The sequence below is a fragment of the Ochotona curzoniae genome, unplaced genomic scaffold (genome assembly GCF_017591425.1).
Source record: "Ochotona curzoniae isolate NIBS_2020 unplaced genomic scaffold, NIBS_Ocur_1.0 contig_899, whole genome shotgun sequence".
NCBI classification, from domain to species: domain Eukaryota; kingdom Metazoa; phylum Chordata; class Mammalia; order Lagomorpha; family Ochotonidae; genus Ochotona; species Ochotona curzoniae.
The window spans coordinates 2,071,499-2,202,379 of NW_024466605.1; the positions used below are offsets into that span (position 1 = coordinate 2,071,499).

Genomic DNA, 130,881 nt, shown 5'->3' on the forward strand with positions numbered 1-130,881 from the left:
GGTGGCAATCACACAGGCCACCCTTGATCCCAACCCTGCAGTTTGGGAAGAGAAACTGCTTCTAGAACAGGGGATCTACTGGTGAGTAGATCTCTTCTTGCTTGTGTTTGTTGCTTGGTGTTGATTCCGACCAGTGAAGTTCCAGACTGTCTGGAGAAAGGCTGGACTGGGTTTCACTGTGTGCATGTTCCTGTTGGCTGCCATCCCTACCCCCACTCCATGCTGGTTTCTGTGCCCTGTGCTACCTGGCTGCTGACATTTGCTTTGGGTCTGTTAAGATTCATGCTGTTTGTGTCAGCATCGAGCGTAGTGATTGTACAACTACCCCCCAGCCCTCTCCCTGGACCCAGTCCTTGCCCCTTCAGCCTAGAGAAAGGGCCCCATTTTATATCTTTAACTTTCCCGGCCAATGCACCAAATGTTGCATCCACTCGACCACAAAATCAGAATGTTACACTCGCCACAAATTTTATTACAATGAGAGGAAAGACAACAGACTGACCGGGACCAACACCCCTTAATATTAAGAACAGCACATTTACAGGGTTTTTATAGGGGCAGTTTGCAAAATCTTGTTGTGGCTGGAGAGCCTGTGCCTGTCTCTTCTCTACTCTAGTGGTCATGATAACCAGACTCGGGCCTTGGAGCCTCCTGTGAGATAGTCAGACTGGGGTCTTGATTCCTGAGACCTGAGGATTATCAGTGTTGAAGGTCATGTAGCCGGTTCAGCCTGCAAGCTCAGTTTCATAGCCAAGCAAGCAAAACAGATGTTACAAAAGCAAAAAGTATTGCAATTAGTAATGAGCCATATGAACTCCATTTTGCTTTCAATTCTATATCCTCACATCCCACAGCTGCTGCAGCTCATCCCTGGGTTGAGTCAGCGTGGGGTCCAGGCTGGTCTCCTGGAAAGGCAAGAGAAGCCAGATAAGGTCCTTGTTTATGCACAGTTGCACGCAGTGTGTTTATGACAGAATCCCCTGAAGATTACTCGGATTTGTTTTCAGACAGAAGAGTGCTCACATAAATTAAAACTGCTAGATTAGCCCGAAAGCTGCATGACTTAAATAACTCTGATAAATACGTGGTTTCCAAAGTGTTGATAAAAAGGAGATAAAAATGTTTCCATTTTTGTGAGCACACATTTCCTCCAGGATCTGCTGGCCAGAATAGACCGATCTCCACTAGATTTTAAAGTCATCGGAGTATAAATTTTTAAGACTTATTTTTATTGCTTTGAAAGGCGGAGTTACAGAGGAAGACACACACAAAAAGAGAGAGATTGTATGTGTGTGTGTGTGTGTGACAGAGAGAAAGAGAGAGAGAGAAGGGAGAGAGAGAGAGAGAAGGGAGAGAGAGAGAGAGAAGGGAGAGAGAGAGAGAGAAGGGAGAGAGAGAGAGAGAAGGGAGAGAGAGAGAGAAGGGAGAGAGAATCTTTCATCCCTGGTTCATCCCCCAAACGGCTGCGATGACCAGGGCTAGGTCACAGCTGAACCAAGAGCCTGGAAGTTCATCTGGGTCTGGGTCATCTTCTACACTTTCCCAGGTGCATTAGCAGGGATCTGGATCAAAAGTGGAGCAGCTGGGACTCTAATGGATGCCCTTATGGGATGCCAGCCCTGCAGGTGGCAGCTTAATCCACTAAGGTCCAACACCAGTTGGGAAGTCTGGTTGTGACGTAAGAACAAGTAAAACAGGGCAATGCGTTGTGCTGTGCAGGCACATTCCTGTGCCTCAAGTGCTATAATTTGGCCTTAGAGGTTCTCTATTTAAAATAATGACCATCCTTGTCTAATTGCTCAACTTTGATAAATAATAGAAGCATACTTATCATAACAATTTACCTAAATATAAGTGAGATTAATGTTACTAAATATCAACTCAAGTACCCTTGGCTTTCTTGATGCCTGTAAGTCATTCCCTGTAATCTATGACCCCATGCGCCTTTGGCATATCTCAGAGTCAGGCATCTCCAGGTGCTGCTGCACCCATGTGTAGAAGAGCATAAGCAGAAGAAGGACAAGGACACCTGCTCCAGGGTCTAATTCCATCAGGTGTGATGCCCACGGTATCTGAACGGGTTTCCTAGGAAGAGAAGCCAACACACAGTGGCGAGTTATGCTTCCGCTTTGGGTAACTGACCAAGGAGGCGAAGCTTTTGCGCTGTGTCAAGATAACCTCTTCCGTTCTCTGCCATCTTAGTGAGTTTTGGTTGCTTGGGAAAACCAACTCTTTATACACTAACAATTTTTTTTTTAAAAGATACTCACTTTGGTTGGCTTCTTCAGGATTAAAGTGCTAAATTAGGTCTTCTAATTTATTTTATTTTATTTTATTATTTACTGCTTTCTGGCTGAGCTCCTGGAGCTGGTCAAAGGATTTTTCATTCTTGTAGTGATCACAATATAGCAATGCCTGGGCCTGGTGCATTAACCTAGCAGCTAAAGTCCTGGCCATGAACACACTGGGATCCCATATGGGTGCAGGTTCTAACCCTGGCAGCCCCACTTCCCATCCAGTTCCCTGCTTGTGGCCTGGAAAAGCAGTTGAGGACGGCCCAAAGCCTTGGGACCCTGCACCCGCGTGAGAGCCTGGGGAAGTTCCTGGCTCCTGACTTTGAATCGGCTTAGTACTGGCCGTTGTGGTCACTTGGGGAGTGAATCATCAGGTGGAAGATCTTCCTCTCCATCTGACTTTGCAATAAAAACAAAACAAAATTAAACAATACAGACATGCCTATTTCGTATGCATAGAAAGCAATGTCATAACATGGCGCTAAATTTTCTTTGTGTCATATATACATGGATGTTTACTTTTACACATCCTGAAGATTATGCAAGAGTTGTGGCCCTAGTGTGACATTATTGGTCTTGATTATTTTTTTAAAGATTAATTTATTTGGAAGGCACAGTTACAGAAAGATAAATATCTTTCATCTGTTACTTTATTCTCCAAATGGCTGCAATTGCCAAAATTGAGCCAGTCCAAACCTTGCAGCCAGGAGCCCCTTCCAGGTGTCCCACGTGGGTGTGATGGCTGAGGGATCTGACTGTCTTCTGCTGCTTTCCCAGGCACACTGGCAGGAAGCTGGATGGAGCAGCTGGCACTAGAACTGGTGCCCTGCAGGTGAAGCCACTGTGGCAATACCTTAACCACATATCAAACACCCACCCCACCAAGCTGTCACTTCTTAGCAGGTCCTGAAACTAAAGAAACAAACAAAAAATAAGTAAAAATCTAAAGCGGGCCTTGATTTATCTTCCTAATCCAAAATGTGTTCTAAATCTGAGATTATGACACAGTAAATAAAAATGTTTGCTGTTTTTTTAAATAATCCATAACTTGATTCATCTCATAGGCTGATTTTTCGTTTTTCATTAATAAAAAAACAGTGTAAATAAAGGAAAAATGTTTTTCAACAAACCTGAATGTACCTGCTATTACATTCTAACTCAAATGACTGCTCTTGTGATGGAAGCTTAATTTGTTATACTCCTGATGGTTCTGTTTTGGGGTCTTATTTCTTTTTAGAAAGCCAGAAAGAGACACAGATAAAGCTCCCTGTCCAGGGAATCAGTCCCTCCAGTGCTTACAGGGGCTAAGGCTGGGCCAGGCTGGAGCTGGCCCATCCAGCTCCCCCACCTGAGCAGCCAGGACTCAGCTCCTCAACCACCATCTTCCTCCTCCTGAGGTACACATCGCTGGAATCTGGAACCAGGAACAGAACCAGGACCTGCATGCTGCCATTCCGTCATAGAGGCCAGCATCCCAAACAATGTTCAACTACTGTTGCACTGCCTGCCTCTTATTAATTTCCTATTTTTCTTAAGATTTGTTTATTTGTTTATTGGAAAGGCAGATTTTTTTAAAAGATTTATTTTTGTATTTTTATTGGAAAGGCAGATATACAGAGAGGAGAGACAGAGAGGAAGATCTTCCGTCCAATGATTCGCTCCCCAAGTGAGCACAACGGCCGATGCTATGCTGATCCGAAGCCAGGAGCCCCTTCCGGGTCTCCCACACAGGTGCAGGGTCCCAAAGCTTTGGGCTGTCCTCGACTGCTTTTCCAGGCCACAGGCAGGGAGCCAGATGGGAAGAGGGGCCACCGGGATTAGAACCGGCGCCCATATGGGATCCCGGGCGTGCAAGGCGAGGACCCCAACCACTTGCGCCACCGCGCCGGGCCCGGAAAGGCAGACTTACAGAGAGAAGGAGAGGTAGAGAGAAAGATCTTCCACCCACTGATTCACTCCCCAAGTGGCTATAATGGCCAGAGCTGAGCAGATTCAAAGTCAGGAGCCAGGAATTTCTTCAAGGTCTCCCATGTGGGAGCAGGGTCCCAAGGCTTTGGGCCGTCCTCCACTGCTTTCCCAGGCAATAAGCAGGGAGCTGGATGGGAAATAGAGCAATCGAGATTAGAACCAGTGTCCATACAGGATTCTAGTGTTTGCAGGGCGAGGATTTAGACACTAAGCTACCGCACAGGGCCCTACATTTTTCTTCTTAAAATGTGTACACCTTGCCTATGCTGAAACAGAGCTCCTAGCCAAAGCCTGCTGGTCCAACACTTTGAGATGAGGTCTATTAGTATGGCATTTGCCAAAGAGCTTGATGCAAGCCATGAAGACTAGGACAGAGCCACCTATGTCAGCCCTAAATGGAAGCCAAGAGGTTGCGAGAGAGGACTCTTCTGTGTGACTGTATTTCAGAAGACTCACAGGACAGCGAGGACCACCAGTTGGATGTGATGACTGTGGACAAGGACGGCAGGCCTCTCAGGTCTTGGGGTAGCAGCTGAGACATGATTTAAAATCTTTCAGCTGTTGTTGGCCAGCCAAAAACACTGCCAGGAGAATAACTGGCCAGCAGTCACCCTTGAATTCACTTGCCTGCCCAGAGACTTTCAAATAACCAAGTAGCCCCAGGCTACCTGTCTGGGGAGGAGTTAGTGCACTTGCTCTCACTTCTGCCTGCGCCTGAGTTAGCCCACATGTGGGACACAAAAGAAAGGGAAGCATATGTGGGAAAGGGGCCTGGTTGTCCGGGCATCAACCTGATGATGTCACACTCCGGGGAAGCCTGGTCCTGAACACCTTCCTGCCTGGTGGTAGCCTAGAGAGAAAGGATGATCAGCAGAAAGAGAGCCAGCTTGCCTGGTCTGCCCAGTGTAACTTGCTAATCACCCATCCCCATCTCTGAATTCTTCCATACAGAAACTTCAGCCTAACGGTACCCCTGCACTAATCCCTCTGGGCAAGTTAAACCCCAAGTCGATGCCAGCATGCTAGAAGCTGCTGGCGGCAGGGAGCGAAGAGTGGATCCTCCACCCGACAGGTTTGGCCGCTGTGTGCAGGCCCCAGGGAGGGCTTTTCCCATCATAATCCTTGTGAGAATTTCAGCTCTTCTCATTGTGTTCAAATCACTCATGTTTGGAATTTCCAGGAATTGACACCAAGCCTGGACTAAGACCACTTCTCCTGAAGCCAACTCCCCAACCTCCAAATTCTTAAGTTTACATGCAAATTCTTTTTGATTTCTCATACTGGAATTGGGAACCAGGAGTTTCTTCTGGGTTTCCCACATGGGTGCAGGATCCTAAGCCACTAGGTTACCACTGGGTCCCTCTTTATTAATTTAGAAAATGCTTTTATTTGAAAGGCACAGTGGAGAAAAGGAGAAGAAATATTCATTCCATCCTCTGGCTCGCTCCTCTGGCTGCAGCAATTGGAGCTGAACCATCAGGAATCAGGAGCTGTCTCTGGGTTTCCCACGTGTGTGCTGGGATCCAAGCACTTGGACCCTCCTACGCTCCTTCCCCAGGCCGTAAGCAAGGAGCTGGATTGGCAAGTAGAGCAGCCAGGCTTTGAACCAGTGCTCATATGGGATGTAAGCACTGCAGATGGAAGCTTAGACTGCTCTGCCATGACCACAGTACCGGCCTCCTAATCACCTATTTTAAGTTCCAGCTTTGAAGGCATAGCCAGCCGCACAGGCACAGAGGCATGCCAGAGCAGAGAACTGGGTGTTGCACAGTATGGGCATTCACAGAAGCAGGAAAATCTAACACAGAACCAAAGAAACGAGGGCAATATTTGGACTGAAATGGACTGGAACCTGTTCAGAAGCAAGCAGTCCAAGAAAGAAGGAAAGCCAGGATTAAAGATTCAACTTTCAGGACAAGCACTGGACCCAGCGGTTAAGATGCTGGTAGAGATGCCCATGTCCAACATTAGAGTGCCCAGGTACTTGCCAATGCCTGGCAATGCCTTGCTTGACCCCTGAGGCCAGCTTCCTGCTCACAAAATCCCTAGGAAGCAGCAGTGATAGCTCAGACAACTGAGTTCCTGCCAACTGCATGGGAGAGTTGAACCAGTTAGTGGGAACTTTATCTTTTGTGTCTGCCACTCAAAAGTGTCTTTTGTTGTTGTTGTTAGGATTTATTTATTTTTTTTTGGAAAGTCAGATATATAGAGAAAAGGATCTTCCAACCACTGATTCACTCCCCAAGTGGCTGCAATGGCCAGAGCTGAGCTGATCCAAAGCCAGGAGCCAGGAGCCTCTTCTGGGTCTCTTCCAGTGGCCATATGGGATCCCGGTGATCAAGGGAGGGACTTTAGCCACTAAGATATTTTAACTGGCCCTCAAACATGTTTTTAAAGAATAAGTCACAGGGCTCAGCTCAGTAGCCTAGCAGCTAAAGTCTTTGCCTTGCACATGCCCGGAATCCCATATAGGTGCTGGGATTGTGTACTGGCAGCCTCGCTCCCATTAAGCTCCCTGCTTGTGGCCTGGGAAAGCAGTCGAGGATGTCCCAGGGCCTTGGGACACTGCATCTGTGTGGGAGATCCAGAAGAGGCTCCTGGTCCTTGGCTTTGGACCTGCGCAGCTCTGGCCGTTGCGGCCACTTGGGGCTAAATCGTCGGATGTAAGATCTTACTCTCTGTCTCTCCTCTTCTCCATATCTGACTTTTCAATAAAAATAAATAAATCTTAAAAAAAAAAGAATAAGCTCACAATCCTACAAAGCAAATTCTTACCAAAAAGTTTCTCTTGCTGATCTGAAATTAGAAAGGAAGGAATAAGGACAATTTTTAAAAGTATTAATTCATTTTGAAAGATAAAGCAATGGAGGGAAGAAGAGACCATGTGACCTGAAGGAGACTGACCAACTGGGTGTACTCAGTGTCCACGTCCAAATGATGGCATAGAGCCAGGCTTTGGCGTAATGAACCTGCCACCAGGAAGAAGGCACAGTCGCCTCTGTTTTCAGAGCCTCCAAACCACCTGGGGGGGTTTCTCATGTCCACTTTCGAGATTTGTAGTGAAGACTAATAATAATACTTGCGGCTAGAACTGGTCTTGTGGTGCAGTATCTAAAGTCTGTCTTGCTTCTGATCAGGCTCCCTGCCAGTGTGCCGGGAAAGCAGAAAAGGGCTCAAAAGTCTTGCTCACTGCCACCCGTGTGCCATCCAGGTGCAGCCTTCACCTTAGACCATCTTTGGCCGTTGCAGCCATTTGAGCAGTGAAACAGTGGATGGAGGTCTGTCTATCTCCTTCTTGGTCTCAGTGTCTCCATCTCCATACATTTCTCTGACCTTCAAAATAAATAAAACTTTTAACAACAATAATACTGCTCATTAGCGTGTGTAATTGTGCTAATGCTCATGATACTCTGTCAGGTCACTTTGGTTTGAGGTCCGGTCAGACCACACAACTGAGTTTCAGTTGGACGGATCCTGCTTAGAAGCTGGCTTGTAACAGCAAGTGAGTAGGGGGATGGTGTTTCGAATGTGGAAGTAAGAGTAAACAGTCCTGGTTTTGTTTCTTGATGACGAGTTTTAAGAGCATCTGTGTTTGCATCAGCTCACATATGAGGACACATAACATTGGAACTTTTAGGGCTGCCTGTGGTCCGGATGTTGTTCATACCAGAAGAATTAGGAAACAGGTAGAAATCGGGATGACCTCAGTTGGTGTGGGAACCCCACGAGCAGACATGGCTTTATGAGGGAAGGCCATTCTGACCTCAAGTTTGTTTGTCCTATTCCCCCACATAAACTCCAAACCAAACCCCCCATTCTCTCTAGGGTAACTGTTTCCGGAAGTCAAGCTGTGATCCCCTGATTATATATGGATACTTTTTCACACAATGAATTCGTTATCTGATTTGACAGTTCTCTCATGCTTTGGGGTCATCCAGCCAAGATGCTAAAATCCAGGCAAGTGGGTGGTTTCCTTCCATAGGCTCTAGGGCCTGAGGACTCACTCTGAGGGCCAGCTGCATGTGCCTGGGAACACACACCTGTGCTTGGCTTCTGGGAGGCAGCGGGGTAAGGTCCCAGGCCAGTACACAGACCAGAGGTTTGGGTCTGGGGACTTGTCTAAGCTTGGCTATTGGGTAGGTAGGCAGGGCCCCAGAGTAGCACACCATCCTGCCAGAATACTGAACTGGGGAACCCACAAGTTCACAGGTGTGGGAGCTGTGGATAGCTCAGGCAAGAGGGAGTGCATTGCAGGCAAGGGATGACTTCTGGGAGACTTCCACCAACAAGGCCACTGTACTTGTAGGTTGGGCAAGTCTAGGCTTCAGCACCCACCAGCTAGAGCTGGGACTGGGGTGGGCCGGGCCAGGCCAGACTGTAGCATACAGTGGCAAAGGCCAAGCTGGGTGATGGGTTATGCTGGGCTGGGTTGGAACAACCACCAGCACACACAAAGCTGTGGCTTGGAGCAGACTTAGTCACAGAGTTGAGAGACACCTTGGCTGGGCTGAAAGTCCCCATTGGTAAGTGCAAGAGCCAGAATGGGAGTGCTAAATTGGACTGGACATGGTTGCAGCATTCCTTGGCACAGATGTGGATTGGGTCTGGGGTGTGCCAGACTGGACTAGACTCTAGCACCCGCTTGTGCTTGCAGGAGCCAGGGTGATATAGGGCAGGTTGTGTTAGGTCCTGGCACCTGCTGAATCACATGAAAGTCAGGTTTAGGGATGGACCAGTCAGGACTGGGCTTTAGTACCCAATGCTAGGAGGCAGAATGGGTGTGGGCCAGTTGGTCAAGGCTGCTGTACCTTCCAAGACAGGAGGTGGGCCAAGTCAGGCTGGCCTAAGTGTGCAACTGGGAGACGATCTGGTACAGGAGCCTGGGGAACTCCTTTGTCAGGACTCAGGCCCTGCAGGTTAATGAGAGAACTGAAGCTGGGACCAGGTTACAGAACCCGCTGGCATATATGCAGCTCAGATCTGAGGCTGGGCTGAACCAGTTCATAGCACCCACTGGCAGACATGAGATCCAGTACAGGGTGCAGGACAGGCTGGGTTGAGCCATAGCACCAGCCAATTTACATTAGGCCTGGGATTGGGGACTAGCTGGGCCAGCCTAGGCTGTAGCACCCACTCAATGTGAGCTGGAACTAGGGGCAGGTTGGGCTGAGTCAAGCTTCAGCTTGCCTGTAGGAGGTGAAGCATATAAGAGGTACATCCAGGTGAGGCAGGCTGTGCCAGACTGGGCAGTGGCACCTACCAGCTCAGGCAAGACCTTGGTGGTAGAGGTGGCAAGCCCAGAAAGGGGACTGCAGGGCTACCCTGCTGGCCTACTGCTCCCACTGGTGAGTGTGAGAGCAGAAACTTGGGGCAGACCAGGTTGGGCAGGGTTACAACATCCATTGGCCTGCATGTGAGCTGGGTTAGGGGAAGAGCCAGGCTGGGCTAAGATAATACATCCTATTTATTCATTGAGAGCAAGGAAGGAGGAGCCAGCATTGCAGCACATCAGGTTAAACTGTTAGCCTAGACTCACGCACCCCTTATGCCTGTCGGCTCAAGCCCCACCTACTCACTCCCAATCCAGCTCCCTGCTGTTGCACCTGGGAGAGCAGCCCAAGATGGATCAAGAGCTTGGGCCCCTGTTAACACTGAGAGACCAGACTGGCTCCTGACTTTGTCTGGGCCAGCTCTGGTCATTGCAGCCATTTGGGGGAGTAAACCTATGACTGAAGGATCTCTCTCTCTCTCTGTGACTCTGCCTTTTATATAAAAATAAAATAAATCTTTTTTTAAAAAATCCCCAGGCTCGTCTTCCTGTGTTCTGACCCTACAGGTAGAGGGTAAGGCCCATGAATCTGAACTTTAAAGAATTTGATGAGCTTTGGGGTAGGCTTTTAAGATTCCATGTACCAGGCCTGGTGGCATGGTCTAGCAGCTTAAGTCCTCACCTTGAATGCGCCAGGATCCCATATGGGTGCCGGTTCTAATCCCGGCAGCTCCACTTCCCATCCAGCTCCCTGCTTGTGGCCTGGGAAAGCAGTTGAGGAGGGCCCAATGCTTTGGGACCCTGCACCCGCGCGGGAGACCTGGAGGAAGTTCCTGACTCTTAGCTCCGGATCTGCACAGCGCTGGCCGTTGAGCTCACTTGGGGAGTGAATCATCAAAGAGAAAATCTTCCTCTCTATCTCTCCTTCTCTCTATTTATCTGACTTTGTAATAAAAAATAAACAAATCTTAAAAAAGAAAAGATTCCATGTACCACCCACTTTGTAGGAGGATTAGCACATGCTTATTGTTTATTGTGGTACAATACACATAGGGTAGAATTTACTATCTTAATCACTTAAAAATTAATTACTTTGGAGGCAGAGAGATAGAAAGAGGGAAAGATTAAGAGACTTCCTAACCACTGGCCAATCCTGAGTGCCCACCATGCCCAGGGCTGGGCTGAGGCAAAAACCAGGAGCTAGACACTCAATCCAGGTCTCACATGTGGGAGATAGCGATAGAGCTACTTGAGCCAGCACCACTGTTGCCCAGAATCTATACTGGTAGGAAGCTGGAGCCAGAGAAAGTGCCAAGCATGGAAGCCAGGCACTTAAACAGCAGACATGAGCATCGAAAACCCTAGGCCAAATGCCACCCCTAACCATTTGGAGATGTACAGCTCAGCAGTATGGCATATTCTCATAGCGTTGGCCATTCTCTTCTCCAGCTGGAACCCCATGTGCACCAAATACACAGTCATAACCATTAGTTCATCTGCATTTTTTTCGTGTTCATTTTCTTTTACAAGTGTTCATTTGCATTTTTAGTATCCGATTCAAACACCCACTCCAGTTTCATCTTATTTTTGATCACAGTAGCGTCCTCCACCCTCAGGTTCAGAGGAGAAAAGCGAGGCTCAGTTTCTTGGTTCTGAGAGTTCTTATGTACACAAAGTGTGAATGTTCTGGAACACAGTTTGGCAACAGTTATGACAATCTTTACGCGCGGATGCTCTCCTAAGTGGCGATTCCAGTTCTGGGAATTTCTGAGAAATTCTTGTCCCGTGCGCTGGAGCAATGTTTATGGCAGCGATGGAGTAACAACCAAACTGCGAGCAGTCATCATGGTCAAGTGGTGCCTTAAGAAGCTGCACCGTTATCCCATGGAGTTCCAACCTGCTGTTAAAAAAACCGTGAGCACTGACATGTAAGCTTTTTTAAGACTTGTTACTCTGGTGAAAAAATGTTGCAGAGTTTTTCTTTTCCTGAGTGGCCTTGTGGGGGTTTCACCTACTGCAGTAGACTCTTCTCAACTGCGTTGGACATTTTTTTTCTCCAAGAGGTGTTCTTTTGCATGCAAAGAAAATTGCATTGGAATGGGACAGGTGTGTGCCATTAGAGATGAGGTTGAATGGAGACTTGCAAAACCTTGGCAGAGGCCAGGTCCAGGGGCGTTTTCTCACAGTGTTAGCCCCACTGCCTCTGAGCTTCTCCGAGGAATTAGCTCCTCCCGGCTGCTGCAGGATGTGCTGCACGGTGTCAAGGAGGAGAGGCAACGCCAAGCAGTTCCTGCTCACTGTCTGGCTCTCCACAGCCAATTCAGGCTTCTTGAGGCAGAAAGATGAACTGGCTGATCCTGATCTGAGCGCTGACACCCTCATCTGTCTTTCTACTTATTTTGCCAGATAACAGCCTGGGTGTTTCAAATGGTCTGAAGCAGGAGGTGTGGTGGTCTTCAGGGACCCCCGATTGTCCCGGAGAGTCTAGCGTCATCCCCCCTCTCACACTGCTCTGGGTTCCGCTTACTGTTGCCGTGATACCTCAGGACTCTCTGGAGGGTCTTGGGTAGCTTGGGGAAGGCCAGCGGGAGTCCTGGCACTGCTGTCAAGTTCACCGTGGCCATGGTGCCTTGCTGCATCTCTTCTGTTTGCTCATTTGTGAAGACAGGGAAAAGAAGCTTTCCCCTGAATGATTTTGAGAACTGCATGAGATCTCATTCTGAATTCCAGATGTAAAAACAGTCTATGAAGCAACAGTAAAACAATCTTTTATTATTATTTTTTTTAATTTGGAGGAAAGAAAAAGTGGAGAGATAAGTGAAACAAAGTAGAATTCAGAAAAGGATTCGGACGTGGGCTAATGCCCTTTCTGTGGCACCTACTCCCATACGGTTGCCAGTTCATATCCTGGCTGATCCACTTCTGATCCAGCTCCCTGCTTATGGTCTGGGAAAGCAGCAGAGCATGACTCAAGTCCCTGGGACCCTGCACCTATGTAGGAGACCTGGAAGAAGCTCCTGGTTCCTGGCTTTCAATCTATCCAGTTCTGTGGCCATTTGGGATGTTAGTCATTGGATGCAAGACCACTCTCTCTGTCTCTCTCTTGGTTATTCTTCCTTTCAAATAAAAATTTAAAAAAATAATAAAAATAAAAGGATTCAGATGAAATAAGGATGACATTGATGATAAAGTTATACAGATGGATTTTTAAAATAAGTGACTTGAAATATGTAAGCTAGCCCCTAGGGGAGAATAATGCTGCATTCCGTCCTCAATCTTCATATAAAAAGAAACTTCAAATAGATATCTATACCAATACAAAGAAAAAATCTCAGTGAGATTTATTTGTACTCTCACAATCAAGAAACTTCTCTAATTAGGACATCATAAAACATCAATAAGTTGGGGGCATCATAAATGCTTCTCCTTCACAGAAAACAAAAGGCACTAAGTCAGAAAACAGGAAACTAGAAAGAATAGTACTGAAAGATAATTTTTTTATAAGGTGACTCAGGAAAGACAAAGAAGGGTCTTTTGCAGGCTTTACTAGAAGGGTTTCCATGGATTATGGAAGATTAAAAGAAGGGGCTTATCAGAGCAGGTGTTTGGCCTGCTGGTGAAGGTGCCTTGCTGGTACCCACATTCTGTATCACAGAGGCTGTGTCCTGGCTCTGCTCCCAAGTAGCTTCCTTCTAATGCTGACCAGGACAGGCATCAGATGGAGATGTGAGTCAAAGGTGACGACTGTGGATGGAGCCCTGGACACTGCAGGCCTTTGCAGAGTGAATCAGCAGAAGGAAGCTCGTCTACCTCTCTCTCCTGGCTTCACTCTGCACCAGCTCTGGTCATCTGGGGAATAAGCCAGTAGAAAGAATGCTGGCCTCTCTCTCTCTGTAACTCTGACTTTCAAATAAACAAATCAGTGGATTTTTTTTGAAAAATAAAGATAACTATATTGCCATGAAAATAAGAACACATAGAGTTTCTAAGACTGATCAAGTTAAGAAGAAAAAAGTAAACGTTTTCATTCTATTTCCCAAATTGTTGTAAGCTAAGTAGCTGGATATAAATTGGAGATAAAGTGTTTAAATCTTGGGAAAAAAAAAAGTTGAAGAACCAGCAATGTGTCAAACAAAAAGTCATGCAAATTTTAATCTTCTTCAGTAGTTTATTTAGTCCTTTGTAATTAATTTATATTCCACATTATTTGGAGTTAGTCAGCTTGTCAGCAAAGAGCTAGGATGATTGCCAGTGCTTGAAATCCTGGTCTATGACACTGGCATTTCTGAGAAGAGCAGGGCTTTGTTTCCAAGACCAATCAAAGGCAGCAGGTCCGGCTCAAACCTGTCTCCCTGACTTGGGGTTCAGAGAAGACTTTACAGGTGAGATAGGAAACTCTGATGTTTGGAATCTCTGGGGAGACAAGTTCTGATGGGAGGGGCCTGACACCAGACCCTTCATGGTGGAAGTGGGAAGGATGGGCCCCAGCTTCAGATGCCCTGGGTCGACTGAACCTTAACTTCTAAAAGGGCTCTGACATTTTACCTCTGGCCTTCTGGGCTTCTGGGCTGTGACTGGCTATGCTCATTCATCCCTATGTAACTAAATCTCCCCCATCATTTGCCAAGGAAATGGGAATTGAAAAAACGGGATCAGACTCATCGTTGAGGCATCAGGAGATGGGGCAGGTGGCAACACACCTGGTGAGCTCTTGGGTTCAAGTCTTGGCTCCACTTCCAATTTCAGTCTGAAGAATGCATCAGTAGATTCATTCTCATGCTTAATCTCTCTGCATCACCTTCTCTTCTTCCCCAATAAATACATAATGGTGCTAAGGCAAAAAGCATAAGGGAACATAGCTAGAGAACTGTGAGTCTGAGGCATCATGTAAGCGGGGAGTCTGATCTCAACGTTCCCTTTCTGTCCTTGTGATTCAGAGGGAGCATGGCAATGAAGTTGTCATGGCTGCTTCCTGCCGATCAGGAATGTCGAGGTGGTTCTGAGGCATGAAGCTGACTGATCTGTATTTAATCATAAGTATTTTTGAGTTCCAGAGTTTGGACCTTGTAGAAGCAAATTTTGCATCAATGTGATCCTACTTGGGATCTGTTGCAAGCATCCAGAAATGTAAAACATAACGAGTTTCAATTGAATAAGAATAACGAGGGTTTTGATTATCATTTGGAAACAACTCTTGAAAGGAAAAGGCCCCTGGAACCTGAAGGTACTGTGAAGATGACTGAACAAATCATGGTCAGGACCGTCTCTCCTCACTCCCTATGTCCTGCATTCTTTGTAAAATTCTGTTTATTTATTTGACAGGGGAGAAAAGGGAGAAAGACCAACAGCTCACGTCTGCTGGCTCACCACCTGCAACAGCCAGGGCCACGTTGAGGGCCAAAGCGATGAGCCAGGAATTCAACCCAGGCTTCTCACATGGGCAGGAACCCGACAACTTGTGCTGAACCCGACAACAGCAGTCCCCCCACCTGTGCATTAACAGGAAGTTAGAGCTGGGAACCAGAGCCAGACATGAAAGCCAGGCATTTGGATATGGGTGTCTTCCCCAGCAGCCTACATGCCTCCTCTGCTCTCTGCTTTGTGTCATTTACCTGGGCTTTATCTTTCCCCTGTGTGTTAGTGTAAGGACAATAGGTAGCACAAGTGAATGCACATTCCTGTTCCTTGCTCTGCCAGTAGTAGTTACACAGCTCTGGGGTACTCTGGGGTACTGTGTGGGCTGCTCTTGCTAGAGGTGCCTCTTGAGTATGTTCTAGAAGCATCATTTTGCAGTGCCTCTGGTTCCCCACCCACGAGCAGATGACAAATGTCCACTATCTCGGTTCACATAGCCTCCAGAACTTGGTGTGAGAATACCAAGACTGCTTTGTCGAACATTGTCGTCAAGCAGGGAGGAAGAAGTATCTTTGTTTACAAAAGCATACTTTAATAAACCTTCAGAAATCACAGCCACCTCAACTAAAAGTTTCCTTAAATCGAGAAGAAAAGAAAATTTAAGGATCAATAATATTTTAGAGAATAATCTATTTGAAAGGCAGAGTTACAGAGGGAGAGAAAATTTTAAAAAGGGAGAGGGAGAGAGGACAAACAGACAGATCCTCCATCCACTAGTTCATTCTTCATAAGCTAGTAATAGCCAGGGCTACACCAGACCAGAGCCAGGAGCCAGGGGTTCCTTCTGGGTCTCCCACATGGATGACCTGGGACATCTTTCCACTGCTTTCTCAAGTACACTAGTGGGAGCTGGGTTACAGTAGAGTAGCCATTCTCCAACCAGCAGCCAGATGGGATTAAGGTACTGTAGACAGTAGCTTAACTAGCTGTATCACAGTGCTGGTCTCAGAATCACAATATTTTAAATGTGAGACATAAAAACCTATAATTTCTGACCAGTATAATCATTAGCAGGGAGCTGGATCAGCAGTGGAGCAGCTGAGGCTATGCCAGCATCACACGCAACAGCTTTACTTGATGTGCTACAGGATACTACTCAGGAAATCCTTAGTTAATTGGCTCTATATTTATCAGAAACATGTGTTTAACAATATATGTTAGAAAGGAGAGTTTTGTAGGGGTAATGAGTTGGGCTGCCACTTATGACACCAGCATCCCATAAGGGCACCAGCTCAAATCCTGGCTGCTCCAATTGCAATTGCAATCATTTGGTGACTAAATCAGCAGATGTAAGTTCTCTCTTACTCCTTCTCTGTTAATCTGCCTTTCAGATAAATCTTTTTTTTTTAAGGATTTATTTATATTTATTGGAAAGTCAGATTTACAGAATTGAGGAGAGGCAAAAATCTTCCATCTGCTGTTTCACACCCCAATTGACCACAATAGCTGGAGCTGAGCTAATCTGAAGCCAGGAGCCAGGAGATTCTTCTGGGTCTCCCACATGAGTGCAGGGTCCCAAGGCCTTGGGCCATCCTCGACTGCTTTCCCAGGCCACAAACAGTGAGCTGAAAGGGAAGTGGAGCAGCTGGGATACAAACTGGCACCCATTTGGAAACCCTGTGTGTGCAAGGCGAGGACTTCATCCACTAAGCAACTGAGCCGGGTCCAAATTATTCTATTTTTTAAGGAGCTTATGTTAGAGGCTTTTCTGTGAATCTGATTGCAAATGGTTTTAGGGAAGAGTCGAAACTGTGGATGACAAAGAGAAACTTAGAACAGCCATGGGTAAAACGGTGATGATGGCTCAACAATTGGCAAAGAAAATTCAGAAATTCTCATTACACACAACATTTTCAGGCAAAAATTTGACTGACAGCATCACACCGAAATTTGGCATATGCACCAGTAGCATATCTGCTATATAACTTAAATATTACTATAACTTATGTAACTTTCCTATTTGGCACTGTTTTCCATATAATGCAATAACCCCAACAATCCTAGTTACATTATTATCTCAACAGAAAGAAAGGAGCATCTTTTAGGCTGTCCTGCCCGCTGTATGTTGGCTTTTCTTCCTGGGAAGCCTGTTGAGATATCGTGGGCGTCACACCCGATGAAATTAGACCCTAGAGCAGTGTTCCGGTGCTGCACGCATGTGTACAAAGGCGTAAGCAGCCACACTTGAAGCAGGGGTTGTCTCCACTGGAAATCCCAAAGTCAAAACTACGAGATTCAGAACTTTGATTCCGCGGAAGCCTGTTAAAGATGTCGAAACCCTGAAAACATTTGTTTGAAATTCAGGTCAAGATAGGAGTCACTTGTTTAATCAGAGTGACTCAGTAAAGTTTAAAGCCATATGCAGTCAGAGTTAGAAAACCACCTCTTAAAAACATGTAAGAACAAATGGCATATCTTTAAAAAAAATATATATTAAGTGTGTGAAGTGTTGGTTTTCCCAAGCAATCAAAACCCAACCAAGACGGGCAGAGAACCAACGAGTTATCTAGATACAACACAAAAGCTTAGCCTCCTTGGCCAGTTGCTCAAATGGGAGCATTACTCATCGTTATGTGTTGGCTTTTCCTCCTGGGAAGCCCATTCAGAAAATGTGGGTGTCCCAGCTGATGGAATTAGACCATGGAGCAGGTGTCCCAGGTAGAAAGAAGGGTGTTAACAGCCACATCTGGGGCCGGATGCCTGGTTCTGAGACACACCAAAGGCACACAGAGTCAGCCTACCTTAGAGTATGGAATGATTTACCTAGAGCCAAGGGTGCTTGAGTTTATATTTACCAACATTAAAACAGCTCTCCATATAACTGAAGTGACAAAAGGCCAATGCCGAAAGCTACCTAGTTATAAAATAGCAGCAGCAGCAACAACAAAACCTTAGCACTTGTAGCACAGATTATTTTCTCAGTGATCAAAAACCTGATTTAATCTGAACACAAGAAAGCATTTTGATAAGAAATATTTATTTGTGGTAGCCTAGTGGCTAAATCCTCACCTTGCACGCACTGGGATTCCATATGCGTACTAGTTTGTGTCCCAGCTGCTCTACTTCCCTTCCAGCTCCCTGTTTGTGGCCTGGAAAAACAGTCAAGGATGGCCCAAGGCCTTGGGACTCTGCATGGGAGACCCAGAAGAAGCTCCCGCCTCTTGGTTCCTGGCTTTGGGTCAGCTCAGCTCCAGCTGTTGCAGCCATTTGGGGAGTGATCAGCGGATAGAATATGGTTCTCTGTCTCTCCTTATCTCTGTGAATCTGACTTTCCAATAAATATAAATAAATATATTTTTAAGTCTCTGATTGCCCCTCTAAGGCAGATAGCAGGTTTCCTAAGCAGCTCCTTGGAAGGTAAAGAAATATTGTTCAGAAGAGCTGATCACAAGGAGAATAATCAGAGCAAACACTGGCATTTTAGCAGAAGAGACAAGTCCGGGCTCGGCAGGGTGCAGTAAGACTCATTTTTGAGACCCTTGTAATAAATTTATTTCAGTGTTAGCCAGTTTGACAACACAAGATTCTCTCTTTAGCTTTGTATATCCACCACTTTTTTCTCCTTTTTCACTCTGAACGCTGTAACATAACCCCCAAACTTTACACCACATCCATTCCTCAACCAGAGGTGCATCTTTTCCTCTCTTTTTTAGGAGTGTCTCTGCTTGAAAGAGAGAGAGCCTTTTTTTTTAAAATGGATTTTATGGTACAATAATTAAGGGTCTGAGATGCCCTCTCAAAATTCCCTCTCCCCTACTGGTTTTCCCCATATTAATGCAGTAGTATAGTCCTTCATAACAACTTATAATTCCATCAGTCTGTTTCTTAAGTGTGCCCCGACATTGCTGGTACGGACAATGTCAGATGGCCCAGCATCCCATTATCCAGACATGTCCAACAGTTTTATTGGGAGGCCGTCTTTGACTTGGAAGTAGGGATGCCTATTGCATTGTATCTTCACATTTGGATATGGTAGTCTCTATTACTCCATCACTATACGTTCCCTTAAGTGACAAGTCACAAGAGAAGGTCAACAACAGATATGAAATTAAAATATAGACAAAACAGAGTTCGACCTTGGTGGCTCAGGTGACAGCAGCCCTCCACAGTGATGGCGACCTGCTTGCAGAGAGTAGAAGCTGGGCTATGTCAGACCCAATGAGCGGGACTCGGCCCATGGGCAGTGTTGCCTTATGGTGACTGAGTCCTAGGCTTCGGGTGGCCAGTGTGTCCACTGGGCACCAGGCTCTGCCTGCTGGCCACCCAGAAGAGAGCTCTAGGGTTTTTAAGGTATGTAATTGCTGCCTAGGGACATCCAGGGATAAGGCTAGTGTGAGTGTAGGTGTGGGATGAATTCTGTGTGATTCCTAGCGATGGGGTCACCAAACTTGCTTGCAAGCATGGGGACTGAGACCTGGTGATTTGGAGGGTAGCGTCCATAAGATCTATTTGGGCCACCACTAAGATCTATTTCTCCTAAAATCTATTCATCAAGCCACATGGGAATTCTGAGATGGGCTGCTAGCATAGAGCATTACTGACTGCCACATACCAGTCCACACGAAAGCTATGGCTGGGGGCCTATCTGGCAGGCCTAGGTACCAGTACCTGACTGGGTGATGAAACAGGAGATGGATCACACTTAGCAGGGTCAAGACACTAACCAGCATGCGAGAGAACCAGGTCCAGGGATAGATTCTCTGGGGGAAGTATGGATCCAACCCTGTGGAAATACAAGTCCCACTGGTTAGCTCACAAGTTGGGGTGGTGATGGGCTGAGCTAGGTGTGACTATGGAACCTGCCATCACTTACAGGTAAAGGAACCTGCAACAGTCTGGGCAGGTCAAGGCAGCAGCACCCAAAGGTGCATCCTAAAACAGAATGTGGGGTGGGCCGAGCTGCAACTGGAAGGGAGGCGAACTGGGCAGGGCCGAGCAAACCTTAACTCAAGGAAGAACAGAAATCAGGATGGAGCACAGGTCATACCGAGCTAGGCTCTTACCCCGACTGGACAGCATGAGCCAAAGATACAAGGCCACAGCATCAAAAGCCAAGACCAAGAAATATAGGAAGCATTTTCCAAGAAATAGGAATGGGGAAAAACTTCTTAGAAAAGACCCCAAAAGCAGAGTTAATCAAAGACAAAATAAACAAATGGGATGACATCAAACTAAAAAGCTTCTGTACAGCAAAAGAAACAATGAACAAAGTGAAAAAGCAACCAACAGAATGGGAGAAAATTTTTGCACATTACATAGTTGATTGGGGACTAATATCCAGGATTTACAAAGAGCTTCAGTAACCCAAGGACAGCAAGAGAGAGATTTTCTTTCATTCACCAATCCACTCACCAAGAGTGCACAGCAGCCATGGCTTGGCCAGGAGTCTGGAACTTCGTCCATGCCTTCCAGGTGGATGGTGGGAAATCATATTACTGGGTTGCTATCTATTGCTTCCCAGGTGCAGTGGTAGGAGGCTGGATAGAAGTACCTGAACTTGACAGGCACCTGGAGATGGGATGCAGGTGTCAGGGCAGCAACTTAACTCACTGTACCACAATGCCCACCCAAAGAAGGGCATATTATACCTTATATCATTTCTTAAAGAAAAAAAAAAAGCCAAAAAACAAACCAAAAGAAAATTAAAAATCACATCCTACTTTCCTTATATGCAAATTTTTAATTACCCTGATGATTCTTAGTAGTTTCATGTATACATGTTGACAGAATGCTTAGTTTTTTTAGTAACTTCAATTTCTAGCAATGAAAACTAGAAATTTAAAAATCATAAACTATCTCTCCTTCTATAGATGTGAAAATTTCATGTTTTCCAACATTTTTGCTGGCATAAGATGTTTAATGTGGCTGAAGCGCTTAACAATTCTCAAGTGTCTTAATTTCTCTGAACTAAAAAGCCAAGAGAAAAAAAAATCACACATTTTGCGATCAAGAGTTCATATTTTACCTTGGACAAAATCTAGATACTTAATGCACAATGAGCATTTAATTAAACTTAGAAAAATGCTAAGACTGTAAGTTACCTAAGAGATTGGTTAGACAGTTTTTAATTAGACATTTTTAAATTTTATTTTTTATTTTATACCATTTTATAAAACAGTTTCATAGGCTCTGGGATTCCCCCAGCCCCTCCCCAAGCCCTCCTCCTATATTGAATTCCTGCATATTGTTACAGTAGTACAGATCATATCCAGTCACGATTCCTTCATTGCAGGTGTAGACCATGTGGAGAGTCCAGCATCTTACTGTCCAGATAAATTCAATAGTTTCATTGGGAGACCATCCTTGGTCTGAAAGTAGAGCTGGCAGAATATCATCTCCTCCAATGAGATGTCACTACACAACTTCAACAACAGAAAGAAACATCAAAATTAACAACATCATGAAGTTAATTGGCATGGTATTGAGTGACCAATATGTTAGAACATGCAAGTTCTTAACCACATCCAATAACTACTTCCTTGGCATCTGAATTCTAATATATACACAACTGGCTGCTATAAACCTTTTTTTTCTCCTAAGCTCACATGTTTTTGAGTTTAACCTAAATCAGCGTGGCACAGGAACACTGAAAGGATCAACATTAAAATCCATCGCATATGCAACAGCTGAGTACAAACTTAACATCAAAGTTTCTATGCAGTTACATCGTTTAGCATTAACAGTCATAAATTGATAAAGTTTGTTGGGGGGGAGAAAATTAAGCCACAATTTAAACTTTGCAGTATATAGTGATTAAGCATGTTTTTACAGAGCTTTGCTTTTTAACAATTAAAGAATAGAAAAGTTTTAGGCAGGCAAGCAGGGAAATCCCCAACAACCCAGTGAGTGAGGAAGAATTTAACTCTGCATCCTACCTAGTAAAGTCCAGGAGAAGCAAATAGGGAGCCTGACCAGTAAGCACAGGCTGAGCGATTATAGGCTAACTGGCCTTTTCCCTGGCTGTTCCAGACTTTCTCTATCTCTATCTCTATCTCTATCTCTATCTCTATCTCTATCTCTATCTCTATCTCTATCTCTATCTCTATCTCTATCTCTATCTCTATCTCTATCTCTATCTCTATCTCTATCTCTATTTATCTGAAAAGCCAGATGGGAAGCCTGATCAGTAAAGTACAAGCTGAGTGATTATCAACTAACTGACCTTTATTAGTCTCTGTCTATCTGAGCTAATTTTGGGGCTCACAAGCAACCCTGATGGTCAATGTAAGACATATTAGACATATTTTAAATCACAATCATTGTCAAGATGCTCATTTATAACCTTTTACCCTATATATACTTCTTTAATTAATTTGTTTTAAAAAATTATCTGTGGATCACTTACATAAAATTCATGAGATGGTAAACGCTTAGCCATCATCTGGAAAATTCTCTAATATAAACATAAAACCAGTTCACTTGACCAGAAAACTGGAGTTGAATAGAATGCTGACAATTATTAAAGTCATAGTACCTCTGTTTACCAAAGTTTAGTCAAATAACGTGAATTTGCAGATTTAATATTTATCTCACACTTAATTTATATAGATTTTCTTTAAACCAGTTAAATAGGGCTCTTTCTATAAGTTAATTATAGTAATACCATCCAGAATTTTTTAAAAAAAATCATCTATTTATGACTTATGTAGATATATAAAGACACAGACACGTTATGGCTTTTGTTTTAAAAATGTTAGCCATTGCCAATTACAATGATGTATAACGTATTCATTTATAAAAGAATAAACGGATCCAAACCATGTGTGCAACATTTAAAATAACTTCATTTAGAGGCAGTTTATCAGACTTGAGGTTTGTCAGTTGCCAGGTTTTACTCCTGGTGAGTGTCGCTTCCCTTGCAAAGCAAAGTGCTTAGCCCAAAAGGCAGTAGCTCCGGCTCAATTTCTGCAGTTCTTCTTCAGTGTTGGTGCACACAACAGTTACGGGCTTTGTGTGTTGCTTCTGAACTTGCTTATTAAATTTTAATAGTTTTTTTTTTGTGGAGTCTTTAGCGTGTTTTTTTTTTTTTTTGAAAACCCATGCTCTACAAACAAGAATAATTTGATTTCCTCCATTCGTATTTGGATGTCCTTTATCTTCTATTCTGGCTAAGCTTTCTATTGAATAGAAGTCATGAATGCAGACATCCTGATTTCATCCAGAGCTTTGAAGATTTCAACTTTTTCCCATTCAATAGGATGTGGCTTGTGGGCTTCAGACTTCCTTAGTAAGAGGTACAGTTCATCCATAATCTTTTTGCTTTTTTTTTTTTAAAAAAACATAAATGGATGTTAAACTTTATTAAATGATTTTTCTGTGTCTATTGAGATGGTCACAGAGTTTTTACCTTTCAGTCTGTTGACATGATATGAAATCCCACTTGATTAAGTGTTGATGGGTTCAGTTTGCCAGCATGTTGTTGAGAACATTTCAGTCTAGACTCACTAGGGATATTGGTTTATGGTTTGCTTTTTTACTGTGTCTTTACCAGAATTGGAGATCAGAGCACACACAGAACAAGTGTGCACATTTCCCTACCTTGCAACTGAGAGACAACAATTGTCTAACAACTGTTAGACAACAATCGGAGTGAGTCTTTGTAAGAGGTTTGATAAAACTCGGTGGTTCCACTCAGTCCAGGCTTTGCTTTGTTAGCACTTTTTGTTAGGCTTGATCTTGTTACTTGTTTTTGATGTGTTAGGTTTGTCTTTAGGGCTCAATTTTGGTAGGCGATATGTGCCCGTAAATTCTCCATTTTGCCTAGGTTTTCCACACAAATGCTCATAATATCAGTGGTAATGTTTCCTTTCCCATCTCCGATTCCTCATCTTTCTGTTGCTGTGCATTTTTTCTCTTGGTTAGTCTAATCAAAGCTTTGCTGATTTTGTCTCTTCAAAACAGTAACTCTTCATTTCATTGACATTTTATATTTTTAGCCCTTATTTGTATATTTATGCCCCAGTAGTTTACTACTTCTTTCCTTCCGCTCATTTCAGGTTTGATTTGTTCTTGTTTTTCTAATTCTCCGAATTGCACTGTCTGGTAAAATGTTTTCACTTTTATCATCTCAGCACTTACTGCTATTAATGTCTGTCTTCTACTGTTTGCTTTATCCTGTGCTTTTTAATATGTTTTAATATGTGCTTTTTAATCTGTTTCAAGGCCTTTGAAGTTTTCCTTGTAACTTCTTTCTTTCTTTCTTTCTTCCTTTCTTTCTTTCTTTCTTTCTTTCTTTTTTTTGCTCAAGAGATGGTAGTATAACTCTTCTGTACTTGTAACATGTACTAGGTTCCTCATGTTGTTGGTTTCTGGTATTATTCCAGCGTGGATAAAGAAAAGTGCTTACTATAAATTTAATTTTTAAAAGATGTCTTTGTTTTTACTTGAAAGGCAGATTTAAAAAGAGAAGGGGAGACACACAGAGAGAGATCTTCCATAGGTTGGTTCATTCCCCCAAATGGCCACAATAGCCAGAGCTGGCTGATCCAAAGTAAGCAGCCAGGAACAACTTCTGGGTCTTCCACTTAAGTTCAGGGATTCAAGGACTTGGGCCATCTTCCACTGCTTTTCCAGTCATAGGCAGAGAGCTGAATAGGAAGTGGAGCAGCCAGAACTCAAACTGGTGTCCATATGGGCTGCTGACCCTGGAGGTGGAAGATTAACATGGCACCGACCCATCTGCCTTTGAAATAAATAAAATCTTTAAGAGAATAATCCTCATGTGGGTCACATTTGGGGGTGGCATATTCTGGTCTCCAACCAGGTTATTGGGGGCAGCAACTTTTCCCTTGTGATCCAGCATCTCTGAGAGTAGCCTGCAGCTACTGGGACCAGCAGGTGGATGGACAGACACACTGGCCAAAGGAAGTGCTCCGGGGAGTGTGGGCATGTTGCATTTGGTCTGAGCAGGCAGCGGGTTCCAGCTTGGCTGAGGCTCAGACCTGAAGGTCCCAGCTTTCCCAGTTCTGTGGCCTCTTGCTCGCTTCCACCCTGTATGCTCAACTTCTCTCCTTTTTCTCTCTCTTCCTTTATTTCTGACTCAGCCTCTGTAACATCAGCAATGAAAAGCCCTTTGCAGCCATGACTGCATCAGCCAACTGATTCAGGCCCTTCCCAGTTGGGCCAGCCATTCACTTGTTTCTCTTTCCTCTGACTCTCTAGCATGAGGAATCCAGCCCAACCCGGTAACATCTCAGGAGTTCTCTCCAAGTTGTAGCTAGGAAACTAAAATTGGCCACACTGGATCTTGTGGTGACTAAAGTTTAGCAGTTGCCAGGAGCTGGGGATCGGGGTAGGGGAGGGTGCTGTTAGAACTGGGGTATCAGGGGGTGTTCTACAGCACTGTCGCTGGAACCATGCTTATGACAGATACGAACAATGGATAGTTGTAAAACATTCATTAAATTGTACACTTAAAATTGGTTAATTCCAACGTGTGTAAACTCTGCCTCTACATTAAGATGAGCCAGAAGGCAGCAAGTGTTACAGGATGGCAGTGAAGCCACCACTTGGGGCACCCAGAGCCTACATCAGAGTGCCTGGGATTGAGTCTCACCTCTGCTTCTGGTCCAGCTTTCTGCTAATGCACCTAGGAGACGAGAGATGATGGCCCAAGCACTTGGGCCCCTGCCGCCTGTGTGGGAGATCTGAATTGCATTCCTGGCTCCTGGATTTAGTTTTTCTTAGTTCCAATTGTTGTGACCATTTGGGAAGGGAAGCAGAGGATGGAAAATCTTTTTCTCTTTGTGTCTCCTGCTCCCTCTTTAGCTCAGGACTTTGGTCATGCAAAGGGAATACTCAACAACTGGAGGGGCGGTGCCAACCAGAGGAGCCACAGCTTTGCCCTGGGAAGTGGGCCTTCAGCCATGAAGCAGGCACACAGCCATGGGCTTCCAAGTCCAGGCAAAGCTGCTGTTCTTTACTTTGTCACCCTTCACCCAAGTGCAAGTCCCAGTCTCATGGTTACAAAGGCTTGGAATTGGCTGCAAACAGCTGGTTGTTCTGCCAGGGAGGGGGAGGGCAAGGTGGATTTGGTTCTTTGTTCAAGAGCAGGAGGCCTGAAGAGCTGGACAGAGGCCAGGAGGACCACATTGGAGGCCCTGACATCCACATCACAAACTTCTGAAGAGTTTTTCGAGGTTTAATTTTATTTACTTATTTATTTGCTAATTAGTTGAAAGGGACAGAAAAAAAAGAGATGTAGAGAGAGCCCTCATATCTTGGGCCACTCCCTAAAAAACCCACAATAACCAGGGCTCAGCCACTCTAAAGCCAGGAACCTGAGACTCAACCAAGGTCTTCATTGTGAGTTAACAGGGGACCAACTAATTGAGCCTGACATCATCTGCTGCCTCCCAGAGCTCATTTTAGCAGGAATCTGGAGCCCAAAGCAGGGCAAGGATGCTAACTCTGGTATTCCAATATTGAATGTAGGGGCTGGTGTGTTGTGGCCTGAAGGGTTAAGCCTCTGTCTGTAACACTGGACTCCCACGTGAGTGCCTATTCACATCACTGCTGCTGCACCTCAGCTCCAGTTCCCTGTTAAAAGAAGGCAGTCGACATGCTGGGGTCCCTACCATGCAAGTGGAAGATCAGAATGGAGTTTTTAGTTCATGCTTCAGCCTGGTCATTTGGAGAGTGAACCACCAGATGGAAGATCTCTCTATCTTTGTGTGTGTGTGTGTGTATAGCTCTTTCTTGCAAATAAATCTCAGAAACAAAAATATGGGCTACAGATATCCCAAATAGCACTTTAATAGAAATGATATGGTCTAGGCTGAAAGCTAGTTCAGGGTAATGAGTTTGGAAGCCACACCTTCCCTGTCTATGCAATCCTTTCTGCCCATGTGTGAGTCAAATGAAACTTACCTATCACCTGGAACCTGAGGAGGGGTGTTCTTGCTTTGTTGCATGATCACTCCCCTCTCAAGCCCCCCTAACCCATGATGGGGAGGGGCTCAGGGCTCTCTCTGGTCGTGTGCCTCACACCTGCCTGCTGTCCTGCTTCCTGTGGATGGACTCTGAGGACAGAGGCAAAAACAATCTCCCTGATCCTTTTCCTTTCTGGCCCACTCTCCCTAACCATGGCCCATGTTTGTATGTATTCCTCGCCCTCTGAATAAACTTCACCACTTGCTTAAGCCATGTTGGTGCCTGTGCTTGAAATGCTTTTAAGTAAGACCAAGAATCTAGAAAACAAATATTTGACCAAAAACTTAGACCACAGCAGAAACACTAAATGCCTACTTTGATATTGAATTTTAGGTTACTTGTGATGCTATGCTGTAAATACTTCTGCCTCTCTGAACTTCATGTAAAGTGCCAAATATCATGTGATCATTGGATGACCGACTTCCATATCTGAGTAGGGAACGGGACTCACCAGCTAGGATGGCAAGATAATCCCAAAACAGACTGGACTCCTCCAGTAAAAATAGTGACCGGGTGCTTACCATGTGGCCAGAGTGCTTTTTGCCTAGCTGGATGAGCCCTGAAGGGCAGGGCGCTGGCAGTACTGAGGCTGGCATATGCAATAAATACCCTATGAAAATTAACACATGCTAGGAAGGATTGGGGTACAGTGTGGGGCCAAACTAACAGTTGTGGAATGGTGGCAGGGGAGGGGGAAGATCCACATGGAAGGGCAGGTGGGAAGAGGGAGGTAGCAAGAAGGAAAGCCAGTGTTTGGTTTATGAATCAGGATGCCTGCTCTTGACTTTAGGAAGCCTGAATTTGATACTTCTTCATGGTTTTTGCATGTGAGAGACCTGGATCCAGTTCTTGGTTTCCTACAATGGTAATCTCATCCCCTTTGAGGTAGGAATTTAGAGAGCGAACAAGCCAATGGGAGTCCCCCCAACTTCTATTTTTCTGTATGTTTATTTGCCTCTCAAACATTTTTTTAAAACTTTCTAAAAGATTAATTTTTATTGGAAAGGTAGTTTTACAAAGAGAAGGAGAAACAGAGAGAAAGATCTTCTACCCACTGGTTCACTACCCAAGTGGCCAACTGAGCTGAGCTGATCTGAATCCAGAATCCAGGAACTTCTTCCAGGTCCCCAGACTTTGGTCCATCCTCCACTGCTTTCCCAGGCCACAAGCAGGGAACTGTGTGGGAACTGGAATAGCCAGGACACGAACCGGCAGCCATACAGGATCCTGGTGCTTAAAGGTAAAGGATTAGCCTGATGAGCCACAGTGCTGGTCCCTCAAAAAAAAAAAAAATTAATGAGTTTTAGTCAGACAGTTCAGAGTTAGAGGTAAATGCGAAGTACCACTCCCACTTTGCCTGCCATCATGCATGCATTTATGTCACTCCCTATTCCTGGGGAGAAGGGAAAGGAAGGTCTTGAACTGTGAGGGGACAGGGTGGAGCTCAGGGCTCACTGTGCTGGGATCACAAAGGACAAGAGATCTCAGTTGTCTTCTGGAGTGACCGCATTTAACACACACACACACACACACACACACACACACACACACACTCCAGCATGGAGCTGCTTGACTCACCCTGTCTTTGGAAATGGCTCAGCTCTGTATCCAAGTGGCTCTGCTGTTTCTGAAGTTTCACTGCGGTCCCAGTCACCCCGCTAGAGATGAGAGTTGGCTGCATTTTCTTTCCTTCTTTTTCTTTTGAGCCCCACAGGATCCAGAGCAAGCTTCATTCTCACCATCTGTCTCCACCAGCCCAACCCTATGTCTCCCCTGACCACCCAAAACAAAGGGAAGTAAGTGTCTCTGTGCCCTGCAACTAAACTAGTTTTTCCAACTTTTCTGGCAGCAGGAGTTCAAGTGTGTTGAAGGAGCAAGCCCTGGCTTGCACAGTCCTTCCTGTAACATGAACTTGGAATACTGTGAAGGAATTGCTGCTAAGCCTTGCGCCGGGTGCCTCTCCAAGGCGGGCAGTGGTCTGTTCCAGTGCTAAGCCCTGGGCTGAGTGCCTGTCCCGAGCAGGCAGTGGTCTGTTCTATTTCTTCCCTAGCTCAGAAGCTGGTTCCTCTTGACTATGACTCAGCTTGTAGATTGCAGAGAAAACAGTGCTTTCCCCATGTGGATGCTGTAAGGTGTGCCAGCAAAGCTTAATCAAATGATGACACCAAAAGACTGAGTCAGATGATCATTATCTTTGACTTATTCTGGGAATTTATTATAAAATTAACAATGTTCAGAAACTTTATCCTTATCTCTAGTGCAATACTGCCACGATGGAAGAACAGTTAGCACCTGCTTTTAGATTGCCTGGTTCAGCTCTCCTTGTTTGATTCGGCTCTATGGATCCTCTGATTGGTTTATGTTTCTTGGACCCCTGGGGTCAGGGACGCCTACAACCATTCCAGGAGCCCAGGCTGCTCAGGATTTCTTGATGACCGCATAGAGACAGCTAAAAGCACACGCGGTTTCCAGGTGGGAAGAAAGGAGAGTATTCTGTCCGACATCTTCAGTCCACAGCCTGCTCGCATCACCAGAGCAGGATGGAGACCAGATATAAGCAACAACCTGGATCCCTTATCTGGCCAGAAAGCAGGGCTGAAGGTGATAAATCCCTTGGAACATGATAAAATCCAGACCCTTTCCTGAGATGCCACTGATTTAAAAGGAAACACACAAAGACCTAGTGACGCCGAGATTTATGTTCAGTCGTTGAGCTGGAACCCAAACCCTTCCATTACAGTGTCACGGGACTCCCATCTGCGGGCAGTTCATCAACTTCTCAGGGACAGGGGGTCAAGAGAAACCTCTTGTGGCCCTCCATGTGGTCCCAGCACAAGCAGGTACTCAGTAAACGTTTTTCTTCAAAAGTGTAGTTGTTACAGATACACTGCTTTCATTTCTCAGGGTCCTTTTACGCCCTGCTTCCAGGCTGAGCAAGCCATGTGCTTGCTTCAGCAGCACTTGCACTAGCACTGGAGATGGTTGTGCCCGCCCCAGCCCTGGGCACAGCTGTTCCTAAGAATCTGGGTAATCTGGGCATCTGACGTGGGTCTCCCATGACCCGGTGTCCTATGTAGTTCTGCTGTCGTCTCCTGTCCATGACCTGTGGCCAAGCTCCAGGAAAACTGCGATTCTTGGCTGCCCTGGCTGCTCCGGCTGCTCCTATTTCCATCGTTTCTGGTTTCTACAAAGTGATTTCACGCCATTTAAACCCACATTTTGAGAAGAGATCTATGCTTCACACCTTGTTGCAGAGTGTTGTGATCACACCAGATCCAAGTGTAGGATATTAGAGCAGCCTTTATTACCTAAGCTTGATGACAGAAGCCACTGCGTGCCACATGGCAAGAAGTCAGGGGTTTTTAAGCTCTCATCCTCCAATGAGATTGAGAGCCACACTACAACGTTTCCATGTGCAGGAGGCAAGAAGGGAGGAGCTACGAGAGCCCAAAGTTTTTCTGTAGTTAGCTAACCTAATCTAGTGCAATGGGAGGGGCCAGGTGCTAGGACCTTCGCAGTCATTTCCACGCTGTCAATTGACCTAACTGGGGTGGAAGGCAGGAGGCACCAGGCACACACAAGGAGCCCCCTAAACTGGTTTCCTGCTGTACAATTAACTTGAATGGCTTTACAGGAGGCAGGAAGGGGTGAGTATAAACTCTGTTTGGGTGCTGTCCTGCTGTCAATTAACCTGTCAAGCAGGTGCTGGCCATCAATGGCTGCACCTCATCACAACCTCAGAGATTGACAGTTAATGTATCTGCATTCAGAACCCAATTTGCCTCTTTCTCGATTACTCAGCATGCTGCTTTGATCCAAATATCAGCAGTGTGAGCCCTGGGAACCAGCCCTGTGATTGGGGATAAAGATTTTGTCATGCTGAGCTTCTGCTTTCCTATCTCTAAAACTGGATGGCAGTAATACTGTATCATACAATTGGTAAGGTTGCCTCAAGAGTGAACCAAGAAATCTGAGGCCTGCGCTGTGGTATAGCATGTAAGCCTGTCACCTGTGGTGCCAGCATCCCACATGAGCACTGGTTTGAGTCCTGGCTGCTCCACTTCTGATCCAGCTCCCTGCCAAGGCACCTGGAAAACAAACATAAGATTTCCCAAGTTTTGGGCCCCTCAACCACGTGGGAGACCCAGAAGCTCCTGGTTCCTGGCTTTGGACTAGCCTAGCTCCTGCTTCTGTGGTCATTGGAACCATGGGATAGAAGATTCTCTCTCTGTCTCTCTCTCTCTCTGTAACTCTGCCTTTCAAATAAATACAGCTTACAAGAGAAAAGAATTCAAATGTTTTCTTCAGGACCACTCCTGGCATAGTGGGGTAACATGAACCTTCTCAGGGCTCCTTTCATATTTTTTTTTCTGCTTGAGTAAAAATTGATACGCGGGCGCGCGTGTACACACACACACACACACACACATACACCATCACCAAAGGTATCAACCCAACAATCAAAACACCTCGCTACAGTAATGCTAATGACAGCCTCAGGCCGAAGGGACTGAATTTCCACAGTTCATGGAGGCTGAACCTCGGGGTTACCCCTACCGATGGGGTAGGGGGTGTCACTTCTGGGAATTCATAGCTGTGACTTTTTATCCTCCACCCCAGCCCCGACAGCCCTGGGGGACGATTTTTGTAAACCTCCCCTCCCCCGCCCCTTGAGTTCGGACAGGAGCAGGAAATTCCCGGAGAGAGCCGAGGGGAGAAAGCACCCAGCCTCCAGCCCGAAAGAGCGTTCCTGGGAGGGCTGAGAAAACACCGTCGGCCCCGCGCCCTGCAGAGGTGTCCACAGGCTGCAATCCCCACGCCGCAGCCTCGGGAGCAGCCCCGCGGGCGCGGCCCCTTTAAGCGCGGCTCCTTTAAGCGCGGCTGCGGCCACGTGCCCCGTGACGTCGGGGCAGGAAGCGTTTGAGGAAGTGTACCCGTTTTCATGACTGGGGGGTCGCGGCCCCCAGTGTTGCTCCCCACCCCGGCCCCGGGGAGCCTGGCCCTTGCCCCGCGCCCCCCGCCGACAGGTGAGTCTTGCGGGGGCGGCACAGAGCCCCGGGCCCTCTCAGCTGGCGGCGATTCGGGGGTCACCCCCACTGTCTCCACGGGGGAGCCCTGTGGAACTGGGGTTGGGGGACGGGCATGGGGCTGCCGGTGTGGAAGCTGGGCAGGTGGGGATCACCGAGACCAGGCTTGTGTGGGGGACCCCTGAGAGGGGGAGGTCAGGCTTGTGGGGACCCAGGCGGGGGACAGGCTTGTGGGACCCCGGGGGAGGGGGAGGCCAGGTTTGTGGGGACCCATGGGGAAGGAGGCCAGGCTTGGGGGATCCCAGGGGGAGGGGAGTCAGGCTTGTGGGGACCCTTGGGGGGAGGCCAGGCTTGGGGGGACCCATGGGGAGGGGGAGGGGGAGGCCAGGCTTACAGGGACCCCTGGGAGAGGGAGGCCAGGCTTGGGGGATCCTAGGGGGAGGGCACCAGGCTTGGGGGACCCCGGGGGAGGGGAGGGGGAGGGCAGGCTCACAGGGACCGCTGGGAGAGGGAGGCCAGGCTTGGGGGATCTCAGGGGGAGGGGGGCCAGGCTTACGGGAACCCTGGTTGCTTCCCGCCATGCTGGGCAGGACGGCCCTTCTCCTGAACTGGCCCGGAAGAGGCCTGGCTAGGTCTGGGAGTGGAGCTTCATCTCCCTGGGGTGGTGTAAGGAAGGGGATGGGAGCAGACTTCTGGATCAAAGTGAAAACCACTTCTGAGGTTGATCTATTTCCCCCTCCACCTCCCCATTATTCCTTGTCCCCACCACTACCCCTAATTCCTTTCAGATTGAGCAGGGAGACAGTATGAGCTGGTCACCTTCGCTGCCCACCCAAACATGCGGCGCCTGGGAAATGAGAGAGCGCCTTGGCACCGGGGGATTTGGAAATGTCATCCGATGGCATAATCAGGTACACAGGGGCTGCCAGTCCTGCGTGGGGAGAAAGAGACAGACACAAGCGGGGGGAGTGGGCTGGCCCAACTGACCAGGCCACCTTTACCTACTGACTGGGCTGCCTACATGGCTGCAAGCCTGTTGCTGCCCATATTGACATCTCCTAAGAACTCACCTGCTGCTAGTGTCATGACAAAACCTGCAGAGAGAAACATTCACAGGATAAGCATCGTTAAAGTCTGCAGAATACATGTCCGCCTTGGGAAGTCTGTCTTCCCGCTGTTGCCGAGCAGCAAGGTACAAGACAGGACCCACAGGCGGTGTCTGCATGTGTCACCTTTCTGTCGGCTTGTTCACGGCAGGACTGAAGCCACCTGTTGATTTTCTGAGTGTTGCTTTATTAGGCCGAAGTAATGCATTGCTCCATTCTCCCTCTGGGGGAAAATGAGTGGCTTGCCCAGATCACGGACCTATCCACTCTCAGGCCTCGGGTATTGCCCACTCCCTTCAATCCCACATGTGCCATAGGACCTGTGAGGACTGCTGTGGAGTTGACACTGGAAAAGCTTAGTTGTTTTTTGTGTTTGTGGACTCCAGTCTTGGGTAACACTTGGAAGACATGCACTCATATTTTAGGAATGCTTTGTCTCCATAGAGCTATAGTGAGCTTCAAACCCTTGGACATCCTGGAGGGAGGGCCCTGCTGGACTGAAGAGATGGCAGACGCAGTCTGGGGCGCCGAGAGGATGGGAAGGCCCTTAGGGGAGAATGAGAGCCAGCCTGGAGGAGGAGCCCTTGATCACAGGCTTTCAGCCAGCCCGTGGCTGCGGAGGCCTTAGAACTAGAGCGGCTTTGAACGTGTCCAGGTCTCTTTATAGCTGGGGGCCTGGTGTTAGAGCAGGAGGGCCAGATCATTCTATGGTCTTGGTTTTCCTGGACAGGCTAGTTCAGGATCACCTTCACTAGACATCCTGGTTTCCTGCAGAACGAGTTCTAGGCTTTGTCCAGAAGCTCTGAGGTCTGTGTCCTTCCACTCAGAACACCCTCCATCTGCCCTTGTGCTGGGAAAGATGCTGAGAGGGCCCAGGGAAGTGTGTGAAGGGACTAGTGCTCTAAGTCACTGCCTTCCAGGCCTTCTCTCGCTTCAACAACCTCAACTTTATTTTTGAAAAGCCAAGCTCCTCTGCAGTCCTTCTGCACCCTGCCTGCCTGGCATTACTGCCCCTGTTGGCTCCTGCCCGAGAAGCCTCCCTCTGCTCAGTGCCTTTTCCTTAATTTTGCTTACTACCCCAGGAGCAGCTCTAGGCTACTTCCTCTGTAAACCTGTCCAGGACAGTTGGTCCTTCCACTGAATTCCTTATCGCCTGGTGCATTGTGGCATACCTCACCTCACACTTTGTTTGGAAGCTCTCAGTTCCTTGTCAGCCAGGGCTGTGTCTAGCTTTGCATTTCTTTCAGTTCCTCTAGAACAGGTATGCTGTATGTGTGTGTGGTGTCCAGAACCGTTCATTCAGTCTTCTGCGTGTTTGTTGAATGTCTACTATGAGTGGAATGGTCGAGAGGAAAAAGTACCATCAGTCAGCTAATTGTACGGGTGACCTTTGAACCGTGCTAAACGTGTCTAGGCTGTGGGTGCCAGTACAGTGAGAGCTTAGGCTGAGGGAGGGGTCAGCTGGGGCTTAGGGATTGGCCTTTGAGCTTAGATCTGAGAGGTTGTAGAAGCTAGCCAGGCAGAGAAGGTGGGAGGAGAGGCCCTGAGTGGCTGCAGCTCGGGCAGGTGGGCAGGTGTAGGGGGGCTTGTGTGATGGAGGACCAGGAGAGGAACAGGGAGGGTAGGAGGTAGAAGAACTTACATTGGTGAGGCCATCAAAACCAAGGATGTTTTGTTTGGATCCAGAGAGCCATGGGATGATGTGTGGGAAGGTTGTAACTGCAGGATCCAGGCAAACAGTGGAGTGCTGGACAAGTTTTCTTCAGCAACCAGAAAAATGCCCTGTACTGTTTGCTCATTTCCGTGGGGAATAGCCACTCCCACCATGGCTGGTTTCAAGTCCACCCTCCTAGGTCGTTGGTCAGTCTGAGAGACCCCCAGGGCTGTGGGGAGGTCTTTTGGCAGTGTGCAGGTGGAGGGTGAGCAGCATATTCTTGGTTGGGCCCCCTCCTTCACAGCCGGGCTACGGTGGTGTGTGCCACCTAGCCGCAGCCAGGTACAGTGACGGTCCTCAGCAGTGCACGCAGCCCCCAGGACTCTGTGGATTTGGTTCTGCTGACTGAAGGAGACTAGCTGTGGTTTGTAGGAGTGCCTGCTCATCAGACCCATCGTTTGTTGAGAACCTGGTGTGATTGAGCATACTATTTGACCTGCAGACCTCACAAGAATGCTCCGAGGGAGGAGTATGGTCCTAATTCCTGGTATGCGGAGGAAATGGAATCCCCAGCCCCAAGGCTTGCCAGAGAGTTGAGGCTAGCGAATAAAGGAGCCAGTGGGGAGGTCTGATGTGTGGAAACTGTTTAAATCCCAGCTGTGTGCTGCTTCTCTCTGGTTTGGGGCTTCTAAAGTGGTTGAACCAAGGCTAGAGACACCCCAGGACGTACTCAGTACTCCTCCTTGGGGCGCTTCTTTGTTCTCCACTGTCAGTCTAAGCCACTTTGAAGCAGCCAGTGATGGATCCTTCTCTGGAGGACCCATTGTACAGAGAACTCCAATGTGAGGATTCTGTGTCAGGTGGTGTAGCACAGCCCCAGTCAGACATTGGTCAAATACAGAGGAAGAAGAAAGGCGATAATTGAGTGACCTCAGCCTGAAGCACCTTCTGGAAGTGTGGAGAGAAGACGTGTCTCACGCACACACCTGGGTTCAGATGCTTGCGCCATACTGAAGGGCTTCTTGATGTAAGTATGTAAGTCACTACTCCAGGGTTCTGGAGATACTGCTCCCTCCACTCTGGATATCCAGCATGGCTGGCAGGATGTGGATCGGCTGGCTTCTGGAAGCAAATGGCAATGCCCTGGGGTGCCTTGCAGTTGCTACATTCTCTCTGCACTTTGAAGGGAGAGAGGCCCTATGGGATACTTCTGAGAGCTAAGGAGGCAACACATGCTTTGGCTGTTGACAGGAAGGTCTTACCTTAGCTTCCTGTGAAGTGGTGTCAACCTTCACTTGTCCCTTCCCAGGGCAAGGCAAGTTCACGTGAACTCATTGTGTGTCTCTAGGTCTTAAAGACTCTTGATCCACGCAGTGCGATCCCTGTCCTCAGTGGGATGATGCTTTGAGACAATCAAGTGAATGCTTGGAATACATCAAGCCTACATGTTAGAGCTAGACTGTGTCGGCATAATGCCACTATATATGGAGAATGTACTGTGCCAGCTATGCCAAGTGCTTTATCTGCATGTTCCCTCTGGACCCTCAGGCAAATGGAGGCCTCTTGAAGGAAATGAAAGTTGAGGCTCTAAAGGAGGTAGACTAGATGGTCTTAGGGGGCGAGAAACCAGTCAGGACAGTAGCACCAGTGTAGAACCAGAGAAAGGAAATGATGCTGCTAGATCCACTCAAGGCTTACTCCACAGACACTCTTTTTTTTTTTTTTTAAGATTTATATTTATTTGAAAGGCAAGTTACAGAGAGAAAAAGAGAATCTTCCATCTTCTGGTTCACTTCCCAAATGGTTACAGCTGCTAAAGCGGGGCTAATACAAAGCCAGGAACCAGGAAGGAGCTTCCTCCAGGTCTCCCCATGTAAGTGCAGGGGCTCAACCACATGGGCCGTCCTCCATTGCTTTCCCAGGCTACAAGCAGGGAGCTGGATTGGAAGTGGAAAGCTGGGACTCAAACCAATGTCCATATGGGATGCTGGCATTGCAGGTGGAGGCTTGGCTTGCTACACCATGAGCCTTAGACATTTTTAACTGAAGTCACTAGATGGGCTAGCACCCCCTCCATCTTATGGGTTACATAACTAACTCAGCCTTTAGCTGTATGGCTCCTGGGCCCAGAGGGTGTCTGCACCATTGGGAAGAGAGCTGAAGAAGCCAGAGTCCTCTTAGCAAGGATTGGTCTGTGACCCACTGATTCAGGGTAATGCTGTAACCAAACCCCAGATCTCTGGGCCCCTCTAGGCCTGCACTCCCTGGGCCCAACTTTGTACCTCCTTTCTGAGACATTCCTCCTGGGGGCTGGGAGCCTGAGGAAGGGTGAGGAGGTGCTACTGGTTATCCCCTACACTGCAGCAGCCTCGTTGCTTGGTCGCCAGGATACCTGAAGTGTGGGCTTTCTGGGCTGTGGGTCTGGATGTAGACACTGGCTTCCTGTGTTCCCCCTGTGTTGGTGAGAGGCTAGCTCTAGAGCAGTCCCAGGCCCCAGTGTGTCCCACCTGGGCTGGGGACCTCCCGGCTGTGTCTGCCACAGCCCCTTTTGGTGGTTATCAGATGTCTGACAACGTGTGCCCTGCCCACTGTGGGCATTTTACACTCTATAGTGCATTCCTGCTGGCACATAGGTTTTATCTTTTGATGTACAAAAGGTGAAACTGTCAACTGAACCATCACAATCAACGTTCAGTATAGATAATCCTATTGGCGCCTTTCTCCATTTTCTGCAAATATTAGCCAACTTTCAGTTGTGTCACCCATGAAAAAGCTAGTTTCTGGAAGTGCGATTCTGAGATGCATCGGGCCAAGTCTGGGTTTCCTGAGGGTCGAGCTGAGGCTCCGGGGGTTTCAGGCCTGTGTTAGTCACTGTTGGAGTTTCACTGCTGGTGAAGGCCCAACCGGCTGGTTCTTAGGAGCAGGTGTTTGGAGTCTGTGTGATGAACCTGTGCTTCTCAGGGCAGGTATGCTTGTAGTAACAGGAAGTCCTCCTGTTTGGGTTTCTGTTGCAAAAGAAACAATACAGGGCACCTGGGCTGTTTCAGGACATGGCCACCACATAAGGAAAAGTTGGTGTGACTGGTTCTGTTGTCAGGTGGGGGAGGGTGGGACTTCCCCTGTCCACAACGGAAGTTAAGTAGGTACCTATTTCTCAGTATCTGGGTTTAGAGTATCATTCTGAGGTAAGGAACGTGAGTCATGGCATCTTGTAAATTCTTCTAAAAATACTCTCTGTGGATGCCCTGAGCATGGCGAATGGGAGCCTGCAGCCAGGTTTCCTCCTGTGATGGCCTTTTGGTTCTCCATGTCCACAGGGCCCCTGCTTGCCTGGAAGCCAGTGTGTGTCCATTTGTACTGCTGGAACAGTGCCCGAGACAATTGTTTCTGTTGGGCAGAAAGTTGGTTTTGGAGGCTGGCTGGTCCCAGGTCCAATCACTGGTGTCTGATGAGGGCTTTTGACAGCAGTGTCACGTGGTGGTGGAACCCCACCAACCCCTGTGGCTCAGTTGCCTCTCACAGGTTCTACCTGTTTGTACTGTCAAAGTGGTAGTTAAGTTTCAGCATCAGTTTTGTATGAGCAAATATTTGTAGGAGATACTGCCTATCAGAGCTGCTATTGATGAGGCTACCCCAGAAATGGGTAGGAAGGTGTGAATCTAAACACTGATGGGAAGTTAAACCTTTTTTATTTAAATAAATATTTGTAAGGTTTAAATATTTTACTTGAAAGACAGAATTAGATTCATTCCCCAAATGGCTGCCATGGCTCGAGGTAAGCTAATCCAAAGCCAGGATGCAGGAGCTTCTTCTGGGTGTCCCATGCGGGTGCAGGAGTTCAAGCGCTTGGACCATCCTACGCTGCTTTCCCAGGCCATTAGCAGGGAGATGGATGGGAAGTAAAGCAGCTGGGACTCAAGACGTGAACATGGGATGCTGGCACTGCCAACCCCAGGAAGTGAAACTCAAATCCAGCTTCAAATCCATCTCAGCACAGACAGAGGCACGGGGAAGCTACAATGTGGAAGGGACAGTGCTCTTCAAGATTCAGTAATATGCACATTCTGTGATGTATTTCCTGGAAAAGTGCTGGATGGGTTCCCGCCCAAGGTCACTTGTGCAGTTGCACTAATTGATTCAATGGCAACAGGAGTTACAGTTCTTAAAGTCTGAAATTTGATTCAGGAAGAGATCTTCCCTCAGCTGGGGCTGGGCCAGGTTGAGGCTAGGAGCCAGGAACCCAAGCTGGATCTGCCGTGTGGGTAGCAGACCTACCTGAGCTGACGTATGTTGCCTCCCAGGAAGCAGAGAAAGAACAGAGTTGGGACTCATATCTGGCATTCCAGTGTAGCATGTGGACTTCCCAGTCTATGTCCCAAACTCTGCACCACCTGCTCAGCCCAGCATTTATAAAGAGAGCAGCTTCTCAGAAGGGCGCCTCAGAATTTAAGCTGAAAAAGTGAATGATTAACTAGGATGACTGCCACAGGCAGAACCAAAGAGGCTCTCAGAATCAGAGTGGGCATCTGGTTAAGACATGGGCTAGCTTCCTCTTGCTGTGTGATCCCATCTGTATGACTGAGCAGGCACTTCAGTGGAGCCAGAGCGTGGATTGGTGGTAGCCAGGGACCGGAGGTGCTTGGGGAACTGGAGAGAGTCTGATAACGGATATTAGTTTCTTTGAGGGATGGCAGTCACTTTATGATTGACTGATTTTGGTGGCACAGCTCTTGAGTATACCAGAAGCCATTGAACTGTATGGCTTAAATGAACAAGTGGCTAGAACCTGAATTTATCTTAGTAGAACTGTCAGAAAAAAAAACAAAAAAATGGGCATGGTACCAATGCAACAACCTAGTGGCTAAAGCCCTCATCTTGCATGCACCAGGGTCCAATATGGGCACTGGTTCATATCCCAGCTGCTCTTCTTCCCATCCTGCTCCCTGCTTGTGGCCTGGGAAAGCAGTCGAGAATGGCCCAAAACCTTGGGACCCTGCAGCCGTGTGGGAGACACGGACGAGGCTCCTGGCTTTGGATCAGCTCAGCTCTGGCCTTTGTGGCCACTTGGGGAGTGAACCAGAAGATGGAAGCTATTTCTCTCTGTCTCTCCTCTCTGTAAATCTGACTTTCCAAGAAAAAAATCTTTTAAAAAAGTGGACATGTGAGATGGCTGCATTATGGAGAGCTTAGCCAAAACAATTGATGTTTAATAAAAGCTACTTCGAAGACTTGGAGAGGCATCCTCAGGTCTGTCTGCTGACACAGGAGCTGTAATTGTTGAAAGCTGATTGACAGGATGGCCCTGTTGATCAGTGACTCTGGTGATTTTCCTAAATGCTTCTGGTTGTTTTGGAAGGTTTCCATTTTTTCTCCTCTTTTTAGATGAGTTCTTATTCCTATAAGAATCTTGGCCAGTTCAGCACATACAAAGTTGGGACCCAGTGTGACCACTGGCAGGTGTCTTGTTCCTGTTGATCCTGTAGAGCGACGCAACAGTTGCTGCATTCATACATTTTCATGCAACTTCATGAGCTGAGAAAACTGAGTTGGCTCAGTGGGGCCTCTAGGACATGTTTTCTTGTGAGAATAGTAGAATTTGAGTGCAGCGTTTCCTCCCTGTAGATTTACTGAACTGTCTTACAGGCTGTAGATCCTCCCCTGTGGGTTGAGTACAGGACTCTGGGTTGGAGGTGGTGTTCTTGGTGCAGGTGCATGGAATACATGGGATGTTGGCCCTGGCTGGCTTCTTGACTGCTGATGGCACCACCAGAGTTGCTGCCAGGGGCAGTTGCTGTCCCTCAGCGATGTCCTGGCTCCTGCATTCTGAGAAGGCAGTGTCCATGGTGGAGGCTGCCGTTGTGGCAGATGTAGCTGCCCTGCCCGGTGCTGCCCACGCAGCTGCTCCTAGCCCTACCTCTCCAGCCTGTTCTCAGCTCTGTGGGGCACCCCAGGACCCAGTCATGCAATTATCCTTCCTAGGTTGATCAGTCGCCTTCTCTGCAGCTTAAGAAAGCTGACTTTGAGGATTTTGGTTACTTGTGTAGAGATTAAAGCGCATGTGGATGGACAAATCTGCAATTGAACCAAGAGTTAAAACAAAAGAGTAACTTCTTGGGAGATGAATGCAGTTTTGGATGCTGGAGTTGATTGAGAGGGGCCAGGAACCGCAGGCCAGAGCCCATGTGGGAAGGCTTTTCATGCCAGGAGGACCTGTGTGACGTGCAGGTGCCCAGCACTCCTGTTCATGACAACCTGGAAGGTGTGTGGCGTTCTTGGCGCTGTGCCGGTGGAGAAAGGAGCTGCAGGTGGTACGGCTGCCTGCGTTCCCAGTGCTGGCAGGCAGCAGCACTCGAATTGGAAGCTTTGTGCTCTGCTAGGTGCAAGGGCCCTAGTGATAGGCCACAGCAGTCAGCTAGCAGCAGTGCTGCGTGGTGTGCGGCCTGCTGCAACCCAGCCAGCGCGTAGAGATATAGATCCCTGTGGGCAGCAATGGCCAGTGGGGACTGCAGAGAGGAGGTCGGGGGAGCAGAAGGGTTGCTGTGGGTGAGTGGGTGGAAATGGGTGGGAGAAGAGCAGCCTGGCTGGCAGGGACCCACCGTGGCTATAGAGTTGCCTGTGGTAATGGCAGCGTGGCCCTGAGGGGCCCTCCAGCAGAGCAGATGAGCAGACACACACAGGGTTTACGTACCATGCTCTTGCTCGCTCTCTCTTCCCCCTCCTTCCCTCTCTCTCCATCTGTGCTGGGCCTTTATTCTGCCAGGCCACAGCACCATGTTCTTTCTACAGGAAACAGGTGAGCAAATCGCCATCAAGCAGTGCCGCCAGGAGCTCAGCCCTCGGAACCGAGACCGTTGGTGCCTGGAGATCCAGATCATGAGACGGTGAGGCCCTAAGCCAGCTGCTGGCTGTGAGGGAGCAGCCCTCCACTGCCCGCATTGCCTAGGAGGCTCTGCATGCTGTGCCGCAATGCCAGCCCCTGTGACTCCCCTGCTTCTGAAGATGGTGGGAGGAGTACAAGTTAGTCTATGTTGGCTCTTCAGTTTTATTTATTACACGTTTCCAAAAGATTCTTCTTTTCCAAGGACAGGTATGACTGCAGTACCATGGTGCTGGTGCTGGTCTTTATGCTCCAGGGTGTGGGTACAGGTTGTGCATGCACTTGATGGATGCTGTGGCCAAGCCAGTAGCGTGGTTGGGTGGTCCCCTAAGAGCCAGCTTGGAAGGTGGCCGACAGATGCTCCCTCCCTAACCTGGGAGACCAGGCATCACCTTGCTTATGTGCCCACATCAGCCTCATTGACTGGCATGATTGGAAGTCTTCTCTTCTCTGCCTCTAAGTCAGGTTCAGTGACACCCAAACTCAGGGGCCTGAGTTCAGGCTGCTCTAGGCAACTGGCTGGACAGTGTGTTCCTGGACAACTGTGTTTCTCTGTTGACTTCCGAGGGGCTCAAGTTGTTCGGTCTTTGGTTGTAAGGTGGATGTGGCCAGGATGTGGAGCAAGAGAGGAATGGACTCATGTGGAAGCAGGTGGGGGTTTGCTCTCACTGGTTTCCCCTCTTCCCTAGGCTGAATCACCCCAATGTGGTGGCTGCCCGGGATGTCCCTGAGGGGATGCAGAACTTGGCACCCAACGACTTGCCCCTGCTGGCCATGGAGTACTGTCAGGGAGGAGACCTGCGCAAGGTGAGGTGACCTGGGCCCTGCTGGGCCTGCCCCAACAGGCAGCTCCTGGGGCACTGGCACTCCCCTGAGCCCACACTGACCCACATTCTGGGAAATAGAAGGCCGAGTCAGAGGCCGTGGCAGGAATGTCTGAGGAGGACTGCCTATACTCTGCGCTGGTGGAACTCCAGAGTCAACATTCCCTGCCCCTGCGTGCCAGCCTTGCTGCCACCCTTATTAGGAGGAGCTGGCCTTCACACATGTGGCAGCACCGCACATAGTCAGCAAGCAGGATGGGAAGGGGCACCAGGCTGGAACTCTGGACTCCTGGCTAACTCACTGGACTTTGCCTTCCTTCTCATTGCCTTAGCTCCTCTCCCCTGATCCTGCTCTGAGCTTGGGGTAGGCAGGGGCGGCCTAACCCACCTCACGCTGGTTCTGTGGGCTAGTTTCCAAGGGCATTCCCAAGATGATGGTGTTCACCTGCTTCCCCTCATCTGTGATGTTGGGGTGCAGGTAGGAGCCTGCGTTACAGTGGGTGTCATGGCCACCCACTGCACCCACTGATTGATTTTCAGACCTCACACAGCTTCAGGAGCAGTGTTTGAGTCATAGCCCCACCCCAGGCCCTCTTTTTGCCTGGGAAACTGAGTGTTGCTGCGCAGTTAGGAAAATGCAAGGGGTGTATGTGTGTGCGAGAGTGTATGAGTTCAGCTCCCCTGCCCCACTCGCTCCAGAAGGCTCATGACACTGGATGACGGGGCGGCCCATTCCCTTAATTCTGTCTTTATATAGAAGATTACTGTGTGCTATTTTCATTACTATTAATGGCCCTTTCCTCTTTCTTTCCTCCCCCTGGAAACGAAAATTTCCATAAGGAATGATGCACAAGAGTGACTTGGTCTTGCTGTGGGAGGTGGGCACTTCCTGGGGGGGGGCAGTGTCCGGGCAGGATGTGAACCCTCTGCTGGCATGGTCTCTGAGCAGGGGACTGATAAGTGATGAGAAATGGGGCGCCTGACGTCAACTGTGGTTGCAGAGATAACAGCAAGCTGACCACCCCCTCCAAGTGGAAAGTCAGTGGGCTGTGGTAGGCTAACAGAGGACTTTGAACTAGGGCAGGGACGGTAGCCGGCCAGTGGACCAGGGAGGAGACAGCTGCAGGGTGATCTGAAGAGGCAGGAAGTGGTGGCATCCTTGGTCTCTGCCACCTTGCACACTTGTGATCAAGTGTGCCCTCTGCCCTCCTAGGCAAAGGGAGACGAGCCTTTCCTATACAGGAGTAGATGTCCAATTGTAACTGATCTCAAAAGTTAAGCTTATGTGGTAGGTAAGGAAACACTTGATCATGGTGAAGGGTGGTGTTGATGACTGAGCCTCGGCTGGGAGGTGGCTGTCTCTACCTCTGCACCTGATGCCAGCTCCCAGCAGCACCTTGAGCTTCATCGTAGGCTGAGAAAGGCCAGGTGAGCCAGGGACATGAGCATCACAGAACTCTGGCTTCACTTCCGCCTCTGCCCTCTGACAGCTGGCTGAGTTGGCAGCTGGCTGCCCCTTCGCTCATGTCAGTTTCCTCACTCTGAGGCGGGAACTCCCTGAGCAGGGAGGAGTAAGTGAAATCCTGTGGCTAAAGCTTTCCTGCACTAAGCCCTGCGGACTAACCCAGTGCCGGGCACTCATTACATATTCTCTGCCTTGGTCACCACTGCGTGTGGCGAGGTCAAGGAAGTGGGCAAAGGGTGGTGTCCATTGATCCCCTGCCTTGCCTGCCCTCTGCAGGGACTGTCCGGGACAGGGCGTGAGCTCTGGTCTGCTTCCTGCAGGACCATGGCAGCAGGGACACTCAGGAATGCCTTGTCTCAGAGTGACTCAGACACCTGCAGGCAGCGCCCTTCATATGGGCTTTTCTCACTATGGCTTCCTCCTTCTCCCGCTTGGGCCACTTCCTGCCAGTCCTGCTGCCTGGGCCTCCTCCAAAAGCAGGTGACCCAGAGCCCAGGGCCAGGGCTGGCGCTCAGGCCACTCACTGGGCAGCTGGTGACCGCCCACTCTGACACTTCTTTCCCACCTCTTGACAGTACCTGAACCAGTTTGAGAACTGCTGTGGCCTGCGGGAAGGAGCCATTCTCACCCTGCTGAGTGACATTGGTAAATGCCAGCCCCTGGGAGGCAGGCCGCACCCTTCCAGGAGAGATGGTGGTAGCCCCGTGAGTGCCTGTGGGGCACAGAAGGGAGATGACTGTCACCAGGGGTGGGGCTGGGGTGTGGGGGTGGGGAGCCCTGGCTGAGTGGGGACAGTCAGCAGGGGTTGGACTCAAAAATAGAGTCCCCTTCCTTCCTGACCAAGTCATGCTGTGAATTATGATGTCCACAGAGTAACAGATTTCCTTCCCTATTAAAGAGCTCCACTCCCTACTTTCCTGGAATGGCCAGAGGTGGAATTGGCCATCGCCTGAATGCATCTTGTCCCCTGGCAGTGAATTTTTCCACTCGTCACATTAGCAGTTTCTTGCCAGCCACGAGCATAGGAAAAACTGCCCCTCTGTGATCCCTGGTGCTCTTGGTATCCTGGGCGAGGGATGTGTCTCACTCTGAGCAGGCGAGGCTGCAGGCTGGACCTCAAAGACCTGCACCAAGGGCTCCCAAGGTTCCTTCCTGGAGCGTCAGAGCACAGAACCTGGCTGAGGGCGTGTCATCTCCAAAGCTGTTGGTTTGAGGGTTTGCATGTTAGCTCTCCCTACCCACTCTGTTTGAAGTTGGACACCATTCTCTTTCCTTTACCCGCCCCCCCCCTTTTGAAGCTGTATGTATAGTTTTCTTTTTGTCTGCTTGAACTTTGTTACTACTCCTGTTTTTGACAGGGAGAGTGTAGGGATTATCTGATAGGAAAATTGAAAGAATTAGGCCTGTGTGGGTCTACTGCAGACCCTCTGTCTTCCTGGACGACCTACCCCGGGGTCAGGAATGCACCTGTTTCCTGGATATCTCACCACAGGGCACACCCATCTAGCCTGTGCTTGAATGTTTACCTGGATGTATCTCAGGTGCCAGGTGACCTGTTTGTTCTCCATTTGTGGGGTAGAAGGCAGACTAGCGGGGGGTGGGGGATAATATTCTTTTGTCCTTTGTGGGCAGCTTTTAGTATGTTTCTGGTTACAATTTGTCAAGTGATTTTTCTTTCATCTTATTCTCAAATATTTTCCTATTACTCACTGAGTTTTTATACATTTAGCAAATAGTTGCAAAAAGGTGTTGGCATTATTGGCTCAGGTACATAACTGTCCATTTCCTCCTGCAACATTTCCTTCCTCACGCAGTTCCCTACCCAGACTGGCATGGCATCTCCTCATTGCATTTGTCTCTGGTCTGGATAAGTTTTATTCCTTATTTAAAAAGAGAGGGAGAGAGCATTGAGAACGAGCTCCTATCTGCTGGCTTTCCCCTCAGACATTTGGGCCAGGCCAAAGACAAGAGCTCAGGCTGGATCTCCCTCCTGAGTGGCAGGGACTCAAGAACTCAGACCGTCACCTGCCACCTCCCAGGATCCGCGTTACCAGGCAGCTGGAGGCATCTGCAGCACCAGAGCTTGGACCAAGGCGTGTTTGAGATGGGATGTGGGGTCCCACACAGTAGCCTAGCTGCTGGCCGAGGCACCCTCCGCTACGCTGAGTGCATTTTGAATGCAGTTACTGTTGACTTGTATGGTAACTTTAGATTGATTCAAAGTGTGTGTGTGCAGTTTGTATATAAATCAGACTAATGAAGGCATATGAGCTCTTGTGTACTTTGATGGAACAGCTCTTCTTTCTATAGGTGGATGAGTATTCAAGTACTTTTTAAATGAAGTATTTAAAAAAATACTTTCATCTACTTGAACGGCAGAGCAACATAAATGGAGAAAGAGTTGGGGAGGGGAGAGCTTCATTTGTTGGCTCACTCCCCAGCTAGCTAAGGTAGCACTGGGCCAGGCCAGAGTGCCAGGAGCTGCATGTGGGTGTCCCGTGTGAGTGGCAGGGATCAGGCGCTCCCTCTGGGGACTCTGGGTGGGGAGCACAGGAGCTGGGACACAGGCATCCCAAGTGGTGGTCTTAACCTACCGCATCACAGCATGCGCCCTGAATATTCAGTCTAAGTCAGCCTTTCTGTCTGCTCTCTGTGCTTGTGTTGGAAATGATTCAGTTTTGAAGTACTGGTGTGCTAGAATTAAACTTCCTTTTCCCCTCTTTTTTCTGTATTTATTTTAGTGGCAGAGAGAACTCGCACCCTCCAGTTCACACTTTAAATGTCTGTAGTGATCGAGGTCAGGCCAGGCCAAAGCCAGATGTCAGGGACTCAGTTTAGTTCTCCCATTGAGAGTGGCAGGGATCCACCTCCACTGCCTGCCAGGGGTCTGTCGGCATGAACAGGAAACTGGATAAAAGGAGCCAGAGTGGAGTCCAGCCTGGATGCTCCCCTGTGAGATGCAGAACCAGGTGCCCCGTGCAGTCGACATGTGCAGGTCAAAAGCCAGCTCTTGCCCTCACCGGCAGTCTGACCTGAGAGATGGGACGTGATGTTTTGGAACATCCGTTGCATTTGTAGCTGTGAAGTAGGGACATGAGTCACCTCACTAGGATTGCCAGGAGGATGAAATGAGGTGGCGGACATAAAGCCTTTAGCGCAGTCTTGTGCCTAGTGGAGTGAAAAACAGTCAGCACATGTTAATCCCTTTCTCATTTCCTTTCCCTCGGCCCATTTGGGGTATGACCTGAGGTTGGTTCCGGGCACCAGACAAGTGGTTGACTTGTGAGGTCTCTGTTCCCGTCTCACAGCCTTTTGGATGCAGTCATATCCCCCAATTTTTTTTGTGTCTGCAGACTGGCACTTGCTGATAAGCGTGTGTGCTACTTTTATTCCCATATTTTAGTTGCTGTCTAAGAGTTGTCCTATTTATTTCTTCGGCAAGAACCTCGTGTGACCGAGTCAGAGTTCAAAAGCTTTTCATGGGCTCCTCTAACCTCACTCCTTTGTGTTACGAAACGTTTCCGGAGCATGTTTTGTTCCAGTTTGTCCCTTTGTTGAAGTTGTGGTTGCCTTTCTGTGCCAGGTTGACTTGAGATAACTGGCAGGGCCACTCCCTTGGTCCCTGTTCTGGAGTTTCTTTGCCTCTGTACTCCTGCTGCTGACCTCAGGAACAGAAGAGCCACAGATCTGGGTAGGGTTTTTGCAGCAAATTTTAAATGGTCCAGAAAGATACTAGTGCATCCGTAAGAGGCAACCAGTGGATGCTGCTCCGTGAGCAGCACAGAGAGAGAGAGCCACAGCCTCTGGGGCCAGGACAAGCTGTGTTCGAGCACTGCTGCCACACGGGCACAGGTGTAGAGGCAGCTGGGAATGATGTGGCCCTCAGTTTCCCGTGACTCTAAAATAGCTCAGGGAAGTCATGTGGAAGTTGGCTCCTTGTCGTCTCATGATCCTTGGGCACCACTGCTGTGTCTTTCTGACAACAGAAGAGCAGATTCCCAGGCAGTCAGGACCGGGGGACAGACCAGGGCACTTTCTGCTGCCTGGGGAAGGTGGGGCCTGGTCATGGCCAAGGCCAGATGGGCAAGCAGGACCTACGTGTGCAGTCACCCAGGACCTCATTGGAACCGACTCTGCAGGGGGCTCGTTGACTGTGGTGCCTGGCCTTGAGGTTCCCTGAGCCTTCAGGAAACATACCCTGCAGCTGATCTCCCCTCTGCTCTGTAGGTGTTGCTCCCAGCAGGTAGCAGGGGACACCGGGGAGTTCAGTTGGATATTTGATTTAATGTTTCCCTGAGAGTGGATTTTCTTGCTCGTTCTACTGAATACGTCAGTACTATGGATTTTAACAAAAGATTAGCTTGAGCTCACATCATTTGTAGATAAAATATTGGGAAGCATAAGTAACCAGATACATTCAATAATGAAGGAGAACATGGCTGGCTTTCTGTCCTGGATTCTTTGCTTTAGAGCTCCATACCCTTGGGTAAGACTTGAAGTCTTGCTGGCCTGTGTGTCTGCGACTTTAGACCTCAAAGTGACCTCTAAGGTTCCCCTTTGTCATCTTCACTATTCAGTTAGCCAATTTCGTTTGTCAAATGTTTATTTGTTTGAAAGGCACAGTGACCAGGAAAAGCATAAAAAGAAAGAGAGCTTCCATCTGCTGCTTTACTTTACAAATGACAATAGCGAGGACAAGGAACCAGGAACTCCATGTGGGTCTGCCACGTGGAGCCCAGGCAGCTTGGGCCATCCTCCACTGTGTCCCCAGGGGCATTAGCAGGGAGCTGGGTTGGAAACAGAGTAACTAAGACTTGAGCTGGTGCTCAGATGTGGGGATGCCAGGGCTGCAGGGAGAGGCTTGATCCACTATGCCATGACACCAGCCTTTAGCTAGCTGGAGAGGTTGTGCAGAACATACTTGACACCATGGGGGTGACACAGCCCTGGGCTGCCTGGCCCTGGACTGCATATGCCTACACTCCAACTTCCTATTCCTGTGGTGTCTCCCTCCTCCCCTTCTGCAGCCCACCCAGCTGCCCGCCACTCTGTAGCATCTCCCTTCATTTGCCAGGCATTCTCATGGCATCTTATCATTTTCCAAAAGTTGTTTAGTCATTGTGGTCTCCATCCTAAACGCTGTGTCCATGTGTCAGGATATTTCTTCCAAAGCCACTGCAAAATTCAAGTCCTAGGGATCAGAGACGAAGATGCTTCCACAGTGCCTAGCAAGCAGAAGATCCTTTGCCATTTCTCTGTGAGTGATGGTTTTCGTGCTTTCCTCTTAGCACATAGTGTTGCTCCCTTGCTGTGTGGCTGATACGTCAGGTTTCTCTAACAGTCGAGCTGGACTCTGTCTTGCTCCATGTGTCTACAGATGGCCTGCCAGTCTTGTTTTTCCAGGGAAATCCAGTGATGCAGAAGTAGCTAATGTGCAGTTAGACACAGTCCATTTTTCACGTGAAACCTACATTCTGGTACCATTCATGCCCAATGGTGATGTGGACCACCCGCTAGGGACTGCTTTTTCTTTGTCTTCTCATCTCTCAACTTTTTTGGTCCATTTATCTTTCCATATTTTCCTAGGAATGCATTGCAAACCAGAATGTTCTCAGAGGGCTTGGTAATTCCTTTAGACTTGAAGCTGGCAAATGGGACTGGGGAAAGTCCGGTGGGTATGGAGGTCTAGCTGCTCCTGTTTGTTCTCTGATGGATGGTTTGTAAGCTAAAAACAGACAGGACTGTGGTTGGAATTCTGCTTCATCTGTAAGTTCTATAGAGGTCTCAAATTTTTTTTTTAAGATTTATTTATTTTTATTCCAAAATCAGATATACAGAGAGGAGGAGAGACAGTGAGGAAGATCTTCCATCTGATGATTCACTTGCAAAGTGACCGCAACAACCAGTGTGCTGTGCCCATCCAAAGCCAGGAGCGAGGAACTTCTTCTGGATCTCCCACGTGGGTGCAGGGACCCAAAGCTTTGGACCATCCTTGACTGCTTTCCCAGGCCACAAGCAGGGAGCCAGATGGGAAGTGGAGCAGCCAGGATTAGAACCCATATGGGATCCTGGTGCGTTTAAGGCAGGGACTTTAGCTGCTAGGCCATGGCACTGGCCCCGAGGTCTCAAATTCTTTAGGTATATAAGAAGTCTTCAAAAGTCTCATGGAAATTGCATCTTACCAGAACAAACAAACAAAAAACTGCATGATTTCACAGATTTTTTTTTTTTTGCACCAAAGTCAACTTATTTTTGTTCCTTTTTCTGCGCACTTTTTTAAAGTGCCCTTCTATTTGTGTCGACCTCATGAGCCAAGGGAAAGTGTTAATCACCTGGGTGCCGATCGTGGTGAGAGGAACAGGAAGATGCTATTATTCCATGGCAAGTCCTTGATTCTGTGCCGTAGCTGTCCTAGGGAATGCCGGAACTTGGTTTGGAAGCTTGCACAGGGGCAGGCGTTTGGCACGATGGTTGTGGTGCCTGGCCACATTCCGTATCGGAGGGCTCCTAATTCTAGCTTTCCGCTAATATGCACGCTGGGAGGCAGCTGGGGATGGCTCAGATCCTTGGGTCCCTGCCAGCATTCTGGAAGACTCGGGAGAGTTCTCAGCTCCTAATTCCAGTCTAGCCCAGGTCAGACTGCAGTGGGCATTGAAGGAGTGAACCAGCAGATGGTAGACTCTGTCCTTCTCTCTCTCTCTTAACTGCTTCCCACAGCCCCTGACCTTCAAATAAAAAGAATTAAAGAAATTAAACAGGGCAAATATTTCTCAGAACTCTTCTCTGTAATTAGAGCATGAAAAATTAACTTAATAAAATTAACTTAATAAAATTCGACTTTTATGCTTTATAGTGTAGTTTTCAGATTCTCTAATCTGACATCATCACTGTTGCCAGGGGACTTAGATTTCTTACAACCTGCCAGTTGCAAAAATCTCAATATTTCATTGTTCTGATGTAACTGAGTGAGGTTTTCCTTGCTTCGCATAGTTTTCATTCTCATGTATTTGCTCTTCAGGGGCTGTGAAATGCAGCACAAACAGAGCCTAGTTTCTCCAAGATTCCTTTTCTGGCTGGGCAGCAGTTTAAATGATATCACCTATCAGACTTCATTTTTTTCAGGCATGTAGAGTCCACTTATGCAAGAAAGTAGGTGTAACTATACCTGTCAGATTGTTTAATTCCCAACTTGAGTAAGTTGGTGCACTGTTTGACAGTAGGTGATTACTCCAAAGCATGGGTTGAAGTTGCCATGTACAGGTACTTAAGCATAAAGACAAACATCTGTGAACACTAGCGGAAGACTGGGCCAGCAGCTTGCCATCCTTTCTCCCTGCAGGACCCGTGAGAACTCTTAGTGTACCTTCAGGCACTTCCCTGAATGTTTCACTTGTAGCTTCCGGGCATAGATTCTTCCAGAAAATACACTGAGTCCTAGCTTTCCTATAGTCTGCTTGTATTTATCATTTCCTGGTACTTTTGAGCAGCTTGTTACATACCAGTGTGTTGCCAGTGAACGGACATTAGATTTGTAACGTGGCCTGCTCCCTGCCAGCAGTTCAGCAGTGACAGAAACGGCATCCCTGCCAGCAATGTGGTATGGGTCAGCTATTAGAGTGTTATATTCTTAGGCTTGATTCTTTAATCAAAAAAATTTTTTTTGAAGTGATAATTGCTGAAAAGAAGATTGGTTTTTGAAAATGAATGTAGCTAAGAATAAAAAGGAGTAGACTTTTTTTTAAGATTTATTCATTTTCACTGGAAAGGTAGAATTACAGAGACAGAACAACAGAGAGAAAAATCTTTCATCTCCTGGTTCATTCCCCAAGTGGATGCAATGGCTGGAGCTGAGCCAATATGAAGCCAGGAGATTCCTGGATCTCTCATGTGGGTGCAGGGTCTCAAGGCTTTGGATTATCATCTACTGCTTTCCTAGGCTACAGGCAGGAAACTGGATGGGAAGTAGAACAGCTGGCACCCACATGCGATCCTGATGTGTGCAACGTAACGATTTAGTCACTGAGCCATTGTGCTGGACCTAGAAGGAGTGGAATTGTTTTAAATACAGTGAAAGCTGTGGGTCCTTTACTTCCTCCAGACATTAATTAGTACTTAGGCTAATCTTCTGTGTCACTTCAAGAAAAGGAGGGAATAACAGTGGAATAATGGTTGGAACTATTTGGCCGAAGGCTAAGTTTCACAGGATAGAAAGAAATACAAATTTGGGGGCCAACATGATAGTTCAACTGGCTAATCTTGCGCCTGCAAGCACCGGCATCTCATATGGGTGTCAGTTTGTATCCAAGCTGCTCCACTTCCCATCCAGATCCCTGCTTGTGATGTGGGAGACCCAGAAGAAGCTCCTGGCTCCCATCCCCTGGATGTTGTAGCCATTTGGGGAGTGAGCCAGTAGATGGAAGATCTTTCTCTGTCTTCCTTCCTGTTATTCTGCTCAGAAAAAAGAAAAATTCATAATTGGCTGTATACATAATAGCTTGGTGTTCTAACGTGGCAATCCCCCCCTCCTTTGCAAGGTGTAAATCAGTGTTTGGCTCTTTTGGTTTGACTTTCCAATGTACTTTAGGGAGTGTGCAGCTTGTTAGATCAGAGGTCCTAAGTGGCAGTGTTCTCTGCCCAGATGGCCCTCTTCTCTGCCTACTCCAGGGACTTCAGATTTCTCAACCTCTAGCTTGGAAGAGTTCCCCTTCTCACACTTTGTGGGTGTCCGCAGCACCTCGCCTTGCCATTATGCAACTTGTGGAGTTACTCCCAGGGTTTCTGACTCAGTAGGTCTGGGCTGGGCTCACCACTTGGGTACAGTAGGCAGTCCAGCAGGCAGGCCTGCTGCTCTAGACTGGGCGGTGGTCTGAGGGTGCCAGCTGAAAGCCCTTTGTTTGCTTGACAAATCCAGGTTCTAGTGGCCAGGCTCTGTGCCCTCCATTCCCCCACCCCTCCCCTATCCCCACTGGGAGTTTAGGAACTGAAGTCAGAGCACAGCTCAGGGGGACGTGGCGTTTATCTTTCACTGGAGAAGAGATGCTTACTGCAGATTCACCCTCTTTCCTCTCTCCTAGCCTCTGCACTTAGATACCTTCACGAGAACAGAATCATCCACCGAGACCTGAAGCCTGAAAACATCGTGCTGCAGCAAGGAGAGCAGAGAGTGAGTGCCCCCTAGCCCTGCAGCACGGGGCTGTTAGGGCTGCTAGGGCAGGAACAGCTCTGTATGTCTGTTTGTATTTATGCTTCCTTGCCTCATGTTTTGCTTCTCTGGGATTGCTTTTTGATTTGGATCAAAATACAGCAGAAAGTTCTTACTTGGAGGCGGAGGCCAGTTTGAATGGACCCCATTGTTCATTGCCCAAGTTGCAGGAATCCGATAAGGAAAATGGTGTTTGTGTTCTAGCCTCCACCCCCAGTTTTTGGGACTGCTACTTCTCCGAAGGCAACTTGGATGTTGTGTTTCTTGTGAGAGCCCTGGCTTCTGAGGCCGCCGGAGCAACCAGCCCTGCACTGGTTCTGAGAATGCCCGCTGAGCGCGGGCTGTGGCACTGAGTGTGTTCTCCTGGGTACTGGTGGCTCTTGGCCTGAGGGCCAGTGCTCAGAGTCCTTGTAGAGGGAACCATAACCTCATCATCCTCAGGTTTCTCCTCCTCCTTTCTTTTCCAGTTAATACACAAAATCATTGACCTAGGATATGCCAAGGAACTGGATCAGGGCAGTCTTTGCACCTCCTTTGTGGGCACCTTGCAGTACCTGGTAAGAAGTGGCATGTCTCTGCTTCTCAGCTTCCCTCTGGTGGTATTGTTTGTGGAACACCTTGTCCTGCCAGCCCTATGTGCATCTCCTGGGTGCTGAGCTCAGGTCTGGAACCCATCCAAGCAGCATGTTTGACCCTTGGGTGCCCTATGCACGCATTGTCTCTGCTGTTCCAGGGCTTTGCCAGGTCCCTTATACAGACCCTGTGTCCCTGGTGGGCCACAGTTTTGCATCATAGAAGAGAGAGTGTTGAATAGCTTCATGCTGGTATGCAGAGATCGCAGTTGCCATGAGGTGTGTCACAGAGGAGAGCCTGCAAATTCCACCTTTTCTTCATGTGTTCTGCATTGAGTATTAGAGTGCAGCACAGCTCAGAGGTCCACAGAAGCAATATTTGTACCAGACGTTGTGCTTGGAGTTCACAGTGCATGATAAAGCATTTCTCTGGCCTTCACAGGCTTGGAATTCAGCGAGAAAGTAGGCACTTCTGTGATATTCACTTGAGAAACTAAAAAATGACAGTTGCAAGAAGTACTACAACACAAAGTGCAGGCAGTGGTGCTGTGGTGTGAGGACCAGCCCATACTGCGCCCTGGGGGTGTATATGAAGACCAGACTGCATTGTGAGAGTGCTTAATGACAGACAGAGTCCTTCAGGATGAGAGGGTGGAAGGGTCTCTGGGTGAGTAGGGCTGAGTTGCTGGGTCATCACTCTGTTGATGGACAGCATGCTGAAGTCCTGAACCTGGAACCTCCAGAAGATAGTAGAGTCTGCAGGGTGGGGAGGGGTGTGTGGACAGTGACACTGATCCCCTCTTCCGGTATTTGTAGCTGGGTAGAGGGTTAGCCTTGTTCTCCTAAATCGCCTGGAGCACGATGGAGGGTTTCATGCTGGAGCTGAAGCAGGCTCCCTGTATGCCTCCATCCTTCCTCACACTGGGATTTTGTACCTCCCTTTCCCAGGTCAGGTCAGTGCCTGCTTTCTTGCTATAAGAGCTCATTCTTCATGCACTGTAGAGGGTGAATTGGCAACGAAAAAGGGATTTTGGGTGCGCCTCAGGGTAGGATGATTCAAGATGTGCTTACCACAGGCGCCCAGCAAGACTCGCTAATAAAATTGCTTATTGTGGTAGCTATAACTCCAGAATGAGGCTGACAAAAAGATTGAATTTATCCCATCTGTGTCTGGGATGCAATGTTACTGAAGCCTTTCCGAGTGTCAGTCTACCCACTATAGGGTACAGGCTCCTCTATAGAATAGAGGGACTAATGAGTGTGGTGACTGTTGCTCGGGCACCTGGGCACCTGGGCCTCAGGAGGGCCTGCTGAGTGGCAGAGCCCACACTCTGACCCAGTGTGGAGTCAGTGCTCGTAGGCCTTAGTTCAGCTGTTTGTGCGTGGCCAAACACACAGATTGGCTTGAGCATCCGTGGATTTCCCACTGGCCTCTAGTCCCTCCATGAGTGTCGCGGTTCCAGCCAGTGTGCTCAGGCCTGTCTCCATGACCTTACTGTGACAGCCTTTCTGGAGTATCCTTGTGTGAGGAGCTTTCTGAGCCCAGCTTCAGCCTCGCTGTGTTTCATCACCTGTCCTGGGCCCCCCATCTGTCTTGCATGGGTGTTAGTTCCAGGCCAAGTGTAACCACCCTTTTTCATTGTGTGGTCATTGTTCACTGAATATGCTGTGTGTTTGCCACATACAACATGTGATGCATATGGCACATGTGCTGGGTGTCTGGCACATGGAAAGCAGGTGCCGTACCACATGCGTGTGGTGTTCATGTTTCCTTTGTTCCACATGCCCATCTATAGCTAGGGCCCAACCTGAGCTAGTTTTCAGTAAGTCCCTGCAGGGCTGAGGCCCACAGGTGGAAAGAGGGAACTGAAAGCACAGTGGAGTGTGTGAGGCACTTTGACACCCTTAAAAATTATCCTAGCGCCTGACCTCTTGGCTGTCCTATGCACATGTCCAGAACAGGTATGGGCAGTGGGAGCCAGGCACCCTTTCTGCTGCAGCCCTCAGAAGAGGGGCTGCTAAGCTGTGCCCCATGTGGCATCTGTCACTGTAGGCGCCCGAGCTGCTGGAGCAGCAGAAGTACACGGTGACCGTGGATTACTGGAGCTTCGGCACCTTGGCCTTCGAATGCATCACCGGCTTCCGGCCCTTCCTCCCAAACTGGCAGCCTGTGCAGTGGTGAGTGCGGGCCGGCGCTTTGTCCTCTCCTGCTGGGTGCTTGGGACTTGGGCCCAAGTGGCTTGGCCCTAAAACTTAGCACTGACAAGTTTTACTAGAATAAAATGTCTTAAAAATTAAGTTACAATTTTAAAGAGATTCTTGGAGGATACATGTAAACTTCTAAAGATTGTATTAAGCAGTTAAAAAAAAATAACCTGTTGATAAAAGTAATACATTATTTAAGAAATATATAGAAGTTGGGCATCCCCACAAAAATGTGATACAGTGCACATGTTAATAAAATGCACCTGTCAGTTGGCTTCACAGTGTATCTGTATTTCAAAACCTCTTGATGTGGATGGTAAACGTGTACGGTTTTTAGGTTGAGAAAAGTGTCCCATGGGGGGATAGCAAAGGTTAATCTTTAGTGAAATGCATAATTTAAAAATTAGTGTTCTCTTAAATCAGAGTTCATTTAGAATTATTTCTTGGGAGACTATACATTCATTCAAATGATACTACTGTGGCTCAAGACTTTTTAAGTTTTCTTCCTTCCTTCTCTTTTCCTTCTTTCCTTTTTTTTTTTTTCTTGTAGTAGTAATGAGTTACATGGTTTATGCTTCAAATAATGTGAAAGACCATATAGTGAAGTCAGCTCACACCAGCCTCTTGGCCACCTGTCTTCCTTCCTCACAGGCACCTGATGCCACTGATTTTCATAAGAAGCCTGCTTGGATGCATTTTACACACCCAAGCGAATGGCCCTGTTTGATCAGTGTTCCTACCTTCTTTAAACAAGCAGTAACATGACACGAACTCTGTCCTGCGTGTAATTTCAGAGTGTTGGCTATTGTGAGAATACCCTTGTGTTGAGTTGAAATGGTGCAATACAATTTGATTACCTCAAGTTTTTTGTTTTAAACCAGAGTAACTTTGTTTTGGAAAATATGGAGATTATAATAAGAATCAAGTATAATTATACATCCTGCAAACAGTCTTTATCAACATGCCCATCTCCAGGACTATCTGTGGAGTATCAAGATTGATTCGTTTGAAGGACAGAGATAGGAGGAGAGTCAAACAGATCTTCCATCCACTGGTTCACTACCCACATGGCTACAATACCTAGGGGTTGGGCCAGGCTGAAGCCAGGAGCAGCTACTCCTGTCTGCTTCTCCTGTGGAGGAAGGAGGGACCTGTGCACACGCACTGTCTTCACAGCCTTCCCAGGAGCATTGGCAGAGAGCTGAATCTCACCCTGAGTGGCTAGTGCTGGAATACTCGTATCACTCACATTGGATATGTGGATACTTTATAAAGAAGATAAATTACACAGCTTTTTAAAAGATTTATTTAGTTTTATTTGAAAAGCAGATTTACAGAGAGAAGGAAAGAGAGGTCTTCAGTCCACTAGTTCACCCCCAAGTGGCCATAGCTAAGCCAAATCAAAGCTAGAAGCAAGGAGCTTCTGTCTCCCACACAGGGTCCCAAGGACTTGGACCAACCTCTGCTGTTTTCCCAAGCCACAAGCAGAGAGCTAGATGAGAAATAGAGCAGATAGGACACAAACTGGCACCCATGTGGGATCCTGACACATGCGAGGCAAGGATTTTGCTACTGAGCCATCGCACCAGATCCTGGAACCTGTTTTCAATCTTAATGTTGGAAATGCTCTGTGGTTTCCTGTTATTTGTAATACCTGTTGAGTACACCACTAAAAGGCTATGACTCATTTCACTTACTCTGTTATTGGAAGAATGGGATACTTTATAATTTTTACTCCTTAAAATTTAACAGCAATTTTTCCTTCTTAAAATATCCTTTGCTTGAAGAGAAATTCTTGCACAGCTACAGTTGGAATGAACAGATGGAGGATTTGGCTGTGTGTGTAGTTGGTTTGGCTTCTGCACAGGTAGTACACGCTGTGTCCCCGGGAGCATGGAAAGCTTCACCCAGGCCTGGGTGCCAAGATCTCTGCCACCCCAGCTCCTCCATGTCTTCCTGTGGGCCCACCTACTACTTGCCAATGAGAACAGCTTCCAGCAAAGGCGTTTCTTTTATTGGAATTCCCAAATGTTTGGGGATGACATGTGTTTGGATAGAGTGAAAGACCACCAGACCCTGGCTCAAGGTCCCAGTTCTACCCTGCTCTGGTTGTGTGGCTTTGCAGACTCCCCAATCTTCAATTCCCTACCACCAAATGAGGGACTCAGCCCAGCATCTAGGTGAATGTTCTGTAACAAGTCCTTGGTTGTCCTGAGTGTTGTTCAAATTGAAGCTACTCTTGTCACCAGGAAAATAGGGGGCCAGTTGGGTTTTGTCCAGTTTTGTCTTCCTTCGGATGATGTCTGGGTTCTTCTGTCCACACCTGATTTTGTTTGAATTAAGTAAGACAAAAAGTAGAGGAAATGAAAAGGAAGCCCGGAAGAAAGTGGAGAGGCAAGAGTCCTGTCCGCAGAGCTTGGGGTATGAGATGGTTAAGAGCCCCACTGAAGACTTGCAGACTTGTTGAGGCAGTGCTAACCCCTGTTTCAAAGGACTATGGATGCACTGCATGTCTCTTGTGTCGTTAAAATTTAGCCATGTAAACCAACGTGAGCCACTGTGCATTGCAGGCATTCCAAAGTCCGGCAGAAGAGTGAGATGGACATTGTGGTTAGTGAAGACTTGAACGGCATGGTGAAGTTTTCAAGCTCCTTACCCTACCCCAACAATCTTAACAGGTAAAATACAGTGTAATTACTGTATGTATTTTTTTTTTCTCCTTTTAGAAATACAAATCTGAAGTGATGTCTGAAAACTTTTTTTTAAAAAAAGCATTTATCTGCATTGGAAAAGTGGAGGGCAACAGATGGGAGATCTTCTGTCTTCTGATTTACTCCCCAGATGAGCAGATGGAGGATTGTGAGGACGGGGCCAGTGCAAAGCTGGGAGATCAGAAATGCATCCTTGTCTCCCAGGTGCATGGCAGGGACTCCAGGACTTGGACCATCATCATTTTCCTCCTGGGATATGCATTTAGCAGGAAGCTGGATGGAAAGTGGCATCCTCTTTTTTTTTTAAGATTTATTTACTTTTATTGGAAAGGTAATTTACAGAGAGAAAGATCTTCCAACCTCTGGTTCACTCCTCAAGTGGCCACAATGACTGGAGCTGAGTCTATTAAAGTCAACAATCAGGAGCTTCTTCCTTGTCTTTCACAGGGGTCCAGGGTCCCAAGGTTTTGGGCCCATCCTCTACTGTTTTCCCAGACCACAAGCAGGGAGCTGGATGGGAAGTGGAGCAGCCAGGATACAAACCAGTGCCCATATGGGATGCCGGTGCTTGCAAGGCAAGGATTAGCTAGTAGAGCCATCACACTGGGCCCTGGAAAGTGGCATCTATACCAGACTCCCATCCCTGATAATTTTAAAACAGATTGTCAGGGTATCAACTTGTGACTAAAAATTTGGCATCATCCATCTGACTTTGAATTTAGGACGTATTTCCCCTTATCTGCCTATAAATCCTGTTTTCTAAATTCATGTAAGAGCTTCTTAATACCTTTAGTAGCTTCTACCTTGTATTCCATTTGGTTTGCACTAGGTTTATATTCTGTTCAATGATAATTCCTTTAAAGGTGAGGACTTGGATCTTATTCTTCTTTGTGCTCATCTGGCCTGATACTGTGTGTCTCAGTCAGTAGTCTGGGCTGTTGGGGTGGCATTACGGTCTGTCTCAGGAGTCAGATTGTGAACAGTTAGTGACTGACGTCAGAAGGGGCAGTGACAGGTGGCTGAGAGTATAGTGGACAGGCCAGGGGAATATCTGCAGAGCTGTGTGGACAGACCTGTGGTGTCCTGCAGCAAGTTGCTGAGGGACACTGCTGGTCAAGAGCCAGGGTGAAGGTGGGCCAGAGGGAGAGATGGAGTGAACAAATGGGGTTTGAGTGCATATTAGGGGGCAGTTGTGGAGGGCCTGAGGCCGGGGGAGGAGTGTAGGCCTGTCTTGTGAGTGTCCACATGCTTCAGAAGTTCAGGACTAGGGTGAGTGTGGGGCTCATCTGGAAGCAGGTCTCTTCTGAGGGATGTTTTAGAAATGAGACTGGGGATCCATAGGCTGGAAATGTGAAGTTAGGGGCTGAGTTAGCAGGGCAGAGGAGAGGGAAGTAGTTAAGTTGCTTGGAAATGTTTGTTTGTTTGCCCCTAGATAAATTCATAACATTTTAGTGATTGTTATTGGCTGCTGCTTATGTGCATAGTAGTAAGTTTCACACAGGCTTGTACTGTTTTGGGGGTTTTTGTTTGCTTGTTTGTTTTGTTTTTTTTTTTGCATATTTGAGAGAGTGAGGCTGCGTCCTCTGGTGCACTCCCCAAATGATTGCAGCGGCCAGTAACTGGAAACTCAGTCCAGATCTGCCACATGAATGTCAGGGGCCCAAGTATTGGAGCTCCCATGGCTGCCTCCTGGGGTGTGCACTGGTAGGAAATGAGATGTGAATCGGAGTCAGGAACCCAGGCCAAGCCGCCTGATATGGGCCACAGGCGTCTTTCTCTCCAGGCCTGGGCCTGCTCCAGGCTTACAGTTTTCGGCTGGCATACAGAGCAGTTGAGCTTGGCTGTGGCTCTCTCCCAACACTCTTACCCCATTCAGCATTCTAGTCCAGCGCCTGGAGAAGTGGCTGCAGCTGATGCTGATGTGGCATCCCCGGCAGAGGGGCACAGATCCCACGTATGGGCCCAACGGTTGCTTCAAGGCCCTGGATGACATCTTAAACTTAAAGGTAAGCATAGAGCCACGTTAGCCCACAGGCAACGGCTAGAGTCTTCAGTGGGACACAGTAGCTGTGGTGAAAGTGAAGTGCATTGAGCAAGGCAGGTTATGGCCAGCCCGATCAACAGGGGCCATCAGGTTCCCATGATGGGGTTCAGGGGGAGGCGGCACGGCGGTGCTGAGGGCCATTGGCTGTGTGGTTAATGCCATGAACAAACAGGAATGTCAGACAGGCAGAGTAAAAAACAGGACCTTTGGCTTCCCTTCCTTGCGATGGCCTGCATCTTGTGTGCTGGGTCATGTTGAGGGCAGCAGAGAATTGAGGTAGACAGGTGAACATCTGTCAAGAGCAAGTTTTGTCCAGTAACATCTGGGTCTTCTTGCAGCTGGTTCACATCTTGAACATGGTCACGGGCACCATTCACAGCTATCCAGTTTCCGAGGACGAGAGCTTGCAGAGCTTGAAGGCCAGAATCCAGCAGGACACCGGAATCCCAGAAAAGGACCAGGAGCTCCTGCAGGAGGCAGGCCTGGCATTGATCCCCGACAAGCCTGCCACTCAGTGTATCTCAGATGGCAAGGTGAACCCCCACCCTGAACCCCACCTTCAGAGTGCAGCTGCTGTCATGAGCCTGCTAGCCTAATCTCACAGTTTATATGCCAGCATATTGTATATTTTTGTTGTAAGTTGGAGTTTGGATCCCCTGTGTGGGATAGAAGACACAAATCTCTTTGTGCTTGACCTGTTGCTTCCAAACCGTTCAGAGAAGCTTTCTTTGCCATTTTTATCAAAGAAATGCTCAATGAGTCTCCTGAGTCTGTCAAAACTGTCTAGCATCACCTCTGTGTACAAGGCTGTATGTCACACTTGTGTTAACCCCAACAGTGGAAGGTGCAGGCCCCTCAGGCCAATTTATGGAGATGGAGTAAGCATGGGAGAGCCCTCTTCAAAATACCTGTGTCCCATTTTTGAGTGCCTGAGTTTAAGTCACAGCTATGACTCCAATTCCAACTTCCTGCTTTGTGGAAGCCAGCAATGAGTGGTTCAAGTGGTCAAATTTCTGCCACCCGTGTAGGAAGTCTGAATTGAGTTCCAGGACCCCAGCTCTGACCCAGCCCAGCCCAGTCCCAGCTGTTGTGGACATTGGGGAAGTGAACCACAGAGCTTGCTGTCTTGTTCCCTCTACCCTGCCCTCTCCTGTCAAACAACATGTGAGAAACAAGTGTTGCATATGGTGGTATGTAGTGGGTTTGCAGATTGCCAGGGAATCCCACCAGACAAGGTCACATGCTATGGTAAGCTTCTTAGATCATGAGTGTAGGCTGGTGTTGGATGAGGCTCCTGGGAGGCGTCGTCCATGCCAGCTGAAAAGGGTGCCCCAGGGAGCAGTGGAAAGTGCTCCCGAGATGCAGTCTTGATGTCAGTAGCAGGAGGGAGGAAGGGTTTGGGGCTGGGAGACCTCACTTTATTCTTGTCTTTTTGCAGCTCAACGAGGGCCGCACGCTGGACATGGATCTTGTTTTTCTCTTCGACAACAGCAGAATCACCTATGAGACTCAGATCTCACCACGTCCTCAACCTGAAAGCGTCAGCTGTATCCGTAAGAACAGCATTTCCTCATCACATGATCAGTTACTGCACTTGGGACAGGCCAGAAAGGAGATGCATGGGTGGGAGGGGCAGCATCAGGATGATTGGTCTGTCCAGCACCCGGCACGTCCTTCTTTCTGTTAGGATGTGCAGGCTGTAGCTGTGGTTAATCAGTCAATTCCCACCTCCTGATTAGAGCCTTAAACTCAGGACCGTTTAAGCTGCATATTTGTTCAAGAGACCAAAACCAAAAACACCCAAACCAACAAGTACAAAAGAATGAATAGACATTGAGAAGTAAGTTGGCCCCGTCTCCATCCCCCAGCCAATGAGTTCTATAAAACTTTCTGACCATAAATGTACGAACAGAAGAGCTTCTGGTGAAAGCAAGTGGACGCTCGTGCCTGAGAAGGAATCTCCGAGGGTTCCCAACACGTTCCCTCGGGCCAGACCAGCAGCTGACACATACTCAGGCTGCAAGAGGCACCTCGGAGGTGTGGGCCAGAAAGCAGGCGCCACACTGAGTTACGTAACAGGAAAGTGGTTACATAATTTCTCTAAATATGAAAGAGCCCGGGATGTGGTGAAGCTGAATATGGCTCACGGTGGCCTATGTCTCTGTTTCCAGTTCAGGAGCCCAAGAGGAATCTCCCTTTTTTCCAGCTGAGGAAAGTGTGGGGCCAGGTCTGGCACAGCATCCAGACCCTGAAGGAGGACTGCAACCGGCTGCAGCAGGGACAACGAGCTGCCATGTATGTTGCCAGGCATTCTCTGGGCTAATGTGGTTCAAGTAGTAGGGCAGCATTGGCTGCAGACAGGTGCCCGAGACAGGGACCCAGGAGCAGCCCCCCCAGAGACTTGGTGGAGACACTGGCTGGGGTGGGCATGTAGCATTGGCTGGGCTGAAAGCCTTCTAGACCTGATGAGGTACCTGTGATTGGCACATGGAGCCTGAGGGCAGCCCTGAGGGCCAGGCTGGTTCACTACAGAGGGGCGGGCAGAAGTTGGAACATACAGAACTTGTTGTAGGTGGGCTAGCAAAGCTCCCCCAGTTATCAGGTGTGAGACTTACCCCCTTGCATAGTTATAGCTCATTTGAACTGCACTTGGATCCCTTTGTGTGGGACCCGCCGGACCCCCTGAGGAAAGTGTGTGGTTTCAAGCAGCTACGGTAACAACAACAGCAGTTGTCACTGCAGGCACCTCCCTTGATGCCTGAGGGGCTGTGACTGGGCAGGGAGATGGCGTTTGGGTCCCAGAGGTGCTTCAATATGTTTCCTGCTGTCCCTGCAGGATGAATCTCTTACGTAACAACAGCTGCCTTTCCAAGATGAAGAATTCCATGGCTTCCATATCTCAGCAGCTCAAGGCCAAGTTGGATTTCTTTAAAACCAGTATCCAGATCGACCTGGAAAAGTATAGTGAACAAACCGAGTTTGGAATCAGTGAGTGTGTTGTTTGCAGCATTTATAGGGACTCTTCTGGGCTGTTTCTCTTTATGAGACTCCTTTTGCCCTGTAATAATAGAGTCACTTGTTTTGGTTTTGATTTAATGGTGTTTTTGTTTTGTTTTTACTTATTTTCACTTTCTTTTCTTCTTCTTTTTTTTACTCAGCATCAGATAAGCTGCTGCTGGCCTGGAGGGAGATGGAACAGGCCGTGGAGCAGTGTGGCCGGGTAGGAGACTCCCTCAGGGGCCTGGGTTACCAAGGGGGTGTGGCTTACCTCTTCCTTCCTGCGCTTTCCCATCGAGTGCCAGGTTGACCTCCTATGGCAGAAATTGAGTTTTCCTTGCCTTGTTCTTTGACCCTAATCAGACTTGCTGGAAGGCATCAAGTAGCCAGTGAAGGGAGCCCTGGGGGTGGGTAGAGCTGCTGTAGGTTTAACTCAGGAATGGAGCATCGAGTGCCCTTAGTGGAAGGCCTAGACTTGTTGTGTAGCCAGTCAGGAGCTTTCTCCTGAAAGTGTAAATCAGGCTGCAGAAGGGTAAGGCACTGTGGCAAGTGAAACCTGGCACAGCTTGCAAGACCCTGGGCTCTGGGGTGACTTGGTACCTGCTTTCAGGACTCCATACCCATGGGTGGATATTACCCAGATGGTACTTTATTTCATGCTGTCATGGCCCTCATAACCTTCCTGCATGAACAAAGGGGTCCAGGCCTCCCCACATGGGGGAACAGATCAGAGAAGAAAATGTCACGTGTGTTCAGCCGCCTCTAGATGCAGGGAGCTGTGCCTGGCCTCTCCGCTCTTGTGGCCCCAGTAGCTGTGTGTTTTAGGGATGAGGAGGCTGCAGTTGGGAGTTAACTTGTGCATAGGTCACATAGCTAGAAAGGGGTAGGCCGAGGCTGGACCCTGGTCACTGACTGTGGAGTCTGTGTTCTGTTCAGCCAGCTGGTAGAGTCTTCCTTGTGTTCTGAGGGCCCTGTCCTGGCTGCCCCCAGCGAGCTTGCATCCCAAGTGGCTCAGGTTACGTCAGTTGACATCAGCACAGCTTTTCTCATCAGGAGAATGAAGTGAAAATTCTAGTGGAGCGGATGATGGCCCTGCAGACCGACATCGTGGACCTGCAGAGGAGCCCCATGGGCCGGAAGCAGGGGGGCACGCTGGATGACCTGTGAGTAAGACTTGCACAGCACACAGCCCCCTACACCTTTCCTTGGGGTCAGGAAAGCAGAGGGCATGCTGGATTGATCTGTGAGTGAGACCTGCACAATCCCACCTTCCCTGGGGGGGTCAGGGAAACAAGGGGCATGCTGGATGAGACCCAGTTGGCACACAGCCATCTACATCTTCTCTGGGGGTCAGAAAAGCATGGAGCATGTTGTGTCAGTGAGACCACACACATAGCCTACCACCACCTTTCCTGAGGGACAGGGTCACCAGACGAGACTTAGTAGGGCCCTGGGCAGTGGGGTTCCAGGTGTGGGGGATGAGCTAGGCACTCACTGTAGATTCCAAGTTGCTAAGTAACCATGCGGGCCCTGTGATGTCACACAGCACATCCAGCATGGTTTGTCCTGGCTCACTCACACAGCGTGGTCTTGTGAGCAGTGCACAGAACAGAGGAGGCAGGCCTCGGAGCTGTACATTTGGGTGTGTGTGTCCGGCATTCAGCCTTGGCGTGGGGAGGTGCAGGAATGCCAGCTTTCATGAGGGAACTGACATGGGGATCCCTGGGTGCGATCAGAGGGCGCCGGGCAGATAGGAGCAGCATCATTCCCAGTGCTTAGGTTACCAGGACAAGACATCTGAACCCTGGACACTTGAGTTATTTGTCCTGTATTTCCTCAGACTATCAGTCCTGATTCAGTTCTGGTTTTCAGAAGAACGTTTCCTTTTGGAAGTGGCATCCAGTTTCAGCTTGGATAAGGACAGGAGTGGGATGCTGGTCCACCCTGGGGCCAGTGATCCAGGGAAAGCGTGTTCCTGAGCTACAGCCCGGAGCTGGCATCTGGGGTTCTGTGGAGAGCTCAGGTCAGGAAAGGACTCTAGAAGATGGAGAAGCTCTCTGCCTCGAGATTCCCTCACACCTTGGAGGTGTCTAAGATGTGGAGGTGTCGTGACCTCACCAGAAATGGCAGTCCTTTCCAATCCAGAATCCGGTACCTAGATGTGCTTCTGGCTCCAGCCACACCACCAGCCTCCTACCAATGCAGACCCTTAGAGGCAGCCATGATAGCTTCAGTCACTGGGTCCCTGGCATCTTTGTGGGAAAACATGGCTGCATTTCCAGCTTCAGCCTAGCCTTGGCCATGGTGGGCAGTTGGAGGGTGGGCCAACAGAGGGGAGATTGTGCTCTCCCTCACCTCCAGGACTGGGAGAATCTTTTTGCTGCCAGAGGACATTTGGACATTGATAGCAACATTGGTAACCCGTGACAGAGCAGAGTGGATGAGTCTATGGACCTTGTACAGCCCACAAGCCGGACGTTCCCCACCCCTTCTGCCTCTCCTAAACAAAGCACAACAGAGACGGCCCCTTGCTAGTCAGTATTCATGCAGAAAGAATGAGCAGGAGTATGTCGTTGACCTGGCATCTCAATGGAGTTTCTTTGACATTTCAGAGAGGAACAAGCAAGGGAGCTTTACAGGCGGCTGAGGGAAAAGCCACGAGGTGAGTGGGGCTCCCCGATTGTCCTGGGCAGCATCTGTCTCTGATGGTGAGAGACTGGGGCTCTGCTCTGGCTGCCCAGAGAACTGTGCCTTGTCTTCCTGCCCTCAGACCAGCGCACAGATGGGGACAGTCAGGAAATGGTGCGGCTGCTGCTGCAGGCCATCCAGGGCTTTGAGAAGAAAGTGCGAGTGATTTATACGCAGCTCAGGTATGGCCCACCCTGTCGTCCGGCCGGGCATGGGGCAGACCCATCTCTGCCCATCTGTGCCTTTGGCAGCTGTTCATGATCTTCCTGTTGCCCAGAGCTTCTGTTTCATTCCCTGCGGCCCAGCACCACGGAGCTTTGTCCTGCTCTTTACAGCAAAACCGTGGTCTGCAAGCAGAAGGCCCTGGAGTTGCTGCCCAAGGTGGAAGAGGTGGTGAGCTTGATGAGTGAGGATGAGAAGACCGTGGTGCGGCTGCAGGAGAAGCGGCAGAAGGAGCTGTGGAACCTCCTGAAGATTGCGTGTGTGAGTGGTCCTGCTTCTTGCCAACCATACCCCTGTCCCATGGGGAAGTCCTAGAGCCACCCACAGACCTCTCAGCAGCTGCTCTGCGACTTTACTGTGCAGCTCTGAGGGCAAGCCAGGAGGTTGGAGAAAGGGCTGTGCCAGTTGCGCTCTCACCTGCAGGGCTTCCCTCACTGTAGGGAATGACCTCACTGTGAGCAGCCCCAAGCCAAGTGGATGCCTGGGGCCTCCCGAGCCAGGGCTGGCCTCCTTGGCAAGCTCTTGCCTCCTTTAGTCTCTGGGGGTGCAGGCCTGCCTTGGCAGCTTAACTTTGATGTTTGTGCGCCCATGGGGCTCAGTGTCTCCCTCTGGGTCTCTTAGAAGAGTATGGGTCCCGGTGAGCTCATCTTGGATCCTCACTGTAATTGTTTTTGTCCTGGAATACAGACCTGAGGCAGAGTGAGCCATGTCATGCAAGGCTGCAGGGAAGCAGGCGAGGGTGGCGAGGCCCAGGGGCTTGGCAGCAGCCTTGCACGGCCTCAGGGAGGAGAGGGAGACAGCTGGCTGCAGGGATGGTGGTTCTAAAGATCCTGGAAATCAGGGAGTATCTGTAGGCCAAGTAGAAGGAGCGTTCAGTCCATGTAGGTTATATAGCCAGAAGAGTGATGCTCAAGGCGCATAAGTGTCATAGTGTGAGCAGTGGGCTTGCTTGGAGCAGGGAGGTGACATTTCCTCCTGTAAGAAACATGAAAAAGTGGGCATCTGAGAAGGAAAGGAAAGTTGAGGCCTGCACAGGTGATGGTTTGACCTGCCACCTGCATTCACACACGGACCATTCAGTGCTGGCCACATGCCCATCAATCAGTGTGATGGGAACTGCAGGTGCAGGAGAGAAGGGCGGCCAGCAGCTCTGGCAGGCACAGGAGCACCGTGGCCCAAGGCAGGACTGTGGTTGCAGCTTTGGAGGTGGGGGCGGCAGGAAGGGTTGGCAAGTGGGCCATGTCTGCTGAAGAGGGAGCATGTGGCATGGAGCACTGGGCCGGGGTGAGCGGCTGAGCAGTGCTGGGGAAAGGCCATCTGTCCTGGGGAGGAGCCAAGAGGGATGGGGTTCAGGCAGCAGGCCCTCGTTTACAAAACACGTCATCTTTAACTACAGAAAGGAGAGGGTCCCATTTTCGCTTCATGGAAGTCACCACCCTCAGCTCCAGGCAGCCCCTCACTTGGCTCAGTCTCCAGTAGACAGGATAGACAGCTGAGTTTCTCCCCAGGGAAACATCCATGGGGAAGGCAGAGCCAGAGGGCGAATCAAGTGATCAAATGGCTGGGGCAAATGTGTGCCATGAGGTCAGCATACAGGGGAAGATGTGCCATAGGAGAGCTCCACCTCTCTGGGGCTGGGCTGTGGGGGTGAGTTGCAGGGTGCCCACGCTCCAGCGAAGAGGTAACCTGAGGTTGTGTCGTAGGGAGACGGCCCTGGGAGACAGACACCTGTACTTTTTTCTCCCAGGAACCTCGGGACCTTGCAAATATCTTAGCCTTGGCAAAGACGTGTACAATTTCCCTGGGAATCAGCGAATGAAGCAAAACCCAGAAGCAGTACTCCACCCCCCCATGTTTAGGATCCTCCTCCACCAAGTGCTAGTGTTAACACAGAAACTGATGCGGAGAGCTCACAGCATGGGAACAGGCCTGTGGGAGAAGCCTGGGTGCTGGGCGACGCTTACCTCATGAGGACACCCTGGTCAGGAGTAGCTGGTGTGCCGGGCTACGCTAAGCTCATGAGACAACACTGTGGTCGCGAGGAACCCCGGGTGGTGTAGGCAGCGTTTACCTCATGTGAGGATGCCTTGGTCATGTGGTCAGGAGTAGCTGGGGTGTGGGCAGCGCTAACCTCATGAGAGGACACGGTGATGAGAGTAGCCGGGGTCCTGGGGAGCACTTAACTCGTGAAAGGACGCTGTGGTCTCAGCACAGAGCTCTTCACCTGGCTTTGCTCTCGGCTCTGTCCCCAGAGCAAGGTCCGTGGTCCTGTCAGCGGGAGCCCAGACAGCATGAATGCTTCTCGACTGAGTAACCCCGGGCAGCTCCTGTCTCAGCCTTCCCCTGCTTCGGACAGCTTACCCGAGTCAGCCAAGAAGAGGTAAGGCCTATGAAGAGCGGGCACACCCGGAAAGTGGGGACAGCAAGAGGCTGATGGTGCCTATGCTGCCCTATGTTAAAGACAAGGAAAAGAGTTTAGAGTGTATTTTGGCATGGGAAGTGTTGAAATCCATAAATTTTTTTTCATAATGTGCGTTTTCAGGAAGTTTTTGATAACTCCTTATATGCATGGATTTCAGCGTATTTTTAGGTATAAAGCCAAACTCACCTTTTGATCCCATTTCCCACAAATGCTGTAAAGCAGTGTGTGCTAGGCCCTTCGCCCACTCCATTCAAAGCCTTGGCACGTACCGAGCACTCTGTTCCTACCATGTGTTGTCTTCTGTTTCCACTCGAGGGCCTTGTTCAGCATCTTTTGTTAAGCCAGGCACTGGATGCTGGAGACAGTTAAAGTCAATTCTTACAGGCAAATCTCCAGGTGTAGAAAGCAGATGAATGAAGTGGAGAGGGAGCACCGGAAGTGACTGACAGAATATGTTTAAAGTTTCTTTCAGGGAAGATGAAAGTATTCTGAAACTATATATGGTGATTTGCATGGTTTTGCCAAAAGCACTAAATTCAGGATAGTTGTTTTGGACCTTAATCATGTCTGACCATTTTTTTTGACAGTCAGATATCCTCCCCACTGGTTCACACCTCAGATACCCATAACCACAGGTGTCCCTAGAGTCATCTTTAGCCCTGTGCCAAATGCCCGCCCAGTGTGGCCACAGATGCTTAATCTCGTCGGCCTCCTGTGAGCTGCTGCCACTCACACACCTCTGCTGTGGCCCCCTGGAGCTGGCCCTGGGCTGGGGCCTGTGGATGGGGCTCAGCAGATGTGCTCTGGGGCCCTCTGAACCCGATGTTTCACAGAGAGAAAGGAGTTGCCAGCAAGTGTTGAGCAGGGAGAGTCCCCAGAGCAGAGCTGAGCGTCGGAAAAGGACTCGTGATTGAGTGCATTCTCCCTCTTCCCACTGTAGCCCATTCCTCACAGGGAACGTGCCTTCCATCCCACAGAAGAGATCAGCTCGGATAAAGTCAGATCCCAGTGCCTTTTTTTACCCTTTGAAAATTTAGAAACCAAGAGATTTGGGAGATACCTTTGTAAAGATCTGGCAGTTTGGAGAGAGGCGAATTGTACATAGCAGATCAGAAAGAGCTGTTTTCCTTTTTACTTTCTGTTGGAGGTCTGTGTGCTGCTTTATTTGTTGGACAGGGGTGCCATGGCTGCTTGGGCTTCTGACAGGTGCTTAAGGAGACAGGTGAAGTCTCCAGCCAGTGCCTTGTTGGTTGCAGACAGCCAGGGTCAAAAAATTGTGACTGCATTTTTTAAATTGTTGTCAAAATCTCTCTAGCCTATTTGAAAGTGGCAGCACTAGTCCTGGCCAACAGTAATGCCCACCCTCTAACAGTTGGCTTATTTCCTTCAGTGAAGACCTGGTAGCTGAAGCACATTCTCTGTGCAGCCAGCTGGAAAGCGCAATGCAAGACACCGTGAAGCAACAGGACCAGAGACTCATGGTAACAGCCCATGCATCCAGCTCTCCCATGCTCAGAGAGTGGAGGGGCAGTGCGGTAACCCTCCAGCTCAGTGTACACCCTGTAATTCCCTAACACATGTTTTCATCGTTATCACCAGTAGCTGACAGTCACTGAGTGGGCATCATGAGGAAGGGAATGTTATTCTCAGAAGGCCCTCCACATCGTTCTGTGCCACTGCTGGACCTCTGTGTTGGGATCTTGCTCAACTCCAGTGACAGAGCAGGAACCTATCATGGTGCTGCCCCTCAGACAATCATAGATTGGTGGTAGGCAGTGCTAGTCACCAGGAAACTAATGCAGAGACCATCTAGCCATTCCGAAAAAGATTACATAGCTGGGAGGATACTGAGGCATGGCTGGACTTGCTGGCCTCCCCCTGGTGCTTTAAGTTTTTAGGAGAATCCCAGGGTTGTCGGCACTGAGGGTGGTCCCCTGCGGTCTGTGGGAGTGTCCTCCCATGGATGGGCTTTCTGTGTCTTCCCCTGCACTTTTTCCTCCGGGCACTGTGTGTTGTACTCGCTTGCTCTCCTGTCAAAGGAAAAGGAAGTCTCCTCAGGCCATTCCAATTGGTGAGGTTGGAAAGAGAGAGCTGAGGTGATGCTTGGGCCACCTACCTGCAGTGAGCATAAAAATACGCACTGTGAGCTGTGAGTAGTGCTAAAATCACCTTCCCAGTTCTGGAGCCACAGAACTGCATCCCGTACGGCTTAGCTTAGCTGGGATCCCTGTGGTAACAGGACTGTTACCAGTGAAGGGGTGTAAGTGTACTTCTCATGCCTTTTTTTAGTTTTTTTTTTTTATTGGAAGGTCAGATATACAGAGAAAAGGAGAGACAGAGAGGAAGATCTGCTCATTGATTCACTCCCCAAGTGGCCACAGCAACCGGAGCTGAGCCAATCTGAAGCCAGGAGCCTGGAGCTTCTCCTGAGTCTCCCACACGGGTTGGGGTCCCAAGGCCTCGGGCCGTCCTTGACTGCTTTCCCAGGCCACAGCCAGGGAGCATCTCATTCTTTCTGCCTGCCTCCTAAAGAGTAAGAAATAGCTGCTGAACTAATCATGTACATGTTGCCTTTTAGACTCTGGACTGGAGCTGGTTACAGACAGGAGAAGAAGAGCAGAGCAGCCTGGAACAGGCATTGTGACTGTGTGGCCTGAGGCTCTTCTGAAGCAGCGCTCCTGCCCTGGTGAGGGCCCAGTGGTCTAAGCACCAGGACAGGGCTCTCCCTTTCCTAACAGCTGTGACCAAAGGCGTGGCCCTCAGCGAGCAGCACTGGCCCGTTGTCTGCACACTGGAAGCCCTCCATCACAGAGTCCCGGCAAACGTTGAAACCAGTCACAAGCATTCAGGGAAGTAAAGCCACAGCAGCTACTTCATCCACTGAAAGTTCTCAAGTACACAGAGGTGCCCGACAAACCTCTGGGCTGATGCCTTTACTTGAACCTTCCAGAACAGAGTCTGAGCAGCACCTGGTGCTGCTGGCCTGTCCTCTCCTGAACCCGTCTAGCGGTTTGTGTCACCTGTCCTTTATCACCTCACAGCTGGTGTCTCATCCGGATTTAGCTCTTGAAAAGACTTTTTAATCGTGGATTTGGCCTGGCCCCATGCCCTTTTCCTGTTGTTGTTTTACTGCTGCTAAAATTTTATTTTTACTACGACTTTGGTGGTCACCCTCCTTCTCAGCAAGGTTGGTAGTGAGTGGTAAGCTCCACCCACCCCGCCCAGCCCCACCACTGGCCAAAGTGACTCACTGGGGCCAGGATGGAAGAGAGACTGCCTTTTTTGAGTTCCAAAGATTACCCGGGAGTGATCTGTCATGAAGAAAATGGAAAGGAGGAAGGGGTATCCCTGTCCGTTGTCCACTGTGCCCATGTCTCCCGTGTCCACGCACAAACACAGCTGGGTGTGATGGTGGGGGCATGGGAGCTCTCCTGCCTCTGAAAACACCTAGCAGTATTATTAAATGAATTTATTTTTTAAATGTCTCTATATTTTAATAGTGCCTATAGCTAGGACTTCTGAACAGAAAACCCAACCTAATGGAAACTTCTATTTAAAAAAAATTAAATAGAAGATTGCAAAAGCACTGAATCAGCATTTCACAAAACTCATTTTCTATGTAAAAGCAAGAGAACCAAAATGGAAGTGATCACACACAGGTGAATGTAATTGGAGAACAACAGTGGGCATGGGGATTTGACAAAGGGGCTTCCAGAAATGGCATGAGGTGGTCTGGAGTCAAGGGTAGGAAATGCCTCCTACTCAAATTGATTCCTGGAGATTTATGTTGTATGTTGATGATGATCAGGGTTGTTCGGTAAAGAAACTGGTTTCACTTTGTATAAATCCACCATTTGCCAGTCTCCTTTGTAGGATCCCTCTGTGTGTGTGTGTGTGTGTGTGTGTGTGTGTGTGTGTGTGTGTGTGTTGGTTAAACTGGTTTCACTTTGTATAAATCCACCATTTGCCAGTCTCCTTTGTAGGATCCGTGTGTGTGTGTGTGTGTGTGTGTGTGTGTGTGTGTGTGTGTGTTGGTTGTTAGCATCATAAGGAACCAGAGTTTGATAAAGCTTGAGCTAGAAAACCCTGATAAAACCAGAAAAGCTGGGATATGGTTAGATTGGAAGGGTAGTGAGTGCTGGGTTAAGGGCCATGGACTGACTTTATAGATAGGAGTCCCTGAAGAATTTTGAGCAAGCAGATTACACAGGCAAAGCAGTTGTTTAAAAAGTTTATGCCTGGAAATGTTCTAAGTAATTGGAAAAGGGAGAAACCTGCAGTCAGAACACCTGAGAGTTGCTCCTAAGAAAATGGAAAAAACAAACTTTTCCAAAAAGAGCAAAAACTTCTCACGATAACAATAAGTATTAAAAAAAACTCTGAAAGAGATAAGAAAGCAATGTCCAGGTACACTCCCTTGGGTGGTGAAGTCCCTGGGGTTTCTTTGTTGTTTGCTGTATCTCAGGTCCTAGAAAAGCTGACCACTGGCACACAGCCCCAAGAAAAGCTTGCCCTCCCTGTATGTGTTAGCTGCCAAGGACTGCTAGAACAAATCATGCCTTGGCTGGTGTAATGCCACAGAGATTTGTTTCCTTACAGTTCTGGAGACAGAAAGTATGAAACAGAGATGTGACCCAGAGGCCGCCTCTGAGGGGTTTAGGGAAGATCCTGTTTTTGCTTCTTGCTGCTTCAGATGGTCCCAGACAACCCTTGACTTGCAGCTGTGTCTCTGCCCCCAAGTCTTCGCCAGTCTTCTCTGTTATTGATATCTCTTTTATGTGTCTTTTATGGAAACACTTACTGAATTTAAGCCAATCTGTAAAATCTAGAGTAAGTACTGCTTCTCTGAATTTTTAATGGAATCCTACATTTTGCCATATGAAGTATTTATAGGCTCTTTTCTGAAAAGCAAGACTTGTTTATTTTTATTGGAAAGGCAGATTTACAGAGAGAAGGAGATAGAGAAAGATCTTTTGTCTGCTGGTTCACTCCCCAAGTGGCCACAATGGCTGAAGCTGAGCTGACCTGAAGCCAGGAACTAGCAACTTTTTGGTCTCCCACATGGATACAGGGTCCCAAGGCTTTGGGCCATCATCCTCTACTGCTGTTCCAGGTCACAAGCAGGGAGCTGGATGGGAAGTGGTGTAGTAGGAATATGAACCAGTGCCTATATGGGATTCTGGTGGATGCAAAGCAAGGACTTAGCCACTAGTCTATTGTTCTAGGCCCAGTATTTCTAGGTTCTTAGGATTAAGCTGTGGACGTATCTTGGGGATCATTGGTCAACATACTATAACCCACTCTTCCCCATTTATATTTGCACCCCTGAAAGTCTCAACCCATCTAAAGCGCCAGCTCTGTAGAACAAAATCTCATCTAAATTACAGCTCAGAGATCCTGGCTTGTCATCTCATCTTTAGCATAATCCAGCCTAGGACAGAACTCTTCCACCTGTGGAACAAGAAGAACATGCTCTCAACTTCCAAATTACGGTGGTGAAATAGGAATATTTTACTCCTTAGTCCCACTTCCGATGGGGAGCAGTGGAGGAATAAAATAAGCAGCCTCAGTTAGTTTTTAAATTCAGGAGAATTTCCATTAAAAGTCAAGTTTGGAAAATTAAATCTCTGGCTCACAGCTTACCCACTGGGCTCACCTAATTCTGCAGACCTTGAATCTGTTGACAGCAACATCATGGGTCTGTTGGCACCTGTGGTTCCATAAGCTTCTGGGTGCCCACAGTGACTTCGCTTTATACCTTTTGCATCCCTTTGTCCTGGGTCTGCTGCTCTGCCTTCTGCTTGGGCACTGCCCTTGGAGTCACTCTTCATTTTTCTTGAAGATTAGCAACTGTTAACACCATTTCCTGCTTGCAGAATTAAATGCCAACAGCCTTTCCTCATTTCTCCCATGTCCTTTTCAACTTAAGCAGGTAAACAACTTTTTGGGAATGGTAAAACATTTTCAAAAAACCTTGTGGATCCTATCCAGTGTATGCCATGGGGTTCCATACCATTGTACAAGAGAATCCAAAGGTTTTCCAGAATGAGAATGATCCATTCCATTCCTGACATTTTTCTGAAATGCTTGAGTCCATGTGTCACATGCTTAATTTCTCAGTAGATGATGATCAAACCATAATGCTAAGCAAATGAGGAAAAATACAGCTTAGAATGACAGAAAACTTCTGGCCAAACAGTAAAAACTCTGGCACACTCCTGCTTCATGAAAAAATTAATTTTGACTTCTACAGTCATGAGTTTGTAATATGTTTCCTTTCTCCCACTGGGATGGTGTCAAAGGCTACATGTAGAATTGAGACTTTTATCTAAGCTGGGCAGGATGGAACAACCTCCCATGTAGCATCACTAGAGACCACACAAAAAATTGGTAAAAGGCACCACTTGAATACTCAAACCTAACCAGACTTAGATTAATGAAGGTAGAACATCTGACAGACAAGACCATGTGATCACTGAAGGCCTACTAGGGAAATGCATTCCCACAGCCACCCACAATAGTGAACACTTGTTACCCAGATGTTGAAGCAGGACAGAAAAGAAGGACTTCCATTCCCACTTGGTAGAAAATGAAATGACTCTTCACTTACCTTGAGGCAACAGTTAGAGGAGTCAGTCTTATAACACCCAACTGTCCAGATTTCATTCTAAAACCAGTTATCCCTGTAAGCAGAGATGTAAGAGAAAAGAACAGAGTGCACTGCTGCTCCTACTCCAGCTCCCTGGCTCAGGAAAAATTTTGCCAAGAGGAAGTAAACAAAATCCCTGCCATCACCACAAACCAGTAGAATATGTACAAAGTAATTCCACAGTCCCCTTTGGCTTTTGATTCAGTCTGGAAGACTGACTGGGGGCCAAGCCACTACTATTGCTCCAAAAAACTAGTTTTGTTTCTGTTCACCCACCATAATGCCAGCCTGAAGCTGCTTGCAATACAGTGACTGCTTAATGCCATTCTGTCTTGGGGAAGATAGCCCAGTTGCTACCAGAAGTTCGTAGAGCCAAGGCACTTTCGAGGGCATATAGCAGGCCCCTCTGTATCCTATAGCTTTGTGATGGTTAGACACATGCTTGCTCATTTGCTGCAACCTAGGGAAGTTACCCTCTACTGCTTGGTGCTAAACAGTTGCCTAGAGACCCAGGCCTAAGGAAGTTCTTTTTTGCATCTCAGCACAGGCTGCTGGATAGCTGGGACACATGCCACACTATTGCTCTTGGATTCTATGAGTTCTGCAGAAGGTCCCATCTTTCCTGGAGTTCTGAATCTGCTGCCATTGGTGCTACAACTCTTGGAATGGCACACACGTGCCTGTGGGAACTGGAGTGCCCTATCTGATCGCTTTGCTTGAGGCGGGCAGCTACTAGTTCGCAATCCCCAGAATAAATGGCAGTTGTCCTGTGAGACCTGGGTTAGGGTACTGCTGCTTCCTGCAGCTGTAAGTCTGTGACTGTTGATGATGTCTCAGAGTCACCCGTGGTCACCATGGGGCCTGAAGAAGGTTTTGTATTGCTCTGCTTCAGAGTTGGCACCTGCTGGTGCATAATCGTCAGCAAAACATGCAATCACCATATGGGACCTGGGTAGGGTACCCTCTGAGTTCAGCAACTCTGATGACTTAGATGTCATCGTAGGGATCTATGTAAGAACCACATTGCACCCTGGATCTCTGGGTCTTGGGGAGGACCCTCTCTGCATCCCATTGTTGTAGGCTTGCACAGACTAGTGGACAGTCCCCAGAGTAACCTGTGATCAACCTGTGGTTGAGGTACCTTCCAAGCTGTGCAGTTCTGAGATTAGGAGTAGTAGAGTTGCCTGAGTCCTCCCCTGGAGACACAGTGGGAATGCTATCTGTATTTCAGTGCTGCAGACATGTACTTCCCAGGGCACAAACTCTAGCATAACCTGTATGTGAAAATGAGAACTAAGACAGGTTACCACTGGATCCTGCAGGTCTGGCACTGGGAGTAAAACACAGGAACACCTGCACTTGCCCTGTGGGACATGAGGAAGGTTCCATCTCCATTGCATTGTTGTAGGCCCATGCTTGCCATTATATAATCTCCAGAATAATCTATACTTCTCCTGTGAGAACTGGTCAAAGTAGCCATCTTGCCTTGCAGCTCTTGGATTTAGTAATATATCCTATAGTATATTCCTAAGAACCATCAAAATCTATGGGGCTGAGCAACAGTATTACCAACAGTCCCATGCCTACTACCAGTGTATAATCCCTAGCATAATCTGCATTCATCTTTTAAGAATGGGGCAAGATCCTTTTCACATTCCCCAGTGCTGGAGCTAGGGCTTTATTTACTACACTCCCTTAGAATAAGTCTCACCCAGCAGGAGCCCCATCCACATGACAACAGTTCCAGGGCCACAGCTGTTGATGCCACAAGCCCTGGGATCCCTCAGGCTTGCCTGGTGGGGCAAGAGGACAAACAGTCCCTTCGGTTTCCCACAGCACAAAGAATGTGGCTATGTTAATTTTAGTGTGATTGCCAACCATCTCTGGGTATTAAAGATACCTTTGAAAGCTCACATCTGCTTGAAAACCATACTGCTGAGAATCAAGGTGGAAGAACAGGGTAAGGACACGTTTAAACAAACAGAAACATTAGCCAGTATGAAGCAGAGAGGGCACATTCCAGGAATTAGGAGAGGATAGAACAACACCAGAGGAGTACCTGGAGACTGACAGACACAGGAAAGCAGCAAAAATAACACTGTAGTGTTGCAGTGACTGATACCCCAAAGGCATTCAGCAAATGGTAATCTGAACTCCACCGGCAACAAGGTGGGAAGGGACAGTCACCAGGAGCTCAGGAGGTGAACCCAAAGAACTGCCTGTCCTGCTGGTCTGTTTGATTTGACCAGGAGCAGAGACAGAGCAGAAAATCTCAGAGGGGCAGTGTAGCAACAGGGTAGATTTCACAGCCCAGTCCCACCCCATCCCCAGAGCCAAATCAGGCACCATTTTGTTTAAGGAAGAAAAGGCAAGGGAAAGGACTGAGCATACACTGAGCTGGGAGTCAACTGATTTCTGATTCAGCAAACTGCAGCAGTGTGGCATCCTACAGGTTCCACCCAACATAGGTCTAGGTAACGCTCAGATCTGATGGCCAGCAGATCAAGAACTCTAGTAGTGGCATGTCAGGCACCATTTTGTACAGTGTGGCAAAAGTTTTAGGACTGCAGGGGACAACAGTGAGCTGTGCATGTGCTGAGAACTCACTGAACTCAGTGGATTGCACAGGTCCCACAGAAAAATAATACTATGGCATCGTACGGGTCACAATAGGTCCGTGTGGCCCTCAGACCTAACAGCCAACAGGTTCCTGCAAGATTACCACAACAACAACCTAGCTAAATAGGACTCCTGGTGTCTCCCTAATCCTGGGACCTGCTCGAACTAAAAGTGGGAGAAAGGTTGTACAGACAATGGTACAGCCTCAGCACTGTATTACAGGAGGTGGAGAGTGATGAGCCAGGAGCTGGGGCTACAGAGACCATGGTGGAAATCTAACATAAGAACCCAGACCTGGAACTCGCTGGAGGCAGTGGCACAATTGACTGCAAACAAAGAGCCATGTACTAACCGCAATAAGTAAAATCAAACTGTAGACCTGTGGGTGACTCAGCTTAGAAACCTGCCCCAAGAAAAAGATTCTGCTAACCAGAAGTACAATGACCAAGAACTAAAGAAGAGACAAAGGCACAATGAATATTACTGAAGACTCCCCTGCAAAGGAGCAAAACCCTTTGCCAACTTCAGAGTTAACTGAGGAAGACATCGAGAAAATGGGGAATACAGAATTCAAAACATCTGTTTTAAAACTTCGTATCAACAACGAGAAGCATGTAAAGCAGGCATTCAAGGAATACAAGGAATATGTCACACTGGAAATGAATCAAATGAAAGCTGATACATCAGAAATGAAGAACACAGTAGAGCAAATTAAAAGTACAGTGGAGAGTCTCCATAATAGAATGAAGCAAGCAGAAGAAAAAATCTCAGAATTGGAAGATATTTCCTGTCACCAGGGTGAAACAAACAAACAAAAAGCTGGAAGCAGAGCTGAATCAGGCTAAAAGAAGTATTCAAGAATTGAAAGACACTATTAAAAGGCCTAATTTAAGAGTTACAGGAGTCACAGAAGGTGCACAAAGAGATACTGGGATTAAAGGTGTATTCAATGAAATAATAAGGGAAAATTATCCTAATCTAGAGAAAGAATTGGGAAACAGCATCCAGGAGGGACACAGAACTCCCAACAGGCTTGACCAAAAGTGATCTTCCCCATGACACATGATAATCAAGCTCTCTTCAATTGAACATAAGGAAAAGATCCTTAAATGTGCACATGAAAAAAATCAATTGACATATAAAGGAATGCCAATTATACTCACAAGCAACCAAAAGAGAAGAGAATGGAGTGACATATTCCAGATTCTAAAAGCAAAAAATTGTCAGCCCAGGATAACATATCCAGCAAAGCTTTCTTTTGTCTTTGAAAATGAAATGAAACTATTCCACAGTAAATACAATTTAAAAGAATTTGCCTCTTTCAAACCTGCCTTACAAATGATACTTCAAGATGTTCTCGACAGAGAAGAGGAATAGCGCCTACCAAAACCAAAGGCAAATGGGAAGAACATCTCAGTAAAATGACAACAGAAGACTAAACCAATGAACAACCCATTCCTAAAATGACAGGACCAAAGTTCCATCCATTCATATTAACCCTGAATGTAAATGGCTTAAGCTCAATCAAACGTCATATATTAGTAGACTGGATTAAAAAACAAAACCCATTTGTTGCCTACAGGAAACACATTTCACCAACAAAGATCAGTGGAAACTATGTCTCATGGATTTTGATGTTTTTGTTGTTAGTTTCATCTCTTCAAAACACTTTCTTCTGATTAAATTCTTCAGTGACTCATACATACAGTAGCATCATTTTCTTCAAGAAGGTTCTTGATTTTCATTTCTTCAGCAACACATTAGTCATTCAGTAGCATGTTACTTAATTTCATGGTGTTGTTAATTTCTTCTCCTGTTGTTGATTTTGTTTTGTGGCTTTTCATTTAAGGGGATGTTAGTAGCTGTGTAATGGAGACTGTCATATCTAGTAACATGTTATTTAACTTCATGACATTGTACATTTCTATTTTTCTTCCTATTGTTAATTTTGTATTGTGGCTTTTCATTTAAGGGGATGTACAGTAACTGTGAGATGGAGACTAACATATCCAGATGTGAGGATACAATGCAGTATGCATCTCCACTTCCAGACTAAAGACGTACTCCCAGTGAAACTGTTTACTATATGACAAAAGGATGACTGACTCTCTGCCATTGTCCATGCCCACAATAATGAACATATGACTGTGTATGTATAACTATACTTTAGTAATGTATAGGGGAAATCAGTGGGGAGGGGAGGGGAATTGGGGAGGAGATAAGGGAAATCCCAGGGCCTATGCAACTCTATTATAAAATGATGATGATAATAATAAAAGATTTTAAAAAGAGAGAGCCGTACTGCTACCTCCAAGAACTACTAAAGACTAGACAGCTGTGATCTCAAGCATTGCTAACAATGATCATGGGTGAAGAAATAAGAAGTTAGATTTGGGCTCACCTATAACCAAAGATAAAGCAACTGCACAACTGATACCTATTAATCTAAACAAGATTTTACCAACAAAACTTATAACAGAAGAAACTTTCACACCAGATACATCGATTCCAGTGAAGGGACACTAGGAAACATGAAGCAAGGAAGAATGACACCTCCAAAAGAACAAAAAAGAGACCCTTGTTTGAAGAAAGCCTATGAGAGGCTTGAAAGGGAATTCAAATTAATGATCCTAAAGAAACTCAGTGAGATGTAAGGGACTACGGGTACACAGTTTTAAGAAACAGAAAAAAAAAATAAATGAATGAAAAATGCACTGAGAAAATATAAATTATTAAAAAGCAATCAAATTTTGGAGCTGAAACTGTCAAATAATAAAATGCAAAATAGGACAGAGAGCTTTAAGAACAGAATAGACAAAGCAGAATCTCTTACTCTAAGGATAGATTTTTTAAATAACCCAGACAAAAATAAAGAAAGCACAACAGGGGCCAGTGCCGTGACTCAACAGGCAAATCCCGTACTTTCAAGCACTGGCATCTCATATGGGTGCCAGTTTGTGTCCTAGCTGCTCCACTCCCTATCCAGGTCCCTGCTTGCAGCCTGGGAAGGCAGCAGAAGATGGCCTAAGTCCTTTGGACCTTGCACCCACATGGGAGACCTGGAGGAGGCTCCTGGCTTCAGATCAGCCCAGCTCTGGCCTTTGTAGCCATTTGGGGATTGAACCAGCAAATGGATGATATCTCTGTCTCCTCTCCAGAAACTTGCATTCCTAATAAAAATGATTTTAAAGGGGGGTGAAGAGGGATGTGAGCAGTAGCCAACCAGCTCACTATATCCTGGAAATAGAAAGCACAGGAGACATAGGGGATACCAATAAATAAATAAGGAGAAGAGAAGGAAAGGAACATTGAGATAATATTGAATGAAGTAATCGTTTAAAACTTCCCAAGTCTTGAAGGACAAGTGGACTGCCAGGTACATGAGAAGCTCGAAGACCCTGAACATATTAAAAAGACATTTTCCAAAGCATGTTACAAATTGTTTAAAGTTAAGGAGAAGCAGAGAATCCTAGACAGAGAGGTGTGTCAAGTTACATATCAAGGAAAGCCTATTTGACTAAGAACAGACTCCTCAGCAGAAATCCCACTGTACAGAGAGAGTAGAGTATTAACAACAACAACAAAAACTTTCCAAGAATATTGCATCTACAAAGTGATTCCTTGAAAATGAAGGACAAAGAAAGCATTTCCCAGACAAGCAAAAACAGAATTCACCACCACTGGGCTTGCCCTACAAGAAATTCTGAAAGGGGTAATCTTCAGGGCTGGGCACAGTAGCCTAGTGGCTAAAGTCCTCTCCTTGCATGTGTGGGGATCATGTCCTGGTGGCCTCACTTCCCATCCAGCTCCCTGCTTGTGGCCTGGGAAAGCCTTGGGATTCTACATCCACATGAGACTTAGAAGAAGCTCCTCACTCCTGGTCAGATCAGATCAGCTCTGTCTGTTGTGATCACTTGGGGAGTGAATCAGCAGACAGAAGATATTCCTCTCTGTATATCTGACTTTCTAATAAAAAAAATTAAATTTAAAGTAATCATCAGGAAATTGCAAGACAGTACAAATGTACTAATGGATCAGATATATCAAAGAGAAAGGAAGAGAATACCATGACAGCTAATCAAATATTAACAGAAATAATGAGATGAAGAAACAGAATATATGGGGCAGGGAGGAGAGACAGAGCTATTTCTTACCTGTCAATGTCAACCTTCAGTATAAACAGACTGAATTGTTCAGTTAGAAGATGTAAGTTGGCTGAATGGATTTAAAAACATAAACAAGATGTAACTATATGCTGCCTACAAAAAAAGCAACCTCACAAAGATGGTGAAAATAAAGGACTGGTGAAAATAAAGGGCTTGAAAAGATAAACCATAAAATTGAAACTAAAAATGAGCTAGAGAAGCTATACTCATGTCATAAAACAGACTTTAACACACAAACTATGAAAAGAGACAAGGACACACATTGATCAGAGGACTGATTCAGCAAGATGATGTAATAATCATAAATGCATATGCACCAAGTAGAAAATCTCCCAAATATAGAAAGCAAAGAGTATTAGACCTGAAGAGTGATACAGACTCCAGTAATAGAGGGAGACTGTAATATCGCACTGACATCAATGGACAAATCCGGACAAGAAATGAACAAAAATATATCAGAATTGAAAGTAAAAGGAGCTAAGTGGCATCCACAGAACTTCTGTACAACAGCTACAGTATTCCTGTGCATCGAACATTTTTCAGTATTGACCATTAGGTCATAAACCACCCCTCAGTAAGTTAAAAAATGAAATCATAACATGTATCTTCTCAGACCACAAGGGGATAAACTAGAAATCAACAACACGAATAACAGAAAATTAATGAATACACAAAAATTTAACATGTTTCTAAATGGGCAATGGCTCATTAGTAATACCATAAACTTCTTGGAACAAATGAAAAGTAACATGTCAAAATCTATAAGCTACCCTAGAAGCAGTACTAAGAGGGAAGTTTATAGGAATATCTGTTTAAATATAAACCTCAAATAAGCAATAGATGTTTTAACTCCAGAACTTAGAACAAGTTCTTTTTATGGGGTCAGACTATTCTCATACCAAAATCAAACAAGCATACAACACAAACTGAATGTTACAGACAAAAATCCTTAATGAACATAGAGGCAAAAATTCTCAACAAAATACTAGCAAATGGAAACCAACACTATATTAAAAGATCATACATGGGGCCCAGCGCGATGGGGCAGTGGTTAAGGTCCTTGCCTTGCATGCCCGGGATCCCATATGGGCGCCGGTTCTAATCCCAGCAGCCCTGCTTCCCATCCAGCTCCCTGCCTGTGGCCTGGGGAAAGCAGTCTAGGATGGCCCAAAGCTTTGGGACCCTGCACCCGTGTGGCAGACCCGGAAAGAGGCTCCTGGCTTCGGATCGGTATAGCATCGGCCACTGCGGCCGCCTGGGGAGTGAATCATCAGACGGAAGACCTTCCTCTCTCTCTTTCCTCTCTGTATATGTGCCTTTCCAATAAAAATAAAATAAATCTTTAAAAAAAAAAAGAGAACATACATGATGATCAACTTAGATTTGTCCTAGAGATGCAAGGGTGGATCCACACCAAGTCAATAAACATCATAGATCACATCAACAGAATAAAGAACAGAGCCCGGCATGGTGGCCTAGTGGCCAAAGTCCTCACCTTGCACACACCGGGATCTCATATGGGTGCCAGTTCTAATCTCAGTGACCCTGCTACCCATCCAGCTTACTGCTTGTGGCCAGGGAAAGCAGTTGAGGATGGCCCAAGGCCTTGGGATCCTGCACCTACGTGGGAGACCTGGAGGAGGCTCCTGGCTCCTGGCTTCATATTGGCTCAGCTCTGGTCATTGTAGTCACTTGGGGAGTAAATTAACAGTTGGAAGATCTTCCTCTCTGTATCTCTTTCTTTCTGTATAACTGATAAAAATAAATATTTTTATTTTTATATATCAATAAAATAAATATTTTTAAAAATAGAAAAAATCATATGAACTTCTCAAAAGATCCAGTGAGAGCATGTGATAAAATTTAACATCCCTGGGATCGGCACAGTAGCATAGTGGCTGAAGTTCTTGCCTTGTATGCAACAGGATCCCACATGCGTGCCAGTTCATGTCCCAGTTACTCCTCTTCCCTTCCAGCTCCTGGCTTCAGATCAGCTCATCTCTGGCTGTTGCAGCCACTTGGGGAGTGAGCCAGTGGATGGAGGATCTTCTTTTCTCTCTCTGTGGGTCTTTCAAAAAAATAAATATATATATATTTTTTAAAGATTTATTTTTATTATTTTTTATTGGAAAGGCGGATATACAGAGAGGAGAGACAGAGAGGAAGATCTTCCGTCCGCTGGTTCACTCCCCAAGTGAGCGCAACGGCCGATACTATGCCGATCCGAAGCCAGGAGCCTCTTCCAGGTCTCCCACACGGGTGCTGGGTCCCAAAGCTTTGGGCCGTCCTAGACTGCTTTCCCGGGCCACAGGCAGGGAGCTGGATGGGAAGCGGGGCTGCTGGGATTAGAACCGGCTCCCATATAGGATCCCGGGCATGCAAGGCGAGGACCTTAACCACTACACCATTGTGCCGGGCCCTAGATAATCATTCTTCAAAACAAAATAATAATATAGCCCATATAGATATTGGATAGGGAAAATATGAATGCAGAAAAACTGATAATCAATTTTAAAAAGGTAGAAATTAAGCAACAGGAATAAAGTTAAAAGGCAAGGAAGAAAAAAAATAGAAAAAGAGCAAGTATTTATATATAAAATATCTAGCAAATTAATAGCAGAAATATACTCTATTAGAAAAATGAGTAAAGGATATGAATGGGAAATATACAAGAGAAAATAAATGTTCATTAAGCATCATTTAGGATGTGCACTGATACTATAAAATATAATCACAACCTAGCTAATTAGAGAAATTATATCTAAAATATTATTCTTGTATTGAAAATTAATGGAATTTTTTTAAAGTTCTAGATTCTTCATACACACACACACACACACACACACACAACTGAAAAGAATCCAGTGTGATGGCTCAGTTGCTAAGTTCTTGCCTTGCAAGCACCGAGATCCCACGTTGTTTGTGTCCTGGCTGCTCTACTTCCCATCCAGCTCCCTGTTTGTGGCCTGGGAAAGCAGTAGAGGATGGCCTTTGCTCCTGCATTGGAGACCTGGAAGAAGCTCCTGGCTTCAGATGAGCTCAGCTTGAAGCCACTTACAGAACGAACCAGTAGTTGGAAGATCTTTCTCTCTGTCTCTCCTTCTCTTTGTAAATATGCCTTCCCAGTAAAAATAAATATATATTTTTTAAATTTTATTTTTATTGGAAAGGCAGATATATAGACAGGAGAAACAGAGAGGAAGATCTTCCATCCGATGATTCACTCCCCAGGCGGCTGCAACGGCTGGTGCTATACTGATCCAAAGCCAGGAGCCTCTTTCTGGGTCTCCCACGCGGGTGCAGGGTCCCAAAGCTTTGGGCCATCCTAGACTGCTTTCCCCAGGCCACAGGTAGGGAGCTGGATGGGAAGCGGGGCTGCTGGGATTAGAACCGGCGCCCATATGGGATCCCGGGCGTGCAATACGAGGACCTTAAGCACTGTTCCATCGCGCTGGGCGCCCCCCCCCCCAAAAATATATTTTAAAAAAATTTACAGAAAGGAGAGACAGACAGGTGCCCATAATATGGGATGTTGTGCTTGTAAGTGGAAGATTAACCTGTTGAGCCACTGTGCCAGCCCCTAGATTATCTTTTCAAAATATTTTTTCTTTGTTTTCTTCTTCTTCTTCTTCTTCTTTTTTTCTTTTTTTGAGAGGCAGATTTCCAGGAGAGAGAGAGAAATGTTCAACCCACTGGTTCACTTCCCAAATGGCCACATGGCCAGAGAGCTGAGCTGATGATCTGAGGCCAGGAGCTTCTTTCCAAGTCTGCCATATGGCGCAGGTTCCCAGTAACCTCCCTGGCCATAGACAGGGAGCTGGATTGGAAGTGGAGCAGCTAGGTCCAGAACTGGTGCCCATGTGGAATGCTGGTATCACAGGATTAACTTCGTAGACCACTGTGATGGCCTGCAAGGACTGGATTCTAACAGTAGAAATGTATAGCCCAAGATATTAATTATGGGGTCAGTGTAGTAATGTAGTATGCTAATCTGCCTGAGTGCCAGTATCCCATAAGGACACCTGCTCCAGTCCTGGCTGTTGAACCTCTGATCTAGCTCCCTGTTAATATTCTACAAATACAGCGGAGGATGCCCCAAGGCCTTGGGCCCATGCATCCATTTGAGAGACATAGGAGAAGCTTGTGGGAGCAGGCCCAGCTCTGTCCATGGCGGCCATTCGAGGGGTGAATCAGTGGATGGAAGATCTGTTTTTCATTCTCTCTATAACTCTTTCAAGGACAATAAAATTTTTAATAAAAGTCACTCCTTACTATAAAATTAAAAAGTATGTCTCTGTTTTTAAAAAAATATTAATTGAAAGTACACTGGATGGTGATGATGTAGGTAAGGAGTTAATAACAAAAGGAGGAACTGAGACACCAGCCCCTCCCCTCCACCCCCATCTGCATAGCCTTCCTCATACATCCCTATTCTTTTTGGTAGAAAATTGAAGTTTCTGTAGAACTACCAGTAAAACTGGCACCAACAGAAAACATCCAATATGGCTGGCAAACATATCCCTACAACGCTCTTTAGCTTATCGTGATGTCATTACAATACAATTATCATGGTTAATACTGCTGCTCCCATCACCTACCCGTCACCATAACACTCCTAACATTTTTTTAAAAATGGCAATACACAATTCTCCACCCAACTCAGCTGCTTACGAATATTTGATTCAACACCACCCTAGACACCACCTTTCATGCCTTCCGATCTTACACAGGGGTGGAGCCCAATCTCATCCCTTCACAGAGTGCAGCTCCAGCTCGAGTAGCCCTACTCCTGGTGAGTGTGTTCTTCCAGTTTGCTTGCAAATAAATCTTGTTTCTCTGTTGTCTGGTGCCTATTCTTGTCCTTAGATTCTTTCCTGCACCTGAGAAAAAAACCTGAACCCAGCGGCTCCAAGACAGTGAGGTATCAGATTTTCATATTTTTCTCCTTTTATACATGTTTTACATGTTCAGCAGCAACTAAGGCTAGTTTGGAAGAAAGGCTGGAATTCCATTTTTATGTAAAGAAATCACCTGGCATTATGTTTGTGAAATAAAATACTGTGAATGTCACCTTCTCATTTCTTTGGTGCACTGTGAATTTCCCAGATATGCGTCATCATGTCGCTCTTTATCAAGGTCAAACCTTTCTCCCCCTTCTTAGAGTCTTTCCATCATTTTGTGCCCACAAAAGGCAGAGAAGCTACAAATAAAGTGTCTTCTTGACGTTTGGCAATCCACAGCCCGCCCACAGTGCATGGAGTCACAGGTCTATCATCAAATACGACACTGGTGTTTCCTCGTACATCCACTTATTGTTATTGCAGGCGCTTCAAAAAGCACATTAAAAAAAAAAAAAAAAAAAAACCTGCCAGTATCGTTCAACTCCATTTTCTCACAAAGACGTGATGCCACAGCCCCCTCCTCTACTGAGTCTTCTATTTCCCACCCCTCCCCCACCCTACGTCAGAATCAAAGTTCTGCTTCTCTACTTCGAGCAACGGGATTTCCAAGAAACGTTAGGTCAACAGCCACCGCTTTGGGTTAAGAACGCTGGTCTTCCCACAAGAATGCAGTCGGGCTTTGGTCCTGAGGTGCCCATCTCCCCTCCGTCTAAAACACGCCTCTGTTGGGGCGCTCTCCGTGTCCCCTCAGCGCGGGGGTCCGGGATGCTCCGCTCTCGGGGTGTCCTTAGGTTCAGGGGTGCTTCTCTCTCCGCGTCCCCTCAGCGCGGGGTCCGGGGCGCTCCTGTCTCGGCGTTCCCACGGGCCCCTCAGCACGGAAGCCCTGGCCGCTCCCCTCTCAGGGTCTCCTTAGGTTGAGGAAGTGCTCTGCTCTCCGCGTCCCCTCAGCGCAGGACCCGCGCCGTCCGCTCTCGGGGTCCGCTCAGCACGGGGACGCTCCGCTCTCGGGGTCTCCTGGGTAGGTTCAGGGGGTGCTCCTTTCTCCGCGCCCCGTCAAGGCAAGGCCCCGCCCCGGGATCCGCCCCCGCGTGTGACGTCACTCGCGCGCCGCGCGCCGCGCCTCCTGTCAGAGGCAGCCATTGTTCGGCGAGTCGCTCCGGGCTCGCTGGGGACCCTGGTCCCTCTCGTCGTTTTTCCGAGAGCCGGTGTGTCCTTCCAGCCGGGAGAGGGGCGCGGCCTCCGGTTGGCGCACACCTCGGGGCCGTCGGGTGCAGGCCACCATGAGCAAACGCAAGGCGCCGCAGGAGACTCTGAACGGCGGAATCACCGACATGCTCATGGGTTCGTACCCGGGCGGGCCCTGCCGGCTTTCTTCTTTCCTTGCCACACCGGTACCCTCCCTCCCGCCCCACAGCCTGGTGGTCGGGGCCGGCCCCCTGCGGGGGGTCGTCTGCCGCGGGGCGCTTTGGTTTAGTCCGCGACGAAGGGTCCCTCAGAGGCTGCCGCAGCCCCTTCCGGAAGCCCGGTTCTCGGTTGTTGACTCGGCGATCCGGTTCACCGGAGCTTCTCGTTGCCTTTTCAGAACTCGCCAACTTTGAGAAGAACGTGAACCAGGCTATCCACAAATACAATGCTTACAGGTGGGACGGTGCGGCGTTCTGGGGTGCCCCTGTTTGGTGATGGGAAGTGAACTGGGCTGCGGGGTCGGTGACCCTAGGAGCAGTATGCAGCGAGCAACGGTAGAAAGACTGGCTCTGGAAGAATTCGAACAGAGCTCTTGTAGAGTCATTCTGATGATTCCCAATTCTGAGTAAAGAAAAGAACTGGAACCTGTGTTGCTCCCATTATTAGACGTGCGTTTAAGTCATAGAATGTGTAGGAAGGTTCTGCTGTGAAATGGGCGTGTTACCTTCATGGTTTCCCTTGCTTGTTCCTTTCACCAGGGGCCTGCCTCACTGCTTCTGTTCCTTGCCCTATAAGGCCCGCATCATTTCCTTTTTTTTCCCCTTTCTTTCTTTCTTTCTCTTGTCTTTGCCTCTATTCCTCCCTCCTTTCCTTCTTCCCTTCCCTTTCTCTTTCCTTCCTCCCTTCCTTCCTTTCTTTTCTTTCTCTTCCTTCCTCCCTCCCTTTTTTCTCTTTTCCCTTTCCCTTTCTCCTTCCTTTCCAAAGCGGAGCAACAGAGAGGAACAGATTATAGCCCAAATGTCCACATCTGCCAAATAAGGGCCAGGCTGAAGCTGAGAGCCAGGAACTCCCATCTAGTCCCCTCACATGAGTGGGGGTCCGGGGCTCAGGTACTTTGACCATCATCATCTGCTTTCCGGTGTGCATTGGCAGCAAGCTGGGTCAGAAGTGGAGCAGCTGGAACTCCAACCCATACTTCAGTATGGGATGTGGGCATCCTCAGGGTATGTTTAACCTGCTGTGACACAATAGCCATTACATCTCTCAGCTCTTAGAAACAAAAATGGAGCAATCTTAACTGCCTTGTAGCTAGTGCCTTCTCTCTTCCTTGTGTGAATGTCTGAGTTCTTGCTGGCACCGTCTTTTGTTGGATCCCCAGAGGCATTCTGTAGCTCTCATTCATGGAGGGCTTTTCCGATTGCCATGAGAGAAGGCCGTGCTCTTCATCTCTTCACAGTGACATTTTCTTGGTGGTAGTCCCCAGAAGTCTGCCCTTGGCCCTGTTTCCTCACTTTTTCACGCTTTCTCTGGTCATCTTTCCATTCTCAGCTTTGAATACCATTTATGTTAAAGACTCCAAATCTGGCTCACTGGGCATTTCTCCCAAGTTTTAGCCCAGTTGTCCACTCATTTCAAGTCTCCCCATCCCATGCATCGTAATTTAGAACTGATCATGCCTTTTCCTTTCCTTACTTCCTGTATGATGCAACTTTGCTGTCATCCACACACTGGATAATACAGAAATTGGAGATACTCAACCATCTATTCTGGGTGGGTCAGAGCAGTGTTCTCAGTGGAGGTGCTAAGTCTTGAAGGAGCTCGTCAGGTGACAAGTGAGAGACAGGGCACTCTAGATGAAGGAAGCCGAGTGGGCCAAGGCACAGAGATGAACAGGGATAGAACTTGTTCTAGACATGTTTACTCTTTACATGTGTACTTGCTTAAGGGGTGTGGTTGGTTGCGAAGTAAGTCTGGCAAAGCAGGTGGTACCCCACCACCTGTAATATAAATACCTAGACATGTTTAACTTGATAAAACCCAACTATATCATGGAACACAAAATGCCTGTTTGGTTCTAATTCTTACTCCCTTCTGGTTTTTCCTCACAATTCTGGTTATCTGGAACTACTTGCCTTTCCTGAAATAATCCTTTCCATAAATTGTCCTTGGCCAACTTATTAACCTCTAATTAATTCTTTCTACTCATCATCATACATATACTCATAGAGAAGTTGAATTCTGAATCTAAATGTTTGTATGTGCTAGAAAAGAATGAAAATGTAGAGCTCCAAAGCCAATCTCATATCTGTACTTTTGACTTACCTATTTGTCAGAACTGACACTAAACCATATTTGACATTGAAATTACAGGCAGGATGGCATCAATGAGCTCCCTAGGCGAACTCTGTTGCCAAGGTACTCAGTTGGGTATATGTGGAGATAGGCAAAATAGCAGGTCACTGCTTTGTGCAGAATTGAAATGGGGACAGTTTTTTCAGAGAATTGATATGAGGGTGGGGGCTGGTAGCAGTATAGTGGCTCATCCTCTGCCTGTGCCACTGGCATCCCATATGAGTGCTGACTCTTGTCCTGGCTGCTCCACTTACCAGCTCCCTGCTTATGACCTAGGAAAGCAGCAGAGGGTGGCTCAAGTCCTTGGGCCCCTGCATCCAATGTGGGAGATCTGGAAAGAAGCTCCTGGCTCTTGACTCCTGGCTTCAGGTTGGCTCAGCTCTGCCCAGTGTAGCCATTTGGGGAGTGAATTTAGTGGATAGAAGATCGATCTTTCTGTCTCTCCTTCTCTCTCTGTAAATCTGCCTTTGAAATTAAGTAAGTTTTTTTGGAAAATAAAGAATTAATATAAGGACATTGTTGAATGCGATTTGTAACTGTGAATTTCTTCTCCTTTTTGTTGAGATTTATTTATTTATTTGGAAGGCAGAGTTACAGACAGAAGGAGAGACAGAGAAAGATCTTCCATCTGCTGATTTACTCTCCAAGTGACTGCAATAACCAGAGATGAACTGATCCAAAGCCAGGAGCAAGGGGCTTCTTTCCAGGTCTGCCATGTGGGTGTAGGCTCGTATTCCATGTGTTTGACTTCCAATCCAGCTCTCTATCTATGGCTTGGAACTTCATCAGAGGATGGGTCAAGTCTCTGGGAACTGAAGGCTATAGTTTTACCTGCTGGCTCTAAATTAGTAGTCATCAATTAAGATATTTGGTATCTAATAATCCAGATACTGTGGTACATTTTTATGAAAGAGTGATAAATAGTTTGTAAAAACTGGCCCTTAGAGGAAAAAGAGCCCAACGATATTTTCTGCTTATTCCCAGAAAAAAGAAGATTGCTAGTTTCCTGAATCTCTGGTGTTACATGTATGAGTAAAGTTACATTAACAAATAGGAAGATTTTTAAAATACTTTAGAAAGTTAGCAATGTAATAGGTGGTCTGTTAGCTCATCTAAGTATTAAGCTTTATATAGAAGTGTAAAATTGGCGATCTTAGAATATGAACTGGATGTTTGCTTTTTTTGTATGTTGCAGTTTGAGAAAAATGAAAACCTTTGCTGAATTTCTGATTTTCTATTTTCTTCCTTATAGAAAAGCAGCATCTGTTATAGCAAAGTATCCACACAAAATAAAGAGTGGAGCAGAAGCTAAGAAATTGGTAAGTTTTGTGAACAAGTTGACTTAAACACATGTGTAAGTTTAATGAAGTTTTACAAAACATGACTCAAATCTCTGAGGCCGAGTTGACCCAATGAACAGATTTCACTGCTCCAGATTTCTTGGAACAACATTAATATTTCAAACTGACTTTCTAAGCTCAAAATGTTTTTATTTGGAGTTAAAATTTTTAGAAATATGTGTAATTAACAATTTCTATACTTCATTTTATATTGGAATTAAAATTTTAAGAAATGTGTATAAGTAACAATTTCTATATATAGGTATGTATGTATATATACACACACACACACACTTCCTTGCACACTGGATTTTAGTTTGAATATTGGCTCTTGGGAAAAGTATGGTAATGGAATGATACTATCAGATCTGTTTCCTACCTGTTGCTCTCTGTTCTCACAAGTATGGGAACTTGTATGGGTTAGAATTAGTGTTATAGGGGCCAGCATGCTAATCCTCCACTCATGGCTCAGGCATCCCATAAGGGTGCAGATTTGTGTCCCGCCTGCTCTGCTTCCCATCCAGCTCCCTGTCTATGGCCTGGGAAAGCAGCAGATGATGGCCCAAGACCTTGAGCCCCTGCTCCCGCTTGGGAGGACAAAAAGAAGCTGTAACTCTTTGGCTTTGGGTAAGCTTATCTCTGGCCACCGTGGCTATTTGGGGAGTGAACCAGTAAGTTGAAGACGACCTCCTCTCTCCTACAGGATCACATCACCTGGTCATTGTAACACCACTAAGGGTATCTGGGAAGGGCTACCCACTGTCACTCAGATTATTCATCTTCATTTGCATCTCGCCATACTATTCATAGCTCCTCAGGCCTAAGGACCATGTCTTGTTCATCCTTTGGTACAGATGCCAAACTACCGAGGCTTATTATCTCCTTTTTTACCTCTTTTTGTTTTAATAAAAAAAAAACTTAAGTAGAGGCTGCTTCAAAATGTGGAGAAAGGACAATTGTGGTGCACAGAAGTTTGAAATACTATGTATTCAAATATTTTATGCACCAGAATGAACTTAACTCTTAATTCCATTTTCCATGCATTTTCTGAAATACTCTCATATTGATTTTTTACTATCTTTCTCATGAAAGCATCACATTGAGCTTATATTTTCATCCTTGAAAGTTACATTACCAGAAATCTTTATCTTATAACTGAGTAATTAGTTACCTGTAATATGCCACCTCTAAATTTTAATTTGCAATTTAATTCAAATCATATTTTGGTATATAGGTTTAATTCTTTGTGCATAGACAGTTCTCATCTATCCAAATAGACTAGCTAAGTAAGTTATAGGTAAAACAGGTTTTAATTCAGTTTCTGTCTTGGTGAATAGACCAAATTGTCCATCACCATAAACTTCCTTTTTTGTTTATTATCAAAAGGCTGCTCACTTATTAGAGAAAGAATTCTGAAAAGCCCTTTTTATTGCATTTCAAGTATGAGTTTGTTATAGCCTTCTATAACTTATAACTTATAAGAAAACTTATTTTCTATAAAACTAGACCTAACATAAAAATCTCATCAGTTTACCTTCTCACCACCATTTTAGGAACTATAGATTTTATTATTTGCAAGTTCTTCTCAGTAATCCTAAACATCTGAATTTTTCAGGATGAATAGTTTGCCTTTTATTGGTTAATGTTTGCTATGAAAAATAGCCTGAATTTAAATTGCTTGAGGTTAGTATAGTATTCAGTAAAATATGGCAACACTATCTGTAAAGAAAAAGCAAGTAATTGCTAATTACTTTTATCTTCTGATAAAGAGAATAAGAAACTAGAGCCATTTTTCTTCCCTAATTCTGCTTCCTAAAATTTTTTTTGTCCTAATTTATTTGAAGACAGAGTTGCAGATAAAAGGAGATAGAGAGCGATCAAGCATCTCCTGGCTTGCTCTCCAAGGACCATACTATTCAGGACTGGGCCAGACTGAAGCCGAGAGCCTGCGACTCCATCTGGGTCTCCCACATGGGTGACAGGCTCCAAGCATTTGGACCATCTTCTGTTACTTTCCCTGGTGCCTTTGCAGGGAGCTAGATTGGAAATGGAGCAACTGGGATTTGAACCAAATGCTCAAATGGCATGCCAGTCTTACAGGTAGCAGCTTAATCTGTTTTGTCACAATCCCTGTCCCTGCTTCCTAAAATTTTTTCTTCATCTATGTAGTAATTGGTATTTTCAGAACTTGAGTGCACATCAGTAGTTTGGGGACACTTATTCTGTGTTAAATAAATGAAGAATAAATCAAGTAAACAGCTAATAGATAGTAGTAAAGCACAGCTGTTACTAATAATCAAAGTTGCAGATTAAAATAAGATTCTGTGCAGTGCCTGTCCATTCATCAGATGTGGATGTGGAAACCACACTCATTTCAGCAGTGCTCTTCAGAAAGAAAGATGAATTGATACAATGCTGACAAAATCCCCAACCCAGCAATTTCCCTTTGGGAAATTTACCCTAAGGAAATAAAAGCTACATATAAGCAGGCTTGATTGCTTGACCATTTCTAAGCATCATTCTGCCAGGCATGAGGGATAAAGCTGTGTCTTGGAGTTTGTGTCCTAGAGCAATGCTTCTAGGACAACACTGTGTGACTGGGGCTGAGATGTTGCAAATGTAACTGAATAATTAAACTGTAAATAATTTAAGTTGTCCTGTGTGGTTAATGTACATTATTTTGGATAATTCAGTAACTTTCCTATTTATATTTTTCCTATTTATATAACTTTCCTATTTTTGATTTTCTGTGTAGCCTGGAGTAGGAACAAAAATTTCTGAAAAGATTGATGAATTTTTAGCGACTGGGAAATTGCGTAAACTGGAAAAGGTAAACATTGTAATGTGCTTGTGGGCATCTTTAGTTAAAGTGTCTGTCAGTACTGGGTGGTTGGTGTTGCTCATTTCTTGGGAGACAGAAGGAAGAGAGGAGTGGAGTTTATGGCTTTAAGTATTCTGTTTTTTAATAATGTCACTGTTGTTCCTGTAAAATGTTCATTGATTTGATGTGGCATCAAAGAGACTGTTAGCAACTCTGATAGCTTCCTCCTTGTTTTCACCCTTTAGCAGATACTGTAAACTTTGACTAAAGGTCTGTTGGGTTTTGGAATTGCTGATGTAAACTCTGCCATTTCCGTGGTTTTATTTTACCCTAATGATCTTTTATGAATGGACCTTTTAAAAAATATTGGAAAACTGAAAAATGCAAAGACGGGAAGTGTCAAATGTTGTTGCCCCAAAAATGATAGCTGTGTAAGATAATACATTTGCTCATTAGCTAGATTTAGCTATTCTACAAAATGTTTTTTGAAATGTATATTTCAAAACATCACATTGTACATACAAAATACATATTTATCAGTTAAATTTTTTAAAATGTTGGATAAGTTAGAGATAAGATTTTTTCAGCTGTTCCATTGTTCAGCTATGACTGCCTAGGTTAAGTACAAATAATTTTAATGATAAAGGTATATATAAATAGCTTGTCACATCTCTTAGCATACTGGTAGGTAACCCATAAGATTGTTTGAATCCTTGTAAATCATTGTTGGACTTTCTTTTCTTAAAGATTCGTCAGGATGATACGAGTTCATCTATTAATTTCCTGACTCGAGTTAGTGGCATTGGGTAAGAACTGTTTTCTAAAACCCATCCAAGGCAAATGTCACCTCCTTCATGAACCCAGTTTGATTTTCTGACTAGAAGTAATTTCTATTCCCCAGGACTTTCTCTGTGCACATCTTATTGCCTATTCCAGCTTGTGCCTTTTTGCTTTTGAGGGGAATCAGAATGGATATTGGCAGGAAGTTGAATTGGAAATGAAAGTGGGAGTTGAAGCTTGGCACTCCAGTATGGGATATAAGTCACCCAAGCAGCAACTTAAGTGCTGAGCTACAGTGCCAGTTCCACCTGTCTTTTAAATGTCAACAATTTCACAGAAAGTTACACTAAAATCTATTAAATTCTTAAACCTAATACACTAAAAATGGGCTTGATTCCCTGGGAACAAAAGGCCAGTAAGAAATTTTCATGAGAAGGTATTTTAGAAAACCTTTGTCATGTTATCTTTTTCCACCTAACAAAACTGAAACCACTGAAGAGAAAGGGGATTAACTGTTATAGCTAGAATTAGGACTCCTATTTTCTACCTTTACATTCTGTTGTTTTTTCTCTGCTGTGTTGCTTTTCTAACATCAGTATGAGTTTCTTTAGCACTCTGTAATAGCATGATGTTTGTGCTGGCTGCTGATTATGTAGATTTATACATTGCAAAACACAGTGTGTGGCCTCAGACTATTGTGCTTGTGAGTGTGTGTGTAATTCTTTCTGTTCCCTGTTCTCAGTTTTTTTTTTATGCTATCCAGTGGTGCAGTGGAAAGACAATCAGCAAATCTGGGTGCTGGTCCCAGTGCTGCTACCAGCTGGATTTGTAACCTTTGCAAATGGCCCCCAGGATTGCAGTATCCCCTACAGGAACAGGGAGGAGACTGAGCCAGTCTCTGAGAGCCCACCAGCCCCTGCCATTCTGTGAGAAAATCTTTAGTCATTCTAAGTTAGAGGCTATCACTGCCTTTCCCAGTACCCTCCTAATAACTCCCCATTACACTCAGAATAAAGCTATGTCTTAACTACTGTGACTTCAGAAACATTAAGGACGTGGCCACTGTCTATACTCAGACCTTGCATCATTCTGGCTGAACTGGTTCTTCTGTTTTCTTGAGCAAGTTATGTTCATGGCAGCTGTAGGGCCTTTGGCTAATTGCATCATTTCCTTAAGACACTTTTGCTCTGATTTCCCCAAGTAGCTTACTGTTTGTCATGAAAATCTCGGCCATCATCTCAAGAGGCCTTTCCTCATCACCCAATCTAAAGCAGACCCAACCTGTGTTTGTATTTTAATTCATCTACCTGGTGTTTTCTTGTTTCTGTAGAATGCTCACTACAATATAATTGTGTAAATACCATTGTTCTAATTTGTCTTACTCCTGCTTTATTTTCTGTCCCTGTAACTGGCGCATGATAGGCCCTCAATAAATCGTAGTTGAAAGAATAAGCAGTTTCCAAGTGTCCTTATGTCTATAGGAGGACATTTTGCCAACTAGGAGTTTTGATGTCCTTTTCATGTCCAACTTCTTAGTTACCTTCTTAGTGACTAGAGTTATAAATTTGAACAATATGCAGCAGTGGTAGCCAGCTTTGTTTAGCTTAGTACTCATTGTCTGTTTAATGTTAGAAGAATATAAAGGTAATTATTTGACTCAAAGATCCTGAGTTTCACCTGATACTGAGATATAATGCTTCTTATCTCTTTATAGTCCATCTGCTGCAAGGAAGTTTGTAGATGAAGGAATTAAAACGTTAGAAGGTGAGTATAACCAGAGGTCACTGATTTCTGGTTAAAATTGGTTCGGAAGAACTGTTAATGCTCTACCCAACTCAGACTTGAAAATCAGTAGACACAAGTGGTAATACTTCGTTTTTAGTGCTGCAGTAGCAAGTAAATGTAGGCTGTTGTTTATATTCCCATGTCAAACATTCTCAAAGGGCAGGTGTTGTGATGTGGTACTTGAAGCCCCTGCTTTGGACACCTGCATCCCATTTCAGAGCACTGGTTCAAGTCCTAGTTCCTCCACTTCTGATCCAACTTCCTGGCAGTGTACCAAAGCAGGGGGAAAGGGCCTAAGTCGCTGGGTTCCTGCCGCCCAGATGGGAGACCTGCATGGAGTTCAGGACTGCTTGCTTTGACCTGGCCAAGCATAAGTGACCATTTGGGGAGTGAACCAGCAGGTAGGAGATCAAGATCTCTCACTCTATCCTTCACTCTACCTTTCAAATACGTAGATAAATCTAAAGAATCAAAAAAAATCAAGAGACTTCTTGGTTTAGATAAAATGAAATAGCAATCATTGGCAGATTTTTTAGGAGATTTAAATTTTTTTCAATAAAATTTTAGAAAATGAAATCCTACACAACAGACTAAAAGCTGAGTCATGTATGTTAAAAGTCTGTAAGAGCTGTACAAAAGAGCTTACTGAAGAAATACTTTCCTTAATCCTAATGTCACAGCCCTTGAAGTATAATTTAGCCCTTTATAATTTTTCAAGGAAGGATGCCATATATATATATATATATATGCACACACGATAGAATTTGGGCTCTGCTATTGTGAGTGGCCAGATGGTTGAGTGGACACATTTTTTTGCCTGAGTTTGAGCCAGGTTTTCCTTCAACCGCCTTCCTGTTATCCAGATAGGTGAGTGTGGTACTTCAGTTTCTCACTACGGAATGGGTAGTTTTATCTCCTATGATTTAATATAATAACATTTGCAAAGCACTTGGCAAGCTGCTTGGTGCATATGGTAAATATTTAACAGCGATACCTGACTCTTACAAGGCATGATTAATTAGTAATATTACTGCATTAGGAATTTCTGTGCATCCCATAGCTAGAGAATGAGTTGTCTGTATCCCTCCTAGAGGGTTGTGCTTTTTTGCCTGTGGCATGCCCAGTTACTCTGATCTCTGAGGGAAATGGTTGGCTAAAGGGGGCGCAAGGCTGTATATGTTTCTCAAAGACATCTGTTACATCTCCTGGTATTGTCAAGAAGCCACTGTTTACACAGTGTGTAGACATATAATATAACTTAGTATTCAATGTTTACTGGGTTCAGACAACTGTGGTTGATATTAAGTGCTCCATTTGGAAAAGATGCTTATTTTTCTCCATTTTGTAGCTCCAAAGATAATTTATATGTTTAAATGTAAGAGTGATTATGAACATAACTTTTCTTAGATTTATTTTATTTATTCGAAAGGCGGAGTTACAAATTGAAAGAATAAGAGAGAGGGATTTTTCATCTGCTGGTTCTCCGCCCCCCTCCCCCCACTGGCCACAATAGCCTGGGCTGGGCCAGGCTGAAGCCAGGAGCCAGGAGCTTCTTCATGGTGTCCATATGGGTACATGATCCAAGCACTTGGGCCATCCTCTGCTGCTTTCCCAAGTGCATTAGCAGGGAGCTGGATCAGAAGTGGAACAGCCAGGACTCCAACCTGTGCCATATGAGATGCCAGTGCTGTGGTCTGCTGTACTCACTATAACACTGCACTGGCCCCCAGGAGTAATTTTTGAAGTATACTCAGCTTGGTGTTTCTTTAACAAGGCTCCATACTATACTCAGGCCAGTAAAAAAATACCCAGTGAAACTAAGTCAGTTAGACAAAAGACATGATATTGTGACTTTTTTTTTTTATTAATTACATTGTATTATGTGACACAGTTTTATAGGTACTGGGATTCCCCCACCCCTCCCCTAACCCTCCCCCCATGGTGGATTCCTCCACCTTGTTGCATTACCACAGTTCAAGTTTAGTTGAGATTCTTTCATTGCAAACATATACCAAGCATAGAGTCCAGCCTCTTATTGTCCAGAAAAGTTCAATGGCTTGTTGAGGAGACTTCTGGTCTGAAGGTAGAGCCAGCAGAGTATCATCCTGATCAATTAAAATCTCCAACATAACATCAGCAACAATTTATAACGTTATAGAATTAATTGACATTGGTATTGAGTAACCAATATGTTAAAAAAAAGTGCAAGTTCTTAACCACATCCTGTGACTACTTCATTGACATTTCTATTTTAGTTTATATACAACCAGGCTCTATACATCTTAAAATGGCTATAGATTACTGTTCAGCTTTCTTGTGTCTATTTTTATTATAATATTTAGCATTTTATAGTGTTGAAGCATAATTTGGCTTTTTTTCGGGTAGTCTAGACTGGCTTACAACTCTAACAAGACATATGTCATTAGGTGCAGAACAGTTTTAGGAGGGATGTGCAGAGAAATCTTAAATACCCTAGTGAGGAGTAACTAATATTTCACGTCTTCCTCACACCTTCTGGGTTGATGGAAGATTTCTTCGCTCTCCCGCCCCATTATGGAATAACATAGGGTATTAAAAGTATATCAGGTTTTACGATTCTTTGATGTAGATCATAAGCAGTCTCACTCACACTGATTGTTGGTTCATTGGTTACTTCACAATATCTTATTGTATGTGAGATAGGCTGTTTGAGGTTGAGATAACATTACATTTTACAGGTACTATTTTTCATATTGACATCATTTCATCTTAAATTAAGGCAAACGTGGTATCTAACCTTTTGGGATTGACTCATTTCCCTCATCATTATGGTTTCCAGTTGGTCCCATTTGGCCACAAAGAACTGCATTTTGCTTTTTTTTTTTTTAATAGCTGAGTAGTATTCCATGGAGTAGATGAACCATAGCTTTCTTATCCAGTCTTCTACTGGTTGGCATTTCGGTTGCTTCCATGTTTTTGCAATTACTGATTGTGCTGCTATGATATTGTGACATTTTTAATAGAGAAACAAAATAATTCTTTTTAAAAAATTTTTGTAGCACAGGCTGGTACTTGATACTAATTGGACAAAGAAGTAAATCAGCAACGAACAGTATCAATGAATGATTTTCAGAAGTTGTAGTTACTATTGCTGCTATTAACAATAAGTCGAACAATGCTAATTCTTACAAGATAGCTAGTAAAACACAGGTGTGGTCCTGGTGCATTGATCTACTCTGTCATGTAATTTTTTTTTCAACTCGCTAAGTACACAGGATCAGGAAGTCAGCTGTTGACTTAAACTACATGGATGTAGAAGTCTTTGAGTCCTCACATTAGAGTTTTTAGAAACTCCTCATTGTGTTTTTAAAGTTATTTCAAAATATTCTTCCCTTCCTCCCATAGAAATTTTTTACTTTACAAAAGAAAAGGTTATTATATTTAGGTTTTTTGTTATTTTTTCCCTAACAAATGTTTAATACCTGAACTTTGCTTATCTATTCAGATCTCAGGAAAAATGAAGCTAAATTGAACCATCATCAGCGAATTGGACTAAAGTAAGCTTTTTTTTTTTTTAAGATTTATTTATTTTTGTTGGAAAGGCAGATTTGCAGAGACAACAAGAGAAAGATCTTCCATCTGCTGTTTCACTCCCAAAATGGTCACAATGGTTGGAGCTGAGCTGATCCAAAGACAGGAGCAAGGAGCTTCCTCTGGTTTTTCATGCAAGTACAGGGTCCCAAGGCTTTGGGCCATCCATACTGTTTTCCCAGGCCACAAGCTGGATGGGAAGTAGATGGGAAGTGGATGGGAAGTGGAGCAGCCAGGACACAAACCAGTGCCCGTATGGGATGTTAACATTTGCAGGAAAGGGCTAACCAACTGAGCCATCACGCCTTGCCCAAACTTGGCTCTTAAAATCCATAGAACTGAGTGCATCACGCATCAGTGTGTATTTATTCCAGGCTTGTGTTGTACCAAACACTGTACGAAGTCTGGGGGAAGAGTATAAAGAGGAATACTGTGGCTCTTAAAATGTTCCAAGTCTACCTGAGAACTGTATGTAAGTTTACTTGAACATGAAAAGCTAAATCAGCAAAAAAAGATAAAAGCCCCAAACATGTAAATAACAGTGTAGAAGTAACTGCTAGGCATGTTTCTGTATCAGCATCAGTAATTACCGATACTGGTATTTATAGTTACAGTACAGTGCTTCTCTTCTGATGTTATATAGTCTTGGGTCTTACTGTGGTATTTTTAAACTTACACTGTCATTCTGAAACTTGGAGCCAGGAAGAGACCAGGATTGTTTGTTTGAGAAGGGGGGGTGTCGTCATCCTGACCGGGGCTTAGATGTCGTTTTACACTGAGTGTTTTTCACGGTGGCCTCATGGATGTGTAGTGCATGGACTACACAGTTAACCCACTTAGACTTTTTTTTTTTTTAAGATTTGTTTATTTTTATTGGAAAGGCGGATGTGCAGAGGAGGAAAGACATAGAGGAAGATCTTCCGTCTGATGGTTCACTCCCCAAGTGACTGCAATGGCTGGAGCTGAGCCTATCCGAAGCCAGGAGTCAGGAGCCTCTTCTGGGTCTCCCACATGGGTGTAGGATCCCAAGGTTTTGGGCCATCCTCGACTGCTTTCCCAGGCTACTAGCAGGGAGCTAGATGGGAAGCAGGCCCACTGGGATTAGAACCCATGACCATATGGGATCCTGGTGCGCGCAAGACCAGGACCTTAACCACTACACTATCACGCTGGGCCGCCCCCCACCCCCTTAGACTTTTTAAGAAATATTCTCCATGATATAGTTTTAGAGTTGCAGGAATTCCTCCCTCCTCCCGCCATTTGCCCCCATATTATCACAGTCCTTTAGCCCTTAAATAACAGTTATAAGTTTAACTTTCTACTGTTTAAATGTACCAAGACTTTTAATGTGTTCAGAATGATGCAACCGTTATTACAACCAGCTCTGTTTCTGGTTTCCCAGGAAGCACCCTGTCCTCTTTGGCAATCACTCCCCATTCTTTTTTGGTTTTTAAAGACCAAATTTATTTATTTTTATTTGGAAGTCAAATATACAGAGAGGAGGAGAGATAGAGAGAAAGATCTTCCATCCACTGATTGACTGCCACAAAGGCCATAGCTGAGCTGATCTGCAGCCAGGTGCTACAAGCTTCTTCTGGGTCTCGCACGCAAGTGCAGGTGCAAAGTCTCAAGGCTTTGGGCCGTCCTCGACTGCCTTCCCAGGCCACAAACAGGGAGCTGGAGGGGAAGCAGGGCCACCGGGACTAGAACTGGCGCCTATATGTGATCCTGGTACGTGCAAGGTGATGATTTTAGCCACTAGGCCACCATGCTGGACCCAACTCTCCATTTCTCATCAGCGCCCTGCCCAGCCCTAGTCAGCTGTCATTGTCTTTCTGTCTTTACAAATTTGACTGTTCTGAGTATTTCTTATATAAATGAGCATGTACAGCATGTGATCTTTTGTGACTGACTCCCCTAGTGAGCATATTGTTGCATGGTTCATCCTTCTTACAGAATAGTTTGCTGAAATAAGACAGTCTTGCAGGGTTTAAGAGCAGTAAACTGTCAACCTGTGACTCACCGGTGGAAGGTGGTCTGCTTTCACTAAATGTATTCATGTATTTCTATCATGTATGTGTGAAGCTTCTATACAAGTATTTGTTGTTGGAACATCTAGACTATTTCCCTGGATGGAGCTTCAAGATTTAGATCCAGTTAAAGAACAGCGCCCTCTTACCCCCCAGGTAGCTGTCTTCTCAGTGGATTCCAGGTCTGATTTGTGAGGGTGTGACAATGACCTGCTGGCATCAGAGCACTTGTGGTGGGTGACTTAATTTTTAAGGAGATTTCAATCTAACAACATTTTATCTGTTTACTCTGTCCTTATAGGTATTTTGAGGACTTTGAGAAAAGAATTCCTCGGGAAGAGATGTTACAAATGCAAGTAAGAGTGTGTGGAACTGCGTCCTTTGAGTATTGAGAATGTCACATGGTATAAAGCCTTTTTTTTTTGAATATTGACTTAATTTTTCTTCTATTAGGACATTGTTCTAAATGAAGTTACAAAAGTGGATTCTGAATACATTGCTACTGTCTGTGGCAGTTTCAGGAGAGGTAATATACTTCCTAATATTGGGTTATTTATGTCTTGATGTTAAAATTGCTTCATATATGTGAAAAGCATGGCTTAGAAAGATGTAATACCTGTTATAGCATAAATTGACTAAAATCCAGTAGTTTTAGCAAAGTTTTTTTATTTTTTGTAGGAATGTGTGTTAATAACTATGAAAGATTCACCCTGATTCTTTTATAGAATGATTTTTTTTAAAGTTTTTACTTATAAGCAGAGACATTGATACAGCTCCCATCTGCTCCCAGATGCCACACGGGGGGGAATGGGCTGGGCTGAAGCCAGGAGCCTCATCTCAGCATGGATCTCCAACATGGGTGGCAAAGACCCAAATCCGTGAGCCATTCCCTGGAGACATGTTAACTGGGAGCAGAGCTGGGACTTCTAATGTGGGATGCAAGCATCCCAAGCACTGCTTAAACACTGCACAAGTGTACACCCCTGAAAAAGTGGGGGAGTGTTTCGGTGACAGTAAGATGACTTTGGGTATATCAAAATGCTGAAATGATTGTCTCTGACTAAAAGCTAGTGAAGCTCTGGGTAGTTTTGCTTACTTTCTTATCTTCCAAGTTTTGCGTGATGGGTCTAAGAATAGTGTATCAGAGGCACCAGCTCAGAACCAGTCCTCCCAGTCACCAGATTGTTCAGAAGACCTCCCTCTGCATGTGGACACAACCCATGTGAGAACCACACGTATCCAGGGCTCCTGCTGACTTAATATTTGGGAAGGTTCATTTAAGTTTTGAAATAATGAACTTACACAGAGTTTGTGGCAACCTACAGGACTTTTGTCTAGAAAGTAAGTGATGGACTGTCAGAAGTACTTCAGGTAGCTACTATAAGAGTCCAGAGCTGGGCCTGATGCAATGGCTCATGGTTGAATCCTCGCCTTGCTGTACCAGTATCCCATATGGGCACTGGTTTGTGTCCCAGCTGCTCCACTTGCTATCCGGCTCTCTGCTTATGGCCTGGGAAAGCGGTAGAGGATGACCCAAGGCCTTAAGACCCTACATCCATATGGGAGACCTGGAAGAAACTCCTGGCTCCTGGCTTTGGATCAACTCAACTCCAATCATTGCTGCCATTTGGGGAGTGAACCAGTGATGGAAAATCTTTCTCTCTGTCTCTCCTTCTCTTGTAAATCTGATTGCCTTTCCAGTAAAAATAATTCTTTTTTAAAAAAAATGAATTCAGAGCTGTGGAGAGGAATTAATCCATAGTTGCTGACAAGCAGGAAGAATGGTGTTGTGGGATCACAGGACCAGACTCCTGCAGTTAAATCTGCTTACCACTGTTGTATGATCTTAAGTCCAATCCTAGTTTCTTCATTTGCAAAATGATGGGATTACAGTTAGCCAACTGCCCAAGAATGCCTGCATAGAACACCCAGGAAGAGCCCCACGTAATTTCAGACATTATTGTACTCCACTTCATGGCTGCTAAGCAACAACTTCCTTAGGCTTGGATAGGTTCTGTAGTTTGTTTTTTATTGCTCTCAGATAGGTATGAGCAGTATCAGTTATGGATAGTTTACTTTGAAAATGTAGATTTTGATTAACAGCCAGCAAATTCCTGAATATGACCATCTTCCTGGGCTGTGTCTTTCCATTTCATTTATAGTTTTCTTATTTTGAGTATGTTACATGGTTACATGTTTTATTTTAAAGATGTACACTAAGAAGTCTCACTTGTACTCTCTCTGTTCACCCTGTTCATTTCTTCTCCACAGTTCTATTAGTAAACAATGCTTACTCTCTCAGTGTTCCTGCATGAAGATACAGTATGAGCAGGCATTCTTGACCCCGTCTCCCTCTCCCTTCACCTTGGTCTCATGATGTAGTAAAATATATATCCAAATCTGTACCTTGCTGGAAGTCACTTCTTATCAATACGTAGTCTTCTGTGTTACATAGTACTTGACTCTGTGGGCACCTTATAATGGTCTTTTGAGTTATTATGTTTTGCAAATAGAGTAAAACATCTTCGGTGATAGGTAAGTGGTAAAAGACATTTAGCCTTTAGGAGAAAAAAATGAGAAAACAACAGTTGAAGTTTTTTTTTTTTAGTCTCATGTTCTTTACATTTAAAGACATCAATCCCCTTCCTGCCCCATCATCTTTGGTTTTGCTTTCCACTGTGTCACTTGCCATCACTCAACAATGGCCTGAAAATATTATATGGAAAATTCCAGAAACAAATTGTGACTTTTAAATTATGCACCATTGTTAGTAGTGTGATGCACTCCCAACATTCTGTCCCATCCCCCTCAGTATGTGGAAATTCACCTTGTCCAGCATAGGCACACTACGCACTCTCCCTGCTGCTGTTACACTTAGTGTCCATCTAGGCCGTCGAGCTCAGATCCCCCCTCTTGGCATCTCTATCACAGTACTTGTGTTCCAGGAACTGTATTTTACCTAATAATGGTCCTAAAGCCCAGAGTAGTCATGCTAGCAATTTGTATATGCAAAAGAAAAACCATAAAGTAAAAAGGTGAAAGAAAAAAATGTATAGTAAGGAAAAGATGAAAGGAAAAAGATCTGTAGTAAGGAAAATCTTTTATCTATGGAATCATAAACAAAAGATAAATTAGTGTTAGTTTTGCTCGTTACACCTCTTACTATAAAAATTTTGGCCACAGTGTATAATAAAGGCTTAGTCAAGATGGAAAAAGTGTTAAATTATAGGGTTCAAACTGTGGTTTAGGCATCAGCTGGGGATCTTGGGATGTATCCTGTACAGGTAAGAGACTTGTATCTGGTTAAAAATTAACCAGGTTATTAATATGGGGCTGGTTGTTCCACTCCCCATCTCATTCACCTGAGATGCCAGTGGTAGTTGCCCAGGTGCTTGAGGAGCTGCTCCTTCCTTTGGAGACCTGGATGAAGCGCCTGGCTTTGGTCTGCCCAGCCCCGCTGTTGCAGCTATTTGGGGAGTGAACCAGCAGGTGGAATCTCACTGCCTCTCCCCTTCTCTCTGTAGTTCTGCCATTCAAATAAATAAATACATCTTTAAAAAAAATCATTGCTATTTAGAATCTAAAGGTACTACAAGATTTTAAGTCACTAAAAGCATGTTTGTACTTATTACTCCTATCAAAATAAAATCATTTATGTAAACTGGATTATATACTAAATACTTTTGCATATGTTCATATTCAGTTACACAGTAGCCTAGGAAATAGCTTTTGTAGTTACAGACAAGGAAACTTAGGCGTAGAGGAATGGAGAGTCCTTGGCTACAAGTCTGAAAAATAAAGACAAAGTCAAAACATCCAAATGGAGACAGTTTCTTAGCATACAGAAAAAGAGAGTTAGCTGTATATTTCTTACCTAAAGTTGTGTGATTGTGGTTTATGGATCAAGATCAAGACCTGTGTCATTTATACAGTATTATGTCCTTATCCATGATAACTAAAATAGTCATTTTTACCAACATTGACTAAATGAGTAAAACCTTAAGGATTGAAATGAATTTTGTGGTTAACCTTGACAGAGTTAGAACATATTGTTCAAATTGTATGCCATTTATTTATAATTGTATCTTAAAGCTATTTTTTTAAAAGATTTATTTATTTTTATTAGAAAGACAGATATACAGAGATGATGAGAGACAGAGAGGAAGATTTTCCATCTGATGGCTCACTCCCCAAGTGGCCGCAATGGCTGGAGCTGATCCAGTCTGAAGCCAGGAATCCAGAGCTTCTTCTGGGTCTTCCATACAGGTGCGGGGTCCCAAGGCTTTGGGCCGTCTTCTACTGCTGTCCCAGGCCACAAGTAGGGAACTGGATGGAAATTGGAGCAGCTGGGATTAGAAATGGTGCCCCATATGGTATTCCGGCATGTTCAAGGCTAGGAATTTGGCTGCTAGGCTACCATGCCAGTCCCTAAAGCTATTTTTTAAAAAGATTTGTTTTTTATTTGAAAGAGTTAAAGAAAGAAGGAGAGACAAGAGAAACATCATTCATATTCTGGTTCATTCTCTAGATGGCCACAATGGCTGGCACTGCATCAGGCATAGTCAGAAGCCAGAAACTTCATCTAGATCTCCCAGTGTAGCTGACAGGAATCCGGACACCTGGACCATCTTGCGCGGCTTTTCCTAGGCCATTAGCAGGGAGCTGGATTGGAAGTGGAGTAGCCAGAACCCACACTGCCACCTACATGGATGCTGGCATCACAGGTGGGGGCTTTACCCACTGTAGCACATTGCTGGCTGCAATGCTATAAACACATTTTAACTCAACAGTTAAGCATGTAGGTGTGTTTTTAACAGATTAACAGGTTTTATAAGCAATGTGTGTAATGGCAGTTGATATTGTTAGGCCAGCCTCTGCTGTTTATAGCAATATGCCTGAGTAGTTGGACAGAAAACTGAAATCTTTAAGTTCTTCTGACTAAAGCATAGTGAAAGAGGTACCAAGGCTGTGCGACATGAAACTTCTGTGTGTGCTGTCGTCTTGGTTCTGTCACGGGGAGCCCTCCATATGTGTTCTCTGTTCCTACAGGGGCAGAATCTAGTGGTGACATGGATGTCCTCCTGACCCATCCAAGCTTTACCTCGGAGTCAACCAAACAGGTACCTCAGAATCCATAATCCAGTGAAGTCATTCCTACATAGAGGTGATTCTTACATAGAGGTAGATGCTTTCAGTCTTTGATTTCAGTCTTTCTGAATATTCCGATACAGTGTTTTCTGTTGGTTGAATTCTGTGAAAGCAAATTGAGTTATGGAAAGATATATACATTTTTCCCTTGACCATTTGAGAAGACAGTCTAGTATTGGAAAGAGGTGAAATTTAATAAAATTTAATAAAAAATAAAATAATAAATAAATAAATAAAATTTAATAAAAAATTTAATAAAATATTTCCAGAATTATTTGTTGTCTCTCGTGGGTGTTTCAGAAATGCTTCATGTGGAATGAGTTTTTGGCACAGTGGTTAAGACATCACTTGAGTTGCCTGCTTTCTCTATGCCTGTGCCTGGGTTAGAGCCCTGCATGTTTTCCATTCCAACTTCCTAGCAGTTATGCACACTGGGAGGCAGCAAGTGATGGTTTAGGAACTTGAACCCTCCCACCCATGTTGGAAACCCAGGTGGAGTTTCTGGCTCCTGGCTTTGGCCTGGCCCACCCAGAACTGTTGTGGTCATTTGGGGACTGAGTTAGCAGAGGAAAGATCTCTCCCTGCCTCTCCCTTCTCCATTCCTTCCCTCTCTGTTCTCTTTATTTATTTCAAATAAATACAAATGAATAAACATTGACGAAAGTGTTTCTTGCTGTAGCAGGGTAATTGCTCTTTTTCTTATTCCCTGGTTATGACTTCTACAGCCAAAGCTGTTACACCGTGTTGTGGAGCAGTTACAAAAGGTCCATTTTATTACAGATACTCTGTCGAAGGGTGAAACAAAGTTCATGGTGAGTACTTGTTTGAGTTAACACATCTGAAAAAAACCCTTGGGGAACGTCAGTAGCCATTCTGGGGATGTGACTTCATTGTAGTTTTGTATTACAGTCAACAACTAGGAAATCCATGAGACCTTAGAAGTGATCAGCAGGCTGTCTCTGTCTCATAACTACTCTTGGAATGATTTAATAAGTGCTTTTATTTTAAATTTCCACTCTTCAGATAGTCATTCCATTGGCATTGATAATTAGGCATAGTTCATTTTTAAAAAAATACTTCTGATGACTTTGGCACATATTAACTATTTCCTAAAATATTTCATAGCAAATGGTTCTCAGATTTGTTGACAGAATTCTTTGATAAGTGAGGTTAGGATTGTTGAAGACTGTTAATCTACTGCAGTGCCAAGGAAAGAGAAGAAAGCAAAATATGTGATAGAACACGCCAGGTTGAACATTGCTGAGGGGAAGGGTGACTAAGAAAGTTAATAGAGGCAGGTTCTTGCCAAGATTCCACAGTGAAATACATCGTGGTGAACCAGGGCAGTACTGTAGGCTGCCTGGGAGACTCGGGTGTGAAGGTGTAAGACATGGCAAATGAGTTAAAAACAGATTGATTAGTCAGTGGCCATGTATGAAAACCAACAGCAAAGCAAGTAGAAATCTCAAATCCAAATTGTTATTTCTGTGACTGCCATTATGGGTTAGGCCACCACCCGCCATGCCAGCATCCCTTATTGGAGAGCAGGCTGGAATTTCAGCCTCTTCACTTCCAGTCCAATTGCTTGATAATCTACCTGGAAAGGTGATGGAAGATGGCTCAATGACTTGGATCCCTACCCTCCATATAGTAGACCTGGATGGAATGCTGGGTCCCTGGCTTGGGCTTGGCCCAGCCCTGGCTGTTTTGGCCATTTGAGTGTGAGCTAACTGATAGATCTTTGCCCTTCTCTGTCTCTGCCTTTCAAATACATCCATGCATACATAAAAAAGTCTTTTTAAAAAATCCTTTCTTAGGCTTACCTCTATATTCCTGATCACATAGGCAAATCATTGGGGTTCTTTTTCCCTCCATGTCCCACTTTTCTCAAATTCAATGAAAGAGACTATGCTTTCAAAGTGAAGGTGCTAGAATTAGTATTGATCAAGGCATAGATTTAATAGGAGTGTTAGCCAAAAGAAGACGGTTGAGAAAGGTAAGAAAACTGTCGCATCATTCAGAAACTAGAGTGGTGCTGTTGCCTGGGCCTGGAAAGAGGGATGATGGGAAGTTACTGTTGAGTCGGTGCAGAGTCGCAGTTGAGGGTGGTGCTGATGATCTTAGAGATGGACACTGTGGATGATGGTGCTGAATGCACAGCGATGTGACCATACTGAATGCCTCAGAACTGTACACGTAAAAATGGAGAGGGTGTTTTACATGACGTATACTTAGCTGTACATGTACAGGCATGTGGACTCAGCAGGGTGTCATTCATGGACTGTGAATATGTATTACCTATGTATAACCTCAGCAGTGTTTTCAAAGGACAGAATGTATACACATCCCCACATGTACCCTCCTTAGGTTTCAGTAGATTCAATGCACTCTGAGTGAACATGCACAGTCACACCTTTCAGGAACATTCAGTTAGAACTGCTAGAAACAATGTGCTGGACACATTGGATTTTTGTAAAGTAGGTAAGTGGAGGCCCCTGTATCCTGAATCTCTTCCTCCAGTGGTCACCTCTCAGAGGCACCTGCGTTTTTCAGAGCTAGTGACTTGGGCAGGTGTTCGTTCACAAATCACAATCGCAGAAGTGTTTTTCCTAGTCTTGATGGGTTCTCCTGTGCTGAGGGAGAGATGTAGGGACAGACCAGCAGAGGTGGTAAGATTGAAAAGCCAGAATACAAAGAAAACTGCGTGTCGGTTGGGGCAACCTGCGAGGGAAAGCTGGGTCACCAGGCATGTGTGCGCATGATAATGGTGATGGACATGGGTCACCCCAGACACTCCTCAGCCAAGGAAGGGGAAAGTGGCTGAGGAATGTGAGGGTGGCCACATCCCAGTGGTTGCTACAGGGTAGGCCAGCACAGACCCTGTCCCTGTGTGTTCGGTGAAAGACCAGCTAGTGCCAGGCTGCTGGGAGAACATTGCTCTCACCTTCCCTTCGTCTGGTCTCAGGGATTGCCAGGAAAGGAATCATCCAGACAGACTTGTAGGAAGCTAAAAACTAAGAAAGCAGATTGTTTTACAAGTTTGTTTTACAAATGTTAAGAAACAAAGGCCTATGTGTGACAATCCAGGAACCCACTGTAGCAGGCGTGTGCTTGGATGCTGTTTGTGGGCTTCATGAGAGCCCTGCTTCATGGCTGCTTTAACACTTGTAGTCATTATTTTACTTGTTGGAAGAGAAGCACTTCTCAGTTTATTTTGGAGACAATGAGAGGTGGTTTATGTATTGTTGCAAGAAAAGGAAAGTCATGGTTATATTCCATTGGCAAGGAGTATATTTGGATGTGTAAGATGGAGGATCATATTCTGGTTCATTGTGTAGAATTGGGTGAATTGATTTACTTCTTGGGCTGTAATTTTCTTATCTATAAAATGATAATCATCTGGTATCAAAGGACTATTATACAGCTCAACTTGATAAATACTTACACTTCAAAGAGTTTGTTCAAATGCAAATTCAAATAAGAATTTGTACAACCCTGGAGATTCTGAATCTTTCAAGGTTGTACTACTACACAAAAATATGAGACCACCTCTTTAGAGATAGGTCAGGAGAGGAAGGTGGAGCAAAAGAAGGCATAAAAAATGAAAGGACAGTAATGTAGAAGATTCCCCAGGCTGCTACGTCATTGAGCTCTGCTTCCCACCTGGTTTAGCTATTAACTATTATTATTCCATGAGTACCAAATTTAGTATTTGATACAAGTTTGACCCTTACTAATTTTCTGTGAAATATCTACAAATAAGGATTCAAAAGACAGTGGAAGAGAGGAAAATGGAAGAGACATTGTTTTCTCTTTCACTCACCACAAAGTTCCTGGACTGACTTGCCAGTTAGCACTTAATCCACTCAACCTAGTAAAGAATGTATGCAGTGATACGGTAATTTGGAGAGATTCTGTAACATTCACAGTTGGGGACAGCAGGAGATGAACTCGGCCTTGAGGAAAGCAGGAACAAAGCCATTAGGTGAAATTGCATCGCTGCAGTGACACACAGGCAGGTCCTCACCCATGAGGGGAAGACATGCAGACCTCCTGGGAATTCCAGAAGGAAGGCTTTCCAGAGCCATTGCAAGGTGGGAGTTGAGTTGGAACTTGTCACTGCCCATGAAGTTAGGGCTTCTGTTTTGCAGGTTACTGGGTTTGATGAAATCTCTCAGCCATCGGGGTGGCTGCAGGAAATGCCCATGTCAAACTTGTTGAGTGCAGAGTGGCTCTTGGCCACTTGTGTGACTGACCTGAGCCTGTCAGTCGTGTGCAGTTCTTGCAGTGCAGCACTTGACACCCTGAGCTTGAACTTGAGTGCTACAAAGAGCTCTTTATACATACTCATGTGAGGGGGTTGTTGCTCCATTCACAAAGCTTTCTCATGTTTCTAGAAAGAGAAAATATAACAAAACAGACTGACTATTATTCTCTGCTAACTGGAAGTATAGTGAGGATTCAGTACCAGGAAAGGAGGAGAATCCTCTCATTCTCTTGTAATTTCTGAGACACTTCCCCAATTTCAAACTCTTCTGCTTTGCTGTGCTACTTTTTTTTTAAAATTTTGATGTAAATCTTTCCCCTGGGGGTTCTTTTTCTCGAGTGTTCTGCCTTCATGAGTGGACTAGCTCACAGTAACTGGTATGTTACTGACATCATTATTTTTTGTTTTGTTTTTTCTCAGTTGTTTCTTTGTTTTGGTTCCTTTCTTGCTGGTGCTGAGGTTAGTTTCATGTTTAAAATCCAACCCAGGCCAAATATATGCAACTTTAATTCTCGTTTACTATTGTATGTAGCTTTCTAACAGAAGGTATAACAGAAATGAGGAGTTAATATAGAGTCTAGAGAAACTGCCAAATGGAAGTACTCAGAATTCTAGAACTGACATCTAGTAAAAGCTGTATTAAGCCTTAGGTTAAAATAAGCCATCAGTTTAAGAGATCTTTATCCTTTAAAATGTCCATTTTAGGGTGTTTGCCAGCTTCCCAGCGAAAATGATGACAAGGAATATCCACACCGAAGAATTGATATCAGGTACCACTAGGAGCTCTGGCGCCAAGCACCTGTTTCCCCCACCCAGTCCCTTCTAAAGGTCCTGGCCTTAGCCTGAATGCCTCAGCCTCCTTTTTCTGCCAAAGGGCTGTATTCCTTTCCCCCTACCCCCCACCCCAAGCCTGAAAATCTATAGAGAGCCATCCCCGTGCGCAGGCTGTAGCTGACTTTCTCAAGATTGCAGCCCCTGACAGCGCCATCCACATCTCAGAATTCATTTCCCGCCATGGCTAGATGTAGGAAGCACTATGGCTTTTCATTTCTGCATCCCAATGCATAGCCCAGTTCAATGAAACTGCAATGGTCTGTCTCCTTTTCACAAATTGTAGGAGTCATGTGGTTGCTTAATTTGAATATGTAACCAAAAAATGTATTTCCTGTTGGCTTTTTCAGGTTGATTCCCAAAGATCAGTATTACTGTGGTGTTCTCTATTTCACTGGGAGTGACATTTTCAATAAGAATATGAGAGCCCATGCCTTGGAAAAGGGCTTCACAATCAATGAATACACCATCCGTCCCGTGGGAGTCACTGGTGAGTAACGGGCCTGCAGTACAGACAACCCTGTCACCTCGAGAGGAGGTTATGCCCAAAGACATTTGGGCCTAGCAAATTTAGTTGTCCTTAAAAAGCCTTGTGGGATCTTGGCCAGGAGCAAGCAAGGCCCACAGCTCTGTTGGGGTGGAACTGGTCGCAGTCATTTCTACTTCATTGCTTTGAGTGCATCTCAAAACCAGCTAGTCTTGGCCCCAGGTTTTCAAAGTTGAAAGAAAAGGATCTTATGATCTGTGCTCACTAGCTGTTAGCATTTCTCACAGTGCACCATGCTTGCTGTTCCTGGCCAGGAAGTGACTTTTCACCCACTGTGTCCTAAAGTGTGAAGTAGAACTCCTATACCAGCAGACTGGGAGAGCACATCTTGAATTTCATGGGCACACTGGCTCCTTAGGCCCTGTAGCACCTAATGGCCAGCACAGAGGAAAGTTAGGAATAAAAGCTGCTTCTATTGCCAGAAGCAGGATACTCGGTCTCTCCAAGAACAACTGTCATGCATGTGACAAAGCTCACACGTGTGGGAGGAGGTGGCCAGGGCCTTCTCACTATTGGCCTGGTTACCATTTTTTTCCTCCCCTAAGAGCAAATCCCACAGAACTCTCTATGCTGATCCTGCTATCACTCCAAAACTGGTTCTCAGAAGAAATTTCCTTTGTCTCTCCACTTGCAGGAGTTGCTGGAGAGCCCCTGCCAGTGGATAGTGAGAAAGACATCTTTGATTACATCCAGTGGAAGTACCGAGAGCCCAAGGATAGGAGCGAATGAGGCCTGATCTTCTCCCAGGCACAGCTGCCAGGAGTCTTAATTTATTCTGTAACCTTTGCTATGTAAGGGTCTTTGGTGTTTTAAGTGACTGTTCTTCTTCATGCCCAGCTTGCGCTATAGTCAATAAAATGTATTGACCAGCACTGGATGTTTTATCTTCTTAGCAAGTATGTCCTGTTTAAATTGATGTGTTTATCTTCACATTGCTGTGGCTTTAGGAGACAGAAATACGAGATGACAGTAAAACCTTAAAGGGAGTTTTTCTTTTCTCATTTATGTGCTGGATATCACATGACCATCTTCTTTCCTTTGCTGATAGGAACTGCTCAGTCAAGGCACCTCAGAGGCTGGTTTCTTCTAGAAGACGGTTCAAGATTTTTTTAAGAAACTAGGAGTCTTCATAAATTTAATGTTTTCTTTAGCCTAAAGTCAGTTTTGTAAAACATATTTATAACTTAAACAACAGGGAATGGTTTAGCTCCTAAATGAAATTTGAAGCAAGAGCTCTCTTAAAACCAACTTCTATTGTACACAAATAGAGCTTCTTAGATTTCAAACAAAACTTACATTTTTTTCTGCCTGGCTTTCCCTCCAAAGTGAGGATTAAGTACAAATGATCACAGAGTTGTCATGCAGTGAGTTAAGTTGCTGCCTGACAAACTAACATCCCATGTGAGTGCTGCTCCATGTCCCAGCTGTTCCATTTCCAATTCAGATTGCTGCTCATATGCCTGGAAAGGCAGCAGAAGGTGACCCCAGTGCTTGAGCCCTTTACATGCACAGGAAAGACCCGGATGGAACCTCAGGACCCTGGCTTCAGTCGGGCCTTCCTCAGCTATTATCGCCATTTGGGAGACAAGCCAGCAAATAGTGTGTAACTCTGATTTCCAAATAAATATATAAATCTTTTTTAAAAACATTATCAAGGGGACAACGTTGTGGCTCAGTGAGTTAAGCCACTACTTTCAGTGTTGGCATCCCGGGTTGGAGTGCTGGTTTAGTCCTAGCTATTCCAACCAGATCCAGCTCCCTACTAATCTGTCTGGGAAGACAGTGGATGGTCACCACAGTGCTTGGATCCTAGTTACCCAGGGTACAGGGTACCAGTGTGGGGTTCCTGGCTCCCAGCTTTGGCTTGGCCAAACCTTGGTTGTTGCAGCCATTTGAGGAGCGAACTAGTGGATGGGAGCTCTCTCTCTGTCTCTCCTGTTCTGCCTTTCTATAAATCGAAGTTATCAGGTAGTAAATACAGCTACTGAAAACCAAATGTGTGAAAATGCTATCTGATTGTCAAAGGCAATTACTACAAAGATATTACTACATTTGAATCCCTTTTTTTAAAAAAAATCATTTTTATTTGAAAGGCAGATTTACAGAGAGAGGTCTTCCATCAGTTGGTTCACTCCCCAATGGCCAGAGCTAAGCCAATCAGGAACTAGGAGCTTCTGAGTCTCCCATGAGGGTGCAGGGCCCAAGTACCAGGGCCATATGCCAGTGCTTTTCCAGGCCAGAAGCAGAGAGCTGATAAGTAGAACAGCTTGAACTCGAACCAGTGGCCATATGAGCTGCCAGCACTGCAGGCAGAGACTTAGCCTACAACATCACGGCTCTGGTCCCTGGTTCTTTAATAACAAAATTGTTTTGTAGTGAAATATCTTTCCCTTCTGAGACATGAGGGGTAAATAAACAATAGTGTTTTTTTTTCAAACAATGATTTTAACAATAGAGTTTTAAAGGATAAATGTAGTATTTATCATTAGCCCCTATTAAGTTACAAGAATTCATTTCCTTTTAACTTCACATACCATCTGTTTATTTTTCCTTAAGACACTGTCAGATACCAGCCTTTCACCAGACACTTCCTAAAGGTTCGTTTGCAGGTTGTTCATCAGCTTGTGTATGTCAGAACATCATACTGTATACCTTAAATATATACAATTTCAGTTTGTTTTTACACGATTTATTTGAACTCACTGAGTCACTACATCAGAATTAGAAACTTTTGTTTCTAGACCCACATCAGTATTGTGGAGAAATAGACAAAGAGTGTAGGCCATTTCCACTCTTGACAGTCTTTTCCAACTGTATCTTGCTGGAGGGCTGGTCATGGAAGACACTTGTGCATTAGTGTCCAGGATACCACTTGAAGCCCCGAGGACCCTGCTATGTTGCAGAGTAATTGCAGCTTGCTACCTGTGTTTCTGGCACACTCTTAACCGTGTGTGCTGTCGCCGGCCGGCCGCCTGGCTTTGACACGACAGTCCAGGGCCGCAGTCGCAGCGCTGGAAGATCTCTGGTGCCTGACCAGTCTCTTTCTGCCCCCTCCTTGAGCAGACCTGCCCCTCCTGCAGGACAGGTTTGCAAATCTTAGTCCAAAAATGGCGGGCACAGCAGAGGCCAGGCCCACAGTCAGAAGTTCTGAGGCAACTCTCACCTTCTTGTCCTGTGAAAAGATAACATGTGGGCTTGAGCAAAGAGTGGGGACTGCTGAGCAGTGGGGCTGCTACTGCTGGGGGGCGGTTCGGTATCTAGGGCTGATAGCTACAAGAGAAAAATGGGAACAGGACCAGGTGTCAAAGCTGGACCTCATGCTGGAAGCCATGATGAAGTGAAAATTCCAGCCCTTCCTATGAGGACTCTGTTTTATAAAATTAACTCATTCATCAGGGAAACGTGCAATTTCCAGCCTTGAGAAACAAAATGAGTAACAATGTCGTACTAAGTGGGACGTACACTGGTGTAAAGGCTGTTCTGTCATGGGGCGGCAGAATGGCCTGGACTAGAATCCGACATTGCAATGTTTGTTGATAAACATATAGCTGCACCCTAGTGACCTTGTATCTCACATAGGCTGAAAAGCTACCCTTCTGTTCCCAGGTCTATTTTGTAACATGGACTAGAATTTTTATGGACTATATGTAGTGTGTGAGGGCACACAGTGAACTAAGCTTTCCCTGCTGACCAGACCTAGGAAGTGGCTCTTCCTTTTCTTCCTGGCCTTCTGGCTACCATATGCTACTGCCCCATGAGGCTTCCCCTGAGAAGGGATGACCAGCAGGCCGTGTTCCTTGTGTCTCTGAACTCAAGAGGCCTCATGCCTAGTCTGAGAGTGACCAATGGTTTCCTTGGACCCAGCATGACCTGCTCAGGAGGCTGTACTCACCCTTGCCGCCCTGCGATCTCTTAATGTTAGATTTCCTTTTGGGCTGGCTCTCGGCGATCGGATGCTCTGTCGCCCCTCTTGTATCTGTGCCGCCCTGGTCCTCGGCTTGTCTTTCCAGTCCGGTGGCCACATCTTGTGCTGTGGTACAAACATCTGTAGGACCGCCAGGTGGGACAGAGTTTAAAAAAAACCCTTCAGCATCAGCCATGTTCATGGTTGTACATTTTGTTAGTGCCCCTCTGGGCATCATTCCTAGGACTACACCGGCTGTTTATATACTCACAGGTGGCAAAGAAGGCAGCTAGATAATTAACACAACCCAATTTTATAAAAAGGAGGGGGAGAGTTTAAATGATCCCAAATGATTGGAACATAAATCCTCCCTTCAAAAGCATTGTCTCCAATTCCCCAACAAGCACTGTGGCCAAGGAGTCACCAAGAAAAGGCAGTCTGGGTCCACGGGAGAGGATCAGTCTTGGCATGTTCTACTAGGTGGAGCCCAGTAGCCGGCAGGGGCCATGACCTTACCGTTCACACAGAGCATCCCTGGGCAGCACATGGTGGTTCGCTGGCACCTCTTCCGCAGCCCCCGACACATGGCACAGAAAGGCTTCTCATCACGTGGCTGGAGGCAGAACTTTCTGGAACCACAGTCCTTGTCAGATAGGCACTGTGAGCCCTGTGGAAGGAAAGGGCTGCATGAGCTGGGGCCACCTGACAGGATGGCAAGATGCTATTGAATTCAGGGCAGGAGGCAGGGCTGAGTCACAGTAACACATGGAAGGTGACAAAGCAGTGCCCCCACACAGGGGATATAAGGCACTGGAAGGGGTGGGTCAAACTCAGGATTCTACCGTCCTAGTTGGGTGAGTACAGGAGGGCAGTTTGTCTCTGTGTGTGTCTCATGGAGCATGCTGAGATTTCCAGTTCAGTTGAACAGGATCCTCGTGTCTGTGACTTCCCCATTGGATTTTCTTACTGCATCTGGCACTGGGTACCCACTTGTCTCCATAAGCCTTCCCTAAATGAGCCAGCTGACTTGATTTGCAGTGAAGTGAAGAAAAAGCAAGATCAGCTGGCTTCTGCAGCTGATGCTTTCTTTGTAGATAACAGATACTATCTGTAGCATCCATAATATACAAGGCTACTTTTCTGCAGGTTATAAACATGGGTTTGGGACAGGTGTTGTGACAGTGTGAGTTCAGGTGCCACTTGGGACACCCGCATCCCTATCAGCGTAGACCCAGCTATGTGGTTTCCAAGCCAGCTTCCTGCGGACACACTTGGCAGACCACAGACAATGGCCAAGTTCTTGTGTTCTTGTCACCTAGCTAAGAGACCCACATGGAGTGGAGTTCCTGGCTCCTGGCTGCAGCCTCTGTGGGCATTTGTGGAGTAAACAAGCAGAAATAGCACCTCTCTCTCTCCCCTCTGTTTCTCCCTCTTGGTCAGGCTGCCTTTCACATAAATAAAATTAATTTTAAAATATGATCAATTTGGTGCATGTTTTTTGAAAAAAATCATTTTTCATGAGCTTTTTGAAAATCCGTTCATGGGCATGAGTGTCATTCTTGCACCAAAATAAACTTATTCCATGAGAGTTTCCTCTGGACTTCCCCAGGGTCCAGGCTGTATGGCCTGAGGGGAGTGACTTTGGGTCCCTGAGTCTGTAACCGGGAGAAAATAGGATGCCAGCACCAGAACCCGCTGCCCTCCCGGCGTCGCCCGGCTACCCCGGCCACTGCTGCCTTACCTGGCGCGCCCCCTGCCCGTCGGCGGAGCTTCTGATATCGTTGAAGTCCAGCACCAGAGCTCCCAGTGGTGTGCAGAGCCAGCTGAGCCCTAGCAGGACCAGAGCCACCATGCTCCCTGCCGTGCTCTGTCCCAACGCCGGGACACAGCCCACCGCCTGCACCTACACCTTCGCCTGCGCCTCCTCGCACACCCTGGTGCCCCTCGGGTCGGCTCCTTATAACAGAAAGCGCCCCACCCCCGTCATTCTCGTCCCTGCACCCCCCATTTCCTTCCTTCTGACCTCCACACAGGCTGCAACAAATCCCTCCGAATCTGTTTGATCGATAGTTCAAAACGCGGGCTCAAGAAGCGGGAGGGAGAGAGAGAGAAGAGAGAAGGCAGGGGCGGCCGTGGCGGCTTCTCCTCGGGGTACACCGAGCTCCTAATTACCGACTATCAAAGTGAGTTCAAAGAGCTCGCGCGCCAGCAGGATGTCAATATCAAAGGCACCGGTGTTTCCTACCGCCGGGAACCCCAGGCGGCGGCTCAGGCCTCTGCACTCATGGCTAAGCCACAGTGAATCCCACAGCCCAGGATCCGGGCTGCAAGAGAACGGCCGGGAAGGGACCACGCCTCCTGGCTGCAGCTCGCCGTGGCGCCCACTTGCTCGCTGCACGTGCAACCAGGAAGTCTCTTCTGCCTGGATCCAGGGCACTTTCCAAAGGACTTTACAAGACAGCCCCAGTCCTTGGGCCCCCCGCACCTGTGTGGGAGACCTGGAAGAAGCTCCTGGCTCCTGGCTTCGGACCAGCTCTTGGCCGATCTTTCTCTCTATAAATCTGACTTTCCAATAAAAATACATTCTTTTAAAAAAAAAAAAGGCTACTTGGGTGCTGATGGGATGATGTGCAGAATTTTTATACAGAGACTTAATACTATTCCTTCAGAAATTGTGGATTCCCATGTTGTGAGCTGCAGATGTAACTTGGGTTACAGCAGAACCACTGGCTGAAAGTGGAATTCTGTGCATTTCCAACTTTGTCCCCATTTGGCCTTTTAAAAACTTCTGCTTTATTGTTTGTTTTGTCTCGTCTTCTCTGCTGCACACACACCCCACAGCTGGACAGTTAGAGAAGGCAATTGAGTAATATATAGATTTGTGCTGGAGTACTTTAGAAGCAGAATAATCTAGAACTTTCTTCATTGTTCTCATTGTCTTCAGTGTGGTCTCAGGGGTAAGCAGCAGCTGCTCTAAATTAAAAAATGGATGTGGGGGCGGGAGGTGTGGCACAGAGCTCAGGTCGCACTGCTAGGATGCCTGCATCCCACAGCCAAGTACCTTGTCTAAATTCCTGCTTCTTCCCTTCCCATCCAGCGTCCTGTTGTTGAGCACCCAGGGAGGCAGCAGGTGAGGGCCAGAGAGCTTGGATTCCTGCGACTTACACGGCAGAGCTGGACGGAGTTCCAGGCTCCAGGCTTCAACCTGGATCACTCCTGTGTGTCATGGGTACTGAGGAATGAATCAGTGGATAAAAATTCTCACTCTCTCCCTGCCTTTGAAAACAACATGAAATTGAAACAAATTTTAAAATCTGGTCTAGCATCATGGTGCAGTGAGTTAAGCCTTTCAATGCCAGCATCCCATGTGAGTGCCAGTTCGAGTCCCAGTGGCTCCACTTCCCATCCAGCTCCTTGCTAACACACCTGGGAGAGCAGCAAAGGATGGCCCCAGTGCTTGGGCCCCCCACCCCTATGCGGGAGACAAGGATGACATTCTTGGCTGCTGGCTTGGCCTGGTCTAATCCCTGGTTATTATGTCCATGTCAATGAACTAGCAGATGAAAGATCTCTGTTTCTCACTTCTCTCCTTTATTTTTTTCTTTTCTTCTCTTTCTCTCTCTCCCCATCTCTCCCTCTCTCTTAAAGGTAATAAATAAATAAATAAATAAATAAATAAATAAACCTTTAAAAATGTACAATCTAAAGGGGCTGGTGCAGTGGTTGCACAGTCTAATTCTCCACATACAGCATCAGCATCCCATATGGGCACTGCTTTGTGTCCTGGCTGTCTACTTCCCATCCAGCTCCCTGCTAACACACCTTGGAAAGTAGCAGAGGACGGCCTAAGTCCTTGGGACCCTGAACTCAAGTGAGAGACCCAGAAGCTCCTGGCTCTTGGCTTCAGATCATCTCAGCTCAGCTCTGGTCATTGTGGCCATTTGGGGAATGAAAGGCCAATCTGATTTATGGAGAGAAAGAGAAATAGAGAGAAAGGTCTTCTGTTCACTCCCTAAGTGGCAGCAACGACCATAGCTGAACCAATCTGAAGCCAGGAGCCAGGAGCTTCTTCCCGATGCAGCATTCCAAAGAACTGGGTCAGCCTTCGCTGCTTTCCCAAGCCACAAGCAGGAAGCTGGTTGGGAAAGTGGAGCAGCCTGGCCATGAACTGGTGCCCATGTGGAATCCCAGCATTTGCAAGACCAAATGAGCCATTTCACTGGGGTTCAATAAATAAATCTTTTAAAAAAATATGTACTATCCACCAATGTGCCCTTTTTATGCCATACATAACAATCTCAGCGTCTCTTTGTCTTCTGCAGAATAGCCTGCCGTCTTCCCTTCACCGTGGCTTTCCGCACTCTGTGCCCCAGGAATGTGCTGGGTTCCAAGGGCTGCTTGCTGCCTTTCAGAAGCCCAGCAGGTGATCTGAGGCACTGCCACCTGGCTGCCATTCACAGCAGGCCGGGGTGCTCCTTCTTCCCCAAGTGATGGGATTTTTATCGCTTAAATGACAACATCAAACATCCTTTGATAGTCAGTCTGATAAGCCTGGTGACTAGAGGTGTTACAGAGCTTATTTTGAAGTTAAGTGATTAGGACTGAGGATAAAGGCGAGAGCCCTCAGGGTCCCCTCCTGAGTTTGCTCAGTTTCCTGTTGCCTAATCAGACAGAGGAATCCAGAACCCAAGGCCTCTGGCAACAGGACAGAAAAACAGACATCTGGCAAGAACCATAACAGTGCAAACCCAAGGAATCGAATAGCCAACTCTGAGGGTCCAGGGTCCAGAGTGAAAACACACACACACAATTTTAACGTGTTATGACAAAGGGTGCAAATAAAAGTATGGAAGCAAGATGGGAAAATCCAAGTAGGTACAAATACATGGCAGGTGTTTGGGGAGCGGGGGTGGTGGTGTTGTTGTAGACTTCCTGGAGAAACAAAGGGACAGGGGACGCATTCGGAAAGGGGTGTTGTGGGATGAGTAGGAGTTTCCTAGCCAGCAGGCTCAGAGGGTAAGGTGTCTGCAAGGACAAGAAGGTACACTGAGGTTCCAGTGAGAGGTTCTGGTGAGGTGGGGACAGACAGGTGACAGGGAGGGAAGTGGCCCATCGCTGTTGGACTCTCAATGCCATGGAAAGTCATTGGAGATGTTGGAGCTCAGGAACCGTGCTGACAAGGCACTGGTGGCAGTGTGGTGGCTAGGGTGTTGGTGTGGCTGGTGGTGGGCAAGACCAGGGCATCACTTAGAATTCAACTGCAATTACCCCAGTGATAGCAAAGAGGGTAGTGACAGAACCAATACTATGGTATTTAATGGGAGAGGGGGGGTGCTGAAAATGGTTCTGCTATGTCTGACCTGGTACCGAGGGCTTCAAACTGGCACAGGTGGAGTAGCAGTGGGCCCTGAGAAGGGGCCTGAGAATCCAGAGATTCAGGTATTTTCTGGATGTATGATGTTCGGAATGCTGTATTAGCTGTGATGCCTAACAAGTGCCACACTCTCTGATCTTTTTTTGGGAGAGAGGAGGCATCACAGACATCGATGCTGGGCACCAGTCAGTCCCAGGCAGGGGGTGTCCAGCCCAGAAAATCAGGCTCCCCTGTCTCAGTCTGTCTGTCTCAGATTCCTGCTGTGAGCGGCTGGCTGCTCTGCCCATTGGCCCATCATTGGAGCCTGCAAAACTTCCCAGTGACTATCTTCCCTCTATGAGAGTGGAGCCATAGCAGATGCACTTTCATGTCCCTATGCCTGTGGGAGAGACTCTGAAACCTTCTGGATTTCCAGCAATGCGATGACCTTGGAAGAATCAATTCTTTTTTCTGGGTCACTGTCTCTTCAAGTGTGAAGCCAGGACTGGGCCCCTTGGGGAATATCAGAAACACATGGGAGGGGCCTTCTGTGCCTAACTCACGGTAGCAGAACTCTTCCACTGCTCCAGATCAGAGCACACCACTAGCATGGAGATCCTGTTGCTTGACCCCTTACATGATCCTCACAGACGTCTGCTCCAGAGGATTTGTCTGAGGACACTGCCCTGGCCCAAGACCCAATTTGTTCCTATGTCTCGAGAGGCCCTCACATACCAGGCTCGGGAAGTGCACACTGGGACCTGCTGAGGTGTATGCACGGTGGTAGTCACAGGATTCTTCAGCTAGGGTGCTGATGACACCCTGGCACCAGCCTTTCAGTTACTTGGGGAACAGCAGAGATAGAGCGGCCAGAGAAACCAGGAGAAAAAGCAGGTACCTAGCCCTGGCAGTGGAGAACAGGGCGATCCCTGGCTGCAGCACCTGGCTCCAGCTTCCTGCTCACGCAGGCCCTGGGAATGCAGCAGGTGCTGTCTCAAGTACTTGGGTCCTTGCTGCTACTCACATGGCAGATAGAGTCCTGGGCTCTTGGTTTTAGTCTCAACCCAGCCCTGGCTGTTGTAGGTATTTGGGAAGTGAACCAGCAGGTGAAAGAGAATCTCTTGGGGCCAGGGTTGTGGCAGAGAAAGCTGCTGCCTACAATGCTGGCGTTGCATTAGGGCCCTGGTTTGTGTCTTTACTGTTCCATTTCTGATCCATCTCCCTGCTAAAACATCTGGGAAAGCAATGAGAGAATCCCAAGTCCTTGAGTGCCCGCACCCACGTGGAAGACCCAGAAGAAGCTTCTGGCTTTGATCTGACCCACTGCTGGCCATTACAGTTACCTGCAGAATGAGCCAACAGGTAGACAATCTCTCTTATCTGTAACTTTGCCTTTTGAAATAAACAATTACTTAAAAAAAAAAAAGAAAGAAAGAAAGGAAAGATATCAGTGTTTCAAATAAGAGAAAAAAATTTAAATAAATGAATAGATTATTATTTTTTAATATGTCTGCTCTCAGGCCAGCTCTCTGAAGCTGACGACGCAGATGGCTGTGGGGGAGCAGGCAGAGACTGTGGGTTTGAGGAGTGTAGCTTGGGGCACCCACTCAACAGACCCCTTGATCTGCAGCTCTTCCGGCGAGGTGCTCCTTCCGCTGCAGAACAAAGGACTCCCTCCTGCACGGTTTTGCCACCCTGATAGCCCCTGGCAAGGATTATGGGTTCCTGAGACTCCAGGTTTTGTAGTGCACACCTGGGCCAGACGAACTCTGAGAAGGAGCCATCCTGGCTGAGTTCTGAGGGGAAGCAATTTGCAAGGCTCCCGTGGCAGCTCCGGGGGTCTGATTACGCTCCTGGGTGATCCATGTCGCAGGCTTGTGTTGGCGCGCCAACACCTGTGTCCTCACCGCCAGCTGCCCCAGTTCCAGTCGAAGGCAGGGTGACAGATGGGTGATTGATGGCCGTTCGGGAAAGGAGGTGCAGATTTGTTGTGGCTCCCATGTCAGCACTAGTCTGATTTTCATCAATTTTTGCTTTGCTTGCAGGGAAATCAAAGTGACTAAAGAAAGCAGATCCTTGGCAGAATCTCACAGAAGCTGCCTACAAGAAGAGAGATGAGAAGGAGCATGTTGCTGGGGGCAGACGGGAAAGCATCGTGGCCCTCTGGTCACTTGAGGTCAGAAGACAAGGCAGGCTGAGGGTTGGGCCCTGTCATTCAGGATCTGGGCCACAGCAGCAGAACTAGGCAGTTTGGTCCAAGGAGGTTCCTGGGAATGGGGGCAGGTCACCCAAGAGACTGCATTAGTCTAGAGCCCAGCAGCATTAGCCCAGAAGTCCCCCAAATACCATACCAGGCTTCTGGAACATTCCTTCCTCAAGAGCAGGTTCTGCCATTTTGGGTTGTGATATTTATTAATCAAGCGTTGTTGTTCATAAACCCTCCCTGTATTACCCAGTTTTCAGCCTGTGGTGTGCCACGGCTGAACATTACACAAAATGCCAGACGTATGTGTGCATGCATATGTGTGTGGTGTGTGTGTGTGTATGTGTGAATATTGCAAGAGACACTGCCATGAACGGGAAGGAAGAGAGAAAACGCAGTGGTGTTCCTCTCAGGCCCAGTAGGGAAACACTGCCCATGAAGTGGGCCAGGAAGCAGCCCTGGGGCAGATGGTCCACGCTCTCCTAATCACTTCCACTATGTCCCAGCAACGTTCCACAGCCAGGCATGCAAGCTGGTGAGTTTGCTCTATTTTTTTTTAAAGACTTATTTATTTATTGGAAAGTCAGATATACAAAGAGGAGGAGAGGCAGAGAGGAAGATCTTCTGTCCGATGATTCACTCCCCAAGTGATAGCGATGGCCGATGCTATGCCCATCCAAAGCCAGGAGGCAGGAGCCTCTTCCTGGTCTCCCACACAGGTGCAGGGTCCCAAGGCTTTGGGCCGTCCTCGACTGCTTTCCCAGGCCACAAGCAGGGAGCTGGATGGGAAGTGGAGCTGCCAGGATTAGAACCGGTGCCCATATGGGATCCCGGCGCGTTCAAGACGAGGACTTAAGCCACTAGGCCACGCCACCGGGCCCAAGTTTGCTCTATTTTTTAGAGATTCATTTATTTTCATTTGAAGGGTAACTTACAGAGAGGAGAGACAAAGAGGTCATCCAACTGCTGATTGACTCCCCACATGGCTGCAATGGCCAGAGCTGGGCCAATCCAAAGCCAGGAGCCAGGAGCTTCTTCTGGATCTCTCACACGGGTGCAAAGGCCCAAGGCTTTGGGCCGTTGTTGACTGCTTTCCCAGGCCACAAAGCAGGGAGCTGGATGGAAAGTGGAGCAGCTGGGACATGAACCAGAGACCATATGGGATGCTGGTGCTGCAAGGTGGGGATTAGCCTGTTGAGCCACCCAGCCAGTTCCAATGCATTTGCTTTATAACCTGAAGGATAGTCACGTGTCTAGAGCAGTTCAGGACTGGCGTCTCGCCACTCTTTCACTTTGTGGCTCTATAGGAGTCTTGCCTAAGAAATAACTTGGAAAGCAAGGCGTTGTCATGGAGCTCACCTTGTTGTACTCTCTGTGGGCTGTATCTAAGAGTAAACTCCGCTGGTCCTCTTCAATGTGATGGTGTTGCTGCATCTTGTGAGCCTGAAGGGAGCTGATGGCCAGGCCTGCCTGCTGCCCTGGGGAAGCCATCTCTGGGAACAATGACCTTCTGAAGTGGGTCTGTGGGTCTCCCTGCCAAGAGGGAGACTGGAAGGCTGTGGAGGGAGGGCGGGGAATGTGCATGACTTTGGGGACAGAGATGGGCCCCTGCCAATGACCCACACACTGCAGGAAGCCTGTTTCAGAAAGGAGCAAGCAGAGAGGGGCCTTCCACGTCCATAGTCCCTTCCCCAGAAAACAAAACAGGTTCTGCCAACTCTGTGTTCATGTGTCTGATGTGTCCTGCATGAATTCCTGAGGTGCAGTGATTAAGCCACTGCTTATAACATGAGCATCCCTCAACAGAGTGTGGGTTCAAGTTCTGCCTACTCCCTTCCCAATCTGTTCCCTGCAAATGTACCTGGGAAAGCAGCAGATAATGGCCCCAGTGCTTGGACCCCTCCTTGCCACCCAGGTGGGAGAACTGAATGGAACACCTGGGCTCCTGGCTTTTGGCCTGGGCCAGTCCTAGTTGTTGCAGAAATCTAGGGAGTGAACCAGCAGATGGTCTGTTTCGTTCCCTCTTGAATAGATTAAAACTAAATAAATCAAAAGAAAGAAAGAAACAAAAAGGGCTCTTGGTTGCCCTGTGTGCAATGGAGGCCCACTGGCTATGCAGAATCCCCCAGGGTTCCTGTTCCAGGGCCTGAGAATCACTGCCCCAGCATCAGCCTCCTCTGGCGATCCCATTTCCTGGGGGTGGTGGCACACCTGACCCACAGGGTGTGACTCTAAGATCACTCACTAATGCCTGCTCCCAAATCCAAGTTGCCACAAATTGTTACTACACTAACTAAACAAGACAATCATGGGGGCGGGAGGCCTTTCTCACTAGAAGTGACCACAGGAGCATGTCACCCTGCACCTCACAGATGTGTTTCGTGTTTCACTCCCACATGAAAGCTGTCCCAGCCAAAGTGTACCCCAACCTTCCTGTGGTGGCCACATCAAAGCAGTTTGTAAACACCTGCTTCCCTTTGAACAAATTAGACTTTGACACACTGTCTGATCCTCACTCACTGATCTGTTTGCAATCGCACACAGATCTTGGATGAGGCTCTAGGCCCTGGGGAGCAGGGTCATTACCCTGGCTCAGAGTGGGCTGGGGAGACCCTCCACCCTGAGGCTTTGCTTCATCTTACCTTGTTTCCTTGCTCCCCCTTGTGGACAAAAGTGAGCGTGTGCATGCCGCCCAATTTCTGGTGGAAATTCCCCCAAGGACACAGCACTCTTGTCTCATAAACCTGGGTGCTTCCCCTGCTTATGAAAGTGAGCCTGACTTTTCTAATTAGAAAGAGATACATGTTTACAAATGTCAGGCATTCTGGAAAATACAGAAAGTATGAAGGATGAATCACATACAGTATCCTGTGACCTTTGGTTAAGTATTACTTTTTTCAGAAGCTCCTGGCTCCTGGCTTCGAATTTGAAAAAAAAAAAAAAAAAGAAATATATATACACACACACAGGTGTATGTATGTATGTATGTGTGTGTTTTTTTTATATATGGCACATACACATATGCATGGGAACACATTATACAGATTCTTTTTTAAATGTTAAAAAGGATTTATTTTGGACCTGGCGTGGTAGCCTAGTGGCTAAAGTCCTCTCCTTGCACATGCCAGGATCCCATATGGGCACCGGTTCGTGTCCCAGTGGCTCTGCTTTCTATCTAGCTCCCTGCTTGTGGCCTGGGAAAGCAGTAGAAGATGGCCCAGAGTCTTGGGCCCTTGCACCCGTGTGGGAGACCTGAAGGAGGCTCCTGGCTCTTGGCTTCGGATTGGCTTAGCTCCAGCTGTTGGGGTCACTTAGGGAGTGAATCAGCAGATGGAAGGTAATCTTCTCTGTCTCTCCCTTTCTGTATATTTGACTTTCCAATTTAAAAAGAGATTTATTGGGCCCGGCACGGTGGCGCAAGTGGTTAAAGGTCCTCACCTTGCACGTCCGGGATCCCATATGGGCGCCGGTTCTAATCCCGGCAGCCCCGCTTCCCTTCCAGCTCCCTGCCTGTGGCCTGGGAAAGCAGTCGAGGACGGCCCAACGCTTTGGGACCCTGCACCTGCGTGGGAGACCTGAAAGAGGCTCCTGGCTTCGGATCAGCATAGTATCGGCCCGTTGCGCTCACTTGGGGAGTGAATCATCGGACGGAAGATCTTCCTCTCTGTCTCTCCTCTCTGTATATCCGCCTTTCCAATGAAAAAATAATAAAAATAAATCTTTAAAAAGAGATTTATTTTTATTTGGAAGGCAGATTTACAGAAAGAAGGAGAGACAGACAGATCTTTCATATGCTGGTTCAGTTCTGAAACGGCCACTATGGCTGGAACGAAGCCAATCCAAAGCCAGGAGCCAATAACTTTTTCCTCATCTCCCACATGGTGAAGGGTCCCAAGGCCTTGGTCCATCCTCCACTGCTTTCCCAGACCATAGGCAGAGAGCAGGATGGGGAGTGAAGCAGCTGGAACATGAGCCCTCACCCACCTGGAATGCTGGCATTGCGTCAAGAATTAGCTGGCTGGTTAAATGTGCTGGCCCCTATACAGATTCTGTTTTTCCCTCCTGTTTCCCCCACTGCATCTTTCAGATTATCAAATGCTATGGACTACATTGCTGTTTTGGAATTCAGAGCTGAGGTGTCAGTTGATGGTCTCTAATGTTGGCCATTTATGTGACTTTTCTTTTTGTTTTACTCAGGCTTTTCAATAGAAATGAGTACTTAAATATGAAATTCAGGGGTATTAAATGTCTTTTCAAATTAGTGTGTTATGGGCCCAGTGCGGTAGCTTAGTGACTGAAGTCCTTGTCTTGCATCTGCCAAGATCCCATATAGGGGCTGGTTTGTATCTCAGCTGCTCCATTTCCCTTCCAACTCCACTTGTAGCCTGGGAAAGCAGTAGAGGATGGTCCAAGGCCTTGGGACCCTGCACCATGAGAGACCTGGAGGAGGCTCCTGGCTCCTGACTTCTGATTGGCTCAGCTCCAGCCACTGTGGCCACTTATGGAGTGAACCAGCAGATGGAGGATCTTTCTGTCTCTCCTCTCTGCAAATCTGACTTCCCAATAAAAATAAATAAATTTTTTTAAAAAGTTACTTATCTTACTTTTTCTTTTTGTATAGAAAATTAGATTTATTTATTTTTATTGTAAAGTCAGATATAAACACAGAGGAGGAAAGACAGAGAGGAAGATCTTTCATCTAATGATTCACTCCCCAAGTAACTGCAATGGCTGGTGTTGCGCCGATCCAAAGCCAGAAGTCAGGAACCTCCTCCAGGTCTCCCACGTGGGTGCAGGGTCTCAAGTCTTTGGGCCGTTCTCGACTGCTTTCCCAGGCCAGAAGCAGGAAGCTGGATGGGAAGTGGAGATGCCAGGATTAGAACCAGCACCCATATGGGATCCTGGTGCGTTCAAGGCAAGGACTTTAGCTGCTAGAAACTGGGTCAGGCCCTTTTGTATAATTTTTAAAAGGTTTATTTTAAAGTCAGTTTTAGAGAAACATATAGCAGGAGATTTTTCACTTGCTGAATCACTCCCCAATGGCTGCAATGGCCAGCAAGCACAAAGCTAGAAACCAGGAACTTGTTCAGGTCTCCCAGGTCAGTATAAGGGGCCCAAATCCTTGGATCATCTTCTGCTGTTCTCGGGTAATGAGCATGGAGCTGGATATGAAGAAGAGCAGCAGGGATATGAATTGGCACTCATCTGGGACGCCAGCATTGCAAGCAGTGTCTTCACTTGCTAAGCACAATGTTGCTCCCCAAAGATCTGTTTTCAAACATTATTATTATCTTTTGAGAAAGAGGGCAAGAGCAAAAGTGATCTATCTCTCACATCTGCAGACTCATTCGTCAAATGTTCACAGTAGCCAGAGTTGGGTCAGGCCAAAGCCATATGAGTGACAGATCCAGCTGCTGGAGCCATCACTGCTGCATCCCTGAGCGTGTGTTAGAAGGAAGCTGGGATCAGGAGCAACTGGGATTGGAGGCCACGTCCTCCAACAGAGGAGCGACAAGTGCCATTCAGTGGCATTGCTG

General features: G+C 46.5%; 3 protein-coding genes across 5 annotated transcripts; 2 read left to right on the top strand and 1 right to left on the bottom strand.

Annotated features, from left to right (window-relative positions):
• The first annotated feature begins 31,812 nt into the window (after nucleotides 1-31,812).
• On the top strand, nucleotides 31,813-101,854 carry IKBKB (inhibitor of nuclear factor kappa B kinase subunit beta). Of its 3 annotated transcripts, none has more exons than XM_040994173.1 (22): nucleotides 31,813-31,904; nucleotides 32,693-32,815; nucleotides 41,451-41,545; nucleotides 42,231-42,348; nucleotides 44,406-44,475; nucleotides 52,905-52,993; nucleotides 53,500-53,589; nucleotides 55,658-55,782; nucleotides 58,380-58,487; nucleotides 60,397-60,526; nucleotides 60,903-61,097; nucleotides 62,003-62,117; nucleotides 62,736-62,859; nucleotides 63,401-63,552; nucleotides 63,723-63,784; nucleotides 64,615-64,724; nucleotides 66,174-66,223; nucleotides 66,332-66,431; nucleotides 66,585-66,732; nucleotides 68,724-68,851; nucleotides 70,284-70,374; nucleotides 71,472-72,374. In XM_040994173.1, exons 2-22 carry the CDS (start codon nucleotides 32,711-32,713, stop codon nucleotides 71,535-71,537), a joined length of 2,271 nt encoding a protein of 756 aa, XP_040850107.1. In that variant the 5' UTR covers nucleotides 31,813-31,904; nucleotides 32,693-32,710; the 3' UTR covers nucleotides 71,538-72,374. The 3 variants fall into 3 exon arrangements, with proteins under 3 accessions (XP_040850107.1, XP_040850109.1, XP_040850108.1); XM_040994175.1 differs by lacking the exon at nucleotides 32,693-32,815 and adding an exon at nucleotides 101,793-101,854 and having other exon boundaries at nucleotides 31,814-31,904; nucleotides 71,472-71,541; XM_040994174.1 differs by lacking the exon at nucleotides 41,451-41,545 and having other exon boundaries at nucleotides 31,817-31,904.
• POLB (DNA polymerase beta) lies at nucleotides 88,353-114,756 on the top strand. Its single transcript, XM_040994176.1, has 14 exons — nucleotides 88,353-88,569; nucleotides 88,811-88,868; nucleotides 92,018-92,084; nucleotides 94,861-94,935; nucleotides 95,674-95,732; nucleotides 97,421-97,470; nucleotides 100,976-101,027; nucleotides 103,393-103,447; nucleotides 103,545-103,617; nucleotides 108,141-108,211; nucleotides 108,965-109,051; nucleotides 113,212-113,276; nucleotides 113,688-113,827; nucleotides 114,519-114,756. The coding sequence occupies exons 1-14, from the start codon at nucleotides 88,509-88,511 to the stop codon at nucleotides 114,611-114,613; spliced, it is 1,008 nt and encodes a 335-aa protein (XP_040850110.1). The 5' UTR covers nucleotides 88,353-88,508; the 3' UTR covers nucleotides 114,614-114,756.
• A 2,046-nt stretch (nucleotides 114,757-116,802) lies between these two features.
• DKK4 (dickkopf WNT signaling pathway inhibitor 4) lies at nucleotides 116,803-119,640 on the bottom strand. The gene is made up of 4 exons (XM_040994239.1): nucleotides 119,530-119,640; nucleotides 118,305-118,455; nucleotides 117,777-117,929; nucleotides 116,803-117,056 (listed from the first exon to the last, which is right to left on the bottom strand). The coding sequence occupies exons 1-4, from the start codon at nucleotides 119,638-119,640 to the stop codon at nucleotides 116,803-116,805; spliced, it is 669 nt and encodes a 222-aa protein (XP_040850173.1).
• Between the last annotated feature and the right edge of the window lie 11,241 nt (nucleotides 119,641-130,881).

Bases quoted from the DNA above. Each gene is read 5' to 3' on its own strand.
- IKBKB (XM_040994173.1), top strand. From the start codon at position 32,711: ATGAGCTGGTCACCTTCGCTGCCCACCCAAACATGCGGCGCCTGGGAA. The intron at 58,488-60,396 runs GTAAAATACAGT...TACCCCATTCAG, and splicing joins TACCCCAACAATCTTAACAG to CATTCTAGTCCAGCGCCTGG. The intron at 66,432-66,584 runs GTATGGCCCACC...TGCTCTTTACAG, and splicing joins GTGATTTATACGCAGCTCAG to CAAAACCGTGGTCTGCAAGC.
- POLB (XM_040994176.1), top strand. From the start codon at position 88,509: ATGAGCAAACGCAAGGCGCCGCAGGAGACTCTGAACGGCGGAATCACC. The intron at 108,212-108,964 runs GTACCTCAGAAT...TGACTTCTACAG, and splicing joins CCTCGGAGTCAACCAAACAG to CCAAAGCTGTTACACCGTGT. The intron at 113,828-114,518 runs GTGAGTAACGGG...CTCCACTTGCAG, and splicing joins CCGTCCCGTGGGAGTCACTG to GAGTTGCTGGAGAGCCCCTG.
- DKK4 (XM_040994239.1), bottom strand. From the start codon at position 119,640: ATGGTGGCTCTGGTCCTGCTAGGGCTCAGCTGGCTCTGCACACCACTG. The intron at 118,456-119,529 runs GTAAGGCAGCAG...TTCCTTCCACAG, and splicing joins ACGGGCAGGGGGCGCGCCAG to GGCTCACAGTGCCTATCTGA. The intron at 117,930-118,304 runs GTAAGGTCATGG...GCGGTCCTACAG, and splicing joins AGGGATGCTCTGTGTGAACG to ATGTTTGTACCACAGCACAA.